Source organism: Capsicum annuum, chromosome 7 (assembly GCF_002878395.1).
Source record: "Capsicum annuum cultivar UCD-10X-F1 chromosome 7, UCD10Xv1.1, whole genome shotgun sequence".
Taxonomy (NCBI): domain Eukaryota; kingdom Viridiplantae; phylum Streptophyta; class Magnoliopsida; order Solanales; family Solanaceae; genus Capsicum; species Capsicum annuum.
The window spans coordinates 98,107,046-98,251,224 of NC_061117.1; positions in this window are offsets into that span (position 1 = coordinate 98,107,046).

Here is a 144,179-nt window from a genome sequence, read left to right on the forward strand (position 1 = left end):
AATCTTAACAGAACCTTTCTCAGTCTTTACCCCAGTGGGTCAGCCAATCGTAGCCCAATGGGTATATAGGAACTGTCTGATTATGATGTCTTAGAAAGTCACTTCAGCAGACTTAATAGAATTAGAGATGATAGATTTTGATGTCATTCTTAGCATAGATTGGGTCAATTCATGTTATACCTCAGTTGATTATAGAAATAGAATAGTTCATTTTTAATTTTCAAATGAACCAGTCCTTGAATGGAGGGGTAGTATAACAACGCTTAAGGGTCAGTTGATTTTATACCTTAGAGCGAGAAAAATGGTATCCAAGGGATGTATCTATCATCTTGTGCTAGTCAAAGACTAACTCAGAAACTCCCAGTCTTGAGTCAATTCTAGTAGTAAATGAATTATCAGATGTGTTTTCCAAATATCTTCCTAAAGTTCCTCCCATTAGGGAAACAGACTTTAGAATAGACCTTCTTCCAGATACTCAGCCTATAGCTATTCTGCCATATAGAATGGCTCCAACAGAACACAAAGAGTTAAAAGAGCAGTTAAAGGACCTTTTAGACAAAAGGCTTATCAGACCCAGTATTTCCCCACGGAGTGCACCAGTCTTATTCGTGCATAAGAAATATGGTTCTCCTAGAATATGTATAGACTACCATCAATTGAACAAAGTTACAGTCAAGAATAAGTACCCACTACCTAGAATTAATTACCTGTTTGACCAACTTCAGCGTGCCATTTATTTTTCTAAAATAGGCCTCAGATCAGGCTATCATCAGCTTAGAGTTAGAGAATGTGACATTCCAAAAATAGGTTTTTGAACCGGTATGGTCACTTCAAGTTTCTAGTTATGTCTTTTGGTATTACCAATGACCCAGCAGCCTTTATGGACTTGATGAACCAAGTGTTTAAGAACAACTTGGACATTTTTGTTATGGTCTTTATCGATGACATTCTTGTCTATTCTCGTAGTGAGAATGATTACGCAGACTACCTCAGAATCGTATTTCAGACTCTCAGAACTCATCAGTTGTTTGCCAAATTTAGTAAGTGCAAATTTTGGCTAAGGTCAGTAGCGTTCCTTGGTCATATTATTTTCGATGATGGCATTAGAGATGATCGTCAAAAGATTGAAGCGGTGAGAAAGTAACCTAGACCTATTTCTCTACCAGATATCAAGAATTTCTTAGATTTAGCTGGCTATTACTATTGGTTTATTGAAGGGTTTCCATCTATTGAATCCCCCATATCTAGATTAACTTAGAAGAAAGTTAATTTTTAATGGTCATATTCCTGCGAGAAGAGTTTTCAGGAGTTGAAGACTCGACTCACCTCAGCCTTAGTTTTGACTCTGCCAGATAGTTCAGATGGGTTTGTTGTGTACTGTGATAAATCCAGAGTACATTTGGGTTGTTTCCTCCTGCAGAGAGGTAAGATCATAACCTACGCATTTAGAAAACTTAAACCTTATAAGAAGAATTACCCTACCCATGATCTTGAGTAAGTAACTGTAGTATTCGCCTTAAAGATTTGGAGGCACTATTTGTATGGGGTGCATGTTGATATGTTCATAGATCATAAGAGCCTACAGTATGTCTTTTCTCAGAAAGATTTGAATTTGCATCAGAGAAGGTGGTTAGAGTTATTAAAGAATTATAAAATGAGTGTTCTGTATCATCCTGGCAAAGCCAATGTAGTGGCTGATGCTTTCAGTAGACAGTCTATGGGTAGTGTTACTCATGTTGAGGATGGTAAGAAAAAGTTAGCTCAGGAAGTTCATTTGCTTATGTGAATAGGTGTTCGCTTAGTTGAACCAGCAGAAGGTAGTGTGTGGGTTCAGAGTAGTTCCGAATTCTCTCTAGTTTCCAAGGTGAAGGAAAAATAGGATAGAGATCCCAGTCTAGTAAAGTTGAAATAGTTAGTCAGCGATTAAAAAATAGAGATTTTCTCCCAAGGGGGAGATGGAGTATTGCGTTGCTAGGGTTGGCTATGTGTGCTAGGTATAGACTACTTGAGGAAACAAATTCTTGCAGAAGCACATAGTACACGTTATTCTATTTATCCAGGGGCCAATAAGATGTACCGCGATTTGCGGGAGATCTATTGGTGAAGTGGGATGAATAGAGATATTGCAGAGTTTGTAGCTAAGTGCTCTATATGTCAGCAAGTTAAGATTGAGCACCAAAAGCGTTGTGGGTCCATTTCAGTATTCCCACATGGAAATAGGAAGAAGTAAACATAGACGTTGTGATGGGGTTGCCTTGTACTGGTCATCAACATAATTCTATATTGGTTATCATAGACAGGATAACCAAATCAGCTTATTTCTTGCCAGTTCATTCCTCATATTTAACTGAGGACTATGCCAAACTCTATATCAGAGAGTTGGTCAGGTTACATGGAGTGTCAGTATCTATTATCTCAAACAGAGGTACCCAGTTTACCTCTCATTTTTGGAAAGCATTCCAAAAGGGTCTTTGTACCTAAGTTTATCACAGTACAACCTTTCACCTTTAGACAGATGGGTAATAAGAAAGGATAATTCAGACTTTGGAAGATATGTTGAGATCATGCATTGTTGATTTTAAGGGTAGTTGGGATGACCATTTTTCTTTGATCGAATTCACATATAATAACTGCTATTATTCTAATATTCAGATGGCTTCATTTGAAGCCCTCTATGGTAGGAGATGTGGATCTCCAATTGGTTGGTTTGAGGTACGTGAGGCCACAATTGTAACGCCTAACTTAGTATTCAATGCCTTAGAGAAGGTTCAGCTAATCAGAGAAAGACTTAGGGTTGCCCAGAGCCAACAGAAATCCTATGCAGATGTGAGGAGAAAGGATCTCGAGTTTGAGATCAGTAATTTTATGTACTTGAAAATTTCTCCCATGAAAGGAGTAAATAGTTTTGGCAAGAAGGGAAAGCTCAATCCCTTATATGTTGGTCCTTACAGAGTTCTTAGCCATTTCGGAAATGTATCTTATGAGCTCAAGTTGCCTTCAGATCTAAATTTAGTACATCCAGTATTCCATGTCTCCTAGCTAAAGAAATACATTGGTGACTCACCAGTTATAGTTCCTTTAGAGGACCTAAATATCCAGAATGATCTTTCTTTCAAAGAGGTTCTAGTCTAGATCCTCGATCATCAGATTCGTAGACTAAGGAACAAATAAGTTCCCTTAGTCAAAGTTCTTCAGTAGAATCAGTCTGTTGAGGGAGCTACTTAGGAAGCAGAAATAGTTATGTGGACCAAGTATCCTCACCTCTTCTCCGCAAACTCAGATTTAGCTTAAGGTAACATTCTTTCTTAGCTTTACTCAGTTCCATGTTAAGTTACAATTATAAACTTGGTATTCTTTACCATTGCATATTCAGTTATGCATTCATGAATCAGTTCAGACATTTACTCATGCATCAGATTTGCATGTATAGTGCAAAAATTTCAGCTTACAAGTAGCTTCGGTTATGTATTCCTTGCATCATATATGCATGTTTAGTATAAGAACTCAATTGTTAGTAGTCTAGTCATGTAGTCATGTCTCAGTTATGCATGTTCAATGTGTTAGCTTAGTCTATTAGTGTTTCTCAGCTTAATTAGTCTCATTCGAGGACGAATGTTCCCAAGGGGAGATATTGTAATACCCCATATTCCTAGAGATTAACTTATCTCTAAGAAGGTGAGTTGTCCTATATAAAATTTTTGAAATACCTAATATTTTTCCACTTAGAGCCTGTCAATGTGTAGGAAATTCAGTCAGCTTTCCAATAATATAAAATTCATCCAAATCCAATACCCAGGCGAAGAGTTAGGACAGTTTATGTAAAAATAGTGGCTCATCGTGATTAGGCCACATCGCAGTGAGTATTGCGATAAGTACTCCATCGTGTCATGATGAATGCCATTTCAGAATTTGTCAATTTCTAGAGGGTCACTGCGATTGCATTATATAGCAGCGAACCCCAAATCAACAATTGTCACGATCCAGAGTGTCACCATGATTCCACTGAGTCATAGTCGATATAGCGATGACCCATTCACTGCATCGTGGTGAGGCCTTAATCGACGTTCCAGTTGTGGGATTTTAAATCCTAAGGGAAAATTAGAATTTTCCCATGACCCAGATTAGCCTTAAACACAAAATCAATCCCTAAAGGACCAAAATATATGATTATTCACTCAATTTTCCGTACATTATTCTCTCTCAAAAGCAAGAAACTCTAGTTTCAAAATTCAAGAACAAAGCACAAGAATTTCTCCAAGAACCTTCAAAAACTAACATTCTAAGGTATGTTAGGTGTTCATCTATGGGTCCCTTCCACCCATAGAGTCCATGAATCCTCTTTCAAACTACAAAATTATTGAATAATGAAATTTCATGCTTGAATTGAATTGAATTCATGTTCATATTATTGTTGGATTTTTGTTCATGATTAAATTACAAGCTTTCATGAAATTAATCATTATATGTGTTGAATTACATGATTCTCTTGATGAGCCCTTTAATTTATAAGTTGATTGATAAAGCTATGAGAACTATGTGCATTGATTGTTGTATAACCTAAGCATGCTCCCCACATGTTTGATAAAATGCCTATGTGAATGAACTAGTGCCATTATAACCTGATAGCATGTGTTACCCCTTCATGAGTAAGTAGATTCCTTACAAGTGTTTGATAATAAGTCTCTATGGTTGAATTATGAACAAGTGAACAATGTCATGTTATTCAAGATTATGCTATGCTTTACTTTTCATGCTATCGAGTCCTGGGGGTATTTAATACCCAACAATTTAGCTTTTTACCTAGATCCAGTGCCAGTTACAGAATCTCAGTCATGTCACGATCAGTAGTACTCTTAGTCAGTTATAGAATTTAGGATAACTCAGTAAACTCAGTATTAATTCAGTCCTATTCGGTATACTCAGTTAAGTGTCTTTCAGTTGGGAGTAGGATTCGTCACCGAGTGAACCCAAGGATGAGGGCTCACCTGCCGGTAGAGGGTGTGACATCTAGAAGTAATCCTTACATTCCAAAACTACATAGCAAGCATAGGTTGAGATATCAAACCTACCAGGTGAGGGATGATGAGGTGTTTTAACTTGTCAGTTAAGGGTTCCACCATTCTCATTAGAGTACCTACCAGATTAGGGTAACTCTCAGCTTGTACTTACCCATGGCATGGTACTGACAGCCTTCCTACTGGGGTCATAGGTTAGACCCCAACTCAGTTATCTTATCTTATTTTGGGCATATTGGTTAGATGATTACCTACCACAGTCTTAGCTTCAGTCTTCAGAATAGAACTCAATTTAGTTCTACAAAATTTGATCTATCAGTTACAATCAACCAGTATCAGTAAATCAGTTATCAGTAACTTTAGATACCAGTTACTCAGTATCATAATCCAGGACTTAGCTTTAGACAAGCTTAGTCACAGTATTTATCTATATGCACATGAGTGCACACTCAATATTTACAGTAGTATCAGTTATCCTGGTACTCTCATTTTCAGTTACTCTATATCATGCAATCAGTTATTGTTCATGCATATGAACCCTTGAATTTAGCCTTACCCTATCTAGCATACCAGTATATTCCATGTACTGTCACATACTCTTTTTTCGCTCTATGATGTCTTATATCATAGGTTTGGACGCTCAGGTTCCCGACCGCGCATAGATAGATTCAGATTCAACCAGTACCAATAGATTAACATTGAGTCCTCATCATTCAAGGATATTCTTTTATTTCAGTTTTTCAGTAGTTTCAATATCTCAGTATCTGGGGTTAGTTGGGGGATTGTCCCATCAACTCCACTTTCAGACAGTTCAGTTAGAGTCTTTTAAGACTTGTTACCAGACAGTGTTCAGTCTTATAGATTATTATTTAGTTGATACACTTTATCACTATTTACAAATTTTAAACCTTATGGCATTTCAACCTATTTTTTGTATTTACTACAGTACATTATTTAGTGCTCACAGTAGATATCAGTCATGGGTTAGCTTGTGGTCCTTTGGGGTCATAAGCATGGTGTAGCATCCGAGGTACAGACTTGGGGCGTTACACTTCTCCAAAAAGATATTGGAGAATTGAGTCCATGTCAATGGAGGTAATCTAGATGGCCTGCAATCAAGATGACCTCTCCACAAATGTCGAGTTGCCAAATCTAACTTAAAAGTAGTGTAATTCGCATAATGAGTCTCAACAGGGCTTTAATTACAGAGCGTATCCTCCAAGCAGTTAGAAACTCATAAGAATTCTTTCCTGGTGCACCAGAAAACCTAGGCAAAGCCAATCTCAGAAATCTACCCAGCATATTTAAATCCTCAAGAGACAGATTAGGTAATGATTCCACTGGTTGAGCAACTACCGGTTGGGTAACTGCCGATGTAGGAGGACCTTATCTTTTAGAACCGTAGAAATAGGCTGCACCCTGACCTCAATACCACTTTAATCTATAGACTATGCACCATCAGACGGTGTACACCAACCAATACCAAAAGCTAAACCAAAGTATCCCTAAGAACTAAGGAGAAAATAAACCCTAATGGAGCCTGGGCTAGTCATTGGTCCACCTATGGCTGGAGTGAAAGAATGTCTAGCTCGAGAGAAGGAATAGGGTCATAGAAAGGTCCCTATCCTAGTACCCAGCTGGGGTTAGATTACCAGGCTATCCCAACCTCTTGGTTGTTCATGTATAGTGACAGGATCCTTAGGCCCTGTCTAATGATCCTCATCTAGTGTAGTGGAATCACGTGTCCTGGACATCTGCGAAGAGTAAAACCAAAAAATTTTCTATAGCCTATTGAAGATAATAAACAGATGTCATCATTCCTATCCGTGATACTATACTGGACATTTGCTCTTGTACCAAAAAATACAGGGCTTGCAATATTAACAACACAACAAATTTTGTCTAAAAGATAGATAAAGCATAAACAAAAATCCCATGACCAAGTAGTGTTGGTACAAATGCTACTATGAATAAATCATAAGTTATGAAGTAGTCAAATATAATATGTTTTGAAATATGAAAAATTAGACATAGATAATGGAAGAAAAAGGGGCAACTCCAACTCCGAGATCTCACCCTATCTTTGAAATATTACTCAGCATGATCTTTACGTCTGTGGTAGATACTAGTACTTGGATCTGCAACAAATAGGTATAAAAGTGTCATATAAGTAATAAAACCATGGGTACTTAGTAGGAATCATCAGTCGACTGAGCTAAATAATGATATAAATATGATAAAATGTGAGATAAATAAGCTAAGTCAAGGTAAAAAGGCAAACCTAGAAATAAACTCCAACATCATTGTACACAAATAAATAAATAAATAAATAAATAAATCAAGAATAAAGACATAAATATCACATAATTATAACTACTAAACTAGCCCTCATAAGCTAATAAGTGTGGAAAAATAAATAACCCAACATAGGCCCCCATAAGCCTGGAGGGTACAATTAAGAAAATTAAATAACAAAATAACAAAATAACAAAAAGTTTCTAAGATACCATGCCATAACTAAAAGTCCATCGTATCATATCATATAATAAATAACTCATAATGATGTACTCAAATCGGAACTCAATAGTATCATCACTTTTTTCATTAATTATTGAACATGAAGCAAAACTCATATCATCAATATCGTAATCAATCACTGAACTTGAACCGAAACTCATATCATTGATATCATAATTAGTTATCGCACTTAAAATGGAACTTAATTTATTATCAATATACTATCGAGGTTTACCATAATTAGCATCAAATACCACTATCAAACCATCATGACTGTTAAATATATAATCTTCTCAAGTCATGTAAAGCATTTAGAAGTGTATAATAAGTATATAAAGGTCTACCAAGACTAGCTCTCGTCTTGGCCTAAAGCGGGCCTGAGAGTCCTACTTCAAATCCCCAAACATAGACTAGGCTATGGTATCTAAATTCACATATAGATGTTAAATAAGTCTTGGTTAGTCCTAAGACTTAAATTCTACCTAAAACAAGAGCAACTAACTCAATTATGCCTAAATTATGGTCTCAAGATAACCAAAACGGTCTAACTAACCCCAAATATTTACAATCATACTTCCAACACCTAATTCCCATCCCAAAGTTTGTGGAAGCTAGCATAATATCATAATTATACTATGAAGCAACTCAATTTATAGAGAGGGTAAGCCTAGCCTACCTGGACACAAAAGAAAAGACCAAAGAATTAGCTAAACCAACGATTTCCCCTTCTTTGAAGCTTCGACAAGATGACACACAATCAAAATCACAATCTACTTATCAAAATAAGAACAATGATAACCATATTTTAGTTTTGTGTTTTGGGTCCAAAATCTTGTAAAAATTCTATGTGGGGCCTATTTATGGAATAACACATTTAAAACCAACACAACGTTCCTCTATGCTCAAGGAATATTTACCCTAAAAATGGGTGAATTTTGACCTCTGATAATTCCATAATGAACAAACAAATATTTTAGGGATTTTAGAAAAAGATGAAGGATTTAATCCAAAAATAGATGGAAGATTACCATAAATTTGAAGAAGAAATACGTAAATTAACTTCACCCAAGCTCCAACATCACCCAAAAATGATTCTCCCAAGTTTTCCTTATTTTTAGGATTCAATATTCTAGAGAATAAATGCAAAATGATAAAAATCGAGCTATGTAGGGTATTTATATCCTTCCCAGGTCCACAGGTGTTGATTAAGGGGACACTGTGGCACTTAAGCGACCACCGCTTAAGCTCCTAGTATCGCTTTAGAGACATCTGGTTATTATACCAATATCTCTAAAGCGAACATTGGCCGTGGAAGCGACCATCAGTTAAGCATTAAAGCTGGGTTTATCTAGGTATCTTAAGTGACTAACATGATGCTTAAGAGACCCATGGGGAGCTTAACTAATGCACCAACTCTAGATAAAACTTAGGATTTTCCAAGTCTCCGCCAACCTCTCAGAATTTATTTTGGATCCCGTATATACAAATGAACTGTGCTACCCTATAAAATTTGATGTTCATGACTCAATGGATCTTTCAAAATTTGCATTTGAGGTTGTTTGAAAGAAAATTAGGTCCCATACCCACTCTTCAGTTTTCATAAATTTCAATTAATAGTCCGAAATGATTTCGCGAGGCTTGGGACCCAGACCAAGGGTTCTCTTAGCTTAATCGACGTTCCAGAGCTGTTGGAATTATCAGAATTTATATACGAGGTCTTTTAACTGAAGTTCTTTCTTAATATCCAATTTGAACCAACAAAGACTTTATAATAGGGAATTGGCTCTAAATGCCAAACAAATAACTTGATAACCAAACTGTCAGTCCTAACAAGTCATAAATGACTTGAGTAAGCTATAGGAATGTTCGAAATTGAAAAAAATGAGCAAAAATTCAAAAAATGAACCGAAGGATCATTACATGGACTCACCTCCAAGCAGTAGATCATGAATGCCAAAAAACCTACTAACCAAAAATATTGGCCCCAAATCTTCTCTATCAAACTAAACTCAGACCATCATAATCCTTTAGTGACTCAATATATCTGTGCAATCTTGAATTAATCTCTCTTTAAGTCATATTATCCTAAATACTAATGGTCAATAAATATCTTAGAACAAACAACATACAAATAATGCTTCCAAATATTAAGCGTGAAAACTACTATTGCCAACTCCAAATCATGAGTGGAGTAGTTGCACCCGTGACCTTTAGCTGCCTTAATGCATAAGTAATAACTCTGCCTTGCTGCATTAGAACTCACCCTAAACCACCACAAAAAGAATAACAATCTTCCTTAACTGGAAGAGTCGAACTAGTAACTGAAGTGAGCAAGTTCTTGAGCTTCAGAAAGCTCTCAGACTCATTGGACATAAAAATAGAACCTTCTTCCTAGTCAATCTAGTCATAGACACTGCAATAGTAGCAAATCTCTCAGAGAAACATCTATAGTAGCCTGCTAAGCTAATAAAACTGAGAGCCTTAGTCAGAAATATACCCAATCACAAATAGACTTAACATTCATCGAGTCCACCATAATCCTATCAGTAGATACTATGTGTCTTAGGAACATCATACACTCTAACAAAAAATCAAACTTTGAGAATTTTGTAAAAAGCCTATGATCTCTCAAAGTGTAGAACATAGTCCTCAAATACAGCTCCTGATCCTCCCTACTCCTTGAATAAAGAAGACTATCATTAATGAAAGTGATTAAAAAAGAGTCCAAACAGGGTCTGAAAACACTATTCATCAAGTCCATAAATGTTGTTGGGGAATTGTTAACCTAATAGACATCAGCAAGTTCTCTTAATGGCCATAAAGAGTCCTACATATTATCTTAGGGACTCCTCCACCTTAATCCTCAGTTGATGGTATCTGGATCTCAAATCAATCTTAGAAGATATTTTCACACCCTAAAGCAGGTAAAAAAAATCATCTATATGAGGCATATGATATTTATTCTTCAATGTTAAATAATTCAGTTGCCTATAGTCGAATACACATGCGTAAAACCATTTTTTCACAAATAGAATAGGAGCATACCCAGGCAATACACTCAACTGATGAAACATTACCTAGAAGATCCTCAAGCTGAGAATTAATTTCTTTAAGATCAGCAGGAGCTATATGTTAAGTTCCTGAGAAATAGGTTGGGTGCCTAGCTTAAGGTCAATAGCAAACTCAAAATCACACTTAAGAGGAAGGATAGGTATATTGGTAGGGAAATATCTGTAAACTTATAACCAATAGGAACAAAATTAAGCTAAGGTCTCTCTGCACTTATATCACATAGACAAAATATGACTCCGAGCCCTTTGCTATCAATCCTCTGAGCAAATATAAGAAATAATCTCTGTTAGTGAGTTCCTAAAATAAACCTGACAAATGATGAGGGGTATGCTAGGCATGATTAGGGTAATGGTATTGGCAATAAAATCTAAGGACCACAAGGTTGGGGGATAACCAATTTATGACTAGAATTATATCAAAATCCACCATATCTAGCACAATAAAATCAGCCTGAGTATCATACTCTCAAATAATCATAACACATAATCTATAAATCTAATTCACTACAAAAGAATTACACATCAAAGTATATACACATAAAGCACAAATAAAGGCTCCCAAAAAAACATTAACTGCAATGAATAGCAAAAATATATGAATATGTGGATCCCAGATCAAATAAAGTAATAGTGGGCTGATGAAATACTAAAATCATACCTTTAATAACAATATCCAAAGACTCTACCTCTAGCCAACCAGGTATAATATACAAGTGGCCCCATTTGTCTTTAGATTAGGCGATTGACCGACCACCTATCCTACTTTCTTGAGGACCTTCTCTAAAACCATGGTGACCACCCATTTACTATGTACACCACTTCTAGTTGGGGGAGGCACTGACCTGTTCTACTAAACACTCTATACTATCACCTCAACCATCCTACACTCGAGGCACTCTTTAAAGAAATGTCTAATGAACGCACAATTATCACATGCCCTTAGTACTTTACTCTATCTGGAAGTTCTGGCTGACATATACTGACCTCCTCAGTGTGAAGACCCTAACCATGTATTCGTTGATGATTGGCCATTATTTTGACCACTATAGTCACTATAATAGGATTGATCGCAGCCAACAATCTAAAGTACCATGAATGGAAATACTATACTAACCTTGGTGTTGATAATACTGATGCATACCTACCCTAAAAAACCTCTACCTTTGAATAATGAGCTACTATAGCTCCTATTGTAACTGACCTATTGATTCGACCTCTTATTGCCACCTCTTTGTCTTCGTAGTGTATCTCCTTCATAGTTTGAGCATAATTGTAAATGTCCATAAAAGACCTACCACCAGCAAATAGGCTTTGACTGGCCATGTGAAGAGGAAATTTCATCCCTATGGAAAAATACTAAATCCTCCCATATTCGATTGGTAAGATCATAGTAGCATGTAAGGCTATCTCATGAAACCTCCCATCGTACTCAACAACCATTATGGAACCCTCCTGCAAGCTGATAGATTATCTCTCAGATGCTTATATAGGCTGTGAGGCATATGTTTTCTTTTGAGAAAATCTCGAAAAACTAACTCCATGTAATAAAGATAGATCTAGCTATCCTAGAATCTTTATTACCTCTCCACCACTATTTGGATACCTGATCTAACTAAAAAGTAGTGTAGTTCACACCATGCAACTCTACTAGTCCCAAATTATGGAGGCTCTCCTTACAACTATTCAAAGCCTAAATACACCCTCGATTGGGGCCCTTGTAAACCTAGGTGGAGTAAATCTCAAAATTAACCCAACATCTTCTGCTCATTGATAGTCATAACTGGTTGAGTTACTACCTAATAAGAATCATAATACAAATAAGTAAATAAAGAAAATATATATGTGGGTTAATACCTAAGCTATTGAAATTATGGGTAATAAGGGGCTAAAATATCCACCTCTCAATTTATTTCAACAAGTCAAACAAAAACCCTAGTTTAAGAAATCAAAGGAGGCTAAGAAACCACAAATGAGCAACCATTGATTAATAAAACCAAGAACTTCACCTACAATTCCAAGATTTCATCAATAATAACTACCCACTAGCCACTCATAAATTACTCACTAATTTCTTTAAGGGAATTTTGTAAGAAGAAACTACAAGTTTAAAGTTTCAATATTCAACATAATCTACCTTTCAAAATAAAAGAGATCTTATTTGTACAAAGGAAATAAATAAGACACTGGCTTTTTATAATATTTCTTTTAATAAGATGATGACCTTGTTTTGTTGTATTCTTTGTGAATTCTTGAATTCAAAAGGTAGCCACTTGCACAAATGGGCCCTTTATTTGTATTAATTCATTCCCATGAACTATTAACACATTTTAAGCTTTACATTGAAATTCTTCAACTTTCTTCCAAGCTCCCATTTGCATGAGAATTAATTGTACATCATGGAGTTCCCATGCTTGAATACGTGTGAAGGGCCTTTAAAGACACGTGCCTTCCATGCTATTAACATCCTCACATTCTTGAAGAGGAATTGTCTTAAAATCCAAAGGTTTGCAAACAAAACAACGAGATAGATCACTAACAATGAAAACATTATAATCATTATACTTACTTGGAAAGTCAATCATGTTGGCATTATCATTGTTCCGCTTGATCACTTTGAAAATCCCTTGTACCCTTAGACTTAGCTTTCCTATTCATATTTGTGGGAACCTTTGTTTGCAGAAATGGACCCTTACCCAATCATCCAGATTGAATATTGCTTCTTTTCTGCCATGATTCTTTCATTTGGCCACCTTTGAATTTTTCTTGGCAATGGCCTCTTTGACCTTGGAATAAATGTTTTTCATCTACCTTTTCCTTAAATTGGCATCTAAACTTACAAAAACATAGCTAGATAGAGGAGTCATGGTTAATGGAAACAAAGGCTTAACACTATAAAATACTTCAAATGGGGACAATCTAATAGAATAGTGAAAAAACCGATTATATACAAACTCAGTCAAGGTTAAATAGTCTTCCCAAGAAGTTAGGGTTTCCCTAATCATACATATAAGCATGCTTCAAAGAGTCCCATTGACTACTGCAATATGCCCATCAATTTGTGGGTGGCAAAAAAGTAGAGAACATTAGCTTGGTACCAATGAACCCCATAGACTCTTCTAGAAATAGCTAAGAAATTTGGAATCCCTATCAATCACAATATTTTGAGAGATTCTATGCAATTTAAGTACACTAATGACAAATAAGGATGCAACATGAGATGCATCATCATCAAACATATGGCAGAATAAAATGAGTCATTTTTGAAATTTATCCACTACCATAAATATGCTATTATGTCCTCTGTTAGTCCTAAGAAGGGATAATACCAAATATAGAAATTCCTATCCATGGTCCACTAGGAGTAGGAAAAAAAGTATACTTACCTTGAGGCCGAATCATGGATTTGGCTAGCTTGGAATCTAGGCATTGTCCACCAATCTGTCCATATCATGCTTCATCCTGGGCCAACAAAATTTCTCCATAATAAGGTAAAGTTTCTTGGGTACCCTAAAGTCCACCATCAAACCACCACTATGAGCCTTCTTGATGAACAAATTTTTCCATGAGAACATGGGTACACAAATCTTCAAATTCCTTGAACACAAAACCATCAACTAATTAAAACCTATCAACCCTCTTCCCTTGATTTAGACTTTCAAAAGCCTCTTTAAAATTGGAATTCATAGAATAGAATATCTTCAAGCACACGAATGCCATCATCCAAAAAGTTAAAACATTGACCAATATATACTTTCTTGATTGAGCATCCGCTACCGCATTCTCATTGCCTTGATTTTAATTAATCACATATGGAAAGGTTTCAATAAAATCAACCCATTAGAATATTGATTGTTCAATTTGTATTTTTCCTTAATCTTTTTCAAGGGCTCATGGTCAATCCTTATTAGGACCTCTTTATGCCATAATTAGTATTGCTAGTGAGAAAACACCCCCACAAGTGCATACAAATCTTTCTCATAAGTTGAGTACCTATACCAAAACATGAACCATCACATTAATCTCAAAGGTTTTTCAAAATTAGGTAGTTGAAATAAGGGTGACAAACTAAAAATTGATTAAAATTCTTGAAAGGAATTTTCTTTGTAATCATCCTATACAAAAGGTACATATATTTTGATCAATTCGATAAAAGAATTAGCAATTGAACTAAAAGGTTTCACAAACTACTAATAAAAGCTTGTTAACCCATGGAAACTTATTACCTCTATTACATGAGTATTACAAAGTCTGTTGCTTTGTCAAAGGTTTGAGACTTCCTTTTTGCGTATCCACTTAGAGTTTGGTTGCTACGTGTAGGTATTTTGCTGTGTTTTTAGATCACACTCGAGTGATGGACAAGATGCATTGTGAGGCCCAAAGGGGCAATGAAAATAGGCCTAGGTATCAAGTTAGTTTCACTAACATATGTAGAAGTTTCCAGTTCATTTGTAGTATTTCTAATGGTAGGTACTATCTGCATCCATCCTATCAGACTCAAAGTTATCTGATAACACTCAACTTACACGGCAATTAACTGTAAGGCGATCGTCATCAATATATTTATCCAACTTTGGAGTCAGGGTTGAATCCATGAGGAATAATGTAAGTGGTAATTAAATCAATTTTAAATAATAGGTACAAGTTAACTACAAACAAATGGTACAAAAATATAAAATAGGGGGGGTGAGTTCCTACACTAATATTTTTTTTTTGGGATTTTCAAGTATAAATCCGGGGTTACGAATAATTAAAGTTTTAAAAATTATGCACAGATCTTGGAATTATGCGTTACTAAGGGAGTGACATGTGGGAGCTAATTATCAACATCACTTCAATAATTTAAATATGGGTAGGCTTGGTTATAGGTTTTGATGTTAGCCTTTCAACAAAACACCAAATGTTCACCCACTAATTCTTTTGAATACCTAATAGGTCTGTTCAACAATTAGAAACCACAACCTCAATCAAGGCATCCCTATTTCTAGGATGACACCCATGGCATAGTTAACCCCACATTCACCCGTATGTCTAAGATAGTGAAAATTTAGCAAACTATGCACATAATTGTCTATCATTGCTTTAGTCCCTATATCCTTTTTTTAAGGATGATATGGATTCCTAAAGTTCACCCAAAACCCTTTTTTCAAAGATGGTATTGAACTTTCTAGATCTTGGAGCTTTCACTCATAAAACCCATATGGGTATTTTGAGCTTTCACACATCAAATCCCAACCAAAATAGCATAGTAATAATAGAACCTATAAATATGAGCTACCAAATAGATGCTAACAATAACAACACACACACTTTAAACCCTATTTACACATAACCCCAAGAGGGATATTTAGCTACACATAAAATAAACAAGCATAGATATACCCATAATCTCTATTTAATCAAATTTGTAGACGATCTAAGTGAATGTTACTTCAAACTTGGCTCTCCCACAATATCAACAATGGAAGTGAGCAAATCTTCCACTTATAAAGTCCCCAATGTGTTCTTCACCAAAATTTTACACAATAATTTCTTCTTCTGAAATGAAGGCTACAAATTCTCAAACTAAAACCTAGAAAATTGGGGAAGAAGGGATGTGAAGGAATGAATGGTTCATTAGGATAGGGTTTGATTCTTTTTTTTCAAATTGGGATCAGCTTGTGCGATTACATATTTGCCCTTGGGTTGACCTTTTCTAATAATTCGCGATCGTATATGTCTGGCTGCGATCGCGACTTCATGGCTGCTATTAAGTTCCACGACCATGGTGGATGGCTTTTGCTTAAATGCCATGATCGCGGTTAGCAGACCGTGACCACGATACCTGAGGCCAGTTTCTGCTCCAAGCCTTTAGCTTCACATTTCCTGCTCTATTCTCATCATTTTATGTTTTGATCCACATCTCTTGATCTCTTCAACTACATGCCTGCAAAGAGTGGATATGAGTGTATCTAACCACGAATACATCTCGTTTACACATTCAAAATAAGGTAATGTTCATTAATAATGACTGCAAATAAGTGGTAAAATGGCTACTCATCAACACCGCCAACTTAAAGAATTTCCTTGTCCTCAAGCAACACTACCTTTTACCGTGAGACACAATTATTTACGCCCAAATTTCATGCCTTAATGGCCATAATGACTTAAACTTGAATCATAACCACGAGTAGCTCATTGCACATGTGCTAGACTAATTTCACAACATCCCTCATTATAAAAGGCAATACTCAAAGAATTCATTAGACTTTAAAGATCAATCAAGCAACAAAGGCTAATACTCTAGAGGTGGTTTCCTCTTGACCATAATTTAGCTATACTCCATTTGACTCATTTCTCAGGAAGTGACAAAAATATCACTCACCTCAACTTGTTTACATGCAATCCTCACAAGAAAAAGAATTTTTACACACTAAGCTACCAAATATGTTATAAGGAATTTTAAGTGCAAAACTCTTCCCTCACAAAAGAAGTCTCAATACAACCAGTGTCATGCCATAGGCTTGCCCTAATTTTCAAAAACCACTCCAAAGAAAGTAAATGGTCGGAGATCTTAAAGGACTTTCTAAGCTTGTAATGTAAGTTTAGGCTAGGGTAGGATATCATTTAGGGAACTTGGTGACACCCTACCTTGAATGTCTACATCACACTTTACAACTCTCATCCTTTCGACTAAGGGTCACTTTTTTATATTTTCTTTATTTGTTCATGCGTATCTTTTGCTTCCTTTGTTCCCCACTTTCCTTTTACTTTCATGTTCTTGCATTTTTGTGCAAGTCATTCTTTTATGGGATCCTTCCCTTTTCTAACATTCATTTTCAACACTTAGGCACATTTGGCATTTCACTAATACTTCATGACCCTAAACTTACTTCCATCGATTCTTACCACCCCCAACTTAGGCTTTTATCCTCAAATTATATTTCTAAGTTTAAGGAGAGTACAATTCAAAAGAGGGATAAACAGAAGGGTTAACGATTTGTAATGATCTTACCAAAGAAAGGTTTAAAGGATCAAAGTGGGTACTAGGGACTATAATTATACATAGGTAGGCTTTATAGGCTAGAGTGGATTTCAAAATCCCAAGGTTGGCCAAAGATCATTTCTCCAACCAAATACAATCAAAATTAGTTTTAAAATACTAATGGAGCAATTTCTAGATAACATAAGTATACAAGAGATGAATGCAATATTCTCACCACACATGACATGCAAAATTTGCTAAGGGAGCTTAAATGTCCCTCCCGATGGAAACAATCATGGAGTGTCTATTTCTTATCTACAAGTAAGAATCTATGAAGCCACAAAAAGAGAAAAAGTTTTTTTGCACATTTTTCATGTCCATGCCCTTGATCTTTTTAAAATTTGGACGAATGAGGTTTCTTGATTTGCAGTCACACCACACACGAATTACTAAACTATGGCTACAATCCAAGACTTTGTCTCACATATTTGCCTAAAAGTGGGAAATCTAACCATATGGATACTCTAACTTCGCCAATAGTGTATAGAGTGATCCTAAATTTTACAAAATACAAAGCCACAGGTATTTAGACTTACTTTGCATTCTTGAAATGTATGCTACGGGTATTTAGAATTCCCCTGTATCTATGTCTTAAAACTTAAATGCAAGCTAAGATTCACAATAAAATTTGAAGTACTATAAAAACTAAAACTAAGAGAAAAACACGATAATCCATAAAACTAGACAAAAATAGTATCCAACATCATCAAAAGAAATAACCTATAACATATTAGCAAATAATATATATCTGAGTCCAACACCCCCAACTCAGGTGAATGTAGTGTTCACAACACATGTACAAGGAGGGCAAGAATAAAAGAGGGCTCCTTATATCTACATCACAAGCTATCCTCTCCTGATGACTCCTTATCACCACCACCTACATCATCAGTTAGCCACTCTGTAAGGGCCTCATCCTCACTGTCTAATCTTGGTAGAAGAAATGGATGGTGGGTTTTGCCACCTTGAAGATGCCTTTCACCCCCTTCCATAAATTTCTAAAAAATTTATCTCTTTTCTTTTCTCTTCTCACCATTTTCTTATGTGACTCCTTGAGGTCCCTGTAAGAAGTAGCTGGATCTGAGTAGGCTTTCCCCAGGATGGTTACTGTGTCACTCTACTTTTTTTTCTTTGATTTGTACTCGTCATAATCTAACTATGCTATGTATGAATAGCGGCCAGTGGATGACTCTCCCAGTCTCTGGGGAAATCTAGACAACAACTCTCTAATCCCCTACATCTTAATAGATATATCATCAAAAGTTATAGATGATGATAGCCTGGAAGAGTCTGTGTCCTCTTGGGATAATTTACTCGAGTCTATCTTTCTCTTCTTATTTTGAATTGGGGTGCCCTCACCTATGAATTTAAGTTGACAGATAAAGGATCCAAGGAACACCCTTATGTCTATAGTGTACTCTTGTACTCATGCCCATTTACAAAGATGGGTTACAATAGAGGGAAAAAGAAGATGAGTACCTCCCTGGTTTAGAAGAACCCCTATTCTAAAATCATAAGATCTCCTACGTTCAGAGTGATGCCCGACATAAGGTATGCCACCATTCGAGCGTGGGCATTTGTGAAAATGGTCATATGAGTGCAAGGAGAAACCCTACTACAGATGATGTTCATCCACAACCTTGCTTTAGCCTTGAAATCATTCATTGAGATATCTCTTTTAGTGATAGCCCAAGGAACTTCTTTTCTAGGGCATAAGATGTTAGCCATCCAAGTTCCTAGCTTACGTATTCTATCACAAAACTCCCCAATGTCAAAATTAGGAAGCTCTATACCGTATTAATATGTACCACTTTGAAGTTCACCTATTTTTCCTAAATTTTTATCACTGGGTTGGTAATTGAACCTACGATGAGGTTTGCGTATAACTCACACACCCTCTGGTCATTGTCATAGCATGGTTCGGGAGCAAAACATATCCACCAGGTAGTGGTGAGCCTAGCGTGGAATTCTGGGAACATTTTCTCTACCTTGTCTAAGTTTATACCCCTTTCAGGAAGTAGCTTTTTTCTATGGAAATCATCATAGTAGGAGTGCTGACATTGGGAAGCCATGAATTGAGTGTCGTCAAAATCTCCCATAGTTGAGGCTGAGAACCTATAAGTAATGCAGCTTATTCTAACATTGGTATCATTACAATAAAATATGCTAAAACAAACATATAAGCTCATGTGGTATTGTTATAAAAGGTTTCAGGGGTAGCTAATATGTGAAAGAAATTTTGATGCCTTCTAGAACCTACCTCAAGGTATGGAGATCGCATAGCATTGAACGCAACCGTAGTGATGCAATCACTGTCATCGAAACCGCGATCATGATACTTGAGGCTTGGTGAGGCAATTTCTGTGCAGTATTTGAAATTCCATTTTAACCCCAATTCTACAATCAAGCTAAGCATGAAAATAATAGCTATGATGGATTTCAGCCTAGAGTGAATGTTTATGGCCCCGAACAAAAAAATTTTGAACATAGAATTCATAGAGGCGGTCGATCAAACACATGAAATACACTTTACATTTGAACAGTTTAAGGCTAGAATTTTGGGTACTCAAGACTTCCCCAATCATGTGTATACCAACTTATAACATTTAACCACAACACTAATCACTAACAAATATGCATTTTGCAATGAAAATACTATGTTAGGATGTAATACCTTGTATTTTCCTAGCTTAATTTAACTCTTAGTACATGAGTAATCCCATATAAAATTTTTGAAATACTTAGTATTTTTTAGTTTAGATCCTGCCATTGCATAAGAAATTAAATTAGATTTCCAATGATATAAAGCTTGCCCAAATTCGACGCTCGAGCGAAGAGTTAGAGCCATTTTAGTAAGACAGTATGCCAATTGGTACCTCAATGCATCACGGAGGCCAGCTAAATGGAAATCATCAAATTTTAGTGTTGCTCCGTGATATTGACACGTTGCGCCATAGACCCAATTCATAATTATCAATTTTCATTCAGGCAATGAGATTCCACCGCATCGCGACAAGGACCAAAATCGCATCAAGTGAGGCACCGCGATGGCACCGCGCTGTTCCACTAGTCCAGTTCCCTGTTGTCCATTTTCTAGGGATACAATGCGATGGGACCGCATTTCATTGGATGCAAAATTGGGAATTTTCAGTAATTCCAAGTTTTAAATCTGAGGGCATTAAAGTCTTTTGCCCCTCACCCCAGTTAGCCTTTAACACAAAATTCACCTCTAATTAACCTAGTTGCTTTATTTTCACCCAATTTCCCCCCAAATTAAACTATTCTCTCTTAAGAGGAAAAACCCTATATCAAGAAATCAAGCACAAAGTTCAAGGATTCACCAAGAAATTCAAGAAACTCACAAATTAATGTATGTTAGATATTCATCCATGGATCCTTACCTTCCATTGAGCCCAAGAATCCTTTTTCAAAAATACAAGTTTGGATTACATAAATTCTATGTTTAAATTTGATTGTATCCATGTTCATGATGTTTTTGGATTTTAATCCATGATTTAGATTACAAGTTCCAAGAATTAATCCTAGTATGTGTTAAATTACATGATATTCATGATAAACCCTTCAATTGGCAAGTTGGTTTTGTAACCATGTTAACCCTATGTGTTTATGATTTAATGAACCAAGTATGTTTCCCATGTGTTTGATAAATTGTCTATGAGAATGAAATAATGCCATTATATCATGCTAACATGTATTTCCCATTTATGTACAAGTTAATGCATTACAAGTGTTTGATGAAATATCTCTATGATGAATTATGAACAAGTTAATATTGTTTTGTTATTCTAGATCATATTATGATTTACTTTTCATACTATCCAGTCTTGGGATATTTAATACCCAAAAATTTAGCTGTTTACCTAAAACCAGTGTCAGTTACAGAATAATCTCAGTCATTTCACAATCTGTAGTACTCTTCATTAGTTATAGAACTTAGTAGAACTTATTCAGTTAGCAAACTCAGGAAAACTCAGTAAAATCTATTTCAATCCAAGTCCAGTTTAATATACTCAGTTCAGTATCTTTCAGTTGGGAGTAGGATTTAGCACCGAGCGAGCCTAGGGATGGGGTATCACCCATTAGTTAGGACTGAGTCCCAAGAAGCAATCCCCAAGTTCTAGAACTACGTAGCCAGCGTAGGTTATTAGATGTCACCTATTAGATAGGACTGACATACTCAGGGATCACCCACTATTTTAGAACTGATCTCAGGGGTCACCCACTAGGTATGACTGACTCTACAATAGTTGTCTTAACCCATGGAACGATACTTACACCTTTCCAATTGGGGTTACATATTGGACCCCAACCCAGTTATCTTATCTTATTTGGGGCATGTCAATTAGATATTACCTTACATAGTTTTAGTTTCAGTCATCATAATAGAACTCAATTCAGTTCTACAGAATCAGGATTGTCAGATACAGTCAATCAATATTAGAAATTTAGTTATCAGTAACTTTAGATTATCAGTTACTCTGTATCAGAACTTAGTTCTTAGCATTAGAAAAGTTTGAATATAGTATATATCAATGTATGTCCACAGTATTTCATACTCAGTGATTTCAGTAGTATCAGTTATTCACATACTCTCATATTCAGTCATTTTATATCATTTTGTTAGTTATTGTTCATACATATGAACCCTTGCATTCAACCTTACCTCATTTAGCATACCAGTATATTCCTACGTACTGATCACATACCCGTTTCTTATGCTATGAAGTTTCATATCATAGGTTCGGACGCTCAGGTTCCTGACCGCTTTTATCCAGATTCGGCTAATAGTAGCAGATTTAGTAATGAGTCCTCATTTATCGAGGATATGCTTTTATTTTAGTATTTCAGATTATCAATAGTTCAGTAGTCAGAGTTAGTTTGGGGCTTGTCCCATCAACTCCACTTTTAGACAGTTCAGATTTGAGGCTTTCAGACTAGATTTTTAGATAGTATTCAATTTTATGGGTTGTTATTTTGGATGTTATATTTTATCAGTATTTTAGATTTTGAACCTTATGGCATTTTAGCCTATTTTCCGTATTTTACATTATTATTATTCAGTGCTAGCAACAGATATCAGTCATGGGTTAGCTTGTGGTCCTTTGGGGTCGTAAGCACTGTGTAGCATCGAGGGTAAGACTCGGGGTGTTACATAGGCCTTTATCTACACTACAAGTTCTTAGCATGAAGTAGATATTAAAAATGAGGAAATCGAGACAACTTACTAGGTTATATGATGCACAGGATGAGTTGGGACTTCTAAATGCATGGTAAATCCAAAAATTTTAAGGAAATTTTAAAAGAGATTTAATGGGAAATCATGGGTAAAATGGGTAAGTTGGAAGGTTTTAAACTGAATTGACCATAATTGTAGTAGCTCTGTGTTCACGGTCACGCAGCCTCTACGATCGCAGTAGAACAGACCGTGGTCATGGTAATTGAGACCTATTAACCTAGTTTTTTGTATATTTATGCTCAGTCCAGACTTTCCACGTTCATATGTTTCTTTCTCAAATTTGATCAAAACATCTCCATTCACCACTTTTTGTGGATTTTGTAGGAACTAAAAATAAAGAAAAAATTTATTCTAGAATACATGAATAAAAAGGATACACGCCACTTTTCATGGCATAATGGGTTGCCTCCCATTGAGCACTTAGTTTAACACCATGGAACGATGCCTCTGCCACTTCCTTTTATGTCTCCACTAAGAAGAGTTGAATCTCCACCCCAACTTTCATTCATAATGCAATGAGTGGAACAGGGGCAGAAGATTCAGATCTTTTAAGATGAGACTTGGAAGATGTGAGAGAACAATGAGTGAGCTTCAATCCGGCTACTTTGAAGACTTAAATCTTTTACCCAACTTTATATCTATTTTTTATCTTGGCTCTTTGGGTAAAAGAGTATCCATCAATAGGCCATTCCTTGAATTTTGGAAATTGAGTTCCTTAGCCTTTGATGAATGGGGCTCCATATGCTCCTTTTGAGTGCCAAATTCCAAAATAGAAGGGTCGGATTTCATCTACCCACAATCAACCTCTTGTTTGGAGGGATGGATCCTTATCACATCCTCCAAAGATAATGTTGAGAAGTGGGTTGATCGAGGTCCAACACTAATTTTGGGCTAGCTTCTTCCAAAACACCTTTATCCCGAAATGAACTCGAGTCATCATAAGAATTTAGCATTGAATCTTCTGTTGACTCTAGCACCATTTCTTTTATTTGGGCCTTTTCTTCCTTTTATGAATTGTAAGGTTGATAAGCCATTGAGGAATCTTTGCTAGATCATCATAATAGCTGGGCTTATCTTCTTGACAAAACTCCTCTTGGGCCATGGACAAGGTGATGATAGTTTCAAGCTTTTCTTCTTTGCCCAATAGCTCTTCCTTGACACTTGTCCATTCTTTATACATGTATTCCATATTCTCCCCTATTGCATCAACCTAATCTAAGATGGCTAGTAACATCGGGTCACATCTGTTGGAGTCAGTGTATTTTCTTCTATATTCACATCATATGACCTATTAAAATCATAAGAAGAACTACCAATTTAGTAAGTATAATAGGGTGAGGGGATGTTTGGACACTCATCCTAATGCCCTTGTAGATAGCCACACATAGGGCAACAATACTCCAAATCAGATTGAGATGGTGAAATCTCTCCCGTGGGATCTACGTATAATCTCTCCTGAAGTGTAGCCCATAACAATACAAAGATGGGGGGGTCACGATATGACTATCAACTATTCAACTCACATTTGTTAAAAGATTCCATCAAAGTAAAAATAAAATAAAATCTACCTACAACGAAAAATCACAAAAACATATATACAAGCTTGAATTCAAGCAAGTAGTTAAAATTCCAAACTAACTTAATAAGCCAAATTGTTCTTTGGCAACGACACTATTTTTTGATAACGCTCAACTTACACATCAATCAAGTACAAGGCAGTCATCGTAAATATATTTACCAAACCTCAGAGTCAGGATCGAATCCATGAGAAACAATGTGAGTGGTGATTAAATCAATTCGAAATAATAGGTACAAGTTAAATTTAAACAAATGGTACAAATATGAAGAAGGTGAGTTCCTACACTAATGTTTCTTTTTGGGATTTTTAGTAGAAATTCGGGGCTACGAATAATTAGAGTTTTAATAATTATGCACGGATTTTGGGATTATGTGTTACTAAGGGAGTGACATACAGGAGATAATTATCAACATCACTTCAGTAATTCAAATATGGGTAGGCTTGGTTTTAGGTTTTGATGTTAGACTTTAAACAAAATACCAAACGTTTACCTACTAATTCTATCAAATACCTAATGGGTTTGTTCAACAATTAGCAACCACAACCTCAATCAAGGCATCCCTATTTCTAGGATGACACCCATAGAATAGTTAACCTCACATTCCCCCTTATGTCTAAGACAGTAAAAATTTAGCAAACTACACACATAATTGTCTATCATCGCTTTGGTTCCCATATCCCTCTTTCAAGGATGATATGGATTCCTAAAGTTCACCAAAAATCCTTATTTTGAAGATGGAATTAAACTTTCTAGAGCTTAGAGCTTTCACTCATCAAACCCATATGGGTATTTGGAGCTTTCACCGATCAAATCCCAAACAAAATAGCATAGAAATAATAGAACCCATAAACATGAACTATCAAATAGATGCTAACAATAACAACCCACGCACGCTTTAACCCCTATTCACACATAACCCCAAGAGGGAGATTTAGCTGCACATAAGATAAAGAAATATTTATTTACCCATAATCTCCATTGAATCAAAGTTGCAGAAGGTCTAAGCAAATGTTACTTCAAACTTAGATCTCTAACAATATCAATAATGGAAGTGAGAAAATCTTACACTTAGAAATTCTCCAATATAGTCATTAACCAAAATTTACACAATCGTTTCTTGTCCCAAAATAAAGGCTACAAAGTCTCAAGCTAAAGCCTATAAAATTGGGGAAGAAGGGATGTGATGGAATGAATGATTCATGAGGTTAGGGTTTTAGTTTTTTTGTTCAAATTGGGATTAGCTTAAACAATTATAGATTTACCCTTGGGCTAACCTTTTTTGCTAAGTCGCAATTGCGCAGGTCTGGCGGCGATAGCAGCTACACGACTACCTTTAAGTTTTATGATCGTGGGTGGATAGATTTTACTTGACTACCACAATCGTAATTAGTAGACCGTGAATGCGGTACCTGGCTCCAGTTTCTGCTCCAAGCCTTCAACTGAACCTTTCCTACTCTATTCTGATCACTTTATGCTTTGATCTATTTTTTTGATCTCCTCAACAATATACCTATAAAGAGTAGATATGAGTGCATCTAACCATGAATACGTCTTATTTAATCATTCAAAACAAGGTAATATGCTTTAATAATAAGTGAAAATGAGTGGTAAAATCACCATTTATCATTATCCTAGTCGATCGATTTAGGCAACCCTTTAGATTACTGATGAAAGTTTGTTAGTGATAGTGATCCCTCTAGACATGTGGGTGGTTAGTCTTTGAGGGGTGCATATTTCAGCTATTTGAGTTGTGGTAGTCACTCTAAGTCATCCATATATATTGGTTCTATTTTTTCTCTAGTTTATGTTATAGTTGAGGGGATTTTGGTCACTATTCTTAAGAGTGCCATCTTCATAGGGAGATTGTTTCTTTATATTAGAGTAATTCCCCTATTAGAGAAGTTTATCCCTTAACTAGAGGTGGTTATTAGGGTCGTAAGGATGGTTTCTAGTGTACTCAAGAAAGTTCTCAGGTAAGGGAGATAGAAGGTCAGTTAGGTGCCCTTCCTGGTAGTGAGCATAGTTAGTTATATGTAGTACCTACTAGGCCCAAGGCTGGGACTTTAGATACTATTGTTACAGGTATGATTTTGGTGTCCCGCTAGTTGGCTCTTTCTTTATTTGATCCAGGATCTACTTATTCTTTTATACCACCTTATTATGCACCATGGTTAGAGTTGTCTTTAACTTACTATTTATGCTATCACATGTATCTACTCCCATGGATGATTCTTTAGTAATGGATTGAGTTTTTTCATTATGTGTTATGACTATTAGTGATGTTGATACTCATGCTAACCTTACTATTTAGGATATGCTAGACTTTGAGGTAATTCTAGGAACGGACTAGTTATCCCACTATCATGCGGTCATGGATTGTTTTTCTAATACTATTACCTAAACCACGCTTGTTATACCCCCAGTTATGTGGTAGAAAGCTGTTATCCATGAGACGATGGGGTTTATTTCTTATATGTATGCTAGAAGACTTATTTTAAGTGGTTGCAAGTCCTGTGTCACTTATTTTTGTTATACTATCATGGAGAGTTTGTCACTTGACTCTGTTCTAATAGTTTATGAGTTTCTCGATGTGTTCCCTACCGACCTGCCCTATATTCTCTCTATACTTTTGATTGATTTTACTATTGATCTCAAGACTGGCACCTGACCTATTTCTACTACACTTTACTGTATAGCTCCTGCCAAGCTTAAGGAGTTAAATTCTCAACTTTAGGATCATCTTTATAAGGGTTTCATTAGATCAAGTATGTCTTCTTGGAGAGATCCTGTGTTGGTTGTGAAAAAGAAAGATGACTCTATGTGTGTGTATTAATTATACGTAGCTTAATAAGGTGACAGTGAAGAACCTTTATTCTATGCCTTGCATTAATGATTTGTTTGACCAGCTTCAGGGAGCAACAATGCTTTCTAAGATTGATTTGAGATCTGGTTACTATTAGTTGAGGATTTGGGAAGAGGATATCCCAAAGATAGCCTTTAGAATCTGCTATGGTTATTATGAGTTCCTAGTTATGACTCTTGGGTTGACTAATGCCCTAACCGCAAATGGATTTGATAAACCATGTATTCATTCCTTCTTTAGATTCCTTTATGATTGTGATAATGGATGACATCCTTGTGTATTTGAGGAGTAGATAGGAGCATGCACAATATTTGAGGATTGTGCTCTAGACTTTGAGAGATCATGTGCTTTTTGCCAAATTCTCTAAGTATGAGTTTTGGCTTGAGTTAGTGATATTCCTTGGACATATGGTGTCTAAGGATGGGAATATAGTAGACCCAACTAAGATTGAGGTAATTGTAAATGAGATATAACTACATATCTGACTGAGGTTTATAGCTTTATTGCGATGGCCAGTTATTATAGATGATTCATCTAGAGTTTTGCTACTATTTCAATGCCTTTGAACATATTGACTCATAAGTAGGTTTTTTTTCGATGGTCCGAGGAGTGTGATTTGAGATTCAGAAAGCTTAAGGATTTTTTTTACTTCATCTCCTATTTTAGATCTTCCTATGAAGGGTGAGGAATTCATAGTTTTTTGTGATGCTTGTGGTGTCAGATTGGGTTGTGCATTAATGCAGCAGGATCATGTCATTGCTTATGCTACCAGATAGTTTAAGGTTCACGAGTGCAACTACTCCATTCTTGTTTTGGAGTTGGGGGTGGTAGTTTTCATGCTTAACATTTGGAGCCATTATCTTTATGGTGTTTATTGTGAGATTTTCATCGATCATCATAGTCTTCAACATTTTATGACCTAGAGAGAGCTTAAGTATAGAAAACTTACATAGATGAAGCTGCTTAAGGATTATGATATTTCCATCTTGTATTATCCGAGAAAGGCTAATATAATTGTAGATGCCTTGAGTTGGAAGGTAGTGAGTATGGGTAGCTTATCTTGTATTTAAGTTTCTCAGAGGTTGTTGGCAAAGGACATTCATTCCTTAGCTAACTTGATGGTTCGTATTGATATCTTAGATCCTTGGAGAATTCCTGTTAGTGTTGAGGCAAGGTCTTCATTATTTAAGCAAATTTGGGATCATTTGATTTGGGATAGTAAGCTTTGCTTACTTCATAATTAGGTGTTAAGTGGTGAGGCTAAGAGGAATGCCATAGATACTAAGAATGTTTTGCAATTTGATGGATGTATTTGTGTTTTAAGAATTGATGACTTAATTTTGTTGATTCTGCAAAAGGCTCATAACTCAAGATATTCTATTTATCCCGGTATAGCCAAGGTGTATTGAGATTTGAGACCATATTATTAGTGGAGTGGTATGAAGAGAGATATGATAGATTGTAGCTCATTACCTATATTAACAATAGGTGAAAGCTGAGCTATAAAATCTAGGTGATTTGAGTAAGAGATTGCCTATTCTAGAGTGGAAGTGGGAGTCTATTACCATGGATTTTGTTAGAGGTTTACCTCAAACTTCCCATGGTTCCGATAGTATTTAGGTCATTATAGATCATTTGACTAAGTCAACATATTTCATTCCTATTCAAATGTCCTTCAGTGCTAAGAGATTTGCCCATGTCTATGTTTAGGAGATAGCCCATTCGCTTGGTGTGCCTATTTCTATTATTTTAGACAGTAGTTTTGTGTTCACTTTAAGATTTTATAGGGCATTTTAGTAGGAGTTAGACACTAAGATGATTCTTAGTACAACCTTTCACCCGCTTATAGATGGTTAGTTAGAGTGGACTATTCAGGTATTTGAGGACATGCTCTGAGCCTATGTTATGGATTTTTGAGGCTAGAGGGAGAAATGCTTAGTCTTGGCAATTTTTACATATATAATAGCTATCATTCAAGTATAAAGATGGAGCCTTTTGAGGCTTTGTATAGTAGGAGATATTATTCTCGGGTGGGATGGTTTGAGACTTCTTAGGTTAGGCCCCATGGTACTGATTATCTTGATGAGTCATTGGATAGAGTCAGGGTGATTTAGGATAGTTTCAAGTGGCTCAAAGTAGGAAGAAGGCCTATGTCGATTGAAGGCTTTGAGCCTTGAGATTTGTAGTCGGTGATTATGTATTTCTTTAACTGTCACCCATAAAGGGTGTGATGAGGTTCAGTAGAAAGGTCAAGCTTAGTACTAGATATAATGGGTATATTGATATTCTTTGCACAGTTGGTGAGGTTGCTTATGAGTTAGCTCTACCTCTAGATTTTCACTATTCATCCAGTTTCCATGTTTCTATGTTGCGGAGATACATTCCTTATCCGTCTCATATTCTTAGATGAGAATTGGTTGAGTTAGACAAGCTTTTGAACTTTGTAGAGGAACCGATGCTCTTTTTGGATTATGGTGTTAGGTGGTTGCACACTTGAGAGATTCTTATAGTTAAGGTTCAGTAGAGGCACCACCTAATAGAATCATTTAGGAGATTGAGAGCAATATGTGGGCCCATCATCCTCACCTGTTCGAGACATCAGGTATATCCTAATCCTTAATTTTTACAAATAAATTTCTTTAGCAGTGGATATTGTAATGACCCTTCAGGTCATTTTCCATATTTCCACTTATTTTTGTTGTTCCAACTTCACAATAGTTTCCCCAAGTCATAGGTACCGGGTAGTTCATTTGTTTTTAGAGCTATTTCCCTGTTTTGAAGTCTTCCATGGTTCTAAAAAGACAACAACAAAGAACTTCAGTTAAACAATATCATATTCAAATTCTGACTGTGGTAACAACTCTGGAATGTTAATTTTAGGCTAGGTGGACCTTTGGTTTGGTCTCGAAACACTCTAACTCATTTCAACCTATTGGTTGGAAAGTTAAGAAGATAAAATATGGGAGTGAGACCCATATTTGATTGAAATAACCTTGGATAGAAAATGTGATCATGCCATTGAGTCCAAAAAGTCAAATTTGGTATGGTTACATTATTCATTTGCGTATACAAGATTCTGGATGAATCTGGAGGGCTTGGTAGAGTTTCCAAGTCTCAGATATTATCTAGTGCCATCGTTATCATGAGCCAAGGGTCACAATCATGATACCTTGGGAAAACATCGAGATACCACGTTGTGGTGGGTATGTCGTGATCGCGACAAACTTGAGCAGGCCTAGAATGGTTTGATCACGAACTGCCTGTCACAATATCAACACCCGTATGACTGGTCTAGGTATAAATAGACCGCTTAGTTCATTATTTGAATCATTTCTCTCCCATTTCTTGAGAGCATAAAGCCTAAATAGTGAGATAGAGTGGAATTGAATCTTGTTGGTGATTTGGAAGCTAAATTATCCTTTAATTTCGTGATTATCTTTTGATTTGAGGTAAGATTCACCCTTTTCTAGGTGAAATTTCTTTATTTATTTCTCAAAAACCAAAAACCTATAGGGCCTAATTTTATTCCAAATTTATCTTGGTTTTAACCTATTTTGAGGGTAATGATTCCTTAAGCTTGTAAGAATGTTGGATTGGTTTTGGAAATGCGATTTTTGTAAGTGGGATGCAGAGGATTTTGTTATTTAATTGTTGGAACCAAGATACAATGTTACAATATGAGTATAGTTATTCTCGTGTTGATAAGTAGAATGTCTTTACGATAGCTTGGAATATTTAGAAGGCTTTTTGAAAGGGTTAAACAGTGGTTTTGCAATTCTTTGAACTTTCTTTGGCGTCAAGGAAGGATAAGTTTTCTCCCTTGTTAGATTAAGATCCTTCATAGTATTTTTATGATATTGTGTTAGATTTTGGATGGTTTTTAGGTGTTGGTATAATGAATTAAAATTCCTTGGGTTAGTTGGACCATTTAGGCAAATTGAAAATCATAAATTAGGCATATTTGACCTAGTTGCTTATATTGTAGGTGAATTTCCTATCTTAGGGATAATTAAGTCTAGTTTAAAATCTTAATATGGATTTAGATACCTTAAGCCTAGTTCAGGTAGAATTTTCGTAATATGTAATGATGAGTGGTGTATAACCAGTCATTTGCACTCAACTTCTGTGCACATTACCATGATTTGAATGTATAAATGAGAAAAATTGTGATTAAGGGTAGTAATTTCCACATTTTACAGGCATACAGTTTATGAGACGGAAAGATGTGGATTGGACCTAAAACGAATCTAAAGGAGAAAAGAAGTACAGCTGGAAGACTTGCAGCAGAAACAAGCCTCGATTACCATAATTTTAGTTTGAGTGTCCCAATCACGGCCAGTCAAGATAGGTCAATATACTGCGATCGCGAGTGCTGACTGTGGTCGCGATTGTGGTATCCGCAGTCGAGAACAAGTGTCAACGATCGAGATCTAGCGGGTTTAATGATGAAGGGAAGTTTAATCAAAATACATTGATGATTCCGATTCCCATATAAGTTACAATTCTTTTTTCCTTAGGACATCATGCAAGAGCGAAGGATTGAAAAATTAAAAAAAAGGTGAACCCTAGAATTTGGGGAAACATTTGTGTCGTTAAAAGTTCAAGTGGAAAATTAGAGAAATTGAAGTCTAAAGAGAAGATTTTCTTTATCCTTAATTTTTATGGATACCATGAATGAATTGTTTGGTATAGTTCTTTCTTTGATTTCACGAGTAGCTAAATTTTCTATTCTTGGGATTCTGTTGAACTAAGGTGGAATTGTGTTTTGGTGATGATCTGTTTGTGTAATTTTTAGTTGTTGATTATGGATTCCATTATTTCTTAGTTTAAATAAGTTGGGATTTGTGGGTGAAAACTCTAAATACCCAAAAATAGGTTTGTTAGGTGTAAACCCCAAAATCTTGAAAGCGCTCATCATCCTTGAACGAGGGATGTGGATGAACTTTTGGGAATCCATAGCTTGTTTGAAAGAGGGCTATAGGTGCCCAAAGTAATAGTGGACAATTGTGAATATAGCTTACTTTCCTTTGCCATCTTTGAAATAAGGGTATATGGAGAATAGGTTATGTCATGGGAATTTTTCTAGAAATAGAGATGCCAATTGGGGTTTTGGTTGGATTTTTTTGATACACTCGTTAGATACTCGAAAGAGTCAAGAAATGACATCCTTGAGGCCTTATTGATAAACTATCGTTAAGGACTTTTAGCCTAGCCTACCACGTTATCAACAATTAGAACTTATACCAAACCATCAATATCCCATGCACAACTTGCCCTTCGATAGACATAATCCCAAGATCCCTCCAAAAATTGAATTCTAAAACAAAAGTATTATTGTAATGTGTCGGGTGACTTGATATTGATAACATCCTATTCAAAACCACCCCCACTTTACATTATGTGTTTTATGTTGCATACATTTCGGGTATCTTTTTAGTAATCTTGACACCCATAGGACTCAAAATCTAAATCTCGCTCCATGTGGATTCAATCTCAATTAAAGTTCAGATATTGAGAATGACCGTCCTCTACCACTTTAGATGGTATAGGTGATTGTTATCAAAATAACATCGTTGCCGTGGAGTGAAATATATATTTCACTTGTGCGGTATGATTTTTATTCGAATATACCTGTAGTGATTTTGATTTACTTTTCTTGATGTTTTTTGATTTTTTATTAGGTAATCACTATCCCTTCCAAATAATTATGAATTGGGATGTCTTGGATTATCTTGGTAACGAAGAGAATCAGAGTGCTATCCGCATTCCCCCACCAAGGAAAATGAATTATTTTATGTCACAAGAATAATTGTATAATTGCTTACTTGAAGGTACTTTTTGGGGGTCAAGCCCATGAGGACGTGAATTTGCACATGAAGAACTTTGTGGAAGTTTGTTCCCCCTTTAATATTGTACACATATCCTAAGAGTCCATTCGATTGTGCCTTTTCCCATGCACGCATATCCTAAGAGTCCATTCGATTGTGCCTTTATCCATTCTCTCTAATAGGAAAGGCAGTCCTATAGATGATCTTTGCCCACTGGTTCCATCACCTCATGGATAAGTCTTACGAAGGCATTATTAATCCAATACTTCCCACCTTCAAAGATGTTACAATTGCGGGATGAAATTATTAATTTTCGCCAATTCCATTACGAACCATGGTGTGAAGCTTGGGGAAGATTCAAGGAATAGCTCTTGAAATGTCCTAACCATGAGATGCCAGAGTAGATGCTTCTCCAAATCTTCTTTAGGTAATTGGACCAACTCAACAAAGCTATAGTGGAAAATGCATCTGGTGGATTGCTCATTAAATCATCACATGTGATTGTATCAAATGAGTTGGATCAAATGACAAGTTTGTCTAGGGGTTAGGACATGAAGGATTCCGGGGTGGCCGTGGGGGATCCCTCCTCATCCTTTGTGTGCCAAAATAAAAAAGGCCAAGAGGAGGAAAAATATAAAAACATGATCAAGGTAATGCCACACCTTGAGATCCTTATGAATCATATGTTGGGAGACCCAATTGGAACTGTAAATATGATAAATACAATAAAGGATAAGCCATGTAAAAGTGCAGTGGAAGAGATAGTTGATGACAAATTGAGTGTGTTTCCTAATTATACAGAGGGTTCCCACCTTTCCTTTCAAGGAAAAGACGGGAATCAAGGTCACAACCATGTAACTCAAAGCATAACACTATACAGAAAAGATGGGTGTATCAATGAAAAATTTTGGCTCAGAACTTGATTTGTGTTGAGGGGACCAACAAAATGGTGCAATAAATGAGAAGTGATTTCTCTGTGCTCCACCAAATGGTTGAGTCTCTCTCAACCGTCATCCAACAACTAGAGGCAAGGTTGAATCAAATAGCTGTGTATCTCATGGAGAAGAAAAATAAAGAAATTCCAAGTGGGAATGTAACAAATGCTATGACCACCCAAGATGGAAAAGGTATCAAAAATAGCATGGAGCTTGAAAACTTCGATGGAAAAAAAAAGGATGATCAAACAAAGGCAAAGAGAAAGAGGTCAAATAATGATGAGCCAAAACCAAGTTAGATTGTATTTGTAAAGTCAAAGGTAAATGAGTACCAAATTGATTCCATGACATCAAGAAAGATTCCTCCCTTTTCCCCAAAGGGTTCTCACCGAAGGGAGAAAATGCAAAGTTCAACAAGCTTTTTGATAAATTTAGTACACTATCCATAAATATTTCTCTAGTTAAGGCTTTACTATATATGTCGGGGTATGTAAAATTTGTAAAGGATTTAATATCTAAGAAGCGGCTTGTGGAGGATTAAAATAGAAATAACACATCATTGTAGTACCATCATGTCAAGCGTATTGGCAAAAAATAAGAACGACCCCGGTGTTTTTACAATCCCACGCACCATCGGGTTGTTCAAGTTAGCAAAATTATTGTGTGACCTTGGAGCAAGTGTAAATCTAATGCCATATGTCATATTCCACAATCTCAGATTGGTGAATCCACAACCTACCATAGTAAAATTTCTCATGACCGACCGTTCCATTAAGAAACTGATCAAAGTTCTTCATGATATTCTAGTCAAAGTTGTCCGGTTCATCTTCTCGGCCAATTTTGTGATCTTGGATTGTGCAATGGATATTGAAGATCCTATAATTCTTGGGAGGCCATTGTTAGCCACCCCAAAGGCCTTGGTGGATGAAGATCCGACAAGATGAAGTTTTGGTTGAATAACAAGGAGGTATCTTTCAACATATGTAAATCCATGATGCAGCCAATGGAATTACAAGTCATCTCAATAATTAATGCTATTGATAGGGAGGTGACAAATCATATTGATTTAATCTGGTTGGATGGACCTTTAGTAGGAGTGTTATGGAATTTCAAAAGGAAAGAAGTGGAAGAACTTGATATGGTGGTTGCATCTTTAATGGGACTTAGATTCTGTACCAATAACCCATTAAAGTTGGACCTTGATCTTCAAAAACATGAGAGCCCACCCGCAAAACCATCCATTCTTGAGCCATAACCAATTGAACTAAAGCCTTTTCCACCCCATCTTAAATATGTGTTCTTCGGATACGGATACATATTACCCATCATCATTGCATGTGACCATGATCCCTCTCAAGTGGAAGCTTTGAAGTTGGTGGTAAAATGTTCATTCGAGCTATTGGATGGACAATTACAAATATCATAGGGATAGACCCTAACATTTTTTACCATAAAATCAAGCTAGAACAAGATCATGTACCAAGTGTGGAACATCAAAGAAGACTAAATAAATCAATACAAGAGGTGGTAAAGAAAGAGATCATAAAAGAGCTTGACACGGGAGTAATCTATCCTATATCAAATATCACTTGGGTGAGTTCAGTATAATGTATCCCAAAGAAAGATGGAATTACAGTAGTTGAGAATGAAAAGAATGATCTTATCCCCATCCGACTGGTCACCGGGTGGCGCGTATGCATGGATACCAAAAGTTGAACTCATGGACAAAAAAGACCATTTTTTGATGCTTTTTATTGACAAAATTATGGATAGGTTGCCGGGTGAGGATGGTATTGCTTCTTAGATGGTTATTTGGGGTAAAATCAAATTTGTATCGCCTTATAGGACCAAGAGAAGACAACTTTTACTTGCCCATATGGGACATTCGCATTCAAGTGAATGCCCTTTGGGTTATGCAATGCCCCGACAACCTTCCAATGTTGCATGTTTTCAATCTTTGTGGATATGGTTGAAGATTCAATGGAGATCTTTATGGGTGATTTCTCTGTGGTGGCGAGCTCTTTTGACTCATGTCTTGAGCATCTAAGAAAGGTTCTTGAGAGATGCATGGAAACCTTGTTCTAAATTGGAAAACATGCCATTTCATGGTCAAAGAGGGTATTGTCTTGGGCCACAAAATATTATTTAAAGTCATACAATTCGATCAAGCGAAGGTAGAGGTAATTTCCAAGTTACCACCCCCATTTTTATAAAGGGGGTTTGGAGTTGTCTTTGACATGCCAGGTTTTATCATCATTTTATGAAGGATTTATCCAAAATAGATCATCCTATGTACAAACTACTTGAAAAGGAGACAAAATTCATCTTTTACGAGGCGTTCTCAAAATCCTTTAAGCATCTTAAGGCATTGCTTATTTCAGCCCCCATCATTGTGGCCTCTGATTGGTCATTCTTTTTTGAAGTAATGTGTGATGCAAGTGGGATTGCATTGCGTGTGGTGTTAGATCAATGAAACAAGAAACTCTTTCATCCTATCTATTATTTAAGAAAGACCTTGAATGATGCTCAATGCAACTACACCGTTACCGAACAAGATTTGTTGGTGGTTGTGTATGCTTTTGAAAAATCTTGTGCCTATTGTTAGGCACAAAAGAAATGGTGCAAATAGATAATGCTTCTATTAAGTACCTCATGTAAAAGAAGGAATCAAAAAGACACTTAATTAGATAGATTTTGCTCTTGAAAGAATTCAACTTTGAGGTAAAGGATCGAAAGGGGTGCGAAAACCAGTGGCTGACCATCTCTCATGTCTTAAAGGTAACCATGAGAAGGCATGGATAAATTGAAATAGATGATTCTTTTCACAATGAATTAGTCATGTCTACTACGGTAAAAAGCACATCGTGGTATGCCGACTATGCCAACTATGTATTAAGTGGTGTACTTCCCGAGGGGATTAGATACATCAAAGGAAACGGTTCTTATTTGATGCAAAGGGATATTTTTGGGATGAACCATTCCTATTTCGAGAGTGTGTAGATGGTGTGCTTAGACAATGCATTATGGAGGTTGAGATGAATGGTATCCTTGAAGCTATCCACTCCTCACTTTATGGTGGTCACCATGGGGGAATCCGAATCACTGCAAAAATTCTTCAATATGGGTATTATTGAACTTCCATGCATCGAGATGCCATTTAGTGGGTAAAATCATGTCACCAAGGTGAAATGTAAGGTGGTATTCAAGAAGACATGAAATGTCTCTCAAACCAAACCTCAAAGTTAAACTCTTTGATGTGTGGGGAATTTACTTTATGAGCCCGTTTGTGAGCTCATTCGGAAACAAATACATATTAGTGGCGGTTGATTATTGTGATACCCTGTACTTTTCCTAGCAAATTTTATCTCAAGAATGTCTAGTATTATCTTCTAAATTGAATGATGGTTATTCCATGAGGAATTTTCAAGATTTTCACTTTTTGTCATGTGGGAAATTCAATAAGCTTTCCATTGATATAAGATTCTCCCAAATCCGATAACCGAGTCAGAAGTTATGACTATTTCAAGTTTCCATCATAAAACAACGCCATATTGGTCAATGGTGCACCGCGCCACAAGTTAAAATGGAAATTGTCCTTTTCTAGTGTCTCAGCGTGATTTCCTCTGCGTCACACCAAATTCCATGTTGCAAAAGAAGGGGAAAGCGATGGGTCCGTGTCGCGCCATCCCTCAGTTTCACAATTGTCAAATTCCAGTGACACGGAGCGATAGCGTCGCGTCGTGCTAGGGGTTCAATTCGGGAAATTTTTACTAAAATTAAATGACGCATTCATGGTTAAAAGGGTCAACTTCCCACTCAAAATACACTTTCTTCTCTCAAAAACCTCTCAAGAACAAGCTAGGGTTTTCATAGAAGATCAAATTCTAAGAAAGTTTCTCCGTCAAGCTTCACGAAATCATGAACTAAGTTATGCGTAGTGTTCATTCATGGAATCCTTTCATCCATGAAGCCCAAGGATCTTTTTTCTATGTTTAAGTTTATAGATTTCTTTATGAATTTCATGTTTGTTTTTTTTTTATTTATGTTAAGAATGATCAATTGAATTTAAATCCATGTTGGGTGATCAATTTTATGTGGAATTGCTTTTGTATAGATATATATTCATGTGAACCTATGAATAAACCCTAGGATGATGAAATTAGAGATGAATCATGATAATTAATTAGTGTATAATGTTATCTATATGCGCTATACCTACCATGTGTTTTATTAAATGCCTAGATGAAATAATAATGCCCAACTAATATGATATCATGAGATCCCCATGTATGTACAAGTTATGTCTATCACATGTTTTGATGGAATGATTTTATAAATATATTATGGATTATGATATTAGTTATTTTTTCAAGTAAGTTATGCTTGGTCAGTTTCCTTCAATCGAGTCCTGGGGGTACTTGTACCCGAAATATTAGCTGAGTGCCTAGAGATATGTCATGTTTCCACATTACTCTCATTCAAGCTATGAATCCTTAGACTTCAAATAGTCTTATGACTCAGGAAATCTTCATGATCTACGTCAGTTGTCAGATATCAGTAATATTTCATCAATCAATGGAAATTAAGTAATCCAGTCCATGTTCAGTTCAGTAAATTATGTTCAGTGTCATTCAAATGGGAGTAGAAATTAGCACCGAGTGAACCCAAGGATGGGAACTCACCTGTTATGTGAGGGTGTGATTCTTTGAAGCAATCCTTGTATTCCAGAACTATGTAGCCAGCATACGTTGATACATCATAGCCTGCTATATGAGGGTAGATGAGGTGGCTTAGCCTGCTATATGAGGGTTCCCAATGTTCTCACTAGAGTTACCTGTTATATCAGGGTCACACACATGTTGTCCTTACCAGTGGCGCGGTATTGACACCCTTCCAATCAAGGCATAGATTGGATCCCAATTCAGCTATAATGCAGCCTTTGGGGCATGTCGGTTATAAGACTACCTCCCACAATCTCAGTATCGTCTCAGTAAAAGAACTCAGATAGTTATTTAGAATTTTGTCAGATACAGTCAACTCAGGCATAGTACGGAATTCAGATAGTTCCACTAGATCCAGGACTATCAGATACAGTGACTCATGTTATTAGTTATATCAGTTATCAGTATGTCATGTAATCAGTATTTAGATTTAGTACTCATGTTATCATGATTTCAGATATAGTTACTATGTATGCATGCATGTATTCTCACGTTCGTACTAGTCAGTTAGCTAGTATTATTCCTGCATATGAACCTCATGCATTTCGCCTACACCACATGCACACCACTACATTCAAAGGACTAACGCATTTGTGCTATAGTGTTTTATACCATAGGTTTAGAGACACGGGCTCCAGATCAGCAGTAGATTCTAGTTTCAGCAGTCAGAGTTAGAAGTGAGTCCTCATTATTCGAGGACATGACTATTTCTCTCTTATCTTATTAATTTTTTTATTAGTTGGATTTAGTTGGTGACATGTCCCATCAACTCCTTACTCAGACATTTCAGTTAGTTAGAGGCTTTTTAGACTATTATATTTCAGACTTCAATATTTTCTGTTTTGTTTTGGGTATTTCAAACCCCGTTTAGATGTTATATTTTACTTCAGTTATGTGAACCTTATGGACTTTCAGTTCATATTTCTGCATTTTAAGTATTTTATGCAGTATACAGGAACATATATCAGTCATGGGTTAGACCGTGGTCCTTCGGGGTCATGAGCACCGTGTAGCGTTTTGGGTTCCAGATTTGGGGCTTTACAAACTTGGTATCAAAGCTAGGTTCAATAGAGTCCTAAAAAGTCTGAAGGCTGCATGTAGTAGAGTCTTGTACATGGGTGTGTTGCTGATAACGCTGAAACATACACTTTAATTTATTGCAAGACAGTCGTCATCAATATATTTACCTAACTTTGGAGTAGGGATCGAATCCACAAGGAACAATGTAAGTGGCGATTAAAGAAGTTTGAAACTAAAGCTACAAGTAAAATTCAAACAAATGATACGAAAATATTAAATGGGGGTTTAGGTTTAACAATTTGTTTGTTTATCACTTTAATTTCAACGTTTGTAACCAAGATTTTATGAAATAACCAGAATTATATTCACTAGGGCTTACGGTACATGACAGATGCTAAAGGCGACTTAAGATTCTCACGGTGGTTAAGATAACAAGCTATCTTTATCGATGATGTGCTCAAATGTCTCTTGACCTATTTAAGAATCTAATTTCCTAATCCTCTCGGACTTAGGAAATTGCTATTCACTACCCAGATTTTACATCAGGTTAATCAACCTTGTTATAGCGTTGATTATTAAACGAAGTATTTCCGAGTCCCTATTGATAATTTACTTCCTACTGTATATGATTTCTTTCTTAAGCAAATAAAAGTAGGTGTGTATACTGTTTTCAACCAACAGACTTTAATTAAAATCTCAGAATTATCAAGAAATCCTAAAACCTATTAAATCTTGAGTGTTTAGCACATCATCATGACCTAACCCTAGATCCCATAATTTAGGTTAAAGGAATTTAGCCGCTCATGATGTAATAATCGAAGAAACTAGTTGAATTCATGATTTGAAAGATAAACTTCCCACAAGATGAATAGAAACTAGAGATTCTCAGATTAAATCACAATGGAAATCCCAAAATAATGATAATAATCTCTTCAAAGTATTTTCTTTTTCAAGCCAAGAAACTCGAGAGAGAAAATATCAAATTACTTCTCTTAAAACTCAAGGGCCAACACTTAGAAAACCCTAGACAATGCTTTTTATAGTTAATCCTAAATAAGGAAATAAAATTAAAGTTGTAGCTTTTCTTCGGAACAGACGACGACATCCATTACAGCTTATCAGGAGTCTGACGGCTTATCATGGATGTCGTCAGCTCCTCTGCACTTTTGGATTCTGCAGTCTAAGGCTGACGACAACGTTGATGCCTTATCACTAACCTGATGGCTTATTATGAACATTGTCACAAAAATGTCTTCAACTCCTATTCTCTGTTTAAGGATGACGACATTCATGATGGCGTATCACACTTTTGACGTCATATCACCAGAAGTCGTCACAGGCTTCAACTCATGCTTAAGTCTGACGATAACTGTGATAGCCTATCATAGAGATGACGACTTATCACAGATGTCGTTAGCCTCACCTCACTTCATATTCCTCTATATTTTAACTTCTTTGCTTCCATTCTTGTTGGTTCTCTATCCCATCAGCTTAAACTGTAGAATCAAACATAAACAAATCAAAAACAAAAAAGTTGCTTAAGACTTTGCAATTATTCTTGGTTCAAGGTCTTAAATATGTTAGCAATTGCTCACACATCAACACCCTCAACTTAAAACAATTGCTTGTCCTCAAACAACTAAAACACAACACTACGATGCTTAACCAAGAGACACATAAGATACCTATGACAGTTGATCATCAATTTTAATTCAAAGGACATTACTCTCTCCATTTTCAATCTCTTTAAACCCAGTTGTTTATATCCATGAAGTTCAACAATTTGACAGAAAGGAATCAAGATATGGCATCAACTTAGCAACAATAACTATACATATGAACAAATTACACTACCCAAAAAAGTTGCCAAATAGCAATGTAACCGATGTGCCCTTACAACAACGAAGTCCCTCCTCACTCATATATGAAATCAAGCATTTAAATGCAGGAACGGTCAAGAGATACTCATTCTCAGAAATAAATTCCAATCAATGCATGTCAAATTCTATATGGTTGCCCTTATTTTCATTGCCTGAGTTTTCAGACAGTTAGGTTAGGATCAGTATAGTTCTTTTCTTTGGCTTTGTAACGTGGGATTGGGGCTGGTATGATAGGCAAGGATATTTAAATTGACTAAGCCTCCTTGGCACTACACTATTTTAGGGGTATCACTTATCAAGCTATACTTAATTCTCGCCTTTCTTGATCAGACATACTCCGGATGGGTGCGGTATTTTTTTCATTGATAATCATATCTCTATTTTCACAACTTTTCTTTTATTATTCTTTTTCCATCACTCCCAACATTTTATTCCTTTCTTTTATTCTGCCTTTATTCATACTCATTTTATGTCATGCACCCATATGGTAGCCACCCTCAACTTAGGCGATTTGCCTCAGTCAAAGTTTACAATGTCCAAGGAGGACCAGGGCCAAAATAGGTTCATTATGATACAAATGGAAAAGTGATAGGTATAATAAAAACAATAGGCATTCAAGATCAAATCAGGATCAAGTGATATTATTCACACATGGAATGTCATTTAGGCTAAAAGTTGACTAATATCAACAATGGCCTATGATCCTTTCCTAACCGCCATCCTACAACCAAGGCAAGACCAACCGGGTAAGTTCTGGATTTAACATACAATGGGAACTAGGTAGCATCTCACACACACGGCACAAAGGTACATCACAAGCTAATACCCATTCGGTTCATGCAATTGTTAGCAGTGATTATTGTGTCCCTAATACTAACGCCATAAAAAGATTCACAATAGTCACATATAGATGCTTATCACAAGTTACCAGCTAGACAATTGGAGAGGTATTTATCATTTCATGAAAAATCAACAAAAATATGTCAACTGTCCTAGATACTTATTTTTCCCTAAGTTAACCACAACACATCACAAAACAAACACAAAATGCCAATACATGCCGACTCTACTAGATATGGCTTCAACTTAGAAACACTAACTATGCATATGTATAAATTACACTACCCAAACAAGTAGGCAACTAGCATGCAACTGATGTGCCCTTACGACAACGAAGTCCCTCCTCACTCATATATGAAATCAAACATGTAAATCTAGGGAAGGTCAAGAGATACTCACTTTCAGAAAGAAAATACCCAATGATTGCCCTTATTTTCATTGCCTAAGTTTTCAAAGAGTTAAGTTAGGATCATTATAGGTCTTTACTTTGGCTTTGTAATGTTGGCTTGGGGCTGATATGATAAGCAAGGATATTTAAATTGACTAAGCCTCCTTGGCACTAAACTATTTTTGTGGTCTCACCTATCAACCTGTACTTAATTCTCTCCTTTCTTGATCACACATACTCCGGATGGGTGCGGTATTTTTTTTTTGACAGTCATTTTTTTTCACAATTTTTCTTTTCTTATTCTTTTTCCACCGCTCCTAGCTTTTTATTCTTTTTATTCATTCTACCTTTCTTCGTACTCATTTTACGTCACGTAACCCTATGGTAGCCACCCCCAACTTTGGAGATTTTCCTTAGTCAAAGGGCACCATGTCCAAGGAGGACCAGGGCCAAAATAGGTTCATTGTGATACAAATGGGAAGGTGATAGGTATAATAAAAAGAATAGGCATTCAATCTCAAAATTAGGATCAAGGGATATTATTCACTCATGGAAGGTCATTTAGGCTAAAAGTGGAATAATATCAACAGTGGCCTATGATCCGTTCCTAACCGCTATTCTACAACCAAGGTAAGGCCGATCAGGCAAGTTCTGGATTTAACACACAATGAGAACTAGGTAGCATCTCACACACACATGGCACAAAGCTACACACAAGCTACTACCTATTCGGTTCATGAAATTGTTAGCAGTGATTATCATGTCCCTAATACTAATTCCATAAAAACATTCACAATAGTCACATATAGATGCTCATCACAAGTTACCAGATAGACAATTGGAGAGGTATTTATCATTGCAAGAAAAATCAACAAAAATATATAAACTATCCTAGATACTTATTTTTCCCCCCAGTTAACCACAAAACATCACAAAACAAACACAATACACCTGAACATGCTGGCTCTATTAGGAACAAGACTCTGGGGAAAAGAGGCACGACAACAAAAACCCCAAGAGAACATCAACGCCCATAAGTAGCCCCACCCTTAACTTAAAATCATTCAATGTCCTCAATGCATCAAACCAAAACAAGACAGTTAGAAACATACCCGAGGCAGCACGGGTGCGAAGATCTGATGTCAATCACATAGTACGAATACTAATAATAAAATACCCTGAGTTGCCTCCCAAGAATCGCCTAATTTAGTGTCGCGGCACGACTTAGTTATCTTGACTACTCAGACTTCATCAAGATACCTTATTGATAATTATTTATGTCTCCACTTGGAGGATTTGAAACGTCAACCCAACTTTTGATCCATACATCTTTAAGGCGCATTGGGCAAATGTACGGATATAATGACACTTCTTTTATCTCAGTACTTTGATGACTTGAATCTCTTACCCAACTTTATATCAAATTTCTGAATAGGCTCATTGGGTATTGATGAGATTATAAAAAATTCACCTGATGCGCATTGAATTTTGCCTATACTGACCTTCAAGTGGCGGGCTTCATTTTGCTCTTTTTGAATACCAAACTCCAAAATATAAGGATTTTGTTTCTCATCCTCAAAACACCTCAGTCGCTTGGGTAGGCAGACTTCCATCTCATCCACCAAGCACAATGTTGAAAAATTTTTCGAATGAGGTTTTCTCCTTAATTTCTGAGTTGCATCCTTCTGGGCATCCTCACCCCTAATTGGGTTAGAGTCTTTAGAAGAGATTTGTTTGGTTTCTTCTTCGCCTCTAGCACCATTTCCACAATCTTGGCATCATCCCTCATGGTTGGTTTAGTTGGTTGAAAAATCATCGAGGGTTTCTCAATATCAATCACAACATCGATATAGGATTATTGTTCCTCATCTTCACATTCATCCATTATGTTAAATGATTCCATATTCAAGATATCATCTAAACATAATGTGAGAAAGTTCTTTGAATGCTTTACCTCTATATCTATATCCACTTTTATTCTTCTTTCCTTGTTATTTTCCCTTTTGTCTTGATGTATATAACGTATGATATCATTCGTTGTGTCCACACAATCCAACACTAGTTGAAGCATAACTTCAATGCCAGTCTTTTTGGTGCTTCGTTCTTCCTGTTTTTGACCATAGAACCTATACAAATCATAAGAAGAACTAGAATTTGGGTTAGCATACCGGGGGGAGGGGGCATTTGGGCAATCACTCCAATATCTATCTTGACCACCATATAAAAAAATTTATACTCCTGGTAGGATGGAGATGGTGCACACATCTCTCTCCGGGGAGCATAGCTAAAATCTTGCAAAAAGTGAGGTCCATCACAGTATGGACATGGATCATCAGGATAATATTTCCAACCACCAAGCACATGTTAATTCCACAATGCCATAGTAATAAATAAACTAATCTAAAAATCTACCTAACATAAGAAATAAAAGAAAAGTAAAGACAAATATTTACAAGTTTGAATTCAAGCAAGTAGGCTAAGATTCCAAACCATGTTAATACACTAAATTTTTCCCCAACAATGGCGCCATTTTTGATAACGGTGAAACTTACACTTCAATTTAGTGCAAGGCAGTCATCATCAATATAATTACCCTACTTAGGAGTCGGGGTAGAATCTACAGGGAACAATGTGAGTGGCGATTAAACTAGTTTAAAACTAAAGCTACAAATTAAATTCAACCAAATGATAAGAAAAGATAAAATAGGGGTTTAGGTTTAACAAGTTGTTTGTTTGTTACTTTAATTTCGATGTTTGTAACCAACATTTTATGAAATAACTAGAATTATGTTCACCAAGCTTATAGTACATGACAGATGCTAAAGGTGACTCAAGATTCTCATGGTGGTTAGGATAAAAATCTATCTTTATCGATGATATGCTCAAATGTCTCTCGACCTATTTAAGCATCTAATTTCCTAATCCTCTCAAACTTAGGAAATCGCTATTCACTACCCAGATTTTACCTCAGGTTAATCAACCTTGTTACAACGCTGATTATTAAATGAAGTATTTCCGAGTCCCTGTTTATAATTCACTTCCTACTATATATGATTTCTTTCTCAAGCAAATCAAAGTAGGTGTGTCTACTATTTGCAATGAACAGACGTTAATTAAAATCTCAAAATTATCAAGAAATCCTAACACCTATTAAATCTTAAGTGTTTAGAACATCATCATGACCTAACCCTAGATCGCATAACTTAGGTTAAAGGAATTTAGCTGCTCATGATGTAATAATTGAAACAACTAGTTGAGTTCATTATTTGAAAGATAAACTTACACTAAGATGAATAGAAACTAGAGATTCTCAAATTAAATCACATTGGAAATCCTAAAATAATAATAATAATCTCTTCAAAGTATTTGCTTTTTCAAGCCAAGAAACTCGAGAGAGAAAATATCAAATTACGTCTCTTAAAACTCAAGTGCCAATACTTAGAAAAACCCTTAACAATGCTTTTTATAGTTAATCCTAAATAAGGAAATAAAATTATAGTTGGAGCTTTTCTCGGAATAGATGACGACATCCGTGATAGCTTATCAGGAGTTTGATGGCTTATCACAGATGTCGTCAGCTCTGCTGCACTTTTGGCTTCAGCTGTCTAAGGCTGACAACGACGTTGACGCCTTATCACCAACCTGGCGGCTTATCATGAACGTCATCGCAAAAATATCGTCAACTCCTATTATCTATTTAAGGATGATGACATTCATGATGGTGTATCACACTTTTAACATCATATAACCAGATGTCATCACAGGCTTCAACTCATGCTTAAGTCTGACGTCTACTGTGATAGCCTATCACAGGGATGACGACTTATCACAGATGTCGTCAGCCACACTTCTCTTTAGATTCCTCTAGATTTCTACTTCTTTTCTTTTATTCTTGTTGGTTCTCTATCCCATCAGCTTAAACTGTAAAATCAGACATAAACATTAAAAATGACAAAAGTTGCTTAAGACTTTACAATTATTCTTGGCTAAAGGTCTTAAATTTGTTAGCAATTGCTCACACATCAATACCCTATACTTAAAACAATTTCTTGTCCTCAAGCAACTAAAACATAACACTATGATGCTTAACCAAGAGACACAATACCTATGACAGTTGATCATCAATTTTAGTTCAAAACACATTACTCTCTCTATTTTCAATCTCTTTAAACCCAACTGTGTATATTTTTAAAGATCAATAATGTGACAGAAAGGAATCAAGATATCACATCAACTTAGCAATACTAACTATGCATATGTACAAATTACACTACCCAAACAAGTAGGCAACTAGCGATGCAACTGATGTGCCCTTACAACAACGAAGTCCCTCCTTACTCATATATAAAATCAAGCATGTAAATGCAGGGACGGTTAAGAGACACTCACTCTCAGAAAGAAATTCCAATCAATGCATGTCAAATACCATATGCTTGCCGTTATTTTCATTGCCTAAATTTTCAGATAGTTAAGTTTGGATCACGATAGGTCTTTTCTTTGGCTTTGTATGGGGCTGGTATGATATGCAAGGATATTTAAATTGACTATGCCTCCTTGGAACTACACTATTTTTGGGGTCTCACTTATCAACCTGTACTTAATTCTCTCCTTTCTTGATCACACATACTCCGGATGGGTGCGGTATTTTTTCTTTGACAATCATTTCTTTTTTTCACAGTTTTTCTTTTCTTATTCTTTTTCCACTACTACTAGATTTTTATTTTTTTCTTTTATTCAACCTTTCTTCATACTCATTTTATGTCATGCACCCCTATGGTAGCCACCCTTAACTTAGGCGATTTGCCTCAGTCAAAGTGCACAATGTCCAAGGAGGACCAGGGCCAAAATAGGTTCATTATGATACAAATGGGAAGGTGATAAGTATAATAAAAAGAATAGGAATTCATGCTCAAAATCACGATCAAGGGATATTATTGACACATGGAAGGTCATTTAGGCTAAAAGTGGAATAATATCAACAACGACCTATGATTCTTTACTAACCGCCATCCTATAACCAAGGCAGGACCAACTGAGTAAGTTTTGGATTTAACACACAATGGGAACTATGGAGCATCTCACACACACATGGCATAAAGGTACATCACAAGCTATTACCCATTCAGTTCATGCAATTGTTAATAGTGATTATCGTGTCCCTAATACTAATGCCATAAAAAGATACATAATAGTCACATATAGATGCTCATCACACAGTTACTAGATAGACAATTAGAGAGGTATTTATCATTCCAAGAAAAATCAACAAAAATATATCAACTATCCTAGATACTTATTTTTTCCCCAGTTAATCACAACACATCATAAAAAAAACATAATACACCCAGACATGCCGGCTCTACTAGGAACAAGACTCTATGTAAAAGAGGCACGGCAACAAAAACCCCAAGAGGATATCAACACCCATAAGTAGCCGTGCAATAATGCTATTTTTGATAACGCAGAACTTATACTTTAATTTAGTGCAAGGCGATCGTCGTTAATATATTTACCCAAATTTAGAGTCGGGGTCGAATCCACGGGGAATAATATGTGTGGCAATTAAAATGGTTTGAAACTAAAGGTACAAGTAAAATTCAAACAAATGATATGAAAAGATAAAATTGGGGTTTAGGTTTAACAAGTTTTTTGTTTGTCACTTTAATTTCGATGTTTGTAACCAAGATTTTCTGAAATAACCAGAATTATGTTCACTAGGGATTACGGTACATGACAGATGCTAAAGGCGACTCAAGATTCTCATAGTGGTTAGGTTAACAAGCTATCTTTACTGATGATATGCTCAAATGTCTCTCAACTTATTTAAGCGTCTAATTTCCTAATCCTCTCGGGCTTAGGAAATTGCTATTCACTGCCCAGATTTTACCTCAGGTTAATCAACCTTGTTACAACCTTGATTATTAAATGAAGTATTTCTGAGTCCCTGTTGATAATTCACTTCCTACTCTATATGATTTCTTTCTCAAGAAAATCAAAGTAGGTGTGTCTACTATTTGCAACCAACAGACATTAATTAAAATCTTAGAATTATCAAGAAATCCTAAAACCTATTAAATCTTGAGTTTTTAGCACATCATCATGACCTAACCCTAGATCCCACAATTTAGGTTAAAGGAATTTAGCCACTTATGATGTAATAATCGAAGCAGCTAGTTGAATTCATGATTTGGTAGATAAACTTGCGACAAGATAAATAGAAACTAGAGATTCTCAGATTAAATCATAATGGAAATCCCTAAATAATGATAACAATCTCTTCAAAGTATTTGCTTTTTCAAGACAAGAAACTTGAGAGAGAAAATATCAAGTTATGTCTCTTAAAACACAAGTTCTAACACTTAGGAAAACCCTGAACAATGCTTTTTATAGTTAATCCTAAATAAGAAAATAAAATTTAAGTTTCAACTTTTTCTTGGAATAGATGTCGACATCTGTTACAGCTTATCAGGCGTCTGATGGCTTATCACAAATGTTGTCAGATCCTCTGTACTTTTGGGTTTTGCTGTCTAAGGCTGACGATGATATTGATGCCTTATCGCCAACCTGACGGCTTATCACGAACATCATCACAAAAATGTCTTAAACTTCCATTCCTTATTGAAGAATGATGATATTCATAGTGGCGTATCACACTTTTGACATCATATCACCAGATGTCGTCACGGGCTTCAACTCATGTTTAAGTCTAATAAATACTGTGGTATCCTATCACAGGGTTAATGACTTATCACAGATGTCATCAGCCACACTTCTCTTTAGATTCCTCCAGATTTCAACTTTTTTGCTTCCATTCTTGTTGGTTCTCTATCCCATCAGCTTAAACTGTAAAATCAAAAATAAACAAATCAAAAACAACAAAAGCTTCTTAAAACTTTGCAATTATTCTTCGTTAAAGGTCTTAAATGTGTTAGCAATTGCTCACACATCAGTTGCACGCCACATTAATGTACAGGAGGCTATAAGATGTTTTAGGAACAGTTTCCCCTCTTTCAGTATTCATGTCGTGACAGTGAGCATAATCTCAAGTCAATCTCTCAGTTTAATCCATTTTTCTGTTTCTTCTATAAAATATGCCTCCTAAAAGAAGAAAAGGAAATCAGTCAGCCCCTCAGCCCGAAGAACTTTTGGTCGAACATGTTTTTCATATAGAGTTTTGAGCTGCATTCACTACTCTTGCTAACTTAGTTTCTTCTTAAAATGAATGACCAAATATTGTTCTGGCCAATCCAGTGTCCAATTCAACTGTAGCCAGGATTTAGGATTTCATCCGAATGAATACTTCTTTCTTTCTTGGGTCTAAGATAGATAAGGACCCTCAGGAATTCCTAGATCATGTGCAAAAGGTGATAGACATCATGAGGGTGACTACTATTAAGAGTACTGATCTAGCTGCATATCTGTTGTAGGATATTGCTCACACTTGGTTCAAGAAGTGGAAGTCAGAGAGGGCAGATGATGTAGGGCCATTTGAGTGGGAGGAGTTTGCGTCTGCTTTCCTTGATATATTCTTTCCTCTAGAGCTTAGGGAAGCTAAGGTGTTAGAATTCATCAAACTCAGGCAGGGAAATATGATTGTGAAAGATTATTCTCTTAAGTTTACTTAATTAACCAGATATACCTCTCATGTGGTTGCAGATAGCAGGGAAAGGATGAGTAAGTTTGTTTCAGGGGTGAATGATAGCGTGGTTAATGAGTACAGATCCACCATTTTGAATAGTGACATGACTTTAGCCAGGCTTATGACTCAGGATCAATAGATTGAGGAGAAAAATATTAAGATGAGGGAGAAGAAAAATAAGAGAGTGAAGATAGTTATTTTCAACTTCGCTCAGCCTAAGCCAGAAGGAGAAAACCATTCTTAATTTTATCCAAAGTCATTAGTTCCAGCTCCTTCTTCAGCCAGTGCTTCAGTTCCTAAGTTCATAGAGGGTAACAAAGATAGAGTGCCAGGCTATAAGACCCAGGGAAGTGTTAGCAGCACCTGCACCTATCCTCTTTGCCAGACTTGTGGCAAGCACCATCAAGGTATTTGCAGAGATGGCAGTGGTATTTGTTTCGGATGTGGCAAGCTAAGCCACAGAGTCAGAGACTGTCCTCAGCCAGGTCCTCAGGGTTAATAGAATCTCTCTTCATCTCAGTCCTGTAGCCGAAATAAGAAGGGCGCCACCTCTAATGCTACTAGTGGTCAATGCCCATATCATCTCTATGCTCTTCAGTCCCGACAAGATTAGGAAAATTCTCCTAATGTAGTTACTGGTACATTATAGATCTTTCATATGCATGTTTACTCTTTGCTAGATCCAGGAGCTTATTTATCTTTTGTTACTCCCTATATAGCAGGGGATTTCGGAATCAGTCCCAAAATCCTAGAAAAGCCCTTTTCAGTCTGTACCCTAATGGGTAAAACCATCATAGCCCGATGGGTATACAGGAACTGCCCAATTATGATATTTTGGAAAGTCACTTTAGTAGACTTAGTCAAATTAGAGATTACTAATTTTTACGTCATTATCAATATGGATTGGCTTCATTCTTGCTATAGCACAGTTGACTACAGAAAAAAATAGTCCAGGTTTAGTTCCCTAATGAACTCATCCTTGAGTGGAAGGGTAGTGGATCCACTTTTAGGGGTCACCTTATTTTCTACCTTCGGGCAAGGAAAATGATATCTAAAGGATGTGCCCATCGTCTTGTTCGAGTTAAGGACACTAGTTCTAAAACTTCCAGCCTTGAATCAGTCTCGATACTAAATAAATATTTAGATATCTTTCCTGAAGATCTTCTAGGAATTCTTCCTGAAAGGGAAATAGAGTTCGACATTGATCTTCTTCCAAATACTCAACAATACTCAGCCTATCTCTATTCCGCCATATAGAATGGCACCAGCAGAACTCAGAGAACTGAAACAACAATTGAAGGATCTCTTATATAAGGGATTCATCAGGCCCAGCATTTCCTCGTGGGGCGCTCCAGTATTGTTCGTGCTTAAAAAAGATGGTTCTCTCAGAATATGTATAGACTACCACCAACTTAATAAGGTCATGGTCAAGAAAAAGTATCCTCTTCCCAGAATTGATGACTTGTTTGACCAACTTCAGGGAGCCAGTTATTTCTCTAAGATAGATCTCAGATTCGGCTATCATCAGCTCAGAGTTAGGGAATGTGACATTCCAAAAATAGCTTTTCAAACTTGGTATGGTCACTTTAAATTTTTAGTCATGTTATTTGGTCTTACCAATGCCCCAACCGCTTTCATGGACTTGATGAATCGTGTGTTTAGGAAGTACTTGGACATGTTCATCATAGTTTTCATAGATGATATTCTGGTCTATTCTCATAGTGAGCGCAATCATGTAGGCCATCTCAAGACAGTACTTCAGACTCTCAAAGATCATTAACTATTTGCAAAATTCAATAAGTGTGAATTTTGGCTAAGGTTAGTAGTATTCCTTGGTCATATCATTTCTGGTGATGGCATTAGAGTGGATTCTCGAAAGATCGAAGCAGTAAGAAACTGGCCTTGCCCTGTCTCTCCATCAGATATTAGGACTTTCTTGGGTTTAGCCGGCTATTACAGTTGTTTTTTTGAGGGATTTTTCTCTTGCATCCCCTATGTCCAGATTAACTCAGAAGAAAGTCAAGTTTCTCAGATCCTTATGAGAAGAGTTTTCAGGAGTTGAAGGGTCGACTCACCTCAGCTCCAATATTAGCTCTTCCAAATTATCCAGATGGTTTTGTAGTGTATTGTGATATATCCAAAGTAGGTTTGGGTTGTGTCCTCATGCAGCATGGTAAGATCATAGCCCACGCCTCCAGATAGCTTAATCCCTAAGAGAGGAATTATCCTACTCATGATCTTGAGTTATCAGCCGCAGTCTTTGCCTTCAAGATTTGGAGGCATTATCTATATGGTGTTCATGTAGATGTGTTCATAGATCATAAGAGTCTTCAGTATGTCTTTTCTCAAAAAGATCTCAATATTTATCAAAGAAGGTGGTTAGAGCTCTTGAAAGATTACAACATAAGTGTCCTCTATCATTCGGGCAAGGCCAATATAGTGGGCAACATACTCAGTAGACTATCCATAGGTAGTGTTTCTCATGTTGAGGACAGTAATAAAAATTTAGCTTAGGAAGTCCATCAGCTTACCAGACTAGGTATTTGCTTCGTCGATATAGATGAAGGTGATATATAGGTTTAGAGTAGTTTAGAATCATCTCTAGTTTCTGAGGTAAAAGAAAAGCAAGATAGAGATCCCAACCTTGTCAAGTTGAAAGAGTTAGTTCAGGATCAGAAAGTAGAGGTTTTCTCCTAAGAGGGAGATGATGTTTTGTGTTATCAGGGTTGTGTCTATGTTCCAGGTGTACATGCTTAAGGAAATGAATTCTTTCAGAAGCACATAGAGCATGCTGCTCTATTCATCAAAGAGTCACAAAGATGTATCGCAACTTATGAGAAATCCATTGATGGATTGGGATAATAAGAGACATTGCAGAATTTGTGGCTAAGTGCTCTATATGTCAGCAACTTAAGATAGAGCATCAAAATCCTAGTGGGTCTATGCAGGAGTTTAGTATTCCTACTTGGAAGTGGGAAGTTATGAACATGGACTTCATGATAGGTTTTCCTCAAACTCGTCATCAGCATGATAGTCTGGGTCATTGTAGATAGAATGACCAAATCAGCTCATTTCCTTCCAGTTCATACCTCTTATTCAGCCAAGGATTATGCCACACTCTACATTAAGGAGTTGGTCAGATTGCATAGTATTCCACTATCTATTATCTCAAACAGAGGTACCCAGTTCTCCTCTTATTTTTGGAAAGCATTCCAAAAGGATCTTGGTACCCAAGTTCATCTTAGTACAACCTTTTATCCTTAGAAAAATAATCAAGTAAAAAGGACCATTCAGATGCTAAAAGATATGCTAAGGGAGGAAGTTGGGATGACCACTTACCTTTGATTGAGTTTGCATACAACAACAGCTATTATTCCAGTATTCAGATGGCTCAATTCGAAGATCTCTATGGTAGGAGATGTAGATCTCTAATTGGTTGGTTCTAAGTTAGTGAGCCATCAGTTATAGGGCCTAACTTAGTATTTAATGCCTTAGAAAAAGTCCAGTTGATCAGAGAAGGACTCTGGGCTGCTTAGAGCCGACAGAAGTCTTATACAAATATTCATAGAAAAAGATCTCGAGTTTGAGATTGGTGACTATGTCTATCTAAATATCTCTCCCATGAAGGAAGTGAAGAGATTTAGCAAAAAAAGAAAGCTCAGTCCCCAATATATCTGACCCTTCAAGATTCACAGTCGCTTTGGCAAGGTAGCCTATTAGCTTGAATTACCTTCAGATCTAGCCTCACTTCATCCAGTCTTTCATGTCTCTTTGCTCAATAAGTGCATAGGTGACCCCTTAGTTGTAGTCCTATTTAGAGCATTGATGTTTAGAATACTCTCGCTTATGAAGAGATTCCAGTTGAAATCTTAGACTATAAGACTTGTAGATTAAGGAACAAAGAAGTCCTTCTAGTTAAGGTTCTTTGGTGAAATTAGTCCATCGAGGGAGCTACTTGGGAAGCAAAGGCAGATACGTATACCAAGTATCCTCACCTTTTCTTTGCCAACTCAGATCAAGCTCAAGGTAATAGTTCTCCTTAAGCTTACTCAATTTCATGTTCAGTGTTCATCACAAACTTGATATGCAATTTCATGCTCATGTTCCCATTATAAAATTGGTATCAAGTACTATTGAATATTTAGTCATGAACTCATGTATCAGTTCAGTTATGTAATTATCCATCATACATGCATTCTCATTGTGAGAAACTTAGTTCTTCAACACACTCAGTCATACATTCATGAATTAGTTACACATGCATCAGAGATGCATGTTTAGTATTATATGTTCATCTTGTCAGACATGTCATTCATGAGATCATGTTCTAGTTATTCATGTCCGTATATACTTTAATTATCTTTTATCCCCTCTCAGTCAGTCTCATTCGAGGATCAATGTTCTCAAGGAGAAGATATTGTAATACCCCATACTTTTCCTAGAAAATTTCATCACAAGAATGTCTAGTATTATCTTCTAAATTGAATGATGGTTATTACATGATGAATTTTTAATATTTTCACTTTTTGTCATGTGAAAAATTCAATAAGCTTTTCATTGATATAAGATTTGCCCAAATTCGATAACCTAGTCAGAAGTTATGACTATTTCAAGTTCTCGTCATAAAACAACGCCATATTGGTCAGTGGTGCACCGCGCCACATGCTAAAATGGCAATTGTCCTTTACTAGTATCTCAGCGTGATTTTCTCCGCATAGTGCCAAAGTTCAAGGTCTTAAAAAAAGAGGTAATGTGATGGCTCTGCATCGCGCCATCCCTCAGTTTCCCAATTGTCAAATTCCAGTGACACGACGCGAGAGCGCCGCATTGCGCCAGGGGTTTGATTCGGGAAATTTTTACTAAAATTAAATGATGCATCCAGGTTTAAATTCTCACCCCTATTTAAGCCCTTTAACACGTGATTCAACCACTCTTTACCCAAAATACACTTTCTTCTCTCAAAAACCTCTCAAGAATAAGCTAGTGTTTTCATAGAAGATCCAAATCCAAGAAAGTTTCTCCGTCAATCTTCACAAAATCATGAACTAATGTATGTGTAGTGTTCATTCATGGACTCCTTTCATCCATGAAGCCCAAGAATATATTTTCTAAGTGTAAGTTTATGGAATTTTTATGAATTTTATATTGGGTTTGTTTTGTTTATGTTAAGAATGATCAATTGAATTTAAATCCATGTTGGGTGATAAATTTTATGTGGAATTGATTTGTATAGATGTATGTTCATGTGAAACTATGAATAAACCCTAGGATAATAAAATTAAAGATCAATAATGATGATTAATTATTGTATAATGTTATCTACATGTGCTATGACTACCATGTGTTTGATTAAATGCCTAGATGAAGGAACAATGCCCAACTAGTATGATATCATGAAACTCCCCTGTATGTACAAGTTATGCCTATCACATGTTTTGATGGAATTTTTCTATAAATATATTATGGATTATGATGTTAGTTATATGTTCAAGTAAGTTATGCTTGGTCAGTTTCCTTCCATCGAGTCCTAGGGGTACTTGTACCCAAAATATTAGCTGTGTACCTAGAGCCATGTAATGTTTCCATGATACTCTCATTCAAGCTATGAATCCTTAGACTTCTGATAGTCTTATAATTTAGGAAATCTCCATAATCTCAAGAGCTCAATCAGTTGTCAGATATCAGTAATATTCCATCAGTCAACAAAAATTCAGTAATTCAATCCATGTTTAGTTCAATAAATTATGTTTAGTATCTATTCAGATGGGAGTAGAAATTAGCACCAAGTGAACCCAAGGATGAGAACTCATCTGTTATGTGAGGGTGTGATTCTTAGAAGAAATCCTTGCATTCTAGAACTATGTAGCTAGCATAGGTTAAGACATCATAGCCTGCTATATGAGGGTAGATAATATGGCTTAGCCTGCTATATGAGGGTTCCCAATGTTTTTACTAGAGTTACCTATTATTTTAGGGTCACTTACATGTTGTCCTTACCAATGGCTTGGTATTAATACCCTTCCAATCAGGGCATAAATTAGACCCTAATTCAGCTATAATGCAATATTTGGGGCATGTTAATTAGATGACTACCTCCCACAGTCTCAGTATCAGTGTCAGTAAAAGAACTTAAATAGTTCTTCAGAATTCAGGGCTGTCAGATACAGTCAACTCAGACACAGTATGGAACTCAGATAGTTTGACCTGATTCAGGACTACCAGATACAGTCACTCATGTTATTAGTTATATTAGTTATCATTATGTCATGTTATCAGTATTTAGATTCAGTACTCATGTTATCACGATTTTAGATATAGTTACTATGTATGCATGCATGTATTCTCACGTTCATACTAGTCAGTTAGCTAGTATTGTTCATGCATCTGAACCCCATGCATTAAGCCTACCCCACATGTATTCTAGTACATTCAAAGTACTTACGCATTTGTGCTATGGTGTCTTATACGATAGGTTTAGAGACACGAGCTCCAGATCAGCAGTAGATTCCAGTTTTAACTGTCAGAGTTAGAAGTAATTCCTCATCATTTGAGGACATGACTATTTATCTATTTTATTAGTTGGAGTTAGTTGGGGACATGTCCCATCAACTCCTTACTCAGATAGTTCAGTCAGTTACAGGCTTTCTAGACTATCATGTTTCAGACTTCCGTATTTTTAGTTTTGTTTTGGGTATTTCATACCCCATTTAGATGTTATATTTTCCTTCAGTTATGTGAACCTTATGGATTTTCAGTTCATATTTCTGCATTATTAAGTATTTTATGCAGTATACAAGTATAGATATCAGTCATGGGTTAACTTATGGTCCTTCGGAGTCATGACACCATGTAGCATTCAGGGTACCAGATTCGGGGCATTACAATTATGTTTCTAAATGGGTGTAAGCCATGGCACTTTTGAATGATGAGAGTAAAATACATCTTTACATGATTCTGAATATCATGTGCCATCATTAGTGACAAAGGCTCACATTTTTAAAATTGAGAATTCGGGGCCCTTATTGACATGTATAGGGTTAAACACAAAGTGGCTACCCCAAATCACCCCTAAACAAGCGGCCAAGTAGAAGTTTCAAATCAAGAAATCAAAGCAATACTTGAGAAGATTGTGAATATAGGCTAAACCAATTGGGCAAGGCATCTCGATGAGGCACTTTGGACTTGTAGAATGGCCTACAGAACCCAAATTAGAATTTCCCCCTACCAATTGGTGTTTGGAAAGTCATGTCACTTGCTCATTGATCTTGAGAATAAAGCATTGTCGGCTAGAAAGATGTTGAACATGAATTGTGTATAATCATTCGAGGCGAGGGTCACAAAACTCCACGAGTTTGAAGATTTTCGACTCAAGGCTTATGAGAGTTCCACATTGTATAAGGATAAAATGAATAAATGGCATGACATTTGAATATTAAATTGGAATTCCACGTTGCTAAGAATGTACTCTTTTATAATTCTTATTTGAAACTTTTTGTGGGGAAGCTTCATTTTAAATGGTCGGGTCCATTTGTGACTTATAGCATTTACCTTAGTGGTGCCATTGAATTGGAAGATCATGAAATAAAGAAGTTTGTAGTAAATAGCCAAAGGGTGAAGAAATACAATGTGAAACGCCTCGTGATGGCCAAGGTAGAGTTTGTTCGCTTCAAAGATGGTACGTGGTGAAGAAAGAGAGTCATGCCGTGACGTTAAATTCAGCACTTGATGGGAGAAAACCCATCCTTGACTTATTTCTTATTTGTTTTGATGTTTTGTAGGTGTTTTAACTCAAGTTTAATGTCTAGTAAAACAGAGGAAAAGCAGACCTGGAAAATGGCAGTTGTGCAGGAAATCAAAACAAAGAAAAAATAGGGGATTTTAGCTCTAGTTACCACATTGCGGATCCCTCTACCGCGATCGATGCATCCAAGGGGTATTTTGCTTCCTGCTTAAGGGATTCCCTTTTAAACCTAATCCTTCTACTTGTACTGCTATGAGGACTCTTCAAATCCCTAAGTTGGGTGTGTGTGAGACTACCATTGTTTTGTTTGTGAGTAAATTTGGACAAACTTTTCCTTATGATGGGCTGGGTGTCTATATTCTTAATGAAAAAGCATCGTGATTAGGTTTGATCGATGGATGCATGGTAAGTATGAGTATCCATGGCGTCAAGGTGTTGCATATGCAAGGAAAATCTGAGTACTTATGGCATTGGAATTTAGGATCTTACTTATACCTATGGCAAAATCTGAGTAGCCATATGGTTTGCTCGTATGAAGGCCAAAATATAAGATGAAGGCTCGTGTTAATGCCATATTTAGTAAATTGTGCATGGTACAAATACAAAGCAATGACCCCCCTCCATTCAAACTTTTTTGAAAATAAAGGTCATGGACGTGAGCGACCGACCTTGTAACAGTTCTTTTTCTATTTTTGTGACTCCAAAAGTTTGGCTTCAAAAAATTGGTAGATACTACATTTTGGTCTATAGAGAAAGGGGAAATTGAGCCTCCCTAGATAATTTTCATCCCATGTGTAGTGAGATTTTTTGTCCAAATCTCATGTGTACTCATACAATCTAGAACTTTCCCCATTAGTCTCTCAAGGCTAATTTTGATTGTACTTCATTGGGGAGATGATCTTAGGCAATCTTTGTGACATTGGAAGTCTACTTTAGACTTAAAAGTATTGCACAGATGTTACCCCTAGTCACCCACTTTGACTCGTTAGACCTTTCTTTGGTAAACACAATACAAGCCGCGAGCCTTTTAATTTTTATCCTTCTTTTGATCCCTACCCTCCTTGAACTTAAAATTGTAACTTGAGGCTAAAAGCCTAAGTTGAGGATGGTGATGATTGATAGAGATAACTTTAGGCCAAGAAGTTGTAAGTGAGTGCCTACGAGGTTAAGTATTGAGAACAAATAAATAAGAAAAATGAGAGGATCCAATAAAGGAAAGAGAAGCACAAAGGGTGCAAGAAAAAGAAATTAAAAGAAAATAGGTAAACCAAGGGCATATGTGTAAAAAGTGAATACAAAAAAGAAGTGACCCATGATCAAAAGTTTGATAGAATAGTGTGATATAGATGTTCACGGAGGGCATAGCCTTGTTGTTCCTAAATAATATCCTACCTTACCCTAAACCTATATTATAAGGTCAAAAAGCCTTTTGAGATCTCCAACTAAGTGTGTTCATTGTACTGGAGATTGAAAATAGGGGCAAGCCAATGGCATGGTACTTGTTAGCATCGAGAGTTCTTGAGAGAGAGAATGTTTTTGCACTTAAACTATATGTTGTGCATTAGATAACTTGGTGTGTGGAATTTTCTTTCTTGTGAGGAGGAATGTAAATAAGTTAAGGTGGGTGATTTTGTCATCTCCTAAAAATTAAGGCAACAAGAGTATATTGTAAATAAGGTCAATGGTGAGTCACTTCTAGAGTATTAGTGATTCTTGCATGGTTGTTTTTTTGAAGTCTTTTGCTTCCTTTGATATTTCATTTTATGTTGAGGGGTGTTACGAGAATAGATTTGTCCATGTTTGAAAAGCTACTTGTGATCATTAGGTAATTAAATTTAGGGATAAATATGCGTTGTCTTATGATAAGAGGTAATGTTGCTTGAGGAGAAGAAAAGCTTTAAGTTGGGGGTGTTGATGTTTGGTATATTTACCACTCATTTTCACCCAACTTTTGTGCACATTACCATGATTTAAATGTATAAATGAGATAGAATTGTGTTTAAGGGTGCAAATTTCCATATTTTCCAGGAATACAGGTTATGAGATAATGAGATAGAAAGCTGTAGATTGGATCTAAAAATAATCAAAGGATAAAAAAAGTACAATTGGAAGACTTCGAGCAGAAAAAAGCTTCAATTACCGCGATCGCGGTCTAAGGGCCGAAATTGCAGCTAGTCTAGACAATTTAATATACCGCGATCGTGAGTGCTGATCGTGTTTGCGGTAGCCGCGATCATGAATAAGTGTCAGAGATTGCGGTCTAGCGGGTTTAATGAACAACTTCAGTTCAGTCAAAATATGTAACAAATTCCAATTCCCATATAAGGCATAATTCTTTTCCCCTTAGGAAGTTATGCAAGATAGGAGGATTAAAAAATCAAAAAAGAGGTGAACCCTAGAATTTGGGGAATCATTTGTGTAGTTAAAATTTCAAGTGGAAATTGGTGAAATTAAAGTGTAAAGTGAGGATTTTATTTATCCTCCATGGTCATAGATACCATGAATAAATTGTTTGGTATATTTCTTCTTTTTAATTTCAGGAGTAGGTAAATTCTTGATTATTGGGATTATGTTGAACTAAGGTGCAATTGTGTTTGGGTGATGATGTGTTTGTGTAATTTTTAGTTTTTGATTATGGATTCTATTATTGCATCATTTATATAAGTTTGGATTTGGGGGTGAAAACCTTAAATAGACAAAAATGGGTTTGTTGGATGAAAACCCCAAAATTTTGAAAGCTCTCATCATCCTTGCATGTGGGATGTGGGTGAACCCACCTTGCCCTCCAGTTTTGTATCTTTATCAGTCTATAAGGGTATTATACTTTTTCCTATATGAAATGACCTCTCCTTGGTCATAACTAATGCATACGAGTCGTATACTACTCAATTATATAGAAGGGATCCTAAAACCAAGTGGACTATTTTTGTCATAAGTGAATCTTACGAGTTAGGGGTGAGTCATACCATTTGGATATGACTCAAGGGTGCCCACTCATTCCCATAAAAGTATGGTTGACCTACAATAATCCTAGGGTATGAGTTAGGATACCACTCATACCCTAGGGTACGATTGCTAAGGGAGTCATATGGGGGAGTCATACCCTTGGACGAGGGCACTTTTCAGCTTTTAACTAAGGGCCTTGTGATCATTTACCTTGCCTAAAACCCTAATTCCTCACACTATATTAGGGATTATAGCTTCCTAATACCTCATTTACAAGACTCAAACACTCCAAAATATTCTAAAATCTTCTTGAAGTAAGATTGGAGGCTAAGGTTTGAAGGCAGGACATCTAGTGGCAAGAAAGATCTAAGATTGTTGGTGTGTCATCATGTTTAAAGGATGTATCTCTTCCCCGCTTTAAATATCTCTAAACACATGTATTTCACACTTGGATTAGTAAGTGTACATGGTTGTTTGAAATCAAATGTCTAGAGGTTTTGTTGCCTAATGATGTATGACAGTGAATCATTATTAGACTTATGTTTATATATGATATTGATGATAAATTGCATGTTTGGGTGCTTGTTATATGTGTATTAACATGAGGGTCTTGAGTAACCCTAATCTTGATAATATATACCATGGAAATATGAATGTGGTTAGAGTCCTTTCCCTATTGAGAATGTTTGAAGATATAAATGTGAAAGGTTGTAGTCCTCCACTTCATGAATGATGAATGATTGCTTGAAGCATGTTGATAAAACTTGTTCCTTGTTTGGCATGTGATATACTTATATGTATGGATAAGTGTTTGAATGTGATAAAATATGATATATTAATTTGTTGTTGATTGATGATGTTATTTTATCACTTATCCTTGAGTTACATGCTCGTGTTCCAACCTCTAACCATCTCTAGGCGCTATGTCCCCATGGGACATAGGGGCCGAAATATCTTCTCCTCCTGTGAAGTTATTAGATAATTGAAGCAGTTTGTGCATTAACTTGAAGTGGTGAGCTTCCTTACTTCAGAAGATATGCTCCTTTTGGTCTCTTATATTTAGACTTGGTCTCTTTAAGACTTGGTTTTACTCTTGTCGGGGGCTTGTCCTGACATATATATTTATTGACTTCTATTTTGTCTTGAGGTATTGTGTACAAATGTGAAATTAGGTGTGAGATAGATATTATGAATCTGATTTTGACTTATGATATTATCTCCATAATCTTAACTTATGAAATAGAGTTTCTTTGACTCCTATTGTATGATGAGATTTTGGGTTGGGTTATTGGGATGAACTCCAATTTATGTGAGATTAAGGTGCCCATACGACATGGTCCAGGATTTGGGTCATGTCAAGGTTGTATCTGAGCTTAGGTTCATGGTCAGTTGGGTGTTCACTATACAGTGTCAAGTAAAGCCACTTTTATGGGTGTGAAGCGCTCCACACTTATAAAAAAGGGGCTATGAGATATCTTAAGAATATTTCCTTTCTTGTGTTTCAATCTCAAACTATAAAGTCTAAGGTTATTGATTCCCTTAATTCCATTTTCTATCTTTCAGATAATGCCTCCAAGGAGATATGAGATAGGCAATACTTCAGCCCCAACTGAGGGTCCTATGGCCAAAGCTCATCCAACTTCTGAAGTTCAGGCCTGGGCTAGGGCTGCGGCATCTGGCCATACTTGTGGGGTTCCACCCCTAACCCTACTTATGAGAGTTAATCACTTCCTTAGTCTCCTCTAGTGAATACTTCTAATGCAGACTTTCATCGCTCCATCAATCTCTTGACTCAATTTGTGGTCTCTCAATTGGAGCATGGTGCTCCATCTACTATTTCTTTTGAGGCCACAAGAATTGGCCAATTTATGAGGTTAATCTCTCATATGTTTTGGGCATGAAGGTTAAGAAAGAACCTCAAAGCTTTACCGATGAAATAGAGAAAATTTTCCAAATCATGCATCCTTCAGAAGTCGAGTGTGTTAAGCTTTCTTACTACCAATTGAATGATGTAGAGTACTAATGGTACGAAGATTGGGAGTTTTCTAGAGGTGGTGATGCTAGTCAGGATTCATGGGTGGACTTCTCCACAGATTTTTTTGACCGCTTCTTTCCTCAAGAGTTGAGGGAAACAAAGGGGAAAGAGTTTGTGAACTTAAAGCAAGGGAGGATGTTTGTTCAAGTTGGGAACATGCAGTGTTACTGACCCTCTCTAGCAGCTTCTTGGGCCAACAGGGCCCCTATTGCTACTTCACCTTCTTTTGTACCAAAGGGTGCTATATTTGCTTTTGCCTCTGTTTCTAGCACCGCCTCTGGCTGCAACAACTTTTATGCACTTGCTACTCGCCAAAATTCTAAGGCATCTCCTAATGTTGTCACAGGTATGTTAAGACTTTTCTCCCATGATGTATATTGTTTCCTTGATCTAGGGTTTACTCTTTACTATGTAACCCTATATGTGGCTGTGCATCTTGATTGCGGGCTCGAGAATCTGTCAATTCTTTTTTCTATTTATACCCTGGTAGGAGACTTGGTTATTATTTTACCGTGTCTATAGTGGGTATGTGGTATCTATTAGTGGCAGGGATACTCTTGTTTACTTGATAGAGTTAGACATGGTTGATTTTGATGTCATTTTATTGAAAGATTGGTTGCACTATTACTATGCTTTCTTAGATTTTCGTACCCATAGGGTTATGTTTAAATTCCTTAATAAGTTGGTCATTGTATGGGAAGGTAGTTCTCTCTTTCCTTTGGGAAGATTCATTTGTTATCTTAAAGCTCAAAAATTGATTTCAAAGGGGTATTTGTATCATGTGGTCCGAGTTAAAGATTCTAATCTAAAAGAGATTCCTTAGAATCTGTTCCAATGGTTAATGAGTTTACTGAGGTGTTTTTTGGTGTTCCTCCAGATAGGGAAATGGATTTTAGCGTTGATCTAGTTTCGGACACTCATCAAATCTCTATTCCTCCATATTGAATGTCTTTATAGGAGTTGATAGAACTTAAGGAGCAATTGAAAGACCTCTTAGGTAAAGGTTTTATCCACCCTAGTATGTCTCCGTGGGTGCTGCTGTGTTGTTCATGCACAAAAATGATGGTTCCCTTTGTATGTGCTTTGGTTATCATCAGCGGAACAAAGTGATCGTAAAGAATAAATATGATCTTCCTAGGATCGATGATTTTCTTGATCAACTTTAAGGTGCGAAGTGTTTCTCTAAGATCGATCTTAGACTTGGTTATCATCAGCTTAAGATTAGGGATATGGATATCCCTAAGACTGCCTTTAGAACACGGTATGGTCACTATAAGTTTCTTGTTATGTCCTTTAGGTTGACTAACGCCTTGATGACATTTATGGATTTGATGAATAGGGTCTTTCATCCATTCTTTGAAATATTTGTCATTGGTTTCATTGATGATATCTAAGTGTAGTCTAAGATGAGGCAGATCATATAGATCACCTCCGTGCCGTGTTGCAAACTTTGAAGGATCATTGTTTGCATGCCAAGTTCTCCAAGTACGAGTTTTGGTTAAAAGCCATAGATTTTCTTGGTCCTGTCATCTCTAGCAAAGGGATTATAATAGATCCTCAAAAGGTTATGGCGATTAAGAAGTGGACTAGACCTATGACTCCAACCAATATTTAGAGCTTTTTGGCTCTAGCTGATTATTATAGAAGGTTTGTGGAGAGTTTTTCCATGATAGCTTCCCCATTGACAAATTTTAACCAAAAGAAGGTCAAGTTCTTATGGTTCGATGTATGTGGGGGTAGTTTTGAAAAGTTGAAAAATAAATTGACTTCAGCTCTGATTTTGACTTTTCCTGAGGGTATTGATGGTTTTGTGGTGTATTGTAATGCTTCTTGTGTTGGTTTTGATTGTTTTTTGATGCATCATGGTGTGGTGGTTGCCTATGATTCTAGGCAACTGAAAGTCCATAAGAAGAACTACTCCACCCATGACTTAGAGTTATTAGCAGTGGTCTTTGCTTTGAAGATTTGGTGGCATTATATTTATGGTGTTCATGTTGACATCTTTTCCAATCATCAGAGCCATCAATATGTGTTTACTCAAAAGAAGTTGAATCTCCAGCAAATAAGGTGGCTTGATCTATTGAAAGACTATGATATGAGTCTTCATTACCATTCTGGTAAAATAGTTACAACTCTAGTATTGTCATGGCGCCTTTTAAAGCATTGTATTTTAGGAGATGTCGATCTTCTATTGCGTGGTACAAAGATAGCGAGGGTAAGTTGCTTGGCCCCGATTTAGTTTACCAAGCCTTAGAGAAGGTGAAAGTAATTCGTGATAGATTGAAAACTGCTCAAAGTCATCAAAAGTCCTATGTGGATGTGAGGTGTAGGGAATTAGAATTTAATGTGGGCGATTGGGTATTCTTTGAAGTATCTCCCATGAAGGAAGTGATGTAATTTGGCAAAAAAGGGAAGATTAGTCCGTGGTATGTCGGTCCCTATTTGATTGCAAAAAAGGTTGGCAATGTTGCCTATGAGCTGGAGTTGCCTTCTAGTATGGACTCCATTCACCTAGTTTTCCATGTCTCTATGTTGCGTAAATGTGTAGGTGATCCTTCCTTGGTTATCCCTTAAAAATATGTTGGTATCTCAAACTCTTTATCCTATGAGGATATTCCGATGAGGATCTTGGATTGGAAAGTTTGCTGGCAGTGAACTAAAGAAGTGGCTTCGGTGAAGTTTTATGGAGAACCAAAGGTCCGAGGAATCTACTTGGGAGGAGGAAGAGGACATAAAGTCCAAGTACCCACATTTGTTTCCTATTTTGGAAGCTTGTGATGGAGGTATATGTTAGATATCCTTGCTTGATTTATGTCATGATATACAATAGGTTGGATTCCCCAATGTTTGAAATTGAGTTATGTAATGTTTGATAATGGGCTAAAGTTCCTAAGTTTGAATTGATCTGTGCCTCGTTAGACTGTGGGTTCGAGTCCATAATGCTTGAAATTATGTGTGTCTAGTTGTAATGGGTTTAGGTCTCTAGTGCATTAACTTGATTCATTTCTTTGATAGGTGGGGGGTTGAATTCACTAATGCTTTGAGTTTATTTATATCTTTGAAAGTCGATGGGTTGAAGTCCTTAAGTTGTGAAATGAGTAAGTGCTTGATAAGTAGTGTCTTTGAGTCCTAAAAATAATGAGATGAAATGGTTGATTAATGATGATCATGATATGTGTTGTGTTGTATCCTTGTTTTGGGCTTGTTTCTAACTTGTGTAAGGAGTTTTGATGTATGTTGATGCGTTAAATTTTGTTTATACTTTCCTTACCCTTCATTCGCAGAAGAATGATCCAAGTGGGGGAGAATTGAAACCCCTAGACTTGAACTATTGAAAACAACTTCATTTTTGTGCCTCTGAGTTTGGTACGACTTGAGACTTGAGTCATACCCTTGGTCATGAATCATACCCATCTTACCCTCTTTTTTTGTACCATAACCAAGCATACGAGTCGCATACTACTCAACCGTATAGAGGGGAGCCTCAAACCAAGTGGATTGTTTTTGCCACGAGTGAAGCTTATGAGTTAGGTATGAATCTTACCATTTGGAAATGACTCAAGGGTGCCAACTCGTACCCACAATAGTATGGTTGACCTAGGAGAATCCTAGCGTACGAGTTAGGATACCACTCATACCCTAGAATACTATTGCTAAGGGAGTCGTACCCCTGGGTCAGAACACTTTTCAGCATTTAACTAATGGCCTTGTGTTGATTTTCCTTGCCTAAAACCCTAAGACCTCACATTATACAAGGCATTGTCGCCGTCTAATCCCTCATTTACAAGACTCAAACACTCTAAAACACTCAAAAAGTTTCTTGAAGCAAGATTAGAGGCTAGGGTTTAGAGAAAGATCATCTAGTGGAAAGTAGAAGCTGATATAGTTGGTTTGTCATCTTGTTTAAGGCATATATCTCTTCCCTTCTTTAAATATCTCTAAACCCATGAATTTTACACTTGGATTAGTAAGTGTATATGGTGGTTTTGAAATCAAATTAAAAGGGGTTTTGTTTCCTAATGATGCATGATGGTGAATCTTGCTTAGACTTATGTTTATAGGTGATATTGATGATGAATTGCATATGTGGCTTCTTTTTGTATGTGTATTAACATGAGGGTCTTAAGTAACCCTAATCTTGATAATATATACCATGGAAATGGACTTGTTGAAGGTATGCATCCAAGGTGTTTGTGAAAATGTCTAAGTAAGTTGTCTAGTCATATGTTGTTAATGTAGTAAATGAGGGAAATGGCCCAATGAACATGGATGAATGATAAATGATGTGTTAAAGGAATTATGAACTATGTGTGATTAAATTTATAACCTTGGTTGTTGTCAAATGAAAGGGTATAAAGTCCCTAGATATAATAATGAACTTAAATTATGGGTTGAACACAAGTGTGGTGAGAATGTGGTATAGAATTGTTGTAAGGGTCTTTATGGCTATAATTTACTTTGTATATTGAATTAAGTGAAGGCATTGGCCTATAGATATGGCCTAAAATGGTTAAAGTCCTTATACATTGTATTGAATGTATGTTGATGCATGGCCAAAGGTGTTAATTCGGCAAATGCCAACTATGATAGTTGTGATGGATTGAGGTCAAAGTCCCTTACCTTATGTGATGGATTGAAGTTGAAGTCCTTGGCCTTATGAATAGATTGAGGTTGAAGTCCCTTGCCCAATGATATTACTCGAGGTTAAAGTCCTATTCTTAAAGACATAAGTCCAAATGAGACACAAGGTCAGAGTCCTTTGTCTAATGAATGGGAAAGAGGTTGAAGTCCTTTGCCTAGATAATTATGGGTGTGGTTAGAGTCCCTTATTTGAATGAATGCGTATGTTGATAAAGTCCTTGACAAATGAATGAGTTCGTATGGCTAAAGTCCCATGTCTAAGATAATGTTATTGTGGTTAGAGACCTTTGACTATTGAGACTTTTTGAAGCTATAAGTGTGGGAGGTTGTAGTCCTCCACTTCATGAATGATGAATGAGTGCTTGAAGAATGTTGATAAAACCTGTTCCTTGTTTGGCATGTGATAAACCGATATGCATGGATAAGTGCATAAATATGGTAAACCATGTTATATTGTCTTATTATTGATTGATGATGTTATTTTATCACTTATCATTGAATTACATGCTATCATTCCAACCGCTAATTGTCTCTGGGCACTATGTCCCCACGGGACATAGGGGCCAGGGCATCTTCTTCTCTTCCCACTCAGTGATTAGTTGATTGAAGTGGTTTGTCCATTAACTTAAAGTGATGAGCTTTCTTTCTTTGGAAGATGTGCACCTTTTGGTCTCTTATCTTTAGACTTGGTCTCTTTAAGACTTGGTTTGGTTATTGTCAGGGGCTTGTCCCGACATATACATTTATTTAATTTGGTTTTATGTAGACGTATTGTGAACAACTGTGAACTTGGGTGTGAGATAGTCATTATGGGTCTAATATTCACTTATGATATTATTTCCATAATCTTAACTTGTGAATTGGAGTTCCTTCAACTCCTATTGTATGATGTGATATTGGGTTAGGTTATTGGGGCAATCTCTGATTCATATGAGCTTGGGGTACCCATACGACATGGCTTGGGGTTCGGGTCTTACCACATAGCTTCCTTGAATAAGGGTTGTATGGGGCTAAAGCAATAGTGGATGATTGTAAATATAGCTTACTTTCCTTTGCCATCTTCGAAATAAGGGTAGATGGAGAGTAGGTTTTGTCATGGGCACCTTCTTAAAAATTAGGATGCCTAATTGGGGTTTTGGGTGGCTTTTATTGATACACTCGTTAGGTAATTGAAACAGTCAAGGAGTGACCTCCTTGAGATCTTTTTGACAAACTAGCCTCAAGGTCTTTTAACCTAGCCTACCAGTTTATCAACAATTATAACTTATACCAATTGATCATGATCCAATGTACAACTTGCCCTTAGGTAGACAGAATCCCAAGATCCCTCAAAAAATTGAATTCTAAAACAAAAATATTATTGTAGTGTGCCGTGTGACTTGATATTGATAACATCCTATTCTAAACCACCCCCACTATACATTATATGTTTTATGTTGCGTATACGTTGGGTATCTTTTTAATAATCTTGACACCCATAGGAATTGAAATCTAAATCTCGCTCCTCAGGGATTCAACCTCAACAAAAGTTAAGCTATTGAAAAGGATCGTCCTCTACAACTTTAGATAGTATAGGTGAGAGTTATCATGTAACTTTGGTGATTAGAAGTGGGCCCTTGACCCACTATAGGATAAGATGCATGTTATCTTGTGTAGACCTTTATACGCTTGTTAGAGTCCTGGAGATTTTTATTACGGTAATATTGATAAACTTGGTTACTTGATGGTTATACAGGTTAATAAGAAGGTTGATGTATATTAATTCAGAAGTATGATTATGCTATTGATGATATAACTGCCAGTTCAAGTCCAGTTATTGATGATATATTTACCAGTTTAAGTTTGACTATTGATATATATATATATATAGATATATACATATTTATCGGGTTGAGTTTGAATATGCATATTATGCTATGATAATATACATATTATGATATGATGATATCGAGGTGTGAGATTCAAATGAGCAATTTGGATAAGTCAAAAAATGAGGAAGTAGTTATAAAGTGGCATAACACAAATGGACTCAAATGGTAAAATGTCTAATTGACAAATAATGGTTAGTTGATAAATGATGACTTGTGAGTATATGATAACTAGCTAATAATTGAATTAGTGATAAGAGATGGATAGTTAATTGATGATGACTAGTGTATAAACGATGAATGGTTGCTTTTTTATGTCTTTGAGTGCACTCTCTAGGCGTATGGGAGTCTGGGATGAGTTATTTACTTTTCCACACCAATTGGCATATAGGAGCCAATTTTTTTGAGTATGATTGCATGTGTTAATGCTTTATGCTATGTTATGATATTATTTTGGTTTATTTACTTTTTTATGCATAGATAGAGCTAATGCAAGGTCTTCATTATTTGATCAAATTCGATAATATTAGATTAAGGATAGTAAGTTTCTCTTTCTTCATGATCAGATGTGGAGGGTTAAGTGCGAGAGAAACACCATAGATTTTGAGAGTGTTTTTGATTTGATAACCGTATTTGTGTTTTGATGATTGATGACTTAATTCAGTTTATTTTGCATGAAACTCACCACTCTAGATATTCCATTCATCCCGGCACAACCAAGATATATAGAGATTTAAGAAAGTATTATTAGTGGAGTGGTATGATAAGAGATATGCAAGAATTTGTATCTAGTTGCCTATGTTTCTAGTAGGTGAAGGCCAATCATCAGCTTCCATGTGGTTTGAATAAGAGATTGCCCATTCCAAGTGGAAATGGGAGCGAAATACCATGGATTTTGTTAGTGGTTTGCCTCGATATTCCCGTGTTTCTTGTGGTATTTGGGGTTATTGTAGATCATTTGACCAAGTTAGAACATTTCATTCCTATTCAAATGTCATTAAGCAGAGAGAGATTGACCTATATTTATATTCTGTATATAGTCCATTTGCATGGTGTTCCCATTTTTATTATTTTAAACTGTGATTCTATTTTCACTTCGAGATTTTGGAAAGCATTTCAGGAGGAGTTGGGAAATCAGGTGGATCTTAGTACTAATTTTCACCCGCAGACAAATGGTCAGTCGGAGCAAACTATTCAGGTTTATGAGAACATGCTCCGAGCCTGTGTTATGGATTTCAGAAGCCAATGGGAGCAATACTTAGCCTTGGCTGAGTTTGCATATAATAACATATATCATTCAAGTATTGAGATAATACAATTTGAGATTTTGTATGGTAGGAGATGTCGCTCTTTGGTTGGATGGTTTTAGACTTTCGAGCTTAGGCCCTCTAGTACTGATTTACTTTAGGAGTCATTACATAGAGTTAAGGTTATTCATGATATATTGAGAGAGGCTTAGAGTAGAAAGAAGGCCTATGCAGACTGTAGGCTTCGTTCCTTGATATTTGGAGTTGGTGATAGAGTATTCCTCCGAGTGTTTCCCATGAAGGTTATGATGAAGTTTTGGAGGAAGGGAAAGTTCAGTCCTGATATATTGGACCTTATGAGATTCTTCATGTAGTTGATGAGGTAGCTTATGAGTTAGCTCTACCTCTAGTTTTTGTTACTTTTTACCCAGTTTTCTATGTTTCTAGGTTGCGACAATATATTTCTGATCCATCTTATGTGCTTAGATGGGACTCAGCCAAGTTGGACGAGTATTTGACCATTGTAAAGATGCCAGTGCTCTTTCTGAAAAGTGATGTTAGGAAGTTGCTCACTAGGGAGATTTTTGTAGTTAAGGTTCAATGGAAGCACTGCCCAGTGGAAGAGGCAACTTAGGAGATCAAGCGTGAGATGCAGACCTAATATCCTCATATGTTAGAGACTTAAGGTATATCCTAATCCTTTACTTTCACGGACAAAAGTTCCTTTAGACGTGGATATTGTAATGACCTATTACCCCATATTTCTGCTTATTTTTGTCGATAGAGTTTTTGTATACCTTCATTAAGTCATTTATGACTTGCTAGAACTGATAGTTTAGATACCGGACATTTAGTTTGGTTTTTAGAGCCATTTCCCTATTTTGTAGTCTTCCCTAGTCCCAAATGGACACCAGGCTAAAACATCAGTTAAATTACCTTATATGAAAATTATGACTTGCCAGTAGCTTTAGAATGTTAATTTTAGAATAAGTGGACCTGTGGTTTGGGTGCTGAGACACCCAAGCTTATTTTAACCTATTGGTTGGCAAGTTAAGATAATGAATTATGGGTGTAGGACCTATTTTTGGTCGAAACGACCTCAGATGGAAAATCTGATTGCTTCATTGAGTCTGAAATATTGAATCTTTATGGTTACCTAGTTTGTTTGTGTATATGGGATTCTAAATAATCCCAAGGGCTTAGTGGAGACTTGGAAAATCTCCAAGTCTCTACTGTTATCTAGTGCCATCAATATTGTGAGCCAAGGGTCAAGATCACAATACCCTTGGTAGACACTGAGATACCGTGATCATGGTGGGTATGTTTCTATTACAACAAGCTTGAGCAGGCCCAAAATGGTGCAGTCGTGATCTGTCATGATAGAGACACCCGAATGCCTGAACTGGTATAAATAGAACCCTTAGTCCACAATTTTAGACATTTCTCACCCATTTCTTTAGAACATAAAACCTAAATAATAATGTAGAGTGGATTTGAAGCTTCTTGGTGATTGGGAAGCTAGATTAACCTTTAATTCTAAATTATCTTTCAATTTGAGGTAAGAATTCACCCTTTTCTTGGTTAAATTCATTGGTTTATTGGTCAAAGCCCCAATACCTTTAAGGTTAGATTTTTGCAGAGGTTTAGCTTGGTTATCACCCATTATCTAGGGCAATGAATTTTTTATCTTGTAAGAATGTTGGGTTGGTTTCAAAAATGCGATTTCCTTAATTGGGACCCACATGGGGTTTTTGATGTGATTTTTTAGACCCGAAGTACAATAATGCAATACGGGCATTGTTATACTCGTATTGATGAATAGAATGTGTTTCTTATAGCTTGGCATCTTGAGGAGGCTTCTCGGAAGAGAAAATTAGTGGTTTAGAAATTCATTGAAATTTCTTCAACGTTAAAGTAGGCTAGGTTTTCTCCCTTGTTATATTGATCTCTTTCATAGTATTTTATGATATTATGTTAGATTTGGGATGGGTTTTAGGTGTTGGTATGATGAATTGAAATTCCTTGGGTTAATTGGACCATTTATGCGCATTGAAAATCGTAAATTAGGCATATTTGACCTAGTGGCTTATATTGTTGGTGAATCTCCTATCTTAGGGATAATTAAGGCTTGTTTAACATCTAAAAGTGGATTTAGATCCCTTAAGCATAGTTCGGATAGAATATGCCTAAAATGTAACTTCGATCATTAGAAGTGGGCCCTTGACCTACCTTAGGCTAAGACACATGTTAGCTTGTGTAGACCTATATACACTTGTTAGACTCTTAAAAATGTTCATTGAGGTAATATTTAAAAACTTTGTTACTTGATGGTTATGCTGGTTAGTGAGAAGGTTGATGTCTATCAATTATGCTATTGATGAAATTACTGACTATATTGATATATTTAAATTTACCTAGTTCAAGTTTTGTGGATGATTATGCTATTTATCATATAATTACAGGTTCAAGTTTGGCTATTGATTATTTAATTACCGGTTTAAGTTTGGCTATTAAAGATATATTTATCGATTCAAGTCTGACTATTAATATATATATCAATTCGAGTCTGGATATTCATATTATGCTATCATAATATCCTTATTATGATATGATGATATTATGATGTGAGTTTGAAAGTAGAAATTTGGCTAAGTCAAGAAAATGAGAAAATGGTTATAATGTGGCATGACACTAATGGACTCTAGTGGTAAAATGTGTAGTTGACAAATCATAGTTTGCTGATAAATGTGGACTAGTGAGCATATGATGACTATATGATAGTTGAATTAATGATAAGAGATTGACAGTTGATTAATGGTGACTAGTGTATAAACGATGAATGGTTGCTTTGTTGTATCTTTGAGTGTACTGTCCAATCGTATGGGAGTCTTTGATGAGTGATTTACTTTTTCGCATCAATTGGCATACAAGAGCAAATTTTGGTAATTATGATTGCATGTGTCAATTCTTTATGTTATGTTATGCTATTGATGTTGGTTGTATTTATGTACTCTAGTGCTACTATTCTAGCCTATTTAGACTTGTTTTGAGGATGATTCATGTTATTAATGGGTTTAGAATGATATAAATGAGAATTTATGTGTCCAAGTATGTGTTTACAATGTTTAATGGTGGTTTCACATGAGTTTGGATTCTATTTGGGCATTTAGAGTTCAACTAAAAAAACTAGTGTAACTAGCTTGAACTAGGTATTTTTCTAGTCTATTGTGTTGGGTTATAATGTATTCTAATGAGTTAATAAGGTTTTTATTATGTATTTATATTTAAATAAACTTAGTTACAATGTTCAAGGGTCAATTGGATCAAGAAAAGAGTCAAAACAATAAGTTTAAACTCAATATGAATTTAGCCTATGCTTAGCTCGTGTTTCTAGTTAATCAGTGAGGATGTTGTGTTGTTTTGAGCTCTAAATTGTTGTTACTATAGGATGCTTATTTAATTAATTATGATGATATATGAATGATATACAAGCTTCAAATCAAGTGGAAACAATTTATAAAGGCTTGGAAATGACCACAGAAGCAAAAGACACAAGCTGGATGCAATTTGGACCCCTGGAAAGTATTGAGCGCATCTGGACAATGTATTTGGCCAATGGGCGTGTTCTTCATTCCATTGGATTCAAAAGGGCCCCAGATTGGTTAAACACTGTGTTGTGGATCAGTTCCAACTTACAATTGTCCAAATATAGTGGCTCAACGCTATAACACTGCTTAGCGTTAAGGACTAAAATCGAGAGAAAACTACCCAGTTGTGCCCAGTGATTCCATGTGACACTATGGAACGACATGGTGACCACAAAAATTGGGATAATTTTTCCAAGAACGATGTAGAAACCTAATCCAAGTGGGTTTATGACTTATACACTTTAAATATGACGTCTTAAAGCACGTTTTGGAGGATCTTGTAACCTAGATCACTTGGAACAACTTTGGAGGATAACAAAACTTCTTTTTTGTTTTTTATCTCTTTGATTTATCTTTATTTTATGGTTTTAATCATACATACAATTAATTGGATGTTGATTATGGCTATGAATAGCTAAAAACTCCCTTCCAGGGTTGAAGCCAAGAACATGAGTACGATTGTTTTGAATTAATTTCATTTGATTTGCTTATCATTATTGGTTGTTTGTTTATTCTTGTTTAAACTATTTTAAGGATTTGCGACCCTTAGATACATCAGTTGTCAACCTTGTGCACTCGAGAGAGGGAATAGGGAGACAGAATATGGGAATAAATAAAGTTTGGATTTTTATTCTTTATAAAATAACGAATTGAACTTAGCACCTAGGACATGGATGTACTTAGGAGCCTTACATAATTCAAACATAGGATGATAGATTTAAAACACTTAGATTGAATTATTACACCCCCGCTCAACGATGTAGTTGTAATGTCCAAATTAGGTAAATGATTAGAGGTCGGGAGACCATGATCATGAAATTAACCCTACAAACCAACAAACAAAATAAGCAAGTTAACGAATGAAATTCAATAGCATAGTATGACAGTTTGAAGTTCTTTGACCCTGGGTTTTCTCTTATTGATTGTTCCAACACTTTTAATTTAAGCATTGTTTACCTTCCTTTAATTTACAGTGTTCCAAATTCTTTTTGGTTATGCTAGCATCAATTGAATCCAAATTGCGAACTAGAATAGAATAGTCGTTAGATCAAGTCTCTATGGCATCAATACTTGGCTTTCATTAGGCCACATTACTACTTGATAAGACCACGTACACTTGGGTGTGCGCTTGGGTGCTACCAAGTTTTTGGTATCATTTCTGGGGACTAGTATAATTATTAAATTGCTAAATTTTTGGTTTTTGATAATAAGTTTAAGTGTTCACGGCTTGATCTTAGCGGCTGAATTTTTGCAGGTTTAGCTGAATACAGAACTGGTGATAGATAAAGCGTTGGTAGATCCTTTTTCAGAACCAAAACTGATATTTCAACAAAGGTGAAGAGCTCACTACCCAATTCAACAGTCTCAAATGTTTGAACAAAGAGATGATCCAGCGGATCCAACTGTCAGAAATGTTCCAGCTCTAGTTATACCAGCTCGGGTTATTCCAACTGTTTCTACTCAGCTAGTTGCTAGACCTATTTGCGAGATGGAAATCCTACTCACAAACCATGCTACTAACAATATTTGTAAGCCTGAGCCAGGTGGTTGTTTTGAATTGAAGCAGAATATGGTACAGTTACTGAATTTAGCTGGACAGTTTGCAGAATTTTCTCATGAAGACCCACATCAGCACATACAGACTTTCTTACAAATAAGCAATACCTATATTCCTGCAGGGGTGAATATTGATTATGTTAGATAAACTATTTTCCCCTTTTCTTTAATTGGAGAAGCGAAGAGGTAGTTGCATGCTGAACCACCATATTCTATTACTTCTTAGAAGGATCTGGCTCGGAAGTTCTTTATCTGATTCTTTCCATTAGGGAAGACTGCACCTTTAAGAATGTGTCTCTGGGTTTCACACAAAAGGAAGTATAAAATTTCTACAAAGCTTGAGACAGATTTAAAAGTATGCTCAGAAATTGACCTCACCATCATCATTCTAATGATGTCCTTGTTCATACTTTCCTTGAAGGGTTAGACCCAAATACTGAGATTCTCTTCTATTAAGCAGCAGGTGGGTAAGCTCTTGAGAAGACTTATGGCGAATTGTACACACTATTGAATTAGATTTCACAAAGGAATCTGGAATGGCTTACTGATTCAAGGAGCGCTCCTAAGAAGGTTGCAAGGGTATTAGAGGTAGAGCAGTTCACTACATTATCATCTCAGATCGCAGAAATGCAAAATCACATGCTTACTTAGTTGAACAACATGAAGTTGGGGGTTCTACAAGCAGCAGTTATAGCTAATACAGTCCAATAGGTAAATTCTTGGAGTGAGGTTTATGGAAGTAGTGAGCGCGCAACAGATGCTTATACAACTAATCAAGATTCTGTTAACTATATGGGGAGTGCGAAATATCAGGGACAATAGATTTTTGATAATACTTATAATTCCAATTGGAGGAGCCATCCTAATTTCTCAGTTCACCTCCCAAATTTGAAAAGCTTTTCAGAGGGGTTTTGCTACCCAAGGGAATCATAGTTTCGCTTTTCATCCGCAGATAGATGGTCAGGCTGAGAGGACTATACAATCCTTGAAGGATATATTGAGGGAATATGCACTTGATTTCAAGGGTAGTTGGGATGTATTTACCATTAATCAAGTTTTCCTATAAGAATAGTTACCATGCTAGCATCAAGATGGCACAATTTGAGACATTGTATGGGAGGAAGTGTAGATCACCTACAGGTTGGTTTGAATTAGGTGAATCTACTTTGGTTGGACCTGATGTAGTGTTTGAGGCTATGGAGAAACTGAATTTGATTAGAGAAAGGTTGAAGACAGCTCAGAGTCATCAGAAGTCATATGCAGATATGAGAAGAAGAGACCTTGAGTTTGAAGTTTATGATTTGGTGTATCTGAAAATTTCACCTATGAAAGGGGTGAAAAGGTTTGGCAAAAAGGGGAATATTAATCCCCGATATGTGGGCCCCTATAGAATCCTAAGTCGTGTGGGGAGAGTAGTCTATGATCTTGAGTTACCCATAGAGTTCTCAGCTGTGCATCCTATCTTTCATGTCTCCACGCTTAAGAAACACATTGGTGATTCTGTTGTAGTGGATCCTTCAGAGAGCCCTGATATCTCGACTAGTCTTTCATTTGAAAAGATTCTAGTTGAGATTCTAGACCACCAGATCCGTAGACTAAGGAACAAAGAGGTTCCCTTGGTCAAAGTGTTGTGGCGAAACCAGTCAGTTGAGGGTGCTACTTTTGAAGTCGAGGCGGATATGTGATCCAAGTACCCGCATCTCTTCTACATGAGTTCAGATCAAGCCGAAGGTACTATTCTTCCTTAATTCAGCCCCTTTATCCAATTAAAGTTTCAGCTATATATAGCTATCCTTATTATAAGTTCATGCATTCTTTGAGGTATTCAAGCATTTAGAATGATGTGGAGTCAGTTTAGCAAATTGTTTCAGCTGTGCATACTCAGTTTTCTCCATATCCTTAGCCTAGTTAGCATCATTCGAGGGTGAATATTCCCAAAGGGGAGATATTGTAATACCCCAAACTTTTCCTTAAGCCTAATTTCATCTCTAGAGGGTTAAGGAATGACCTTCTAAGTGATTATCATTTAAACCATATAGAGTTTACATATTTTGACTTTTTATCATGTGGGAAATTTAATTAGTTTTCTAACGATATAAGATCCGCCCAAATCTGATAACCGAGCAAGAAGTTATGGCTAATCTAAGTTCTAGTCGTAAAACACCATCATTTTAGTGTTTGGCGCATCGCAGAGAGGGTCTATTTAACAATTGTCAAATTCCAGTGGAACTCTGTGATAGTGGCGCGTTGCAGGGGACCCCAATTTCCCAATAGTCAATTTCCAGTGGCCTAGCACGATTGTGATGCATCGCACTGAAGTTCCAGGTCCCAACCAGTGGGATAACACGATGGCTCCGCATCGCGGTGACTCACAGATTCCCATTTATCAATTTCTAGTAAGCCACCGTGATAGTGGTGCATCGCGGTGGCACATAAAATTGGGTTTCCAGTTCAATTTTTCCAGCTTTGTATAGAAGTTAAAAAGGGCACTTTGGAATTTTCCAAGCCTCTTAAACCGTACAAACATCATAATTTAGGGCCATTACAAGCATTCTATGAGATTTTCTCAAAATTTCCCTCAACAAAAAACCCCAAGTATCCAAATCTTCTTCTAAGAATCTCAAGGGTTCACCATAGATTTTCTAAATTGAGTCAAGATTCAAGGTTCTCAAGTCAAAGGCTTCAGGAACCCTCATTCAAGAGTACGAATAGACTCCCAAAAGCGAGAGTTCATCCAAAGCTTCTAATTCAAGGTATGTAGGGTTTGAACAAGAACACTTCTTTTGTTCTTATGCCCAAATTGTTGAAAAAAAACATATTTTTGCAAGAGAGTTTATACCCAAATTACTTTATTTCGAGATTATGAGATTACGAGTTGTTCAAGTCTTGAATTACATGATTATTTCACTATTTTATGACATGAGTAGAGAAATTATGCTATGAGTTGCACATCCTCGTATTGATTTAATGCTTTCAAGATTGATGTTATGATTTAAGCTTTATTAAGAAACTGAGATTATTTGAGCATGAGTATAAGTTTAAAACCAAGTATGAATTTTGATGTTTCTTGAAGAGTATGTTGTTTGGTATGATTCAATCAACAAGTACTTTGATTTTAAAGAAAGATTGCTTTTAAGCCTGAGTTAAGAAAGGAATCCACATTATTCAATCTTTATGATTTAAAGGTAAGAGAATTATCATTTGGTCTTCACTATAGACCCTTAAGTTATTTTGTGGTGGATTTCCTAAAAATTATGAGCTTGAGTATGGGAGTAGTACTTAGCACTGAGCAGGAAGTGTTGGTTTAGCACATTCTACTTCCTTAGAACTATGTGCCCCTATAGGATTGAGATTTATGGGCCTGAGGCTGAGAAAGTGATCATTAGAGTTGAGGTTCTATTCCGATGGCAAGGGTAGAACAACTCTCCCCAATGTGGCGAGACGTTGGACTCTATGTTGCTCACATGGTTTATATCGATTAGAAGAAACTCCCAAGTTCATAAGAGTCTAGATTTTTTTCCATGTCTTGAAGTTTCTAAAGTTCTATGTCCTTGAGTTTCAAAGAAGTTCCATTCTCGTCAAGATGAAAGCATTAGTTTAGAAAGCATAGTTTAAATATTCCTTTAGCTTACAAGTTTTTAGAGTGAGAAGAGAATACATATTTTTGAGTTAGGTATAGTGAATCACAGGATTTATACTATATGTTTCATTATTCTTGATTTATGAGATTTATGTTTCAGACTTATTCAAGCCATGTGAGTGATTAATATTTGCATGCTAGATTTTATAAAGAGTAATGATATTGCTTATGTACATGCATACACCCCCATATACTCAGTACATCCTCAAAGTGCTAATCCACATATAATTCTATATGCTACATTGGATTATAATGTAGGTTCAGGTGCTCAGTCTCAACATCGTCAATGATCCTCGAGTACCTTGATCTACACTCTGCAGTTGGTGAGTCTTCTAGGTTCAAGGACCTATTTCTCAGACCTTCAGATTTGAAATCAGTGGTTATTTCTTTTCAGTTGAGTATGAGTCAGTTGGGGATTTTTCCCAATGGCTCTCTAGATCTTGAGTAGTAGAGGCTTTGTCAGACTAGAGTTTTAAATGTTTGTCAGATATTTTCAGTTTTCATGTTTTAGACATTATATTTTCAGTCTTTTCAGTTGATATTTGATGAGATTTATTATTATTATCTAATTTTGAATCCTGGAGTATGTATGAGATTTAGTAGTAGGCTCAAAGGGTTAGCTTGAGGCTACTTGTAGCCTTGAGCACCGTGTGACGCTTGAGGATGAGAATTCGGGCGTTACACTTTGGGGCTAGTATAAATCTTATGCTCACATCTTGGTACCGAAATATGGGTCTTGGGAGTCCTACACCCACTACTATTGTTTTGCAGTTGGTAGATAGGTCCCTAGCTAGGCCGGATAGAATTATTGAAGATATCTTGGTGCAAGTGGGATCACTAATCTTTCCGATGGACTTTGTGATTCTTGACTTTGAAGTCTATTCGATTGTTTAATTTATTTTTTGACAGCCCTTCCTAGCAATAGGACAATCATTAATTGATGTAGCAACAGGGCAGAGGACATTGAGAGCACAGGTCAAAGTAGAGGTTTTTGATGTGTACAAGGCGCTGAAATTGCCATCTATATAGGAGTTGTCTGCTATATCCATTATAGATCTTGAGTCTGATCATAGGATGTTATTTTCAGATGATCCATTATAGCGAGCTTTGGTGGGTCGTAATCTTTAAAGAGATGTAGAGGCATTGGTGTTAATTTAAGTCATGAATTTAGTGGTCATTGAAACATGAAAATTGCCATTTGAGCCATTGAAAAAGCCAATTGGGCCATCCCCCAAAGCCTTAATTGATGAACCTCCAAAATTGGAGCTTAAGGTTCTGCCTCCTCACTTGAAATATGTTTACCTTGGTAACAGTGATACCTTGCCTGTTATTTTGTCTATAGATTTATCAGATGTACAGGTACGAAAAGCTATGACAATGTTGAAAAGAAGGAAAAAAGCCATCGGGTGGCAAATGTCTGACATTATAGGGATAAATCCAGCTTTTTGCATGCACAAGATACACATGGAAGAAGGTTTCAAATCAAGGGTGCTGTAACAATATAGGTTGAATCCAGTGATAAAAGACATGCAGAAAGAGGTTATCAAGTGGCTCGATAGTGGGATTGTTTATCCAATTTTAGACAGCAAGTGGGTAAGCCCAATACATTGCGTACCAAAGAAAAGTGGTATGACCGTGGTTACAAATGAAGCAAATGAGCTAATTCCCACTGGCATGTTCACTGGATGGATAATATCTATTGACTATAGGATCCTAATGAATCCACAAAAAAGGACCACTATCCCATTCCTTTCATTGATCAGATGTTTGATAGGTTGGTAGTGTAGAAGTACTACTATTTTCTTGATGGTTACTTGGGTTATAATCAGATGACCATTCTGCTCGAGGATCAAGAAAGGAGTAAGTTTACTTATCCATATGGCACATATGGGTTCACACGCATGACTTTTGGCCTCTGCAATGCGCCTACAACATTTCAAAGATGCATGATGACAATATTCTACCACATATTTAAAGAATTTGTTGAGGTATTCATGGATGATTCTCTGATTATGGTAAATCTTTTGATAAATGCTTACAGAATCTAGATCGAGTCCTAGCTCAATGTGAAGAGACAAATTTGGTGCTAAACTGGAAAAACTGCCACCTTTTGGTGAAGGAAGGAATAGTCCTTGTCCATAAATTGTCACGTAAAGGACTGGAAGCAGATAAAGCCAAAATTAAAGTGATCGAAAAGCTGCCACATCTAGAAACAGTTAAGGAAGTACAAAGTTTTTTGGGGAATGCAAGTTTCTATAGGCACTTTATTAAAGATTTTTCAAAAATTGCAAGCCCGATATGTAAATTGTTAGAAAAAAAGGCCAAGTTTGATTTCGGCAGATTTTCAAGAAGCTTTTGAGAAGTTGAAGAAGAAGCTGATTGAAGCACCTATCTTGATTTCTCCTGATTGGGAGATGCAATTTGAATTAATGTGTGATGCAAGTGATGTGGATGTAGGAGCTATTCTGGGGCAGAGATAAGACAAGGTCTTTTGTTCTATTTATTATGCAAGTAAAGTCTTGAATGATGCCTAAATGAACTATACAGTCACAGAAAAGGAGTGTTAGCAGTGGTTTTTGTATTCGATAAATTTAGAACATATTTGCTGGGCACCAAGGTTATTGTTCACACAGACCATGCGGCTATCAAGTATCTCTTCAATAAAAAAGATGCAAAGCCTTGCTTGATCCAGTGGATTTTATTACTACAAGAGTTTGACCTTTAGGTTCGTGACTGAAAAGGAGCAGAGAACCAAGTAGCAGACCATTTTTCATGAATGGAGTCTAATGAACATATTGGTAATGACTCTGTACATTCAGGAAGAGTTTTTGGATGAGAAATTGTTGGCTCTAGGTGCATGTAAGGTTCTGTGGTATCCTGATATTGTGAATTTGGTAGCATGTTCATTTTATCCTCCCGAAGCCACCATTCAACAAAGAAAGAAACTACTTCATGATTCTTGTGCTTATATATGTGATGAGCCTTATCTTTCCAAGAAAGGTCCTGATGGAATTATATGTAGATTTGTTTCGGAAGCTAAATTCACACAAGTGATACAAAAGTGTTATTCATCCCCTTATGGTGGACTTCTGGACGTAAGAGAAGAGCCTGAAAAGTATTGCAATCTAGATTTTTTTGGCCGACATTGTTTCAAGATACAGTAGCTTTTGTAAAGAGTTATGTCAGTGCCAGAGGTTAGGTACAATTTCAAGGCGTCATGAGATGCCCCTAACAATATCCTTGAAGTTGAAGTATTTGATTTTTGTGGGATTGATTTTATGGTTCCATTCACAGCATAAAATGGTAACTTGTACATCTTAGTGACAGTTGATTACGTATCTAAGTGGGTGGAAGCTATAGCTTATCCGACTAATCATGAGAGAGTGGTATTAAAATTTATGAAAAAGCACATATTTTCCTAATTTGGCACTCCCAAAGCTATAATTAGTGATGGAGGTCTGAATTTCATTAACACTTGGTTTAAAAATATTTTAGCAAAATATGGTGTTAGGCACAAGGTAGCCACTTCTTATCATCCATAAACAAGTGGTCAAGTTGAGGTGTCCAACCGAGAGATAAAACAGATACTGGAGAAGACTATTAATGTGCAACCAAAGAATTGGGCTGAGAAGCTAGATGATGCATTATGGGCGTACTGGAGAACTTATAAGACGCCCATTGGTACCTCTCCATATTGTTTGGTTCATGGGAAAGCATGTTGTTTGCCTGTAGAGCTGGAATATCAAGCTTATTATGCCATTAAAAAGTTGAATCTTAAGATGAAGGCTGGGAGAGAGAAGAGATTGTTTTATCTTATTGAACTTGATGAGTTTCATCTCCATTCTTATGAAAATTCTAAACTTTACAAGGAGAAAATCAAAAGATTGCATGACAGGCAAATTCAGGATAGAGCATTTGAACAGGGATAACTTGTTTTGCTATTTAATTCAAGGTTAAAGTTGTTTTCAGGAAAATAGCAATCCAAATGGTCTGGGCCTTTTGAGCTGGTGAAATTGACACCTCATGGAGTGATTGAACTTTGGAATAAAGAGAATAATGAGAAATTTTTGGTGAATGGACAACGTGTGAAGAATTATTGGGCTAATCATAGAGATAAGCACAACGCGTCCATCACTTTTGTTGATGAGTGAGACTGAGCTAAGTTGTGACACAATGTAAAATAAGGTGCTATGTGGGAGGCAACCCACAAATGTAATGTAATAGGTAGTTTAGTTTTTAGTTGTTAAAGATAAAGAGAAAAATACAAAAAGATAAGTCGTACCACGACCAAAACTAAGGCACTGAGTGGAAGGCAACCCACTTTTTCTTATAATGTTTTATTGTTTTTATTTGATTTTTACGGATGAGAACATTGGAACAAAGGAGAACATCATGTCCAAGGAAGCAATCAGGTTTACAAAAATTGATGTTCGTAAGTCAGGTGTAAAAATTAGATAAAAAGGTTGAGAAACGCACTGGGAACATGAATTTGGAGGCTAACGTATCGCGGAGTCGGCCAAAATAACAATTGTCAAATTCCAGTGGCCTAGCGCGATACTACCGCATCGCGGTGGGTTGTTAAGTGGCAATTGACACTTTCCAGTGAACTGACGCGATCATTCTGCATCACGTTGGGGCTTAAAATTGGAATTTTTTTTAAGTTAACCCAATCTGACCCGGATAGGCCCTTTTCTTTTTCATATATATACCCCACTAAACCCTAAAGCCTCTTACTCTTTCCCTTTAAAGCGCCTCATCTAAATTCCCTACCATAAATCTCTCTCAAATTTTTTTAAGGCTCAATTTTTCAAATCAACACATAAGGTAAGTTCTAAAATCGTTCAATTTCATCTCTTTTTGATGAGATTTCATGATTATTGGCTAAATTGGTTTGATTTCTGAATGATTCAGATGAGTACACTACCTCACGCCATATTTTATCTTGCAATCACCATAATGTGTTAGTTATTTCATACTTAATTTTGTATTCCACTATTAAAAGAGTATGTTATAATGATTGGACATATTATGGAATACAGTGTGGTAGGATATTTGTTGGTGATGAGTTCTCATATTGATGAGGTGTTCATTGATTGACGTAAATATTTATGGTAGGACGTAGGTTGAATTATATACGTGAATCCATAAGGTACATGTATTGGGGATATTTTAAGTTTGAGTTCTTATGAAAAAATCTTGTCGATCACACTTTACATTTTGTTGATTGTACACACTGTATGAATGTGTTGAGCATAAGGTAATATGTATCACCACGAAGGGAAGTGTGAGTACCTTGCATGGTGACGATGGACTGTTGTGTGACAAATTGAGTGTGGGGCTAATAACATTGGTACTAGGACTATAAGTGAATAAAATTGTGAAGTCCTATTGATAGTACAAATAAAAAGCTATAAAAGAGGTGGAATTTCGGGCGAATGTGTGTGATTAAATCATTCTTGTAAAAACGTGTACACCTTTCCTATCGACACCTGATTTAATATACAATGATGTTAATGAAAATGCCAATTTCGAGATTTTTATAATTGTCACAAGCATATTAACAGGATGTAATGAATAGGGAACATCACTGTGGATAGCTGTCTGTGTTCTTAAATTTGATTTAATATGGGAAGATTGCTTGAGTTAATGACATACTAGGGTCCTAGTTTGTTTTGGTTTAGCTGAAATTATGGGCCCATGTGTGTGTTAAATATGTAGAATAGGGGGAAGTGTGAGTACCCTATTCTTATTTGTGTGCAATTGAGCTTACAATAAAGTGTGGGGTGATGATTATGACCCATCCATACCTAGTTTAAGTTAGCACAACTTAAGACTCAATTACTCACTTATTTGTTACATGTATTGAATGACAGGCACCATGAATCCCTAATAACTGAAAGGAAAAGTTAAGGCTGGTCCATCTACACCAGCTAGGAAACGAAGTAAGTGGTCTAAAAATCAACTTTCTAGGGTGCCATGTGCTTCACCATTACAGCATGGGCAAACAAGAAAGTTCGGGTTCAAGGCAGTCTGAAAAGAAGGAAAGCAGTGGTACTCCAAACACACTAAAGTCAAATACATTCTAGAGGTTTTCATTGACAGGGCGAGTCTGCTAAGGGAATGCTAAAGCATGGTGTGATGAATTGAGCAGTTGAATATGAATTTCCACTTTCATCAGCCTACTAACTGTAATTTGTACTTAGTATATGAGTTTTATGCTAACTGTGATCCAAGTAACCCTGATCATGAATTGAAGATTCATGGTAAAAAGTTCTGATTCATAACTACGGATATTTACGATTTGCAGGGCATACCTAAAGCAGATACGAGCTAGTTAAGGCAGTTGATTGTCACCCCCCCTTATGCTCAGATCATACATTTTCTATGTGGTACATGCTTATCTGTGAGGTAGACAGGCGTCGAGTCACTAACTAGCACTAATATTTTTCCTATGGACAAATGAACAAAGAGGCCCATATATAGGGACACATGGTGTATCATGGCCTTATTCAAGAAAGACATATGATAGAGGTTACACGTGATCGGGTATGTTTGATATATGCTCTAATATGTAATGATATTGAGATTAATGTGGGCCAGCTAATATTCTCTGCTGTGAAGAAATCACACTACCAGTTGGGGATGAGGAGGATTTGAATTACAAGCCAAAGGTTGTTACTCACCCAGTTAATATTATGAATGCTAGGAGCAATGACAGGGCCCAAGGCCTAGTCCTAACTATGGCCGAGCGTCAAGCTCATGATTATGAGATATGTCTAGATGTTTGGCCTATAGATGTTGCAGCTGTGGATAAGGGGAAGATCTATAACAAATGAAGAGCTTTATGCTGTGGAGTTAGATTACCCCCTGGGCCAGCATGCTAGAACTTTGTTATGGATCGGGCCTAAGTTTGTGGAACTTATTGTTGATAACGTACTTACTAATGCTAAGAGATGGTACCACGACTCAGATGTTGAGTCAGATGCTGAGGATCAATCTGATGAGGGCGATGGCGATGTAGACAAAGATGATGTTTATAATGAGGAGGTTGCAGATGATGCCATGATGATGATATTGCCCTTTCACTAAGAAGGGAGTATGAAATTGCCTTATGCTTATTGATAGCATTGGGACAGTGCTATATTTAAGTGTAGGGTGGTTGTCCTTCATTTTTATCTCTGATTTCTATCTTGGTTTATTTTGGTTGGACAATTTCTATTTCTTTTATGTTTTGTTGGATTGTAATAGTTAGTAGTTGAAAGATGGATTTGTGCCATTTGTCCTAAAGGCATTTTTGGAATTTTCTATTAGTATAAAGTGTTTGTTCTATTTATTTTCACCCTCCTTGGAAACTTTTAGTTTACAGTTATTATTTTTGCCCTTTTTGGCAATTTGAAATAACTTGTCATAGCCAGTACCTTCCCCTATGATAGATGAATGATGACCGTCTTAAGGGAAGTTTGTCTCAATAAGTAAAGAATTGATGAGAATCCGATCCCAACTTTAGGGAAGTGCTGTGTGTGGGCTATTTTTTTTGCAGTGATTTAGGCTGAACTGAGTTTCTAAAAAAATAGAAGCATGTCTGAAATTTCAAAAGATTTGATTGTAAATTGCTTAATCTTGATAGGTAAATATGAGTTGTTGGCTTAATATTGAATTTGACAAAGAACGAGATCGGGAATGATAAGGATCCATTTTGATTCCCTGTATGCACCTGATTATGAGTATTTATGTATATTTTACATATAGAGGAGTGTCTAGAACGTGACCGGTGTGTTTACAAATAAAAATAAATGGTATTGGATTAAGGAAATGATTTAGGCATTTCATTGTTAGCCTTATTGTAAAAAACCTTTATTTTTCTACCCTTATGTATGTCCTTAGTAAGCCCCGTTGAGCCTATAGCCTAATTTATTAGGCAGCTGCATATGTAGCCTAATCCCATCTTTTATAGATCTTGATTTGATCCCTAACTCATAAGAACTTTAGTATAAATGATTAGAGGAGTAGGGGAAAGGTGAAAATGAAGCCCTAAAGAAATAGTTATTTATGTGTTTAATTGTGATGGTTAGGAGTTATATAAAATTTGAGAGAATTTTTAGTTTTTGTAGCCCAGTTTTTGTTACAATGAACCTCTTTTGGCCTTGGTCCTTTTTGGATATTGAGCACCTCAACCAAGGCGAATAACTTTAGTTAAGGGTGTCTATGATAGGGGTGCATAACAGTAAATGGGTGTTAAAATAAGACCTAAGAATTGAATCGTGATGTAAAAGCAAAATACTCCTACCATAGGTTATGTTAATGTGTTTAATTAATTGAGTTGAAATGAATGATGTGTGAAGATAATGAAGTGGAAATTGGGTTGATAGAATGTGATTTTGATTGAATATTGATGCGTATTAAATCACTTAGGGAGATTAGTCGCTACTTCCTAAATAGATCATACCCGTCCCTTAGCCTACATAACAACCATAGAAGATCTAATTGATCCCACGTCTCAACATTCAACTATTAGTGGAGTATTACACTAAGGGAAAGCTTATGGTTCGCTAGTTATCATGTATAAATTCTTTGTTGAGAGTGAGTGATTGAATTTCTATATTCCCTTAATATGAAAAATGGAAAACTAGTGAGTGGTATGGGGAAACTTTATTGTTGTTAGGGTACATGTGAATGAAAATCCAGATTTCTTGCTATGTTATATGATTGAGTGATTTGATTAAGTTTGCCAACAAATCAAATGTCACTATTGAGATAGTGAGGTTTGAAATAAATTACTCATGAGCATAAAAGTATTTTTGACTTGTTTTGAGAAGAAAAGTCATTGCTATAAATTGTAAGCGCCCAATGCAAGCATAACTCTTTGATTGTGATGTGAAGATTGATTGAGAGATTGTGTTTGTGATTTTTTAGGGACGAACAAGGTTTTATGTGTGGGGTGGTGATCTTGGGCGTATTTATATGTCCAGTGACCAATATTCACCCAGATTTAGACTTGTTTTGAGAGCTATAATGTGCTATTCCAAGTATAATTAAGCTTTAAGTGTGTTTCTTATTTAATGGACATGATTAGTAGTTGTAGGGTTAGATTGTGATGAATTAGACATGATTGGACACATTAATGATATGCAAGGGTAAATGTAGAAAAAAAAGGCATTGAAACATAGCTCAGTAAGGAAAAATGGAAGTCAAAACTTCGATTTGTACGGTTAGTGCATCGCAGAGAAGGACCAAATGGCACTTGTCAAAAACCATTAAGGCACCGCAAAATGAGTGCGTCTCACTGAGGAGCCATTTACCAATTATCAAGATTCCAGAATAAGGGCGCGATATTGCCGCAACATGGTAAACTTCCAATTGCCAGTTTTTCAAGATCCAAAGCTCAGCGCGTCGCAGAGAAAGATGAATTTGTATTTGTCAAAAACCAGTAGCTCTCCGTGATATCACCGTATTACGGTGATGAGACAAATCGAGATTGTGCCAAAATAATAACCCTCCATGATGACCTAGTTCTGTGAGGAATATGGCATTTGACAGCACGACGTGATGTGTCGATGGTCCAAATTGGGTTTGTTTATGCCCTGCTATAAAAGGAAAAACTCAGAACAATTTGGGCACGCTTTTGAAAGCATAGCAGTAGCGAAAAAGCACAAAATTCTCTCTCTTAGTGTTCTTAGATTTTCTTTTGAACTTCTTCACTTCAAGATTAATTCTTAGTATGATTAATTGTTTATTTTTTATGTTAAATTCAAACATAAGTGGCTAAACACCCTTCTTCTGGGGTTAAGGCCAAGAACATAATTAATCTTTGATATTCTTTATCATAGTTTCTTTTTGGATTATTATATAGGTTATTCTTAATTTCTTGAGATTACTATTTTGATGAGTGGAAACCATTGAAATAAATCTATATTTCTATAAAAATCCAGGAGGAGGATCGTAGGATAGACCAAAGAAATTAAGAGGAAAGGTTCTTATCCTTTTATTAAGTAAGGGGTTTGAATTAGCATCTAGGATAGGGATATACCTAGAAGCTTTGCTTGGTTCAATTGCAAGGAGATAACTTTATGAATCTAGATGAATTATTGTATCTCTGCAGGAGTTGTAGTTGCAATGTTCAATAGATAGAAAATTTGAGGCTGGGAGACCAAGATCGTAGTATAAACCTTGTGATTCAACAACCTGATAACTAATTAGAATGTGATAAGAAGATAGAATTGTATGATGTTTTGATATGTCTCAACTCTGGAATTCTCATCATTATTGTTTACAACCATTGCTTACTTTTGTAACTCCCCGAGATCCTATCTCGAGACGTCACATGGTGCTCATGGACCGGAAGGACCACAAGCTAACCCTTTACTGATATCTGTACCTGTCCACTGGATAATATATGAAATAAATGCAAAAAGTAGCCATAAGGTTCAACACATCTATACATACTCAAAACTGAAAACTGAATACTAATACATCCGTCATCTGTCTGAAAAGCCTCTAAACTATATGAACTGTGGAGTTGATGGGACAAGTTCCCAACTAACTCAATCAACTGAAAATAACAAAAAATCTAATGCAAATAATAGTAAACTAAAAGTCATCCTCGAAAGAAGAGGACTCACTACTATGACTACTGCTGCTGACTGGGACTGAACTGCTGAGGAAACTCTAGGTTCTGTGCCTCTGAACCTATGGTGCCAAATAAAACACCATAGTGCAAAATGCGTAAGTACAGGGATGTACTGAGTAAGTAGATGACGTAAGGCTAAATGCAAAGGCTCATACATACACAATATCTAAACTGAATGATCATTAAAATGTTGCACGAGAACACATATATGAAGGTACAGACCATAAACACAATCATCACAACTCTAGGTACTGAAACTTAGATACCACTTTACTGCAGACTGAACTTACTACTGACACTGAGATACCGAATCACTGACTCATCTAATACTGAGAACTGAGGATCTAGATGTACTTACATCAAGGACTGAATTCTGAGTTTTACTGCGTTCGATTGACAGGATTAGAGATCAACCTTTCTAATGGATGATATTCAGAAACTATTATCAATGATAATAAATATAATTATATCCGAATATGACAACAAGGATACTCAATAGAATCTGAGACTGCGAATCAAGCCTGTCTGGCGGTATATCTCTGAATATGATATCAAATAGCTGTATACGTGACCAAGCATATCTGTCGGGATGGTCCATGAATTAATGGAACTAACTAAGTTCCTCATAATGATAGATGACTGTATCTGACAGTCCTGATTAATGAAGATTGATAATGAAACTAAAGCTGTGGGAAGTAGTTACTTAACTGACATGCCCCGACCTACCACAGGTGGGGTCTAACCTGTAACCCCAGCTGGAAGGGTGTCAATACCGTGCCACGGGTAAAGACTTCTCTCTGGTCAATCCTCTCTGACAGATGACCCTATGAGGCAGTAGATCTAAGGCAATATAATAGTCAAATACTCTCTCTCTGGAGGTGACAGCCTTTTCAGGTGGTGACTCCTGTATCCTGCGCTGGCTATGCAGTTCTGGAGTTTGGGGATTGCTACTAATGAATCCACCCTCTCTCTCTCACTGATGGGAGGAGCTGCCATCCCTTCCTCGCTCGGTGCTAGTTTCTACTCCCAACTGAAAGACTCTAAACTGAATTCTTAATTGAAAGCAACTGACCTGAATCTGATAATGATCATGTTTTTCAAAGGATAAGAATGAATAAGCTGAAATCACTTAATTCTGTATCTGCCGAAAATGGTATTGAATCATGGTATCTGATTAACGATGCATAGCTTGAATAAATTACTCGAATTGCCTTAGATATTAGAATTAAATCACTTCAATACTATTAGATCTGAACTGATTACAAGACCAAGGATAGATTACTAGCGATACAGAGATTACAGAGATAACTGAAATTACTGAGTTTTCTTAAGTTCTGCAACTGTCTGAGCATACAGAGTTCAATAATTCACTGAGTTCTAAGAATCATGGCTCAACTGAAATTATCGTGAAACTGACACGGGCTCTATACAACAGCTAAAATTATCCGGTAAAAATAACCCTAGGACTGGATAAGATAAAATAAAGCATAATCATTCCTCCATCATCACAACTATTAATTTATCATCACAGTCATTCATTCATCATTATAGTCAGTCATTCATCATCATTATCATTAAAGCATCTCTTCAAGTATTTAGGAAACATAACATACCTTCACCTTTGCAATCATTAAGGCATCATGTCAAGCATTTAGGAAACATCAACATATACTAGTGCAGGGAAACATGCTACTAGGTTATTCTTCCTTCAACAAGATCTTACCTCAAGTACTTCATACCTAAATCAGTTTTGACATGTATTTGGACATCACATGATTCAGGGAAACGTCATACTATCACGTCACAACTTACTTGCTAACCACTTGGCATGTATTAAAAACTTAGCATACATCAAAGAGCACATAATTGAGGAATTTACTACTATCACACCTTCACTTGTTCACTAAAGGCCTTCAACAAACACTAGTCATACATGGGTCCACACGTATTTGGGGATTTCCTACTATCATGTAATAATTCATCCACTTGGGTATTTTATCAAACACTAGGCATGCATAAACTAACTCACAATTTGGGGTTTCATCTTTAACATACTACAATGGACCTTTTATGCTTCACCAATGCTTTTTATCAAACCGATGGGGGAAATGCTTCACTTATTGAACCATTTATACAATCAAATGCCATGAACACATCATATAAATTCCACTTACTAGGGTCAAAGCTCATAAATCCTGTACAAAAACATGAATTAAAACTCAATATCACAAGGAACATCAATTTCAACTCATACAAATCATGGAATATCGTAAGCATAAAAATCTTGAAGTTTTAAATAGGGTTCTTGAGCTTATTGTATGAAAGGGACCCAAGAATCAACATCTACATACCTTGGGGAAACTTCTTTCTTGAAGGTTCTTGGAGAGATTCTTGATTTCTTGACTTCTCTTGATCTCTCTTGATTTTTCTTGAAGGAGAAATAAGGGTTTTGATCTTGGAAATAAACCCCAATTTGATGTTTTGGATGAATGAGAAGTTATGTGCCTTGATTTGGGATGAGTGGGTGTTAAATATGGTGAAAAATGACCCAAAAGTCTCTTTAAAACGGTGTTTCAGCGCTGTCTCAGACAAATCTGACGGTCAGAGTGACAGACCGTCACTCTGGTGACTAACCGTCACTTCCACCATCACTGTTGGTCTATAAAAGAGCCATAATGCTTCATTTTTGATGGCCTAAGTGTTGGGCCATCACTGACTTGAAGGTCCGTCAGTTTGTCTGTCACTCCTGGACAGCTCAGATAGCTCTCAGTAAAACGGTCATAACTTCTTACTCCGATATTGGATTTTGGCAACATTGGTATCGTTCGAAAGATAATTAAATTATATTTATATTAGTAGGTCAGAATATTGAAAATTATTTGTATAATGGGAGATACTATCGTTTGAATTTTACTATGGCAATATCCTTCTCAAGAATACAATCGGTAAGGGATGTTTTGATTCGTCTAATAGCTAGGATGTATTTAAGGCCTTAATGCACATCAAACTTGATCATAAAACTACCAAATAACTAAAATTTATTTATCATGAGCTTGAATCATGGTTCTACTATTGGTTGGGATTCTCAGGGTATTACAACATCTATCCCTTGGAAACATTCATCCTCAAATGTCGCTTGATATATTGAGAATATGGATCAAAAAAACTTACTCAAGAAACAAAAACATCTCAAGGCATGAATACACAACTGGAACGATTGGAATACTGAGTTCTCACACTGGGCATGCATATCTGATACATGGAATACTCCACTGAACCTACTCACAGCTGAATTCTTATAACACACATGCATATCTGATGCATGGATGTCCGGCTAAGCTGATTTTCGAAAGCAAGAATTGAAAATGCAATAACGACTGATGCTAACTTCATAACTAAAATATTAACATGTATCTGGATGAATCTAATAACATGAAAAATAATAATACTATAGGGTATCTCTCCCTTGGGACTCTATGTTCCTCTAAACACACTTCGCTGAAATATTAGGGTGGTGCGCGGGGCACCTATAGACTAGGCCATAATTGACCGACTGAGATCTAAAACTCATGCATGACTCATGCTGGAATATAAGCTCAAAATGGAAGTAAAGGACCTAAAATTGCATATCATAAAGATAAAGGGCTCATAACTTACCTGGGTCTATTTCAGGGAATCCTTCCCGGTCAAGGTGAGCTAGAAGCGCCTGGAGTCTACCCTTTTGAGTCAGCACTCTACATTCTCGCATTCTATGGCCTGGCTCACCATAGCCAAAGTACACATCACTACCGGCTCTCTACACACCTTGGTGGCGCCTTCCACACTCTCCACAATACAGATGGGTACGAACACCGCTAGCACTACTATGGGCTTTGGATCTTAGCACTCCCTCAGATCTGACACCCCTAAACATAGGCGCGGGTACACAAGTGAAAGATGGAGCTGGGGATAAAAATCTCCGACCATACTGAGAATTACTGCCACCCTGGGACCCTGACCGTGAGAAACCATGACTACCTGTCTTGGATCTCTTACTCATTCTTTCTCTTTCCTTCATCTTATTTGCCTTAATCTATTATGCATGCATTATTAGCATAGAAAGATCCATATACCTATTGAGCATAGCATCTCTACAGTATTTCAACATATAACTCGCTACCCTATACAAAAATTTACTCATACTCGCTCTAGGGTCAGCTACTAAGTCAGGAGCATACTTAGCTAATTGGTTAAGTTTAAGACAGTACTCTTTCATGATCATGGAACCTTGCCATAGGTTCATAAAATCTTTTACCTTAGCCTTTCTCATTTCTAGAGAAAAGAATCTATCTATAAAGGCACTTTGAAACTCTGACCAAGTCACAGGAGCTGCATTCTCCCCTCTACTCTTCTCCCACGTCACTACCCAATCATGAGTAATATCCTTTAACCTATAGGATACTAACTCAACACTCTCTTCCTCAGAAACATGCATAATATGGGTGATGTTCTTTACCTCCTCTAAATAAATCTACGAATCCTCACCTACTACTGACCTAAAGAGTTCTGGCAGGTTCATTTTCATAAAACTTCTAACCTTAGCTGCGGCAGAATCCCCATCTTGCTGAGGTGGGACTGCCGCCTGATGATTACTCTAAACATTAGTCACAGCTTGGGCCAGCACCTAAAAAACTACCTGAAACTCTGCATGTGAAATACTCTCATTTTCGAGATCTACTAGCTGTGGGGGCTGGTCCGTGAACAAAATCTCTGCAAGGAGGCATACTCTGTAAATAGAAAGAAGAAGTGGATTAGACTGAGAACCAACTTGAGCTCATGCTCACTCGCACGACATGATCACTGAAAATGGGAAACTTCTCCTAGGACACTCTTGAATCTTAGGTTTTGATACCAAGTTTGTAACGCCCTGAGATCCCATCCTAAGATGTCACATGGTGCTTATGGAATCGAAGGACCACAGGCTAACCCTTTACCAATATTTGTACCTGTACATTACATAATATATGAAATAAATGCAGAAACCGGCCATACGGTTCAACATATCTATACATACTCAAAAATGAAAACTAAATACTAATATATTCGGCATCTATCTAAAAAACCTCTAAACTGTATGAACTGTGGAATTGATGGGACAAGTCCCCAACTAACTCCATCAACTAAAATAACAAAAAATCTGATGCAAATAATAGTAAATTGAAACTTGTCCTTGAAAGAAGAGGACTCACTACTATGACTACTGCTGCTGACAAGGACTAAATTGCTGAGGAAATTCTGGGTCCTGTGCCTCTAAACCTATGGTGCCAAATAAAACACCATAGCACAAAATGCGTCAGTACAGGTATGTAATGATTATGTAGATGAGGTAAGGCTAAATGCAAAGGCTTATTCATACACTATATCTAAACTAAATGATCATAAAAATGTCGCACGAGAATATATACATGAATGCACAGACCATAAACAAATCATCACAACTCTAGGTATTGAAACTCGAATACCATTTTACTATAGACTAAACTCACTACTGATACTGAGATACCAAATCACTGACTCATCTGATACTGAGAACAGAGGGTCTGGATGTAGTTACATCAAGGACTGAATTCTAAGCTTTACTGCTTTCGATTGATAGGTTAGAGATCAACCTTTTTAACGGATGATATTCAGAAACTATTATCAATGATAAAAAATATGATTATATCCAAATCTGACAATAAGGATGCTCAATAAAATTTGAGACTGTGAATCAAGCCTGTCTGGCGGCATATATCTGAATATGATATCAAATAACTATATAAGTGACAAAGCCTATCTTTCGAGATGGTCCATGAATCAATAGAACTATCTGAGTTCCTCATAATGATAGATGACTATATCTGATAGTCCTGATTTCTAAAGATTGATACTGAAATTGAAACTGTGGGAAGTAGTTACTTAACCAACATGCCTTGACAACCAATAGGTGGGGTCCAACCTGTATCCCCAGCTGAAAGGGTATCAATATCATGCCAAGGGTAAAGAACTTTCTTTGGTCAATCCTCTCTGACGGATGACCCTACCAAGCAGTCTACCTAAGGCAATATAATAGTCAAATACTCTCTCTATGGAGGTGACAACCTTTTCTGATGGTGACTCCTATATCTTGCACTGGCTACGTAGTTCTGGAGTTCGGTGATTGCTACTAATGACTCCGGCCTCTCTCTCTCACTGACGGGAGGAGCCACCATCTCTTACTTTGATCAATGCTAGTTTCTACTCCCAGTTGAAAGACTTTGAACTAAATTCTTAACTGAAAGCAACTGAACTAAATTTGATACTGATCATGTTTTTCAAAGGATAAGAATGAATAAGCTAAAATCACTTAATTCCGTATCTGCCAGAAATGGTATTGAATCATGGTATCTGAGTGACGATGCATAGCTTGAATAAATTACTTGAATCACTTATGAGATTAGAATTGAATCACTTAAATACTATTAGATCTAAACTGGTTATAAGACTGAGGCAAGATTACTAGCGATATAGAGATTATAGAGATAACTAAGATTACTGAGCTTTCTTAAGTTCTTCAACTGTATGAGGATACAAAGATCTATAATTCACTGAGTTCTGAGTATCATGGCTCGACTTAAATTATCATGAAACTGACACGAGCTCTAGACAATAGCTAAAATTTTCAGGTATAAATATCCCCAGGACTCCATAACATAAAATAAAGCATAATCATTTCGCCATCACCACAACCATTCATTCACCATCACAGTCATTAATTCATCATTACAGTCAGTCATTCATCATCATTATCATTAAAACATCTCTTTAAGTATTTAGGAAGCATAAAACACCTTCACCTTTGCAATCATTAAGTAATCGCGTCAAGTATTTAGGAAACATCAACATATACTAGTGTAGGGAAACATGCTACTAGGTTATAATTTCTTCAACAAGGTCTTACCTCAAGTAATTCACACCTAAATCAGTCTTGACATGTATTTAGACATCACATACGGGGAAACTTCATACTATCATGTCACAACTTACTTGCTAACCACTTGGCATGTATTAAAAATTTAGCATACATCAAACAGCACATAATTGAGGAGTTTACTACTATCACATCTTCACTTGTTCGCTAAAAGCCTTCAACAAACACTAGTCATACACGGGTCCACACGTATTTGGGGATTTACTACTATCATGGAATAATTCATCCACTTAGGCATTTCATAAAACACTAGGCATGCACAAACTAACTCACAATTTGGGGTTTCTTCTTCCACATACTACAGTAGCCTTTTTATGCTTCACCTATACTTTTTATCCAACCTATGGGGGAAATTCTTCACTTATTCAACCATTTCTACAACCAAATGTAATGAACACATCCTTAAATTACACATACTAGGGTCAAAGCTCATAAATATATGTACAAAAACATGAATCAAAACTCAACACCAGAAGAAACATCAATTTCAACTCATACAAATCATAGAATCTCGTAAGCATAAACATCTTAAAGTTTTAAAAAGGGTTCTTAAGCTTCTTGGATGAAAGGGACCCAAGAATCAACATCTATATACCTTGTGGAAACTTCTTTCTTGAAGGTTCTTGGAGAGATTCTTGATTTCTTGACTTGTCTTAATCTCTCTTGATTTTTCTTGAAGAAGAAATAAGGGTTTTGATCTTGGAAATAAACTGTAATTTGTTGTTTTGGATTAATGAGAACTTATGTTCCTTGATTTGGGGTGAGTGGCTGTTAAATAGGGTGAAAAATGACCCAAAAATCTCTTTAAAACAGTGTTTTAGCGCTTCATCGAACAAATCTGACGGTCAGAGTGACAGACCGTCACTCTGGTGACTAACTATCACTCCCTCCATCACTTTTGGTCCAGCAAATGGCCTTAATACTTCAGTTTTGATGGCCAAAGTGACAGGACGTCACTGACTTAACGGTCTATCAGTTTGTCCATCACTCCTGGACAACTCGGATAGCTCTCAGTAAAATGACCATAACTTCTTACTCCGATATTAGATTTTGAAAAAATTTGTATCTTTAGAAAGATAATTCAATTATATATCTTTTGGTAGTTCATAATATCAAAACTTCTTTGTAGCATTATAGATAGTCTCACTTGAAGTTAACTATGGCAATGTCCTTCTTAAGAATTCAATCGGTAAGGGATATTTTGATTCGTCTAATAGCTAGGACGTATTTATGGCCTTAATACACATCAAACTTGATCATTAAAATACCAAATAAATAAGATCTATTTATAATGATATTGAATCCTGGTTCTACTATCGGTTGGTATTCTTGGGGTATTACTGCTTTGCTCTTGTCACAACTTCTTATTTCTTACTTATTAATTTACATTTTTATTGTTAATTTCACAATCATCCTTATAATTTACAACACTACATACCTCACTATCTAAAACTAAAATTTGGTTAATTTTTAGCTGCTTAGTACTCATGGGAACGATATTAAGTCACTATATTACTTGTACGAACACATGAACTTGCGTCTGCAATAAAAATGCAACAAGTTTTTGGGTGATCTTGGGCTTATTTATATGTCCAATCACCAATATTCACCTAAATTTAGACTTGTTTTGAGAGGTACAATGTGATATTCAGAGTATAATGAAACATAGCTCAACAAGGCAAAATGGAAGTCAGAATTTCCAATTTGTGCAGTTAGTGCATCGCGGAGAAAGACCAAATGGCGATTGTCTAAAACCATTAACTCACCGTAGAATCAGTGCATCGCGGTGAGGAGCCATTTAACAATTGTCATGATTCATGAATAAAGGCGTGATATTACCGCAACATGGTAAAATTCTAGTTTTAAATTTTTAAAGATCTAAATCTCCGCGTGTCGCGGAGAAAGATGAATTCATATTTATCAAAAACCAGTAGCTATTTGCGATATCACCACATCATGGTGATGAGCCAAATTTCGATTGTCCAAAAAAAGTAACCTTCCATGATGACCCAGATCCACGAGGAATATGACATTTAACAGCATGATGCAATGCATTGAATGTCCAAATCAGGGTGTTTTTTGACCAGCTATAAAAGGAAAAATACAAAATAATTGGGTACAATTTTAAAAGCATAACAACGGCAGAAAAACACAAAATTCTCTCTCATAGGGTTCTTAGAATTTCTTTTAAACTTCTTCACTTCAAGATTAATTCTTGGTATGATTAATTGATTATTTTGATGTTGAATTCAAACTTTAGTGGCTAAACACCCTTGTTCTGGGGTTGAGGTCCAAAACATGATCACTTTTTGATATTCTTTATCATAGTTTATTTTTGGATTATCATATGGGTTGTTCTTAATTTCTTGAGCTTACTATTTTGATGAGTGGCCACCATTGAAATAAATCTATATTTCTATATGAATGTGGGAAGAGGATTGCAGTATAGAATGAAAAAATTAAGCAGCAAGGTTCTTATCCTTTTATGAAATAAGATGTTTGAATTAGCATCTAGGATAGGGATATACCTAGAAATCTTGCTTGGTTCAATTGCAAGAGGATACCTTTATGAATCTAGATAAATTATTGTGTCTCTACGGGAGTTGTAGTTGCAATGTTCAATTGATAGAAGATTTGAGTTCGGGAGACCAAGATCATACTATAAGCTTTACAAATCAACAATCCGATAACCAATTAGATGTGATAAGAAGATAGAATTGTATGATAATATTATATGCCTCAACCCCAGAATTCTCATCATTATTATTTACAACTGTGGCTTGCTTTGCTCTTGTCACAACTTGTTATTTTTTACTTATTAATTTATATTTTTATTCTTAATTTCACAATCATCTTGATACTTTACAACACTTAATACCTCGTTGTCTAAAACTAAAAGTGGATTAAATTTCTAGTTGCTTAGTCCTCGTGGGAAGGATATCTGACTCTCTAAGTTACTATATTACTTGTAATATCATGTGTACTTGCATATATATTTTAAACACAATAATTTTGTTGCGTTGTTGCCGGGGATTGAACTCGGGTCACCCACGTGACATGCTTAGTGTTATAAACTTGCATTTTGTGTAATCATTGTATTGCAAGCTTGAAGGTATTGCATGTAGTATAAGTGTGAAGTATCTTCAGCTCTTGGTGTTTATATTTATGAGTTTTTCAAGGAAGAACAAGGCTTTAAGTGTGGGGTGGTGATGTTGGGTGTATTTATGCACTCTAGTGCTACTATTCTAGCCTGTTTAGCCTTGTTTTGATGATGATTCATGTGATTAATATGTTGATAATGATATAAAAGAGCAGTTATGTGTCCAAGTATGTGTTTCTAATGTTTAAGTGGGGTTCCGAATGATTTTTGATTAGATTTGGGCATTTAGTGTTCAATCGAGAAAACTAGTGCAACTAGCTTGAACAAGGTGTTTTTCTAGTCTATTGTGTTGGGTTATAATGTATTCTAAGGAGTTAATAAGATTTTTATTATGCATTTATATGTACAAAACTTATTTATAATTTTCAAGGTTCAATTGGATCAAGAAAAGAGTCAAAATAATAAGTTTAAACTCAATGTGAATTTAGCCTATGCTTGGCTCATGTTTCTAGTTCATCGGTGAGGATGTTGTGTTGTTTTGATCTCTAAATTGTTGTGTTTAATTCTATTAGATGCTTGGTTAATGTATTATGATGATATATGAAGGATATAAAAGCTTCAAATAAAGTGGAAACAACTTAGAAAGGCTTGGAAATGACCACAGAAGAAAAAGACACAAGCTGGATACAATTTGAACCCCTAGAAAGTATTAAGCATGTGTAGGGAATCTTTTTTGGCCAATGGGGGTGTGCTTCATTCCATTAAATTCAAAAGGGGCCGAAAATGGTTAAACACCACATCTCGGAGCCGTGCCAATTCGCAATTGTCTAAAACTAATGGCTCCACGCGATAACACTGCTTTGTGTTGAGGACCAAAATTGAGAGAAAAGTGCCTAGTTGTGCCCGGTGATGCCATTTGACATTATGGAGCGATGAAGTGACCACAAAATAAGGATAATTTTGCCAATAACAATGTGGAAACCTAACTCAAGTTGGGTTATGACTTATATTATATAAATATGACATCTTAAAACACATTTTTGAGGATCTTGGAACCCCTAGATCACTTGGAACAAATTTGGAGGCTACCCAAACTTCTTTTTAGGTTTTTATTTCTTACATGTATCTTTCTTTTATAGTTTTAATCATTTATAAAATTAATTGGATGTTGATTATGGCTATGAGTGGCTAAAAATTCCCTTTTTGGGGTTGATGCCAAGAACATGAGTATGATTGTTTTGAATTAATTTTGTTTGGTTCGCTTATTATTATTGGTTGTTTTCTTTATTCCTGTTTTAACTATTTTAAGGATTCGCGACCCTTAGAGTATATCAATTGTCAACCTTTAGCACTTCGTAGAGGGAATAGGGAGATAAAATATGGGAATAAACAAAGTTTGGGCTTTTATTCTTTTATAAAATAAAGAATTGAGCTTAGCACCTAGGACAGGGATGCACTTGGGAGCCTTACTTGATTCAAACATAGGATGATAGCTTTAAAACACTTAAATTGGATTATAACAGCCCCACTCAATGATGTAGTTGTAATGTCAAAATTAGGTAATGATTAGAGGTCGGGAGACAATGATCATGCAATTAACCCTACAAATCAACAACCAAGATAAGAAACTTAACGAATGAAATTCAATAGCATAGTATGATTGTTCGAAGTGTTTTAACCCTGGGTTTTCTCTTATTGATTGTTCTAAGACTTTTAATTTAACCATTCTTTACTTTTCTTTAATTTATAAAATTCCAACATTTCTTTGGTTACGCTAGCATCAAATGAAGCTAAATTATGAATTAGAATAGAATAGTTGTTAGATTAAGTCTATGTGAGATCAGTACTTAGCTTTCATTAGGCAACTTTACTACTTGATAAGACCACGTACACTTGTGTGTACGCTGTCAGCTATTATTCTAATTTATTTAATTCTTTATGCACAATGATACTGGAGTTGATTAAAGTTCATTCCTATACCTTGACATAGTTATGTTATCTTGCATTTTATATTATTTATATCATGACTTAACTGTTGTCATTGATTGTTGATCGTGCTGTGTTGATATTTAGAGATAGGGTGATCTCTTGGAGTCAGAATCACTTATTTTTATCTATCTTTCCATATTCAGTCTTTAGTTATTGAGATAAATCTTGTTGAGTATTCTAAGTCTTTAAGTGGTTTTGATGTTCGGTGCTCTTTTAGTGAATCAATTAGATTGTGGGATAGTATCTATGTTAACTATTTTTATATCTCTTAAGTACTATACTTATTTATGAGTTGTGTTGTTGATTTATCTGTCTTGGGAATTTTCCACCAAGTTAACCCATTGTGTTTATCTCTGGGTTATGGTTTGGATCACCTACTGGCGAGATAGAGTAAGTACCATCACGATTGACTAATTAGGTTATGAAAATTAGTATCTGAGCCTAGGCTACACTAGTATTGTTCGTATAAGGCAAGTATCTAGTAGAGTCCTGTAGATCAAAACAATGACGTTTGATTCCTGTATTTGGGAAGTTATATGATATTCTTAGGAGTTCTTCACTTTTTTTACTTATATCGTGTTAAGAGTCTGTGTTTCTTCATAAAACATTCCTTTTATTTAACTCTTTTATAGATAACCAGGATGCGTGCTACAATTACCTATAATGAGGGTCTCCAGACTGAGCCTGGGTATCCTTCTTCTCTTTGCATATGTCCTAGAGATTGTGGATATCCTAGAGACATGTCACCAGCTAAAGGACCAAATAGGGGTCCTCCATTAGATCCTATTCCTACTCCTAACCTAGAGATTCTTTTTTCCCAGACAATGGTGGGCCAGGGGCCTGCCCACACTTTACCCTAATTTATTTCTACTTCAGTGCTCAAAGATGGTTTGGTTCAACTTTTGGGGGTAGTTGGTGGTATGCCATCTAATGGTTTACAATCTATAGATTAGAGTGATACTGAGGTAGAGGCATAACTTATGGCTGCGGCTCCTAGAGTTGAGGTCTCTCTTGTGCTGATAGTTGCTCAATTAGAAGTTGCTTAACCAGTGGTTGTCCAGCCTACTATGTCTATTGAGAAGCATAAAATGTTGGGTACATTCTAGAGATTGGCTACGCTTAGGTTTTCTGGTGCTCCAAGCAAGGATGCATATGAGTTTCTAATTATTTGTGAGGATTGAATCTATAATTCGGCCTTATTAAGACTTGTTGTATGGATTAAATTATGTTTTAGTTGGACTTAGCTTCTGGACATTGATGGAGAGGTTATATGGATTCTAGACCAGCTAGATCTTCTCTTCCATCATGGACTTAGTTCTCTGAGATATTCTTAGATAAGTATATTCCTCATAGCCTTAGAGATTATTTGAGGTATCAGTTCTCTAGATTGGAGCAAGGCTCCTTAACAATTGTAGAATATGAGGCTCATTTTCACTAGTTGGCTAGGCATACTACTTCTAATCTAGAGACTGAGTATAAGTGAGTATTGATTTGTCAAAGGGTTAAGACTACATCTTCTTATGTCTACATAGAGTTTGGTTGTTGAGGGTTGGTATTTGTTGAGATATTAGATCATGCATGGGTAATGGGGGAGATATATTATGAGGCCCAAGGGGGCAATAGTAAGAGGCCTATATATTAGTTTAGTTTGTGCCATAATAGTTCCCAATTTAGAGGTAGTAGTTCTCATGGAGGGTATTCACCATATCCATCCTATCAACCTCAAAGTTAGCCTAGTCGACTGGTTTAGATAGCTATTCAGATTACTGATGGTGGTCAGTTTATTGCTAGTGATTTCCCTAGTCAGGTAGCTAGATTTTTTAGTTTTGATTTTGCATTCAGTTTATCTTATAGCTATGGAGGTTTTGTTTACTATTCTTGAGAGTGTGCTCTTCATGAGGCAATTTTTGCTTCATCTTAAAGTTTTCCCCTTATTTGAGAAGTTTATCCCTCATCAAAAGTTTTTTCTCAAGGTTGTGTGGGTTGTTTCCATATTACGCAAAGAGGTTCTCAGATTGGTGGGATAGAAGGTTGGTCAGGTGCCAACCCAGGTGGCAAGCGAGGTCAATTGTGTAAAGTATCTACTCGAACTGAGGCTGAGACTTCAAAGTCTGTTGTTATAGATAAGATTTTGGTGTGCCACCACCTTCACCTTGCTCTATTTTATCCGAGATCCACTTATTCTTCTATATCTTCTTATTATGCACCTTGGTTGGAGTTATTTATGAGTTATTATATGTGCTACTGCACGTATCTATTCTCATGAGTGATTCTTTACTAGTAGATAGAGTTCTCATATAATGTGTTATGACTGTTAGTGATATTTATACTCAAAATGGACTTATTATATTGGATATTCCAGACTTGTAGGTGATTCTAAGCAAGGACTAGTTATCCCACAATCATATAGTCATGGATTATTTTCCAAAGACCGTTACCTTAGCTATGCTTGGTATACCCCAGTCATGTAGCAGGGAACTATTAGCCATAAACCAACAGGGATTATTTCTTATATGTATTCTAGGAGATTTATTTCGAGGGGTTGCGAGTCATATCTGACTTATATTTATGATAGTAGTGTTTAGAGACTATCATTTAACTATGTTATTGTAGTTTGTGAGTTTCTTGATGTGTTCCCTACTGACCTGCCTAGTATTCCCCCTGCCTATGAGATTGACTTTGCTATTGATCTTAAACCTAGCACCTAACCTATTTATATGACAACTTACTGTATGGCTTCTACGAGCTTAAGGAGTTTAATTCTCAACTTTAAGATCTTCTTAGTAAGGGTTTCATTAGATCGAGTGTGTCTTCTTGTGGAACTCCTATTTTCTTTGTAAATAAGAAAGATGACTCCATGTATATGTGTATTAATTACAGGCAACTTAATAAGGTGATGGTGAAAAACATTATCCTATGTCTCGCATTGATGATTTGTTTGACCAAAATTAGGAAGCGACAATGTTTTCTAATATTGATTTTAGATCTGGTTATAATCATTTGAGGATTCAAGTTGAGGATATCCCAAAGACAGCATTTAAAACCTGCTATAGTCATTATGAGTTCCTATTGATGTCTTTGGATTGACTAATGCCCCAACTACTTTCACAGTCTTAATGAACTGAGTATTCAAGCCTTATTTGGATTCCTTTTATGATTATGTGCATTGATAACATCATTGTGTATTTGAGGAGTAAAGAGGAGCACACACAATATTGAGGATTGTACTGTAGACTTTGAGAGATCATGTGATTTTTGCAAAATTCTCCATGTTTGAGTTTTGGCTTGAGTCAGTGACATTCCATAGACATGTGATATGTAAGGATGGGATTATTGCAGACCGAAATATGATAGAGGCAATTTGTGATTGATTTAGACCTATATCTCCGACTAAGGTTTGTAGATTTATTGGTTTGGCTGATTATTATAGATGATTCTTTAAGGGTCTTGCTACTATTTCACTATTATGACCAAATTGACTCAGAAGGAGGTTCCTTTCTAATAGTCTGATGACTGTGCGTCGAGCTTCGGGAAGGTCACATTTTTTCTTGCTTCATCTCTTATTTTAGCTCTTTCTATTGATGGTAATGGATTTACATTGTTTTATGAATCTTTTGGCATTGATTTGGGTTGTTTATTTATACAATAGGGTCGTGCCATTGCTTATGCTTCTAGAAAACTTAAGGTTCACGAGTGAAACTACTCCACTCATGATTTGGAGTTGGCGGTAGTAGTTTTTATGCTTAAGATTTGGAGGCATTATCCGTATGGTGTTCATTGAGATTTTCATCGATCATTATAGTCTTCAGCATCTTATGACCCAGAGAGATCTTAATACTAGAAAACGTAGATGGATGGAGTTGCTTAAGGATTATGATACTTCCATCTTATAATACCTGGGAAACGCTAATATAGTAACAGAGGCCTTGAGTCAAAAGGCTATGAGTAAGGGTAGCTTGGCTTGTATTTTAGTTTCTTAGAGGCCGTAGGAACATGACATTCCATCCTTAGCCAATTTGATTGTTCCTACTGATATCTCAGATCCTAGGAGGATTCTTGCTTGTGTTGAGGCAAGGTCTGCATTATCGAGAAAATTTAGGATTTCTAGTTTGAGGATAGTAAGCTTCTTTGTTCGTGATAAGGTATTTAGTGGCATTTTCGAGAGTAACACTATAGATTCTAAGGGTGTTTTTCAATTTGATGCCTGCATTTGTGTTACAAGGACTGATGAATTGATTCAGTAGATTTTACATGAGGCTCATAGCTCTAGATATTCCATTCATCCCGGCACAACCAAGATGTATAGGGATTTGAGACAACATTATTGGTAGAGTGGTATGAAAAGAAATCCGCCAGACTTTGTAGCTTATTGATAATGTTTCCAGCAAGTGAAGTACGAGCATCAACATCCACGTGGTTTGATTCTAAGATTGCCCAATTCTAAGTAGAAGTGGGAGCATATTACAAAGGATTTTTTAGTGGTTTAACTCGCACTTCTAGTGGTTCCGATTGTATTTGAGTCATTTTAGATTGTTTTAGAAAGTTAGAATATTTCAATCCTATTTAGATGTTCTTTAGTGTTGAGAGATTGGCCCATATATATATATTCAGGAGATAGTCTATTCCTATGGTGTGCCCATTACTATTATTTTGGACTGTGGTTCTATGTTCACTTTGAGATTTTAGAAGGAATTCAGGAGTAGTTGGGATCTCAGGTGGATCTTAGTATGGTCTTTAACCTATGGACCTATGGTTAATTAGAGTGGACTATTTAGGTTCTTAAAGATATGCTTCGAGGCTGTGTTATGGATTTCAGAAGATAGTGGGAGCATCACATAGCATTAGCAAAGTTAGTATATAGTAATAGTTATCATTCGAGTATTCAGATGGTGCCTTTTGCGGCTTTGTATGGTTGGATATACCGTTCTCTAGTAGGATGGTTTGAGACATCTGAGGTTAGGCCCCATGAGACTGATTTTCTTGAGTAGTCATTGGATAGAGTCACGGTGATTCAGAATAGGTTGAGAGCAGCTCAGAGTCGTCATAAGGCCTATATAGACCATAGGTTTCGTGCCTTGAGATTTGGAGTCAGTGATCGAGTATTTCTCCAAGTGTCGCCCATGAATGGTTTGATGAGGTTTGGGAGGAAGGGAAAACTCAGTCATAGATATATTGGACCTTTTGAAATTCTTTGCATAGTTGGTGAGGTATCTTATAAGTTAGCTCTACCTACACATTTTGTCATTGTTCATCCAGTTTTCTATGTTTCTGTGTTGCGACGATACATTCTTGATCTGTCTCATGTGCTTTGATAACACTTATTCTAGTTGGATAAGTGTTTGGCTTGTACAGAAGCCGGTGGTCATTTTTGCTAGTGGTGTTATATAGTTGCACACTAGGGAGATTCCTGTAGCTAAGGTTCAGTGGAGGCACATCCTAGTGGAGAAAGCCACTTCAGAGATTGACAATGAAATATGAACCCAGTATACTCACCTGTTTGAGACTTCAGGTATACCCTAATTCATAAATTTCATAGATAAAAGTTTCTTTAAAAGTGGAAAAATCTGAGATACCGAGAATGCAGTTGGTATATCAGATCGTGACAAGCCTGAGTAGGCCTAGAATGGTGTGATCGTGATCTTCCAATTGCGATAGCGACACTCGGATGCCTATACTGGGTATAAACAAACCTCTTAGATAGTGATTTTAGACAGTTCTCACCCATTTCTTAAGATCATAAACCCTAAATAGTGAGATAGAGTGGAATTGAAGCTTGTTAATGATTGGGAAGCTAGATTAACCTTTAGTTTCCTGATTATCCTCCAATTTGAGGTAAGAATTCACCCTTTTCTTGGTGAAATTTCTTGATTTAGTGCTCAAACACTTTAGGGCTTTATTTTAGATAAAATTTAGCGTGGTTTTCACCCATTTTTATGGTAATCATACCTTGATCTTTTAAGAATGGGTTGGTTTCGAAAATATAATTTTCGTTAGTGGCACCCCATAGGTTTTTGATGTGATTTTTGAATCCAAAGCACAATGGTACAATATGGATATTGTTATTCTTTTATTGATGATTAGAATGTGTTTATGATAGCTTGGCATATTGGGGAGGCTTCGTGGAATGGAAAAATAGTGGTTTAGCAGTTCATTGAACATTCTTTGACATCGAGGTAAGCTATGTTTTCTCCCTTGTTAGATTGATCTTGTTCATTGATTGTTATGATATTGTTTTAGATTCAGGATGGGTTTTAGATGTTCGTATGATGAAATCAAATTCTTTGGGTTAGTTGGACCATTTAGGTTAATAAAAAACCAGAAATTAGGCATATTTTACCAAGTTGCTTATATTTTAGGTGAATTTCCATTCTTAAGGATACTGAAGGCTTATTTAAAATCTTAATGTAGATTTAGATACCTTAAGCTTAGTTTAGGTAGAATTTCCCTAAAATATAACTTTGGGGATTAGAAGTGGGCCCTTTACCCACCTTAGGACAAAATGCATGTTAGCTTGTGTAGACCTTTATACGCTTGTTAGACTCTTGTGACTTGATGGTTATGCTGGTTAATAAGAAGGTTGATGAGTATCGATTTTTCTATTGCTTAAGTAATTGATGAAATTATTGGTTATATTGATATACTTATATTTACTTGATTCGAGTCCCAAAGATGATTATGCTATTGATGATATAATTACCAATTCTATTCCAGATATTGATGATATAATTACCATTTCAAGTCTGACTATTGATGATATATTTACCAGATCGAGTCTGGCTATGGATGATATATTTTCTAGTTTAAGTTCGGCAATTGATAAATATACCGATTTGATTATGGATATGGATATTGTGGTATTATAATATACTTATTATGACATGATGATATCAAGGTGTAAGATTTAAAATAACAATTTAAATAAGTGGGAAAATGAGGAAATCATTATAAAGTGGCATGACACAAATGGAATCTAGTGGTAAAATTTCTAGTTGACAAATGATGGTAATTTGATAAATGATGACTAATGACTATATGATGACTAGCTGATAATTGAATTAGTGCTAAGAGATAGATAGATGATTAACGTTGACTAGTGTATAAATTATGAATGGTTGCTTTATTGTATCTATGAGTTTACGCTCCGCGTGTATGGGAGTCTGTGATGAATTATTTACTCTTCCACACCAATTAGCGTATGGGAGCCAATATTGGTAATTATGATTGCATGTGTCAATGCTTTATGTTATTATATTAGTCTTGTTTATTTAATTTTTTATGTATATCGATGTTTGAGTTGATTTAAGTTTGTTCCTATACCTTGACTTAGTTATATTATCTTGTATTTTATCATATTTATATCATGACTTAGCTCAGTCGGCTGATGATGCCTACTGAGTACCCATTGTTTTGGTACCCATACTACATTTTTGTACCATTTTGGTGAAGAATCGGGTACTATTTATCGTCGTTGATCATTCTATGTTGATATCCAGAAATAGGGTGAGCTTTTGGAGTCGGAGTCACTTATTTCCTTATATCTCAGTATATTCAGTCTTAAGTTATTAAGAAAGATGTTGTTGACTATTTTATGTTTTAAAGTTGTATTATTGTTAGATTCTCTTCTACCAGCTCTACAGGCCGTGGAATGTAATCTATGTTGACTATCTTTATCTATTTGAACGACTATTCTTATTTATGAGTTGTGTTGTTGATTTATGAGTTGTGTTATTGATAATCGCCTATCTATTTCAACTACTATGCTAAGGGTGGTCGGAGTACTGAGGGTCCGAACCTATATAATTAAATAATATAGCACAAATAAGTATATGATCAGTGCCTTGAATGCACTGAGTATGCAAGATGAAACATAGTTGATATACATATACACTGAACATGAATGCATGAGTGAGAAAATCGAATGCAAGACCAAGTATAAAAATGTGTTGGGTAACTGAATAACTGAATGACTGAATACTAAACACTTGGTCATGCAAACCTGAACTGAACATAATCTGACTACTGGACTGAGGAATGTGGGATCTAACAATAACTTACATACTCCAACTTGAGCAAATATGGGTCCAACATATAACCCCAGTTGGAAGGGTGTTTGGACATTGCTAGGGGTACCAACACTGGCTGGCATGGATCAAATAAACTAATGTCCAGGAGGACTATGGTGTCATACCTACACTGATGGGGGATCCCTTATAACCTATGGTGGTTCCATAGTTCTGGAACTTAGGGACTTAAGGAAAGACTTGTAGCATTGGAAAGCAAACTTAATATACTATTTTTGATGGATCTAGAGCTTAAAAAATTAGGGTATTACAATATCTCCTCCTTGGAATCATTCATCCCCAAATAAAACTAAGGTAAAACATAAGGGGAAAAGCTGAGACTTTGCACTGAACACTTCAAAGCTAAAAAATGAGTTAGCACCTGAATTTGAGGTAGATTCATGGACAGACTGAACTTATGAATGCATGATATGACATAAAGATAACTGGATGGATGAGATAGAACTAAAAGAATTCATTAATTAAGAAACTATTACCTCTAGCTTAAATTGGCTTTGAAGAGAAAATATATGGTTACTTGGCTCGCATATCAACCTCTAATTCCTAATTAGCTCCCTTAATTGACTGATTTCTCCACGGAACTTTCACAAATACGACTTCATTATTTCTCAACCTACAAATTTGACGATCAAGAATCTCAAATGGGCTTCTTTGTAGGAGAGCCTATTCTGCTCGCCAACACTTTCTAAAGAAACTACCGACGCTGGGTCACCAATGAATTTCTTCAGCAAGGATACATGGAAGACCGGATGCACTAATGTTAAATTTACATGCAAATCCAACTCGTAGTCTACCTTGCCTTACCGAAACAAAATATTATTAGGGCTAACATAGCTGGTACTGAGCTTTCCTTTCTTACCAAACCACTTTACCCCTTTTGTGGGCAAAATTTTCAAGTAAAGAAAACCTCCAACATCAAACTCAAGCTCCTTCCCCCTCACACCTGCATAGGATTTCTGATGACTCTGAGCAATTTGCAGCCTCTCTCTATTCAGTTCAACCTTCTCCATTGCTTTATGCACTAAATCTAGCACTATCCACGTAACCTAAACAACCTCAAACCAACCAATAAGATATCTATATCTCCTACCATAAAGAGACACAAATAGGACATTCGAATACTTGAGTGATAGCTATTATTATTAGAAAAATCTATCAAAGGCAAGTGGTCATCCTAGTTTCCCTTGAAATTAAGAACACATGCCCTCAGCATGTCCTCTAAGGTCTAAATGGTCCTCTCTACCTGACCAGTCGTTTTGGGGTAAAAAGGTGTACTATAATGAACTTAGGTACTGTGGCTCTTATGAAAAGCCTTCCAAAAATGAGAGGTAAACTGAGTACCTCTATATGAAATAATAGTCAAAGGAACTCCATGCAATTTAACTAATTCCCTAAGATAGATTGTAGCAAAATCTTTAGCTGATTCTGAAGTATTAACTGGCAAAAAATGAATTGGGTTAGTCATTCGGTCCACAATAATCCAAATGGAATCATGTTGATGACGAGTATGAGGTAATACTTTAATAAATTCCATATTCACCACTTTTCACTTCCAAGAGGGAATATTGAAATCCTAAAGTGTACCACTCGATCTTTGGTGCTCAAGCTTAACTTGCTGGCAATTTTAACACTTGTCCAAGAATTCCTCAATATCCTTCTTCATGCCATTCCACCAAGAAACTTCTCACAAATCACGGTACATCTTAGTGGCTCCTGGGTGAATAGAATACCGAATTGTGAGCTTCTACTAATATCTATTACCTCAAATCATCCATATCTAGAATACATAATCTACCCTGATAACGACGAACACCATCTCCCTTCTAAAAGAAAACCTTAACATTGTGATTTTGAACTACCTCCTTAAACTTAAGCAAAATTGGATCTCTATCTTGCTTTTCCATTACCTCACTAACTAAAGAACATTCTGAACCGTTCTGAACCCAAACACAACCTTTGGCTGAATCAACAAACCGAACTCCTAACCTAACAAGCTGATGAACCTCCCAGAATAACTCTTTTTTATCATCCTCCACACGAGAAACACTACCCATAAACCATATACTAAGGGCATCAACCATAATATTTCCTTTACACAGATGGTATAAGATACTCATATCATAGTCCTTCAACAATTCTATCCACCTCCTTTGATGAAGATTTATATCTTTCTGGTTCAAAACATATTGAAGGTTCTTATAATCAGTAAACGAATCAACATAAAACCTATAAAGATAATGCCTTAAAATCTTTAAGGCAAAAACAACTGCTGTTAATTTAAGATCATGAGTCGGATAATTTTTCTCATAAATTTTTAGATGTGTAGAGGCATATGCTATAACATTGCCTCAATTCATCAATAAACAACAAAGACACACTCTGGAAGCATCACAACAAACCACAAAACCATCTGATCCATTTGTTAGAGTAAAAATTGGAGAATAAGTAAGTTAAGTCTTCAACTCCTAAAAAATCTTCTCGTAGGAATCAGACAACTAAAATTTAACTTTATTCTGAGTCAGTCTAGACATGGGGGACGCAATAAAAGAAAATCATTCAATAAGCTGTCTATAATAATCAGTTAAACCTAAGAATTTTGATATTTGATGGGTCTAGTCCAATTTCTTATTGCTTTAATATTTTAAGGATCAACCCAAATTCTTTCACAGAAAATTATATGACCAAGGGAAGCTACTGATTTCAACTGGAATTCACACTTACTGAACTTAGTGAATAACTGATGATCATTGAGGTTCTACAAAAAAATAATTAAATAGTCTACATGCCCACCTTCACAATCGGAATAGATGAGAATGTCATCTATAAAGACTATGGAGAACATGTACAAGTACTACTTGAACACTCTTTTCATTTGGTTCATAAAATCTGCAGGAGCATTTGTTAGCCCAAAAGACATAACTACAAATTCAAAGTGACCATACTGAGTTCTGAAGGTTGTCTTTAAAATGTAAAATTCTCAGACTCTAAGCTGGTGATATCCAAATCTGAGGTCTATCTTAGAGAAAAAATTTACACCCTAAAGATAGTTGAATAAGACATCAATCCTATGTATAGGATGCTTGTTCTTTATTGTTATTTGGTTCAACTAGTGATAATCGATGCATATTCTGAGAGAGTCCTCTTTACTGCCTTAGAAGAGAATCGGAGGACCTTATTAGACACATTATGCCTAATAAAACCCTTATCTAGGAGATCCTTCAACTATTTTTTCAATTCCCTAAGCTGGACTGGAGCCATTCTATAATGTGGAATTAAAATAGGATGGTTATATGGAAAGAGATCTATTTCAAACTTTGTATATTGACTCCTTTACTAGGTAAATGTGATAGATGTATCCCTTGGAGATAATATTCCTTGCCTTAAGGTAGGAGACAAATTAACCTATAGGAACTAAGGTACTACCCCTCTCTTCTATGGCTGGCTCATTCAGAAACATAAACTAGATTATTTTGTATCTATAATCGACTGAAGTATAATAAAAGTAGAGCTAATCCATACAAAATATTACATAAAAATCAATCATCTCTAATTTTATAAGATCAACTAAGGTGACTTTCTAGGACACTATGACTGGGCAACTTTGGTACACCCGTCTAGCTATAATAAAACTACTAATTGGAGTAGAAATTGAGAAGGGTTCTGCAATAATTTTGGGATGGATGCCAAAGTCTTCTACTACATAAGGAGTCACAAAATAATGTGTGGCTCTAGATATAATAATGCATACAAAGAAGGTGAAAGACTTGAAATAAAGCAGTAACCAAATTAGGAGAACCCTCTTGATCTTTTCTAGTCTGAAGGTCATGGAGTCGATTCTAGCGCTCTCTACTGGTTGCACAAAAAGTGTCACCCTACTAAGTCGGGTGACCAACTAAAGCTGATTATGAGTTATTCTGGCACTTCTCATGATCATTCCTACCCTTACACATACCTGCTAGGAAATCCTTTATCTCGTGGATTGTCTTGCCAAATCTAAAGCAAGTGTTGCCCTCTATGCACTCACCCTTATGGTTCCTACTATATTTCTTATAGACTGGGTTGTTGCAACCATTGTTTATCCACCCCTAGGACTTGGAGCCCGGTGCTCGATCATGAGCACCTTCCTAAACTTAGGCACTGGAGTACTAGCAGATGACGGTGCTAGAGCTATAGATTTCTGGGAAACAAAGAACCAATTCCCACTATCTGACCTTTGTTGAGAGAATCTAAAACTACTGGTCCTAGCCCACTTATTTTCTTTTTCCATCTTCTTGAGCTACTCTTCTTCAATCTGCCAAAAATAAACCATCAATCTAGCGAGGTCCATCTTCTTAATCAACATAGCCATCCTCCACTCTCTAACTACGTCCTCAAAAACACCAGATACAAACTTACTTATTCGAGCCCTAGAATTAGTCACCATATTCAAATCATATCTCTCCAACTGAGTAAACTTGAGCAAATACTCCCTCAAACTCATATTACCTTGATTTCAGTTGATGAACTCCTACACATTCACCTCCATCAAGTAGGAAGAACCTGTCTATAAAAGAAGTAAAAAACTCATTCCACTTTACTGGCTATGCATCTATTCCTCTTTCTTCTTTCCACTACCTATACCAAGTATGAGCTACTCCTTACAATTGGTAAGTAGCTAAAGCAACACTTTAATTTAAAATGAAACCTATAATGTCAGTCACTTTATAAAGACTATCTAGTAACTCCTGGGGATCCTCTTTAGACTTAGATCCAAAGAAAACTGTAGGATTCATTCGGGTGAAATCCATAATTTTATCTGCCACCGTATTCACTACTAGGTTGGCTGGGGCAATAGTCTACTGGTTATTCTAGGTAGGAATATATTGGGCTAATGTTGTAAAAGAAACCTTGAATTCAGCATGAGAGACCTACTCATTTAGTGTGTTTTCCTGAACTGGTGGGGGTGCTAGTTGGTCCTTATTTTTCCTTTTGTTAGCCCTTTTGAGTGGCATTTTCTGTAAATAGGAAGAGGATAATTTAGAAGAAAAAGTTTCATAGCGCTTACGCTCCATTGCACTATAACAAACAATGAAAAGAAGGAGACTTTCCTAAAATGTCTCATAGTCTCTCTCCCATAAGTGTGGCAAGCTTCATAACTATGAACAAAACCCTACTTAACGTGACTTTCAACACCCTAGGACACTTAAAACCTTTTTCTCTAATACCAAGTTTGTCATGATATGGGAATGCCCCTAGTCGTAACACGGGTCTTAGAGTCACAAGTGACCCCAAGCTAACCTATAGCCTGTGATAAGCTATGAATGCTGAAAGAAAAGTAACAATCACTGAGAGGAAGCTAATAGGAATAAAATAAAACTAAATGGTAATAAAGTCAATAATAATACTGTCTGAAAATACTTAATGAAACTAAATAACTAAACTTCTATCTGAAAGCTTTTAAACATGTGATAATGCCCAACTCATTCCAATATTTGAAGGGTAAGACAGTCATTGTAAATAACCCAACTAGAGTTGGGGTCGAGTCTATAAGGAGCGAAATATAAATTTCGAGTCTTATGGGTGTTCTATTTATTAAAGGGTAACCAGAATGCTAACAAATATGACATATAAATTAAAATAGGGGATTTGAGTTAAGGATGGTTTGTAACAAATGTTGATTAATAATGCATGAATATGACACTTTTGATTTAAAATCAATAATACAGAGGGTTTTGGGATTATGTCTACCTAAAGGTAAAGCATGTGGGTAAGTGACAGTTTAACATGAAACTTAGTTGTTTACCAATGGATAGGCTAGGTCGAAAGCCATTGTAGTCAATCTTTCAATAAAACTACAACAATTACACCTATTGTCTATTTCGAGCACCTAACAAGTGCACGATTAGTAATCCACCAAAACCTCAATCAAGCATCTCTATTTCTAGGATGATGCTCTTAACATGATTTACACTCCAACTACACTTATTTCTAAGAATGTAGAAGGTAGTAAACCATAGGCTCAATTGTCCACCATTACCTTGTCCCTCTATAACTCTTTATCAAGGATCTTATAGGATACCGCAAGTTTAACTTCATCCCTCTTTCAAGGATGATGAAGGGTTTTTAGTGTTTGGGGTTTTCACCCATCAAACTGATTTGGAGATTTGGGGTTTTCACCCATCAAATTCCAATGTATTAACCCAATCAATGGTGGAATCCATACTTAACAACTAAAATTTATGCAAACACATACCCACACACAATTACACTTTAGTTCAACATAATCCCAAGACTAAAAAAGTTAGCTACTCATGAAATAGGAGAAATAACTTTTACCAAATATTTCATCCAGGGTGTTCATGATGATAGAGGGTAAAAATAATCTTCAATTCCACTCCACAGTGTCACTAATTTCTGCTTGGAATAATAATTAAAATAATTATGAATAATTAATTTTTCACTCAAAATTCTAGGGTTCCTTCTCTCTCTCTCTTCCATCCCATTTAAAGTGTTTTGAATCCTCAATATAAGTTCTTGATTCAACTGTCTGAATTAACTATAATGCCCTTCACTCATTTGTCCCATTATGCCGTACTCTCAGAACTTTGACTGAGATTGTGCAACCACGGTAACTGCTATGACCGATCGATCATGGTATGTTGGTTGTTTTGACTGATAACGATCACGTTCTTCTGATTGTAGCTGCCTTACCCTAGGCTGGATATGCTCCCTGCTTAATAGGATGAAATCATTGTTTAGACCGCGACTGCAGTAACTGAGGCAACTTTTTCTCTGAGTCATTAGCAACATTTTCTTGATTCCTTTTATCATTTCAAGCCCCAATCCACATCTTCTTATCTCCTTAACACTATCCCTGCAAGGAGTGGATATTAGTGTATTTTATCATCAATATGTCTCATTTATTCATTCAAAACAAGGTAATGTGCTCAAATGTTTAGTGAGAATGAGTGGTAAAATTATCATTCATCAACATCCTAACTTAAAGCATTTGCTTATACTCAAACAACACTATTTCTTACCATGAGATAATAATTCTTTATTCCCAAACTTTATACCTTAAAGTCGACAATGACTTCAACTTTAGTTGTGACCATAAGTAGCTCATTGCAAATGGGCTAAGCTAATTCCCACTACACCTCTTATCATAATATGTGACATTTAAGGATACATAGGACTTTAAAAAGCAACCAAGAAACAACAACCAATACTCTAGAGGTGAATTCCTCTTAACCATAACTTAGCTATACTCCACTTGCCTCATTCTTTGAAAGGTGAAAAAATCACCCACCCTAACTTGTTTCACTTGCCAATCCTCACAAGAAAGAAAATTCTACACACCAAGCTACCAAAAATGCAACAGGGAATTTTAAGTGCAAGAACTCTCTCTCTCTCTCACAAAAGAAATCTCTATGCAATAAGTGTCATACCATAAGCTTGCCTCTCTTTTCAATCATCACTATAAATAAAATACATAGTTCGAGATCTCAAAGAACTTTCTAAGATTGAAACGTAGATTCAGGTTAGGGTAGGATATCATTTGGGAATAACATGGCTACACCCTTCCTTGAACATCTACATCATACTTTTTTTAATCCTCTTTTTTGACTAAGGGCCATTTTACTTTATTTTCTCTCTTTTATCATGCCTACTTTTTGCTTCCTTTGTTTACCAATTTCTTTCATTTTTTTTCTTGTAATTTTTATTCAATTATTTATTTTATTGGATCCTTTCTTTTTCTTTCCTTTATTTCCACAATTAGGCATATTTGGCAATTTACTAACACTTCATGGCCTCAGACTTCCTTCCATAAACTTTCACCACCCCCAATTTAGGCTTTTAACCTCAAGTTCAAGGAGGGTTTGGTTCAAAAGAAGGATAAAAATAATGGATCACGGGTTGTAATGAGTTTTTCAAAGAATGGTCCAAAGGCTTCAAAGTGGGTACTAGAGAATATAATTATGCATGGGTAGGCTTATTTTAGGCTAGGGTGATTTCCAAAATTATAAAGGTGGCCTAATATCATTGCTCCAACAACATATAATCAAAATCAGTTTTGAAAGACTAATGGGGAAAGTTCTAGATAGCACAAGCATACAAAAGATGAATATCAAAATCTCACCACATATTGCATGCAAAATTTGCCAAGGGGGCTCAAATATCCCTCCTGCGAGAGACAAAATTGGTGTATCTATTTCTATTAATAACTCAAAATTTATAAAGCCACAAAAAGCAAAATTTTTTTGTTACAACATTGTTCATGTCCATGTCCTTGATTTTTCAAAAATTTTGGAAAGAGGGGGCTGTTTATTTTGCATTAGCCTCTTGCACAATTTTCTAAACTATGGATACAACTAAATCCTTAGTCTCACCTTTAGGCTCAAAACTATCAAACTACAGATATGGCTACTCAAACTTCACCAAAGGTGTTCAAAGTGACCTCAATTTAACAAAATACTATGCTACAGGTACTCAGACTTCCGTTGCATTCATGATATTTATGCTATGAGTACTCAAAATTCCCTTGAATTCTTGACATTTATGCTATGGGTACTCAGAATTGCCCTGTACCTATGTGCTTTACCCTTAAGAAGGTTGTCACTCAATCTATCATATGGAAAAGTTCATCTGTAACTAGAAAGACCCAAGTAGCCTTGCTACACCCCCAACTCAAAGGCCAGAAGTTCCCCCATTTAAGTAAGTTTAAGAAGTAAAAGGGATGAGAAAGGCTTTCGAAAATAGTAGGCAGTGTAGGAATCTGACGTTGCAATCACATCAATAAGTCTGCATCGCTGTAACTAAGATTGAATTCCCATATTTTTGCTCTATTTTTGATTTCCTGCATAGCTTCCAGTTTTCCAGCTCTATTTACCCCTATTTTTTGAGTACATTGCTTATGTTAAAATAACTATAAAGCAAAAAAAAATAAAATACAAGATGATTTTAAAATAGGTTTCCTCCTATCAAGTGCCTAATTTAACGTCGCGGTACAACTCTCCTCTTTTACCCCATAGGATCTTTAAAGTTAATACACTCCATCTTTTCCACCATGGGGATTCTCTCATTGTAATGATTCACCCTTTGACCATTTACTATGAATTTTTTTTCTTTATTATCTTCCAATTCAATAACACCACTTAGATAGACATTATAAATCCCAAATGATCCGAACCACTTGGAGCGGAGCTTCTCTATGAAGAGTTTCAAATGGGAATTGTAGAGGAGTAAATTCTATCCAACATGGAATTCTCACTATAATATCCAATCATCATGCCATTTCTTTATTTTGTCCTTATACAATGCCAAACTCTCATACGCTTTCAAGTAGAATTCCTCTATCTCATGGAATTACGTCATCGGTGCCTCGAATACTTCTCCCAAATTCATATTTAACCTATTCAAAGCCCACAAAGCCTTGTGCTCAAGATCAATAGGTAAATGGTATGATTTTCAAAACAAAAATTGATAGGGAGACATTCCAATTTAGGTTTTTTTAGGATGTTCTATAGGCCCAAAGTGCTCCATCAAGTTGTCTTGCCCAATTTGTGTGGCCTATATTTACCATCTTTTAGAGTATGGCCCTGATTTCTTGATTTGAAACCTCCACTTTTCTGCTTGTTTAGTGTGGTATGAAGTGGAAACCTCATTTTTAACCCTATACTTTTCAAAAAAAGCACCAAACACCCAATTATAAAAATGTGAGCCGCTGTCACTAATGACGGCCCGAGGATTGTCGAACCTTGTGAAAATATGCTTTTGTAGAAATGAGGTCACACACTTACTCTCATTAGTCTAGAGTACAATTGCTTTAAGCCATTTGGAGACAAAATCAACAACCACCAAAATGTATTTATTCCCAAATGAGCTCACATAAGGGCCCATGAAATTAATTCTCGATACATTAAAAAGTTCTACCTCAAGATTAGGCTTGAGGGGCATATCATGCCTTATTGAAATACCCCTATTCATTTGACATTTTTGACAAGATTTAATCAACTTAATGGCGTCTATATGCATTGAAGGCCAATAAAACCTACATTGGAGAATCTTTGTGGTGGTTCGGATTCCTCTATAGTGACCGCCATAAGGCGAAGAATGACAAGCGTTCAAGATATTATTTATTTCAATATCTATGAAACACCTCCTAATAACTCCATCGGTATATTCCCCCAAAAAATGGATCATCTAAAAAATATTATTTTAGATCAAACAAAAATCATTTCTTTTGATGGTAACCAAATCCTTTGGGGAGTACTCCACTCGTTGTATGATTGGAAAAGTTGACATACTAAGGTGAATTCATCGGGAAAAGTATAATCAATTTCTATTTTCCTATACTTTTCATTATTGCCTTTAGGTCGAGAGAGATGATTGACCAATTGGTTTTTGCACCCTTTTCGGTCTTTCACATCAAAGTTGAACTCTTATAATAGCAAAATCCACCTAATTAAATACAATTTTGATTTTTTTCTTGGCCATGATATACTTAAGGGCGGAGTGATCCATGTGTACCACTACTCTTGTGCCTAACAAATATGCCCAAAACTTTTCAAAGGCATAGACTACCGTTAACAATTCTTGCTCGATAATGGTGTAGTTGTATTAGACGTCATTTAAGGTTTTTCGTTCGTAGTAGATAGGATGAAATAGTTTTTCCTTACATTGCCCTATCCCCTCACCCAATAAAATACCACTTGCATCGCACAATATCTCAAACGGTAATGACCAATTCTGGGCCACAATAATAGAGGCTGAAATGAGCAATTCCTTAAGATGTTTAAAAGCTTTCAGGCATGCCTCATCAAAGTTCAATTTAAATTCCTTCTCAAGAAGTTTTCACATGGGGTACGATATCTTGGAAAAATCCTTGATGAAACGTCAATAGAACCCTACATGACTAAGGAAAATTCAAATACCTTTTACAAAAATGGAAAGTGGGAGCTTAGAAATTACCTCAACCTTGGCTTGATCATCTTGAACACCCTTTCCAGACATCTTGTGGCCTAGTACGATCCCTTCTTTGACCATAAAGTGGCTCTTTTACCTATTCAAGACAAGGTTTATTTCCTTGCACCTTTCAAGCAGTTTGTTCAGATGTTCGAGGCATGACTTGAAAGATTTCCTTACTACCAAGAAGTCATCCATAAAAACTTCCATAGAGTGCTTAACCATATCTGTAAATATTGACAACATGTAACATTGAAAGGTTGCCAGGGCATTACATAACCCAAAGGACATTCGCTTGAATGCAAACATACCATATGGGCAAGTAAAAGTTGTCTTTTCATGGTCCTCTGTCGTGATACAAATCTGATTGTACCCTGAGTACCCATTCATTGAATAATAACATCCCCTCCTGGCTAGCCTATCTAGCATTTTATCTATGAAAGGTATTGGCAAATGGTCCTTCTTAGTCCATGAATTCAGTTATTTGGTAGTCCATACACACACATCATCCGGTGACTGTTTAGAAAGGGATGATATCATTTTTTTATTTTCGACTACCGTTATACCACCCTTATTCAAAACATATTATACCGGACTCACCCACGTGCTATTGGATATAGGATATATCACTCTCGCATCGAACCACTTTATAATTTTCATTTTTACTACCTCTTGCATGGATTGGTTTAATATTCTTTGGTAATCCACACTAGGCATGTGATCTTGCTCGAGTTTAATTTTGTGCGAACAGATGTCGAGGACTATTCTGATGATGTCCACTATCATCCAACCATTGGCTCAAATGGATTTCTTCACCACCAACTTTAATGTTTCTACTTTAGAGGAGTTTAGGTCACTAGAAATATTGATTGCGAAGGTATCATCCTTCCCCAAGAACACGTAATTGAGATGAGGTGGCAAGGGCTTCAATTCAATTTGGGGAGGTTCAAGGATGGATGGTTTTGTCAGTTTACTTTCTTAGTTTTTTAGATCAAGATCTAATTTAGTTGGGTTCTTGGTGTGAAAACCAAGCCCGGTTAAATATGATACCACCTCATCATACTCCTCCACTTTATCTCTTTCACAATTCCACAGCACCCCACTAAAGGGTCATTCAACAAACTCACATCAATATGGTTTGACACTTATCCATCAATAACATCAATCACTGAGATGACTTGTAGGTCCATTGGTTATTTCATGGACTTGCATATATTGAAGGATACATCCTCATCATTCAATCTAAACTTTATTTCCCCAGACTCCAAATCTACCAAAGCCTTCTCTGTAGCTAAAAAAAACCTCCCAAGGATAATTGGAATTTCAACGTCCATTGCACAATCCAAAATAACAAAGTCATTCAGGTAGATGAATCGGTCCATTTTTAGTAGAACATCATGGAGGACTCCCATGGGCTTTTTGATGGATCGATCAGCCATGAGCAACTTCATTTTGGTAGGCTTTTCTTACCCAATCTAATTTTTTGAAATTTAGCATAAGGAATGAGGTTTACACTTGCTCCAAGATCACATAATGCCATATCAAAAGTGAATATGACGATGGTGCATAAGTTATAAAAGCACTGGGGTCCTTTTTCTTTTTGACACATGGGCTAGTCATAATGGCACTATAATAGTGAGCCACCTCTATGGTTTTGTCCTTCAATAATTTTTTTTAGACACCAAATCTTTCATAAAATTAGCATGCCCCGGCATATCTTGCAACACCTCAATAAGAGGAATATTAATAGAAAGGGTACTAAATTTATCAAAAAACTTATTTAGCTTATCATGATCTCTCTTTTTCAAGTGCAAATTAGGAAAAGGAGGATGAATGAGAGTTTATGGCAAGAAGAAAATTTGATGATCGTTAACTATTGGTGTTCCTATAATAGCTCACTTAGCTTTGGATTTTCATCATTGGATCCTTTTCTCTTCGCCATTGTCTCCTCCCTACTTTGCATTTCTTCACATAGCTTTTCCATGAGATACTTTGATATTTCGATTACTTTTGCCTCTTGTTGTTGGATGGTGGTAGAGTGAGATGTAACTGTTTTTTGGACCTTGGATAATTCATTTCACATCTTATTCACTATTTCTCTAGTCCTCTCAACACTACTCAAAATCTGTTCGAAAATATCTCTATTAATTTCCTCTTTCTTTTCACAATATTCCAAACTTAGATATTCCTAGTTCCGACCTTGATTCCCATCATGTCCTTGTAGGGCAATATGGAAACCCTCTGAACCTCTAGGTATCATACCGTATATGTCACCAGTCACCTCCTTCTTTGCTTATTCACATGGTTTAACTTCTATTGAACTTATCATACTTATGTTTTCCATTTGGTCACCTAACATATGCTCAAATAGGAGTTTAAGGCATGATATTATTTTTTCCATCTTTCAATCAGTCTCTTCCTCTTTATCTTTCTTATCTTGGTACACAAAGGATGATGAGGGAGCCTCTATGGCCACCTCAGCATCTTTTATGTTCCAACCCTTACATAAAATTACCACTTGGTCCAAGACTTTTGAAACAATCCCATAGGAAGAGTTGATGAATGATCCATCAAATACATTTCCTACTATGGCCTTATTTTGATGATTCAATTCTCTATAGAGGATTTTGAGAAGCATCTTCTTTGGCACCTCATGAGTGGGGCATTTCAAAAGTGTTTCCTTGAATCTTCCCCAAGCATCGTACCATGTTTCTTTGTGATATTGCCGAAAATAAACAATCTCATCCCTCACCTTCAACCTTCTAGATGGTGGGAAGTATTGACATATGAAAGCCTCCATGAGACTTGTCCATAAAGTAATAGATTCGGCGGGCAAAGATCTTAGCCAAAGCACTGCCTTTTCTATGAGAGATAATGGAAAGAGACATAACCGAATGAACTCTTGGGATATATGTGCAACTTTGAATGGAGCACAGATTTCCATGAAGCCCTTCAAGTGAGCATTCAGGTCTTGATGAGATCCTCTACCAAAGAGTCCTTTCATGTAGAGCAATTGCATCATTACACTTGTAACATAAAATACCCCATTCTCCTCTGTGGGGGGTATAAGAATTGTACCTTCATAATCTCCGTCCCCGAAATAAATTGAGTCTTTATTACTTCTGATGATTTGGGAATAATAATGTTGACCTACTGAAAGATTAAAAACAACAATGAAATTAAATGACATACACTATAGGTACACCTAAATAAAAATCACACCGCACAAGAGAAATCTATATTTCACACCCAGTAATGGCACCATTTTGATAAAGCTCAAATTACTCTGATATTTGAGGGGTGAGGCAGTCATTTTCAATAACCAACCTAGAGTCAGGGTTGAATCCACAAGGAGCGAATTATAAATATCAAGTCCTATGGGTTTTCTAGTTACTAAAGGGGTATCTGAAATGCTAACAAATACGACATATAAATTAAAACAGGTGATTTGAGTTAAGGGTGGTTTATAACAATTTTTGATTAATAATTCCCAAAGATGACACTTTTGATTTAAAATCGAGAATATAGAGGGTTTTGGGATTAAGTCTACCTAAAGGTAAAACATGTGGTTTCATAACGGTTTAACATGAAGCTTAGTTGTTGACCAAAGGATACGTTAGGTTGAAAGTCATTGTAATCAATCTTTCAATAAAACTACAAAAATTTCACTCATTGCCTCTTGCGAGAACCTAACAAGTGTACGATTAGTAATCACCCAAAATCTCAGTCAAGTATCCATATTTCTAGGATGATGCTCTAGACATGATATATACTCCAACTACACTTATTTCTAAAGAATGTACAATTTAGTAAACCATAGGCTCAATAGTCCACCATTACCTTGTCCCCCTATAACTCTCTTTCAAGGATGTTATGGGTTACCTCAAGTTCACTTTCATCCCTCTTTCAAGGATGATGAAGGGTTTTTAGAGTTTGGGATTTTCACCCATAAAATACTAACTCATTAACCCAAGCAATGGTGGAATCCATACTCAACAACTAAAAATCATGAAAACACATCAATACCTACACACAATTACAGTTTAGTTCAACATAACCCCAAGAATAAAGAAGTTAGCTACTCATGAGATATAAGAAAAAACTTTTAGCAAGTATTTCTTCCATGGTGTCCATGATGATAAAGGGTAAAAATAATCTCCAATTTCACACTCCAATGTAACTAAATTCTACTTAGAATAACAATTACAATAACTATGAACAATCAATTTTTCACTCGAAATTGTAGGGTTCCTTCTTTCTCTCTCCTCCATCCATTTTAAAGTGTTTTGAATCCTCAATATACGTCTTTGATTCAACTATTTGGATTGACTAAAATTACCTTTAATAATTTATCCCAATGTACCATGGTTGTGGATCTTTGAATGTGACCACAAAACCATAGTTGCATCTATGATCGAGCAATCGCAGTATGTTGGCCATTTTGATAGACAACGATTGCGTTCTTCGGATCCCAGTCATGTAACCTGAGGCTGGATATGCTCCCTACTTAACTGGCTGTGATCTAGATGTTCTTGATAACTTTTATCATTTCAAGCCCTAATTCATATCTTCTCATCTTATCAACTCTATGCCTGGAAGGAGTGGATATTAGAACATTTCATAACCAATATGTCACATTTATTCATTCAAAATATGGTAATGTGCATAAATATTTAGTAAGAATGAGTGGTAAAATCATCACTCATCAATATGATGAGTTGTTGGGACACATCCCCAAGTAACTCTAACAAACTAAAATTAATGAAATATAGGAAATAAATAATTTATAACTAGTCCTCACATGATCAGGACTCACCAAGGTTGTAGCTGAGTGGCATGTGAAATTCTCCAATGGCAGTCTAAGTACAGATCATCTGAACATATATTACGAAATAATATAATGCAAAGAAGTATGCGGTCAGTAATTTAAATGTACTAAGTAAGCAAGATAAAAAGCTAGAAAATACAAATATACACTGGACATGAATACATAAATATGAAAATTAATGCAAAACCAAGTATTAACATGTGTTGGGTAACTGAATAACTGAATAACTGTATACTGAACACTTTGTCATGTAAACCTGAACTGAACATAATCTGAATACTGAAATGAGGACAGTAGGAGCCAACATTAATTGACATATTCCAACTTGAGTAAATTAGGGTCCAACCTGTAAACCCAGTTAGAAGGGTGCCAATACATTGCTAGGGGTAACCGACAGTGGCTGGTGTGGTTCCACTAAATTGATATCCCAAAATACTTGGGTTTTATGCCTCTACTGATGAGGGACCCCTTATAACATATTATGGAACTATAGTTGTGGAAATTAAGGACTTCTACTAATGGCTTGTGCCTAACTGATGGGGGAGCCATCATCCCTGCATTCACTAGAAATTTTTACCTCGAACCTAATTTAAGGGGAAGGGAATTTAACTTTCAAATTTAATGAGTTCTAGGTACTCAATGGGTGAAAGCGGCCCATTCATGAAATCCGACATACCTGAAGGAAAACCCCTTGAAAAAATCTTCCTGAAACTTAAACTTGCTTGATGATTCCTAGTTTTCTTTGGGAGAGAAAGAAATCACTTCTTTTCTATGTGTTGACTGATTTCTGAGTTATGAGAGGTTAGGGTAATGTTTACCCTTAATATATGCTATTTTTGTAGTCTTAAACGATGTGGGTTAGGTTTAAAGAGGTTAAATTTACCAAAAATCCCATGTTTAAAACATACAAGAATTTTTGTTCCTAGTTACCACGGCTCATCCAACGACTTATTACGACTGGTCACGAGTTGTGAACTAGGGTTCTGAAGTCTTGGGTCTCTTATGTTTTGGTAACAACTACCCCCTATCGACTCCTTAGGACTCATCATGAGTTGTTAGGAGTAATTGTGGTTTGAGGCTCTATTTCTGAATTTCTTACTGGCGTGGCAATGAGTCCACAAAATGACTCATAATGTTTATTAATTAGTCGTGAGCTGGTATCATTACCACTAGGCCAAAAATCTGAGGCTTTTACTATAGTGGCAACAACTCGTATGCAATGACTCACTATTTCTTGTATTTACTCATTGCCAGAATCGTTGCCATTGACAGTTAGACATGCTGTTTAGGAAATTTTCTATAACTTCTTGTGTTGACATCGGATTAAGGCAAGACTTATGACATTGGAAATCTAACTTAATGGACTATATTTTGATGGGTCTAGAGCTTAAAAATTCTATGGTATTAAAAATAATAACAACCGAACATGAACAAAAACTAATAAGAAAGACAACAATAGTAATAATCCAAGATTAAAGCTTCTCTTATGTCTTATTAGTACAAAGATCCCAAGGAAACAATCAAATATATAAATAATGTAGGTTTTACTCATAAAGTCTAAGGATAAGGTTTTAAAGGTCAATTACTATCCTACTATGTGTATTAAATCTAATCGAAACTCTGTAAATTGACTAAGTCATCCTAATTCTTAAGATAGCCTAAGTTGATGAATAGAAGCCTATTATGTGCACAAGGAACTGATCAACGTGATTATCTTAAAAGAAAGGCTAGTGAGGCCGACTACTAGTCCAAAAAACCTATACCAAACAAACACCGAAAAGAATGTAGAGTAAGTCTTAACAAGTCAATTCCAATGTACTAAGTAATTCAAAACTAGTCCTAAGGTATCACCATAACCAATATGAATAAAGAATAGGCTAAATTATACCCTAAAAGGCCCCTAATTGGCTAACTAAATCAATAAAAACTAAATCATCAATATAATAATAAATGCCCATCTATAGCTAGCATAATACTATGATAATGCCATAATAAAGCTCAGTTTAGATGAAAAGTAAGCCAAGCCAACCTGAAAATCACTGAAATCTTGCCAAGTCTTCTACTCCATAGCTATTCCTTTCTGAGAAGCTTCGAGCACTACCATAATATAAAAATAATAATATATTTATTAATATGAGAACATCAGTGCCCATATTTTATTTAAATGCTCCAGGTCAAAAATCAAAGTAAAAAATTCTCTGTGGGCATCGCTTGCTGATCATGAAATCAAAATTGATAATGTGTCCCTCAAAACTCAAAAATTATTTACCCTAAGAAATAAGTGGAATGCAATCACAAACCATCCAAAAAAGTATCCCAAAAGTAAAATAGGTATTTAAAGTTAAATTGGAGAATTACACTAGCAATTAAATAAAAACTTACAGAAATAACTTTTAGAAACTATCCAAGTCACCCTCAACACTCAAAAATCAATCTCCATGATTTTCTAAGTTCCCTAGGATTTTATGATAAATGAGACTTGAAATAAATAATCTGAATTAACATTTCCAATAATAAATTTTCCTAGGGGTCCTTCATTGCAAATTTGGGACACCTGCCACAAATGTATGCCACATGCGCTGGTATGTGTGCAAGCATGAGCCCAATGTGGTGGCATTCTCATAATTATCTGAAGCATAATTTTTCAGCTATGAAAGGGATTTTTTAGATCTAAAACTCGGTCTTTGTAAATTTTTGAGCTTTACAAACAAAGAGATCAAACCCTTGTGTAGAAATTGATTGCTTACGTGGTCTCTCCATTGAATTTGGATTTCGTTTCTTGTGATTATTTTTTATTTTATCAAAAATTGGAATACGAATTTGTGTCTATTTTCTCTTTACCTCAGTATGAGTAGCTAATTTCTCAACTTGAGAGTATGGTTGCGGGAATAGTCATAAATTTATGGGCTTGGTTTATCTTCTTCCTAATTAGTTAATTGTCATTATTTTTACCTCTATGTGTTCTTAACCTATAAAAAGATGTTGCAAACGCTAGTTAACACTCGAACCCTAATCACCTTGATAAATGGATACGGGTGAGGATTATTAGTCAACAATAGCTTAATGATTATCATTTAATAGTGTCTCTTAGATGTAAGTATAATGATTGAGGTATTAGATTGGTAATATAGCTACACTTCTTAGGTGTTCGAAAGAATTTGTTGTGATATTTTTGTGTTTGATTGAAATATTAGCACCAAAGATCTATAATCTAGCCTACTATAGCTATAAATTGAATTTAGGAAAATACTCAACTTCCCAACCATATACTCACTCTTAAGATAGAATAACCCCAAGCCTTTTCATTTTTTATTACAAATATCTATTTCTCAAACTTCGTATTTCAAACCATGATTGATATTGATGATTACAAAACATTTAACATAAACTCTCTTTTACGTTTTTGCATTATTTTTATGGTATTATGTGCAAACATCAGTAGCTTTTGATACTTATAGATGAAGCTATTGCATTCATTCCTCATGGGTTATACCCCAAGTCTAAGTTGGGTAAATATAATTACAATGATATCTTATACCTCTAAGGTATAATTTGAGTTTTATAAAATTGGCATCGTTGTTAGGTAATGAAACGTATTGTTCATTCTTTTTAGTGTTATAAGTTACTTTTGTTAGTCTTAGTGTAAGATTTATTGTATTTATTATTTTTGTCTTATTCAGCTGATAATCTAAGCTCAACGATACAATGAGTTAATTACCATGGTAGCAATGATGTAACATTTGATGGACATCGTGAGGATGAAGATTACTTAGGAGATGCCAAAAGGGAAGTGAACCTTACATCCCACCCGAAGAGGTTAATGGAATATTTCATGTCACAAGAGTAAAACTTCACTTACTTAAATGAAAAGCCTATTTGGTCCACATGAGGTTGCAAATGTCTACTTAAGAACTTTATAGATATGTGCGTCCTATTCGACATTGATTATATATTACAAGTGTCCATCCGAATGAGGCTCTTTCTATTTTCATTGATGAGTGATGAATTATTTTGATTTTGAGAATTACCCATGGGATCTATAAAATCATAAGTAGAGTTGATGAAATATTTTATAGACTTATTCTTTCTACCATCCCGTATGATCTAATTTTGGGGCAAAATGATTAATTTATGGCAATTTAGTGGTGAGCCATAACATTAAGCATGACAAATGATTAATAAGAATTTGTTGTAGTACCCAAACCATAAGGTTCCAAATAAAATGCTTCTATAAATCTTCTATAGATCATTGGACTAATTGAACTAAATAGTGGCAGATAAGGCGGTTGGATGATCCAGAATTAACTAATCTTTCAATGTTACTTAGGGAATATTAGACCAATTGACAAAGAAAAGTAGATCATGGCACATGAGAGATATCGAGAAGTATATGGGTGCTACCTCTACATCTTTTGTGAACTAAGAACATAGAAAGAAGATGAGGAGGGACAAAAAAATATGGCTGAAGTTTTGACACAACTAGAACTCCTCACAGAACACATGATGGGTTCAACTCTAAAGGCAGCCAATGTCGTGGTTTCAAAATGGACTAGAGCATATGACAATGATGATATGTAGTCACCTAATGAATAAATATAGTACTTGTTGAATCAAGTAGGTGGTTCCCAATTATCCTATCAAAAGCAAGGTGGAAATCAAGGTTAGAAAGAAAAGGATTATGATTAGAGATACCTAGATAGTGATAGACATTGGTGGGGTAAGCAAAGATGTGGGGATAAATATTAGAGTCTAATAATTAGACTATGATAAATGTATTCCTCTATATGATAGGTAATAAAGAAAAAGAGTCTACTATCATCGACCCAGAAAGTTATAAGAAAAAAGATGTATCCTTAAGGGAGATGAGGGAAGTGACAAGATATTAAGAGAGATGAAGAGAGATTTTCCAAAACTCATAAAATGGTCACCTTATATTTTACCTCCATCAAGAAACTTAAAACACAACTGAGCTAAATCTTGGCTAATCTAAGTGCAAGGAAAAAAGGTGGTTTACCTTGTAACACCATGACGAATCAGAAAATGATTTGAATATCATAGAAATTGTCACTATGAGTGGTAAGAATCTTTTTAATGATTTTGTGAATCTTGATGAAGACCCTAATACAATAGGAGTTGACAAAAATTTAAAAAAATAAGAAAATGGCTTGATAAGTAAAATAAAGATGTCACTATTCTAAATAAGCCAAGCATTGAGAAGTCAAGAGTAGTGGAAGATAAGGTTGAAGTTAAAGAAATACTACAAGAGGTTGATGGTAGTATTTTAAATTTGGAGGAAATCCTGATTGCATCTAGGTTGTAAATCAAAATCCTTCATCCATTGCAATAAAGGCTCAAGAAGAAGAAAGATGATACAAAGTTCATAAAGATCATCTTGATATTTAGCAACCTATCAGTGAACATACCATTATTGGAAGTCTTACAAAAGATTCATGGGTATGCTAAATTCATGAATGAATTCGTAATAAAGAAGCAAGTCAAGGATTTAAAAAAACAATTGAAGTACATCCAATTATAGTGGAATAAAGTCTAGAACAATGGTTGTAAAAAAGAGAATCTAAGATAATTCACTATTCCATGCACCATCAGGGTATACAAATTTGGAAAAATATTATGTGACCTTGGGTTGAGTATTATTTTATTTCCATTGTCTATATTTGAAAACTATGCTTGGGTGCTTCCAAGGATTTTACCATGATGTTTTTAATGGAAAACCATTCTATACAGAAGCCTATGAGAGTGTTATATGATATTAAGGTGGAATATTTATTTTTTTAGCCGACTTTGTGGTCTGTGATTATGAAATTGACCATTAGGTCCCTGTAATTATTGGTAAGCAATTTGTGGCTACTAGATAGGATTTAATTGTTGTTAGGTATGGTGAAATGAAATTTTGAGTAAAAAACAAAGAGGTGTCATTTAATGTGTGCAAGTTCATCTAGCAACTTATGGATTTGTAAGTCATCTTCGTAATTGACATGATTGATAATAAAGTAGACAATGCTATGGAGGTAGATTTTGTTAGTTAGACTTTCATGGGAGTCTTATAGAACCTTGGGAGCAAGAGATTGAAGAATATGATGAAGTAGTTGCATATTTGAACGGTCTTGGCTTCTACACAAATAGATCTTGCAAGTTAAACCTTGACTTGAAAAATGGGAGACTCCTCTTAAGAGTCCTTTAATTGAAGATCCACCATAACATGAGCTCAAACCATTGCCACCACACCTTTGATATGTATTTTAAGGAAAGGTAGCACTTTACCCATTATTATTGGAAGAGATTTTTTTTCATGGCAAATTGAAGCGTTGAAGTCCATTGTGAGGAAGTTCATTTGACCCATCGATTGGATTAATATTGATATTATAGGGATTTCTCCTAGTATTTATACTCATGAGAAAAATCTATAGTAAAAATGAATTTTGAGTGTTGATTATCAACTGAAGATAAAACCTTCGATGCAAGAAGTCATGAAGAAAGATATAATAAAGTGGTTAGATATGAGCATCGTGTATCCAATATTAGATAGCACATAAGAGATATCGGTTCAATGTGTCCATAAGAAATATGGATTCATGGTGGTTTCTGATAACGCTCAATCTACAGCTCTCGTGGGAGTGTAAAGCGGTCGTTAGCAAATATAGAACCCAACCTGGGTTGGGTATCGATCCCACAGAGAATAGCTTGGCCAACAAGCAAGAGAAATTACTAGACTTTTAGTGCAAGTCTCGTAGGAAAGGGGGGATTGTAGTATGTAACCAAAACAAGAATGTAAGAACTGAAAATAGCAAAATAAAGAGAGATTGTCACGTGTGTTGTAAACAATGAGAATTGAGGCGTTGGGGTTATGTCCACCTTCTGAGGTATACGTCTCTATTGGCTATGAGTGTGTAGAGTCTTGACATGTAATTGCTTATAGAGAATTGTAGTCGATGGTAAATCCAAGCGTCTCTCGACCTAAACAAGGACTATTTCACTTTAACTCTCTCGAGCTTAAAGCGTGACTAACGGTACGAATTCTCCAAGAAGTTAGTCCAGGTACGGCACTAGCTTTTTAATAGGAAAGGGTGTCCTACTACCTTGACATTATCTCTTTTCCAGACAAATAACTTTTCTCTCGAACAAGTCAGATGTTAGACTGGCGTTGGTCTATGCGTCTTCTTTTCTAGACAAATAACCTTTCTCTCGAACAGGTTAGATGTTAGAATGGCGTGTTCTTGTGTTTGAACCGCAAAGAATGTAGATTTAAGATGAAGAGAATAATGATATAAGCAATATACTTGTCTAGAACTCACAAACTCATAGCTATAGATAGTAACTCATTCGGCTTCCATAACCCCAACTAAGAGATTTAGTTACCCATGAATGCGAAGGATATCACGTTTTGCATGGTGGATGGCGTGAATAGTAGGTGTTTGGCGTGTGGTTTTAGTGATTCCGTAGCAAGTAACGATTCTCTTGTTGTGGAATTTAAGAGTAGAAGAATGAAGAATTGAGAATGGGTTGTAGGAAGATGTCTTAATTGTAAGGAGATGAATGAATTGTCAGAATGTCTCCCCCCCTTCTCCTCTCTAAAATCTCTAACATGATAGGGTATTTATAATACTCCTATCCTACTCCTACTAAACTAATAAAATAAATAACCAAATCCTAATATACTAATGAAATCCTTGACCCAATTGTACTAGGGTAAGGTTACAAAATTATAATCCAAATAGAATGATGAAACACATAACCTAATTGCACTAGGTTAATGTATTATGGCAAAAATCCAGCTTTGTGTCTGTAAGTCCCAAAGTCTTCAGAAATGCTGTTTTAGCCCGGGACAGATTTTCCATGCAGCAGATTTAGTCCTTTATGCGTCCAGCTCCTTTCCATCTCGTTTGTGAGCTTTCTTTTGCGTCAAGTAAGCCATAAATTGCTGTATTTTGCATCATTTATACCTGAAACTTTCCTAATCACATTTGTTAGCTCATTTACAGGAAAAAGGACTAAAAGTGTACGAAATAGATAATTAGTTCTCGAAACTAGGCTAAAATATGGGCAAAATATATTGATATAGGCGCGTAATTTCGCCTATCATCAGTTTCTAATTAAAACAATGAACTTATCTCTATGGGAACAATTACAGGGTGGAGAGTATGCATGGACTACCAAAAGTTAAACTCTTGGATGAAGGAAGATCACTTTCCATGTCATTCATGGATAAAATGCTTGATCATTTAGCAGGGTGGGGTTGGTATTATTTTTTAGACGGATACCCCAGATATAATCAAATTTATTTGCTCCCGATTATCTAGAGAACGGTACCTTTACATGTCCTTATAGTACATTTGCATTCAAGTACATGCCTTTCAGGTTATGAAATGCACCCATTACTTTAATAAGTGCATGTTATTGATCTTTTTAGATATGGTTAAGAATACTACAGAAGCCTTTATGGATGAGTTTTCCATTGTGGGTGATACGTTTGAATCATGTCTTGAACACATGATCAAAGTACTTGACTAATATTTTTTAATGAATCATGTATTGAATTAGGAGAGATATTTTTCACGGTAAAAAGGGTATTGTGCTTGGGAAAAAGATATTGGGTCACAAAATTCAAGTTTATCATCAATGGTTAAAATTATTTCTAAGTCACCCCCTTCTATCCCCATGAAAGTGTTCAAAGATTTCTTGGGCATGCTGATTTCTATAATCATCTCATAAAGACTTCTTTAAGATCACTCATCTTATGTGTAAGCTTCTAGATAAGGAAGAAAAATTTGAATTTGATGGTGATTTCTGAGAGTGTTTATTGTCACAGAATATTTAATTGATGTATGATGCAAGTGCTTTGGTTTTGGGTATAGTTTTAGGCCAAAGCAAAGACAAGTTTTTATCCTATTTGTTATGCTAGCAAATCATTGAATTATTAACAATGAGATTATATATTTATGTATCAAGAATTTCATATCATAGTGTATTCTTTTGAAATATTCTGGGTCTATTAATTTGGTACAATGTTTATTATGCATGCCATCCATGCAACTCTTTCGTATTTAATAGCTAAGAAGAAATCCAAGAGTCAGTTGTTTAGGTGGATTTTGCCCCTTAAAGAATTTAATTTTGATGTTAAGAATTAAAAAGCTAGTTAAAACCAAGTGGTGGATAATCTATCCTGCCTTAGTCTAATAATGAGAATTTGGGTAAAATTGTGATTTATGAAATATTTCCTAATCAAATAATCGTGGAACTCTCTGAGAGTGTCTAACCATGATACATGGATTATGTGAATTATGTTGTATGTGGTTTGCTCCCTGATTATATAAATCATTACCAAAATAAGATATTCTACCATGATGTGAATAGGTATTATTTTGATAAACCCCTATTGATTTAGGAAGTATGCATATAGAGCGATTCAGAGGTGCGTGATGGAGTAGGAGATATTGGCAATCCTTGAGGCTTATCATCCATGCCCATTTTGTAGCCATCATGGTGGTTCGATAATGACCATTAAAGTCCTTTAAAGCGGGTTCCATTAGCCTACCCTTCATAAATATGCTCATAACTTAGTTAAAAATTATTTCAAATGGCTAATGCAAAAAGTTATTTCCATAAGGCAAGAGATGCCCTTGAAGCATAACCTCAGAGTGGAATTATTTGATGTATGAGGTATTGACTTTATGAGGCCCTTTGTCATTTTATATTGTAACAAGTATAGATTTATGGTCATGGATTACGTATCAAAATGGGTGGACGCAACTGCTTTTCTCAATAACAATACAAAAGTGTCAGATTCTTGAAGAAATACATCTTTACAAGGTTTAGGACACGCCAAAAAAATCCTTAGTGATGGAGGCGCTCACTTTTGTAATTGGTTGTTTTATGCTTTGCATGATAAGTACGAGGTTAATTATAAGGAGGCTACCGTGTGTCATCCCCCCAAAAGTATCCAAATAGACGTTTCCAATCAACAAATCAAGTCAATCTTAAAGAAAACCATGAATGCAGGATGAACTAATTAGGCACGAAAATTAGATGATGCTCTTTGGGCCTGTAGAACTACGTTCAAAACTCATATTAGCATGTTTCCATATCAATTAGTGTTTGAAAAGTCTTGTGAACTCCTAATTATGTTATATCACAAGGCATTGTGGGACTTACACAAGTTTAATATGAATTGGGACGATGCCTCAAAATTAAGAGTTGAGTAAATACACGAGTTAAAGGAATTTTTTGTTAAGTAGTATGAGAACTTTTTGCTATATAAGGGGAGGATGAAGAAGTGGAATGACATCAATATCTTGAAGAGGGAGTTCTTCATGGGAGATGAGGTGTTACTCTTCAACTCGAGTTTAAAACTCTTTGTGGGGAAACTCAAGTCTAAATGGCCGGACCCTTTCATAGTGGTGAATGTGTATCCGAGTAAAGTTATTGAGTTGGAAGATCATACTAAGAGAAGGTTCATAGTGAATGACCAAAGGTTGAACCATTTTTATATTGGTTTACTCAGAGCATCCAAAGTTGAGGCACTCCATTTCAAGGATTCTTGCTGATGAAAAAATAACATCACGCCACAACGATAACCAAGGAACTTCTTGTGAGCACCTAGGTTTACTTTTTGTCCTTTTATATTTATTTGTGTACTTGTAGTTTACTTGTGTTGATGAATGTAGGTAAAAATTTAAGTGCAGGACAAAATTTGCACTGCTCTATTAAAAAATGAAAACATGCATGTGTATATGCCCATATGATAATACATGTGGAAATGCATGTGCCAAGCTATACAATACAACACATTGGTCAGGAAAAAAACATGTCCTACACGCACACATGCCAACCTACATACATAGAGGGTAGCACAGTTCACTAGTAGTGCAGTTGGGAAATTTGGGGCAACAAAGTAAGGCTCATTTGCATGTGCATATCCCTATATGGATGTGCATGTCTTAGGCGCAGGTTATGTAAGTTGAAATTTTAATGTTCACTCTATCCTTTGGTCCTTACATGACCCAATAAGCCTAGTAAACATTAAAGCCTCTTTGACTTCTTTTCTTTTCCTTAAATTACCATAAACTTAGAACCTACACCAAAAACTTCCCTATATCCGATTACACCCCTCTTCACACTCACATAAAAATCATGAAATTTAACTTCAGTGAATTTCTTACAAGTATCTCCTCAACTCTTTTTTATTTTATCTTCTGAGATTAACTCAAATCTTAGGAAAGTTCTGCTAAAACTTTGAACCATAATAATGTGCTTGAGTGGTGATTTACTTCTAGTTACTTTTTTTTGTTCATGGTTTAGACTTATAATGATTTGGTGGTGTTAAATATGGTGGTTTTTGTGAATTATTTTTAGTGGGTTTCATATTTCACATGAAAGTTGGGGAATTCTAAAGTACCCACTTTAACACCCATATGTTTTTAATGAAAGTTCTCAATGAAATTTCCGTCTTGGTCTCTCTTAGTTGGTGATCTAATGTACAACGTAAAGGTTTCTTGTTGTTGTATGGAGTCAATTCCATAATGAATAATGTATTTATGGTTGTTTGGAGTTGAGTGGGGTAAATTTTTTCTGTTCATAAGTGCCCATTTTGTTCTTTGAAATTTAATTCCATGATGCCTGTCATGTCTTCGATAAAAGTCTCATGTGATATAATTGGCATGTTCTTTAATAGTTAATGATTTATTTGACTTTGGAGCTTATTTTGTTTAAGTATTCATTCCAGTCTAAATGTATTCTAAGAGTGTTGCATTGGTATTTCAAAATTAGTGGTGTTTTGTTATTAGAATCATCTATGTATGATCTTTGATAAATTGAGTGGACCATGCTTAATTCCAAATTCAAGGGTGAATTCTGAGTAGCCCCATTAAGCAAAACACAGATTTGCCTAATGATTAATTGGATGGCATCATTCTTAAGGAGAAATTGTAAGTTTTGTTAATCCCATGATTATGGTTTATTATTGTGTTCCAATGCTAAGTGTGTGAAGTATAGGCATTTTCAATGTTGTTGGATAAGTCTGGTTGTGCATTCTATTGGTTCATTTTAATTGAAACTATCTATCCAAAGAGGGGCACATGAAGACGTATCTGGGATACCTTCTTACATATGCTGACCTCGTATGTGCCAGCGATATATACAGTTCTTGCTGCATTTATTTGCAGACTGACATATGTCTGCATGTGTTGGAATACATCCACATCTCAGTGCATATAGTTCATGAGGAAATTATTTTAAGGAAATCCAAGCATTGAGTAAAAAAGAAAATCAAGGACAAGGAGAAAGTTATAGCAACCATTTCCAAGAATAATGCCTCGACTCAACATAGTGACACATTAGACATTGAAAAACTAAAAACTCTTAAATTCACTATAGGGTTCGATAAGGAGACAGGGTCCATTAAAACAAAAGGATAAGATTTTTTTTTTAAATTGAAGGGGTGCATGATATTTATGATGTGGGTTAATGCACTAGGATTCAACTTGGAGAAAGTGTTTAGCTTAAAAAGAGTTCCCGATCATTTATCATATATTATAAAGCAAATTGACAAGCACGTATGAGATGTCTTTACTGATATTTAGGACTTACCACATCCTGTCACCCACTTTCTAGAGCTTTTTAGATAGTTTTATGATTCCTTCCATATTCGATTCAAGCATCATAAGTATAGACAATCTTTGAATGGGCAACATTTATTGCCTAGTGTTCTTGTGATAGGTGTTGAGATGCCTTTCTCAGTGAAGATATCTACACATTTTACTTTGATTGTGCTCGTACACTTGACATTGCATGTTAAGAGCTGGAAAAATATGGGTGCAATGACTCTTTTATCTTTTCCCAATCATTGAAAAAGGCCTTTCTATATAGGCCAATGGTGAATGATAAATTAAAAGGTATGATTTATCCATTTAAGCCAAGCATTGGCTTAGCTTTGTGGGTATCAATTTCTTTCTTCCACTGAGGATCAAAATGTTACTATTGAAAGGATCATCATTTTATGCAACATTATGGATAGTATAGAATTAATGTGGGAGAGATAATTGATGAAATGACTAAAATAAGAGCTAGATAGAGAAGGACTTTATTACTATTTTCTATTCGTATATCCATGCTATGTTGGGACAACAAGGTCCCTCTATTTACTAGGATCGACTGTAAATTGACATGTACCAAGTTATTGATATTACACATAACCATGATGATTATAATCCAATAGGGAACTGATATTAATAGTTCATCGATCTGAGAGCAACCTGGTCTTGACAACTCAAACATTGCACCTATTATATCACTTTCATCAAATGACCCAAAGACTTCTAATGGATCTACTCTAGTTTTTTGACCTACCTTTTTCATTGATTACTTCAAGCTCTACACAGCCTCCCCTGAGCTCTACACAACCTCCTCTTTAGCCTTCTCAGTCTTTTAAAGTTAATGCACCAATTAATTTTTCTATAGTGGCTTCTATGAGTCTCACTAAAAATATCACTCTAGCTTACTTGGCCATTAATATACATTTATTCATCTAGATGACCATTGATAGTATTCTTGAGCCTCATTGTGCTCAGATGCAAGACTATAATATGTTTCACCACGGTTGATGCCAGAGGGGATAGTGTAGCAGTTACCACTCTCAAGACTGATCTTTATACCCTTTGTGTGGAGTTCGAGATAATATAACCCCTCTTTTCTTCAGTTGATGGTTTGATGAATCTTTCTCATGCTAGTACTAGCCCAGTTCTTACATTTGTTTATTTGTTTAGGTGTTGTAGTTAGAGAGAGGAAAAAGGAATTACTTTGGGTGCAGGGCCAATCAAGTATCATCAAATATAGGTTTCCACTCAACTGTAACCAGATGATTAGCTTGTCAGACTTGCTGGTGCTAGTTCTAGCTTACAGCCGATGATCATCATGTCAGTACGACTTTAGAAGTAAGATTCCAGTCTTAGAAGACTCCTTGTATTTTGGATGAGGATTAGTTACATACTACCCATGATGCAGATACATGCACTTAGTGTTCTACTAGGAGTCCTTACTTCTTACTATTTTTTATTATTGTATTAATGACAATTAAATATTCTTTAGTTGGCGGTGGGATATTTTATCTTATTCATGGTTTGTAATATTATATGTTCTCTTGATGTTGGTGATGCCTTTGTCGGTCCTATTTTTTGATAAACTTTTGATATTGCCTTTTTCTAGGCTTGTGTTTGAAAGTTGTAAGTTAGCAAATTTCAAATTGAATCATGACCTTTTATTCAATTTTTAGGTCTTCCTACATAAAAAAAGAGTTTCCAATTTGGAGTGGTTTGTCAAGTGCATTTTCTCAAATTGTTTGGAAGACTACCTTTCTATTTTAGGAGTGTGATGCTAATGTGCAATGAACTTACATCTTTCGATGCTTAAAGCTACGAATAATTTCAAGTACAAAAGTAATTTTATGTGTACATGATATATTTTGGGTCTTTTCAAGTCAAACCAGTCCAGAGAAGTGAAGGGCTGAAATTTTGGACTTAAGGGAATCAAACAAAATATTGAACTATCATGGGATCTAACAATGGTTAAACAATGTCATCATAGAAGGAACCAGAGAATCAACTCCTAGGTGTTGAACGAATGAAGTTCTCAAGATCATGCATTGATCTTATGATTGTACAATCTGATCGTGGGAATGGGACTTAAAAACAAAGTTGCAGGTGTTAAGTGATGGATATTAGATGAGTACCTTTCACGATTATACATCAAAGTAAGATCTTGCCAATTAGACGAGGGAAGAAGTTCTATGTTTGAAGTATGCAAGAGTTGAAGTGTAAGATAATCAAATCATTACATTGCATGATGGTACTTGGAAGGCATGATGACACGATCCGAACCAGGTCCTAGTCGTGTCGGGATCCTCAAGTGTAACTGGGATCAGAGACCACCCCCAATACCTAACAATAACCACCCAATACCCTATGTCGAATGAATTCTGAACATATAACGAGATAGAACAATAGATAATCAAAGAGAATAATAAAATCCATAACAATATCCATCCAAACACTTAAGTAACATCCAACTAGTGTCAACCCCAATACCAATGCCAATGCCAAGGATGACACCAATACCGATACCGCCGCCTATGCCTATAGTCTTCACATAAAGCCTCTAACCGAAAACAAAGAACATTCGGTTGGGACATTTCCTTGACTATAGCAAAAACCAATGATCTAGAAATAACCAAAAGTATGAAAAGATATCCATAACATGGAATAGAGTCTTCCGGAGTGTGGAATATCACCACTTCAGTCTGAGACAAATGTTGTCCCCGAATCCAAGTCACTGAGCAGGAGGGTAGTAAGTCCAGTTTATACATTGCATGGGGATACAACACCCGAAGATGGGTTAGAAGGTGAACGCTAGCATGTAAAGTAATGCCATTATTAAACGTCAAAGTAAATATCCAAATACAATCTCATTCATATACATATATGTATATATATATATAATGCTAGGAAAGGGAACCGGGTTTAGCGTACATTTAAATCATTAACCTAGGTTATGTAGCTTAATCGTGCTAAAACCACCTACGGGCTATATGAGTCCAGTATTACCCCCTGAACGAGCTCCAATGTGTGTAGCCACACAAACTGGAGATTTAAGGGGCTGGGGATTCCCGTGTAACCCTATACCTCTGTGATACATATATGCAAGTATAAACCTAGGGCATTCTCGTGTACCCCAAAAGTATATGGTCACCGTGACCAACCCTCATGTTGGTAAACATGAGTTTTCATTGTTCGTCCATTGAACTCACACCTTCATGGTTAACTATCTTAATAGGCCATTATTACCCAATTAAAAACCTTCACAGTTAGTTACAACCGACCATTATTTCCCAAATAAAACCTTTAGCACATAACCAAATGATCGATCTCACAAGTTAACTACCAAACCATTATGAAGTGGTATCATCATACCGAATATACCTTGCAAGCAATGTCATTAGCCAACACCTTGGGGATTCCCATATACCCCATAAGTATTCCAATTAAACTAAGCCATGGCCATAGAGGCCTTTCCAATTCATTTAAAACAATTTAAACTAATTTAGGTTCCATTACCATCTAATGCAATGCAAAGTTTTCAATAATAGAAAAACAATGTGACAAGATCATTCTCATAGGCATTTTTACAAACATGTTGAGGGCATATAGTTTCCAAAACCGAAATCAAGACCCAATTAAAAATTCCCATGCAACCATATGTTCAACCAACATTATAACATGAAAAACCATAAATAGAACATGGGAATACCTCATCTAACTATTAGTAACCAAAGCCCCCAACGTATTTTTCAAAACTAACACAAACTCAAAATAATGCCATGAAAACTATTAGGTAAACCATGCATTTATTTTGAGCTAACAATGAGGGAGGAGTAACATGTATAAGATAATAAGGAAGACGGAGAGAAACCACCCTTGAAAGTCTTAACTGACCACCTGGAAGAAACCCCATCCTTTTCTTGATCTAAGGGCTTGAGAGATATTTTAGAGTATTTGATTTAAGAATAGTAGGTTAATGAAGTCTCTAGAGTGTTTTAACTAATGGGATCAAAAGAAGTTAAAAGGGGAAATATCCAGAATATCCCCAAGTTAAACTATAAAAATTTTTGTAGGTGGGTACAGTTTGGACCCCTCACAATTACACAAATCATACAAGTGCTACCATCCAGATGTACCCAGAATAGAAGGTTGGATATCCACACACTGTCCACCATACGACTCCCTTTGCCCTATTCATACCAATTATATATGAGTAGTGCCCCTAAGTTGTATCCAAGATAGAATCAAAGAGGTTAGACATTGGACAATGTACGACTTCACTATGCCATTCGTACCATATCCTCATGACTTATAGTAAGCCACTCATACTCAGAACCAAGTCATGTCACTAGGTTTCAGATTAATTGAAGGATCAACCCAATGACCCATCACCAAACCATAATTAAAACAAAAACTTGACCACCAAACATTGGACATCCTACGAGTTGGGTCACCTGACCTGTACACTAACAATACAACTCGTATGGTGAGTCTTATGATCAACAGAAAGATAAAAACTATAGAAATATCCTAGGGGCAAAACCTAGAGTATTTCAATACTCCCCTACTTGAATCATTCATCATCAAATGATGGAAAAAGGTAGTGTAAGCATAATTTGCACCCCAACACCTTGATTCTAACCTTTAACTAAGTTTGAAAATACAGAGATACAAGAAATTAATCTTTCCTTTAACAAAGTTAGAAATCAAAGACGTTATTAAGAACACATACCTTCCACAAAAATTTCTTAAGTAGAAAAAAAGAATGCATATTTGAACTTCATGTCCTCTTCAGCTTCCCATATAACCTATTCCACCTTGTGGTTCCTCCATTGAACCTTTACCAATGCCATATCCTTGGTCGATTGCCGACGAACCTAACAATCCAAGATCTCGACTAGGATCTCTTTATAAGATAGGGAATCTGAAATACCAATATCCTTGATAGGAACAATTTATGATGGATCACCAATACACTTTGTCAACATAGAGATAGAGAATACCGAGTGAATGAAGCTCAAACTAGAAAGCAATTCCAACTCATATAATACATTGCCAACCCTCCTCAAAATCACATATGGACCCCTATATTGAGGACTGAGCTTCCCCTTCTTCCCAAA